Source organism: Eumetopias jubatus, unplaced genomic scaffold (assembly GCF_037043125.1).
Source record: "Eumetopias jubatus isolate StellerSeaLion01/CBP00866 unplaced genomic scaffold, mEumJub1_p1.0 scaffold_9, whole genome shotgun sequence".
NCBI lineage: Eukaryota > Metazoa > Chordata > Mammalia > Carnivora > Otariidae > Eumetopias > Eumetopias jubatus.
The window spans coordinates 60,711,829-60,856,007 of record NW_028274815.1 but is presented as its reverse complement, the minus strand read 5'-3'; the positions used below and the strand labels follow the sequence as shown (position 1 = coordinate 60,856,007).

At 37.1% G+C, this 144,179-nt stretch overlaps 4 protein-coding genes and 1 pseudogene across 6 annotated transcripts in view; 3 read left to right on the top strand and 2 right to left on the bottom strand.

Moving 5' to 3' along the window:
- The window catches only part of LOC148163545 (uncharacterized), a 53,397-nt gene extending 50,223 nt beyond the window's left edge, over positions 1-3,174 (bottom strand). The window contains exon 1 of the transcript XR_015768952.1: positions 3,111-3,174. The gene's annotated coding sequence lies outside the window, so the exon portion shown is untranslated. The remainder of the gene's footprint in view (positions 1-3,110) is intronic.
- A 167-nt stretch (positions 3,175-3,341) lies between these two features.
- On the top strand, positions 3,342-43,085 carry REL (REL proto-oncogene, NF-kB subunit). 3 transcript variants are annotated; one of them, XM_028089702.2, is made up of 10 exons: positions 3,342-3,630; positions 13,386-13,528; positions 14,006-14,154; positions 18,900-18,991; positions 29,811-29,951; positions 31,074-31,178; positions 31,745-31,957; positions 32,709-32,777; positions 32,907-32,975; positions 34,369-43,085. In XM_028089702.2, the coding sequence occupies exons 1-10, from the start codon at positions 3,621-3,623 to the stop codon at positions 35,160-35,162; spliced, it is 1,785 nt and encodes a 594-aa protein (XP_027945503.1). In that variant the 5' UTR covers positions 3,342-3,620; the 3' UTR covers positions 35,163-43,085. The 3 variants fall into 3 exon arrangements, with proteins under 3 accessions (XP_027945503.1, XP_027945502.1, XP_027945504.1); XM_028089701.2 differs by having other exon boundaries at positions 32,904-32,975; XM_028089703.2 differs by lacking the exon at positions 3,342-3,630 and adding an exon at positions 4,261-4,535 and having other exon boundaries at positions 32,904-32,975.
- An 853-nt stretch (positions 43,086-43,938) lies between these two features.
- Positions 43,939-115,346, bottom strand: PUS10 (pseudouridine synthase 10). The gene is made up of 18 exons (XM_028089690.2): positions 115,148-115,346; positions 111,759-111,899; positions 108,595-108,858; positions 107,545-107,631; positions 72,827-72,861; positions 69,349-69,460; positions 67,228-67,289; positions 66,871-66,916; positions 64,842-64,906; positions 63,391-63,476; positions 62,210-62,335; positions 56,975-57,031; positions 56,036-56,112; positions 55,887-55,942; positions 54,724-54,841; positions 50,476-50,618; positions 47,596-47,695; positions 43,939-45,511 (listed from the first exon to the last, which is right to left on the bottom strand). The coding sequence occupies exons 2-18, from the start codon at positions 111,882-111,884 to the stop codon at positions 45,473-45,475; spliced, it is 1,599 nt and encodes a 532-aa protein (XP_027945491.1). The 5' UTR covers positions 111,885-111,899; positions 115,148-115,346; the 3' UTR covers positions 43,939-45,472.
- On the top strand, positions 102,339-103,650 carry LOC114198315 (annexin A2 pseudogene; annotated as a pseudogene).
- A 300-nt stretch (positions 115,347-115,646) lies between the features above and the next one.
- PEX13 (peroxisomal biogenesis factor 13) lies at positions 115,647-141,370 on the top strand. Its single transcript, XM_028089673.2, has 4 exons — positions 115,647-115,777; positions 135,839-136,533; positions 137,069-137,194; positions 139,107-141,370. Exons 1-4 carry the CDS (start codon positions 115,686-115,688, stop codon positions 139,403-139,405), a joined length of 1,212 nt encoding a protein of 403 aa, XP_027945474.1. The 5' UTR covers positions 115,647-115,685; the 3' UTR covers positions 139,406-141,370.
- Positions 141,371-144,179: the final 2,809 nt, after the last annotated feature.

Genomic DNA, 144,179 nt, shown 5'->3' with positions numbered 1-144,179 from the left:
GAGAAAAGATGTTGAGTAGGTTGAGTTTGGGATGTCTATGGGGCTCCCAAGTAAGGAGTACCTGACACAGAGGAGATATTTGTTGAACTGAACATTAACAACAACTGGGGACCCTTGAGGAAAAACATGTGCTATTCTTTTCTATAAGCCCCAACAACTAGCTGCTTATCATCTTTACAGTAATGAATTTTTTCACCAGCGTAAGCCCCCCCAAAATCAAAACCACCACTTACCCTTGTTGTTTTTAGTCCATCCATTACCTTGTCACGTAATCTTTCTTTTTCAAAAAATTACGCATATCCTGTACAACTAAAATATTTTCACTTTTCAGATGTGGAATCTTTCAAGAGGGGGTTCAGCTACTTTAAAAAATAGTGAAAGGTGGGGGGGATGCCCAGGTGGCTCAGTGGGTTAAGCATCTGACTCCTGGTTTTGACTCAGGTCATGATCTCAGGGTGGTGAAATGGAGCCACAAGTCAGGCTCAGTGCTCAGCAGGGGGTCTGCTTCTCTCCTTCTGCCCTGCCCCCAGCTCGTGCTTTCTCTCTTTAAAAATAAATAAATCTTGAAAAAAAAAAATAAAGGGGCACGCCTGAGTGGCTCAGTCAGTTGGGCTTCTGACTCTTGATTTCGGCTGGGGTTGTGATCTCCAGATCGTGGGATCGAGCCCTGTATCAGGCTCCAGACTCAGCACAGAGTCTGCTTGGGGTTCTCTCTCTCTCCTTCTCCCTCTGTGCACCGCGCCCCCCCCCACGCCCCCAGCTCTCATGCATGCAGGAACACTCTCTCTCTCAATAAATAAATAAAATCTTAAAAATAAATTTAAAAAATTAAAAACATAAGAAATAGTGAAAGGATTAAAAAAAAACTTTTAGGGGCGCCTGGGTGGCTCAGTTGGTTAAGCGACTGCCTTCGGCTCAGGTCATGATCCTGGACTCCCAGGATCGAGTCCCGCATCAGGGTCCCTGCTCAGCAGGGAGTCTGCTTCTCCCTCTGACCCTCCCGTCTCATGCTCTATCTCATTCTCTCTCTCAAATAAATAAATAAAATCTTAAAAAAAAAAACTTTTAAAGAGGTGAGATGGGGCACCTGGGTGGCTCAGTCCATTAAGCAGTTAAGTTTAAGTGTCTGCCTTTGTCTCAGATCATGATCCCTGCTCAAAGGGGAGCCTGCTTCTCCCTCTCTGCCGCTCCCCCTGCTTATGCTCTCTCGCTCGCTCTCTCCTTCTCTCTCTCAAATAAATAAATACAATCTTAAAAAAAAATAAAAAGGGGGAGATAATAAAACCCATAATAAAAGGGGAGATAATAAGCTTAGTCATGTGACAAAAAGAGCCCTGGAAGTAAATATAAACATGCTGTCCTATTAGTGAGAGTTAAATTAGTCAGAGTCTTTGAAAAATAAAAGATAAAACTTAGTTCAAAATTCTGTAGTTTTACTAAATCTCTTTAGCTGCAACTTGTGATTTTATAGATTGGAGTGGTTTTAGAACTGGTCTGAAGTCTGCAACTGGGACAGACTGTTGTTTGGTCCAGAACTCTTCAGTAAACAAACATTATTATCCCCTATTAAGTTCAAGAGGTGCCTAAAACCAATCAGTTTCTGGGGGTGAAATATAAATAAATACACGCAAAATATTCTCCATTCCTATTTGTCATTCACCTTCCTAATGGATTCTTAAAAATCTCTCCTCAGTTCTCCCTTACAGCTCTAACATTGGGGGTTGTAAGGGTAAATACAAGTTTAAAAAACTAAATTAAAAAATTTCCCTGGTCCCAAAAAGGACAAGAAACTTCACCTCCTTTCTTTTCATTCAGCAATTCCTTTAAAAAAATCAAAATTGTAAATGATTTATCTCTTTGAGATGTATGTGCACCTTTAAAAAAGCTAAGTAAGCCTCGTGCCAGTTTTGAATCCCCCTAAGGTCCTTCTTGGGGGCCTTGAATTTACCTCTTTGAAATGGAAGTATCAAGGAGGACGGTGCCCCACCTCCACCTCCCTGTCTTTGTGGGAGTTTAAACCTCAGCTTTTGGTTTCCAGCTGTAACTTCGTATTATTTTTTCCTTTGGATAAAGACAGCAGGTCTGTCATGGATTGTATCTGCCTGCTACATAAACAAATGAGATTTTTTTTTGTCTTTATAATCTCTTCAGTGCATCACAGCATGTTTTAATGCTTATTCAATAATAAAGTTGTTTCATTGTTTTCTACTCTTCGTGGAGGGTTTTTATATTAGGAGATTTTATTTTTAATTATTCACCCAACTGGGTCCTCCAGTTTTCGCGCTTATATAGCTGGCTGATAATCCCCATTCCCTCTCCACACTTGTTTTAGGCAGTAAGGTATAGTGGAAAGAGCATGGAGTTAGACAATCCTGGATTAAAACTGTGCTCTTCTTGTTACCAGAACTTAACTTCTCTGAAGTATTACCTTTATTATTTTTTCTCTGAAGTATTACTTAATTCTCAGAACCCCTATTACATCATCTATAAAATTAGAATGTTATAAATGAGGTAAATAAACTGACACACAGGAGATTCTTAGCCCATGAAAGAAGCAAAGTTATACTAGAGTCCCTCAACACACTGAACTTTCTTTCGTTCCACTCCCCCTTTCCTCGTGGGTATCTGTCAAATCCTAAAACAGCGTTTCCTTCACTAATCCTGAGCACACCGCGTCATAAGGCAACGAACTGGAAGGGCGGATCTTAAGAGTTTAAAAAGTTTTCGTAGGTAAACTACGTAAGGTTGACAGAACCTTCGTAGTTCAGACAAAATGGGGGAAAATCAGACTGCGGGGGTCCCCAAATGCAAATCCGTGAATTACAAATGAACACAGGGGCGAGCGGCTTCCTCACTTCCCCTGCGGGGCGCACCGGGACGTCGGAGCTGCGCCGCCGACCGGTGCGGGGGCGAAGATTTGCATGTACGAAATTGGGAAGAGGGGGAACCACCCATCGAAAACCCCGAGCCGCCGTCCGCCGGGGCCCGGGAGAGCCAGCCCCACTTCGCCGCCCGGTCCGCCCCCAAGTGCTCCCAGGCGGCCGGCCCCCTGGACGGCAGCGCACCCTCCCACCCGCTCCTGAACTTTAAACCACGCGCCTAAGAACAACCTGGAGGAGGGGGATTTCTCCGGAGTCGGCGGCTTTCGCACGCTCAGGACAGTCACCGCCCGGCTCCCAGCGTTCCCTGCGCTCCCGAAGATCCCGCCTCCCGCTGCCGCGACCCAGTCTCAAAGCCCAGGGCGGCAGGGGCGGGGCGCGGGGCAAGGACGGGGCGGGGCGCGGGGGGGGGGCCTACGTCAGCCGCGGGAAATCCCCCTCCCGCCAGGCTGCCTACCTCTAGGCCCGGCAGGCGCTCGGGTTTCGCGGCGCTCCGCCCCCTGCCCCTGGCTCCCGCACCTTGGACGGCGAAGCCGGGTGATCCGGAACGCGAGAATTAAGGGGGTGGGAAGGTGTGAGCCGCAGGTCCCGAGGAGGGCGGGAAGGAGGAGGAGGCCCCGGGGGTTGGTCAGGCGGACTGGGGGTCCCGCCGGCAGAGTCCCTCCGCCGCCGGACCGACGCGGGCTGATTGTGGCGGCCTCGGGTCGGACTCTTGAAGAGGGCGGCGCGGTGAGCTCAGCCATGGCCTCGGGTGAGTGTTTCAGGCGCGGGTCCGGGCCGCGGGAAGGAGCTCGTCCGGGGGTCTTGCAGTTCAGGGTGTCGGGGTCTCGGTTTCGGTTGTGTGCGTTCTGTCTTTCAAATTGTCTCACCTGGCAAATTGTTAGCCTTTAAAAAAGTTACCTGGCACGGGCTTTGCGAGCGAAATCAAAGTCACGCTCTGTATTTTGATGCCCTTATAATAGCCGGAACCTTAGAAATTCCCAACGACTTGATTTTTAGGATTACGGAAGTAACACGAATCTAAATGAGGACGGAGAGTTCTCGTACTTAAAAATTGATTTATATTGAAATGGTGGTTTTATGTTTTAGAACAGGAATGAAGAACCTTCAGACCTCAGGAGTACTCTCCTTTTTTAGTTTAATTTCATCAAGTGCCAGGAGGTGATCGCTGGATGTGTTGACAGTTGTACAAAATGTGGTGCGGCTTTAAAAGTCACCAGTGGTATAACGGGTCTTAAGTTGCTTCAACAAAGTGGCTAATTTCTACTATAAAGCGGGTACTTTCTAGTTTACGGAGAAGTCTTTTTTTTTTTTTTCTTTGTTGGAAGAAAGGGGGAAAGGAGTATTAGAATATCCGTGCTTTAAAATAGGAGTAGAAATGAAAACTTTACATCACTAACGTAACAATTTATTTTCAGTTAACCGATGCGTAGATCTCTTGCTTTGGGGCGGAAACGAGTTTACCAAAAAACAGGTTAGAGGGCAGGGGAGGGAGTCTCATATATATAGCCGTGGTTTAGATCTGCCTGTAACCTAAAGGGAAGTAAATCAAGTAGACTGTGTTCGAGTTGGACCTTTACAGGATCCTGGCAAGGTTCACAGGGCCCTTTCTCGGCCGACGAAGCAGCGTGAGCAGAGGCAGGGAGGCCTTGTAGGGTAAGTTAGCGCTATACTAGGAGGCTGAAGGTTTTGGGGGACCTGTTTATGCTTGACCCGCGTCCTCCCAAGACCCTGGTTCAGTGACCCTCAGAGGCTGATATCTAGCTGAGAAGAGGAAGTAGAAAGCATTAAAGGATTTTTTTTTTTAAGGGGTTGAGCAGAACAATGCCATAGCTACTGCTGTAGGCCGAAAAGGAAATTGGGGTGGTTCACATGACATTTGATTTCAGTTTGTCTGTGGTTTTTTATGTGACAATACAAGTGTAGTTTAAAATATTTCAACTTTCTCTTTACCCACTTCAGTGACCCCAAACTTTCAGATAATTTTGTAAATTTATAATTTAAAAGCACGTTTAGATTAAAAGTGCAAAGATCTGAAATATTTGGCTAATTTATTTGATGACAGAAAGATTTTGTATGAAAATAGTAAAGAATGGTAAGGATTATAAGCATTATAAGTAAAAAAAGGTCAGACTGCTGGCAGTTTAACCAAACTTCATTGATATGTGGTATGAGTGTAATACTTCTAATTCTTTTAAAAGAGAGAAAAGAACTATTTACATAGAAGGTAAGATCCACATTATTAAAAAATGATACCATTTAAAATTTGTTTAATGGTACTATATTTTGTACTGTTGTGAGGACTGATTCCCTAAATTGAAGGGGAAAAAATTTAAAGGAATGGAAAGTTGTAGGGTAATTATCTTTTTTTTTTTTTTTTGCCTTTTCTGGAGTTGCATTAAAATGGGACTATTTAAAATATGACAGATTATTTAAATTGTAATTCAGTTGTTTGAAAACTGCCAAGGAAATTTTTAAAAAGGAGTCTGGGAGTATTTTTCTTAATCACTTGTAAAGGCCTTAGAGAGAAAGATTAAGTAAATTATAAATTCTTATCCTGTTTTGAAACAGTAATTGAACTGAAAGAGTAATAGGAAAAAAATTTTGCTTAATTAGTTATCACTGTCTAGTTTAGATTATTTGTAGTAAGGTAGTAGTAAAACCTCAAAAAAGTATTTTTATTGATTACCAGGCACTTAAGACCATTTCTTCTTTTCTCACCGGATGTCATGTAAATAGGTATGTGTAGCTGGATTTGTTATATGTAAAGTAACAAACGTAGAATATAAAAGTAACAGATCATAATCTCATTAGCAAAAATTTAAGTACCATGAGTAATGGGGAATTTAATATATAGATATATAAAAATTATATATATGTATATGATTCTATAGGATTTTAAATTTTGTTCAGGTAAATTAGCAAATTATTTAGGATTTCACAGATCGGGTTCTATTAAGCTGTCTTTATGGCCTTTTTGTTTTAACACCTTGATTTCTGTCTTTTGACACAATTAATTAGAACAGGTACTGTTAAGAAAAATGTTCCCTGTCCTATGTAGGGTGTGCATGAGCAGTCACTACTCTTGTATATTTATGATTCTGTTTTGTTTAAGTAAAATTAGCTATTTTGTCTGGATTTAAAGCTTCTCATTGTTCCTGTAGAAAGTGCAAAATATTCTTATGCACAGATAGCTCTGTTTACTTGTAAGTATGGTAAAATATGTTTTAAAATTTGATAATTGATTTTTCTTCACAGTGTTCTTTAGTATAGATCTGTTGTGTCATAAAATAGGAAGTACATGAAGAAATTGTTTTTATAAACCACACTACTTCCAACTCTGTGGTGTGGATCTCAAGAGAACTATAAGTATTTCTCTTGAGTAAGGGGGGAAAAAAATCAGCGTAATTATGATGCAACTTAATCATTAATGATAGAGCCGGAAGCTGGAATTGACAACTAAAGCAAATGACTTTTTTTAAGTAGAAGACTACACACTATAAACATGAAGGCTGTTTCCAAAATGTGGCACGTGAAAATGTAGAGACAACTACTGTATAAAAGAATTAAGGTGATATATGATAGGGTAAAGGGAATGAGTGAGTGAAATGGCTAAGGAGGAATTGTGATGAAACGATATTGGGAACATCTGGGGTGTGTGTAGTATCTTTCCCAAATACAATATAAGAGGCCTAGGATTTCCTTCTGTTCCATCCTTCTTTCATCTGTGTTCTCTGCATATGATTGGGTTTGTAGGCACATGACCCAAATACTTGCATGGGACATACTTATACTAAAAAAATTTCTTTGTTTAATTCATTTTTTTTTAAAGATTTTTTATTTATTTATTTGAGAGAGAGAATGAGAGATAGAGAGCACGAGAGGGAAGAGGGTCAGAGGGAGAAGCAGATTCCCTGCTGAGCAGGGAGCCCGATGCGGGACTCGATCCCGGGACTCCAGGATCATGACCTGAGCCGAAGGCAGTCGCTTAACCAACTGAGCCACCCAGGCACCCCTGTTTAATTCATTTTTAAGTAGGCATCCTGTAATTTTTATTTTTAAATCTGGCAGTCTTAAGATAGATGAGTTGGTACTGCCATTTATTTTTAATTTGATTAAATACCTGAGTAATCTAGGACAGCTTTTAAATATTTCTCTGCTTTTTCATTCTGGAAGTTAACATTTTTTTCAAGATTCCCTCTCTCCCCACCATAATGGAATCTCTAGCAGTAGAATCTCTGTTGTGAAGCTCTTGCATCTTTTATTTACCTTATGGTGTGTACATCAGCCAAATACTCATCTGAAAATTCCCTTACTTGGATGCTTAAGACTTGAGAATCAGCCTCCGAAATTGGAATAAATCTGGACTTTAGCCCATAATGAACCTGGTTTTATCCCAGTTCTGCCACTCTGTAATATAAAAATGGGAATAACTACTACAACATCTTGTTTTGAGGAACAACAGAGACAATTCATGCCCATAAATGTGTTTTCTTATATAGTGGAGCTGTTTGGAGACTCAGACCCCTAGGAAACAGGAGCTACTAGAGGTAGTTGGCACTCACTATTGAGTATCCTGACATTCTAGAATTCTGTGAAACCTTCAAAACTTGCAATAATAGAACAGATGCTAGATAGAAAATAGTCTTTCAAGACTTTATGAGAATGTGCATTTACTTTTAAATAATTTGGAATGGTTTTCTGTATTTTTAAGCTAGTGAAGAAAAATTTGACAGTGATGTTTGGAGGCAGTGTATCTTTTCTCCTTTGTCCACTTAAATGATAGTAAACATTCTGAAAGAAAGTAAATCAAAAATTTCTTAGATAGACCGTGTGTCCTTTTACTAATTTGATTGATATAACTTATCCTTCATTTGATTTCTTTTGCACCTTTTGTGTTAGTCTTTTTCTATCATGTGGGAATAGGCTTAAGTTTTCATTGCCCCTTTGTTAATTGAATGCCATTCTATCTATGTGAGAAATGGTAACTCTAAATTTTGATCATAATTAGGAAGAAATGGAAAAAGTGTGTCTTAAGGTAAAGAAGCTTATCACCATGATTCAGTTGGGTTCCTAGGTTTGAGGAAGGATAAATAGATCTTATTTTCTTTTTCTCCAAAGTGAGTAAAATTGATACTAAGGAAAGTATATATTGTTAGCTCCATCTGCTCCTTTGGCTCTCAGGCAGTCTGTTATCCCATACTTCTGCGAGGGAGATGCAGTCTGCAGTCAGTCTCAGCTGTGGTGTTGATACATTAGCGTGTGATCACTTGCTTGCCCTATTTTAAGAAATGTTACTGATAATTACAGTATTAATTTTGCAAACAATTTACCTTTTAAATAAATTGGTGTGATTGAAGGCTATCCCTATCATAATGCTTTTTTCCCTTATATTTGGCTAAGCTTTTTAGGGTGGGAGAAAAAAGAGTTAAAGTCGTCAGAATTTAAAAAAAAAAAAGTCAGATTTTTCCTCTGCCTAGTTTGTCACCCAGCCCATACTTGTACATGAATTTTTGGATTGCTTTTCTGGATATGTGTATTGTTTCTGCTTCTTTATGTTTTAGGGCTCTGGTTCCCAATCAGGAGTGTGTTAGAATTGCTTGGAAGGCTTTCCCAGAAATATGTCGGGGCTTTAAAGATTTCTATTTCTATTCAACAGATTATAGGTGGGATCAGGGCATGTATGTTTTTTGAAAAAGCTTCCAAAGTGATTCTAGTATACACCCCCACTATGAACTCTGTTCCAGGAATTTCATTGGATCTAAATATTCACTTGCCTATTCCAAGATGCATTATCTTCTTAAACTAAGTTGTATTTATTTTAGGTTATTTGTTGTAATAAGTTATTGTGACTTTACCTCTAGCTGTTTTTATGCTTTTTTTAAAAATTTGATCAATTGGGATCCCAGCTATCATATTTGCTAATGTCATTCATAATTTCTATTTCTTATGGCTTCATAATTTTGAAATTTATCATCTGTAAAATGGGAGATAATTCCTGTTCTGTTTTTATGAAGATTAAAGTTAAGAGGATCAAATGAGAATATATGTAAAAGTACTTTAAAACAGTATTATAATTACTGTAATTAATTTTTTCCTGAACAATTAATGCTGGTTCCTGGTGTTAGCCATAAAGTTTTACTTAATGTGTTTATTTCTGACAATTGAGACTCCATTTTTAACTTTTATTTCAATGTAATTTTTTAATCTTAAAAGCTCAAAGAGCATTTTTTTTTGCTTAAGTGCAAATAAAAACATAAATCTATCTTGCAAACATTTTGGCTCTATTTGAAATGTTATTCTGGTCTGTATTAGCATTTTACAATATTGTTAAAAATGTAGGGGTCAATCCCAGCTTTGCATAGTATTGGTTAAAAAAAAGTACATTGCTTAACCTTAAGCTCAACTTGCTTAACCACTTTGAAGAAATTTCAGTACTTTTCAAAACTGTAGTGATTTGAGATAATCTTAGTTAAGAGTACTTATTTTCCCTACAATTCTCTGATTTACACTTTACCTTCTTCCGCTCCGTACAAAACTACAGTTCCGCACTCTGTCTTCAGGAAGAATGGCACTTCAAACACAGTACTAAGGGAGGAAGTAACAGGTACATTATACTGATGTATGATGTAAATGATGTAAATGATTTATAGCTGGGAAGTATTTTTAAATCATAAGTACAGATAAATTAGACTACGAATAGGTATGAAGAGTAGAAAAGTATAGCAATTCTAATACCTACAAAGCACTATTTTTTTCCATAATAGTGGAACCTAATAAGGAAAATCTGATTAATCACTAATACGATCCTTCGATATTTGTATAACTTACACAAACAAAAAGATTTTTAGATTTTCAGTTATTCACTCCCCAGATATTTACTGAATATCTGTGTGCACGGCACTAATGAGGAAGTCACAATTCCTGCCTTCAAGTAGCTTGATGAAATAAAACAAGGAGCTTTTTTCAAGAAGAAATAAAACAGTGAGTCTTCCCTAAATTATAGTTATTTGGAATAATTGTCATGAACAAAATACTATGATAATTTAGAGGAGGGGAGATTATTTCCAGCTGGGGGAATATGAAACATTACAATAACATATTACCTGGTTGATAATGAGCGTTTTTACCAGTAAAGAGCTTGTACAATAGGAAGAATAGATTTCAAAGGTTTTTTAAGTACTTGATATTATATGATCACTAATATTTGTCATTTTTATAACTTCACATCTTTAAAAATTCTTTTATCTTTTAACAACTGCTTTTCTGTTCTCTTGCCTATAGACTTTTCTTACAAATACTTTCTAGTTTAAGGAAGTGTTGTGTAACCAATGAAATATTTGAAAAATCCCTATGAGCCTAGCACTTTTATTCACACTCTTCCCTCAAAAGTTAGCCACTTACCATTAATGATGTAATTCTCTATCAACTTCCCAACAAGACACCTTTATTTTTATTTTTTTAAAAGATATTTATTTATTTGAGAGAGAGAGAATGAGAGAGAGAGAGCACATGAGATGGGGGGAGGGTCAGAGGGAGAAGCAGACTCCCTGCCAAGCAGGGACCCTGATGCGGGACTCGATCCAGGGACTCCAGGATCATGACCTGAGCCGAAGGCAGTCGCTTAACCAACTGAGCCACCCAGGCGCCCACCAAGACACCTTTAAATAAGTAGTGGGCAGGGATTTATTTGACCTTTAGTTAAAGCACATAAATTATTTAAGATATCACTTAAAAAATACTGTTGAGTATTTCGAACTATTGAGAGGAAAATGTACTTTCTTTTAAGTACTCCTGCAATGATATATAAGGATGTGAAATATTTGAAGCTGAAATGTGAATTTGAGTTATTCATAATATACAAGGATATATAAGTATGTGACAGTGAAAAATGAAAGGCATCTGCATGCCTTACATTTTTCAGTAAAATTGAAATAAGTATTACGAACGTGATTAGGTTAAAGTCCGGTTTCCCTGGCTCTACGAGTAACTTTCCTCAGTAACCCAAAGTAGAAACTGTGGAGCCTCAGTGATTCTTTACTTGCTCCTAACCCTAATGTTCAGTCAGTCACCAGAAACTGTCAGTTTTGTTGAAATAATCCTTCACTCCTGCTACTACTACTAGATGTCAGACATGCCCTCACTGTTGCCCACAGTACTGTCACAGCCTCGAAACCGATCATCATACTCTTTCTCCTTTCTTTTCAATCTGTCCACTGCCACCACAGTTCTTACTCTAAAATGTCAGTCCAATCATACAGTTCCCCTCCATAAAGCCATTCATTGATTCTTTGTCACTTGTGGAATAAATCCAAATCCTTAATGTCCTTTGTTTTTTTTTGTTTGTTTTTTAAGATTTTATTTATTCATTTGAGACAGAGATAGAGAGAAAGCATGAGCAGGGAGAGAGGCAGAGGGAGGAGAAGCAGGCTCCTCACTGAGCCAGGAGCCTGATGTGGGGCTCGATCCCAGGACCCTGGGATCATGACCTGAGCCAAAGGCAGATGCTTAACGATCTGAGCCACCCAGGCGCCCTCCTAATGTCCTTTGTACTTTGTACAGATTTGTACAGATTACAAATGTACTCTGGCTTTTGGTTCCAACAGTAGAAGTGTACTCCACTTCCACTGTGGCTTCACTGGTCATTTTTAAACTCTTCCTCTTCTGTGCTGCTGCGCCTTTGGACACACTGTTCCCTTTCACTAGAAGGCCTTCCCTTCTACTCTCCTCACCTTTTTGCTTCATTAACTCTTTTTTCTTTGATTTGACACAAGCATCCCTGATTCTTTTGCTTTTACTATCATTTTATGCACAATTTTGTTAGCATAAACAAAATTTTGTTTTGTTGGACTCTTCTGTAGTCTAATAATTTGTGTTGTTTGCCTCACTGTTCTATAAAATTCTTGAAAGTACCAGTTGCTACGCCATCATGGTATCACTATAAATCATTTTCAAGAAAGCATCTGAAACAATAGTAGACAACATTTATTGAGTATTTGTCATAGGTGTGATACTTGATAAGAATTGAACACACACTACCTTGAACCTCACAACATGAGGTAGGTGCTATTATTATTCCCATTTCATAGATTAGGAGACTTAGAAGATACATTTCTAGGGTCCTTGCTATTAAGATATGGCTAAGTAGGACTCAAGGCCTCTTCCTCACACTGTACCAATAAGATCCATTGTGTTACCCTTTCTAAAGATTTGCTTGCATTCTAACAGGGGATAAGTCTTTAGTCAGAGAAATGGATTATCTAATTGTGGGAATTTAGAAATCACTAAACTGATGGAAGGAAAATGGGGTTTTTTTGAATGGAAGACATCTTCATGCCCCTGAAATAAAGACACATTGCCAAGTACCCTACTTGTAAGCACACTTGAGTGTCTTCATTGAACTTTTCATTTCTATAGTATGGATAATAGGGGTAAAGATGCATATGTTTTAGGCAACTTTACTGACATATAATTAATTTATAATGCACATGCTTAAAGTTTGCAATTTGATAGCTTTTGACATATGAATACAACCTTAAAATCATCATGACAATCAAGATAATTAATATATCCATCATCCCCCTGACTTTCCCTATCCATTCCACACCTGTTCTTAGGCAATCAGTGATCTGCTTTTTTTTGATTATAGTTTACATATTCTAGAGTTTTATATAAATGGAATCCTACAGGATGTGCTCTTTTGGTCTGGCTTCTTTCAGTCAGTGTAACTTTTTTTAAATTGGGAGTATAGTTGACACATAATGTTACATTAGTTTCAGGTGTATAACATATACAATTCATCCATGTTGTGTAGATCTTTCTGAAGTTCCGTATTTTGAATTACATCTGTTTTAGAAAGTAAGTAACTTATTTTCCTCTTTTGTGTCTTCAGTAAAGATTTAGATGGAACTGATTGAAAATTCTGTTGAGCTTAAAATGAACACTTCTGGAACTTGTTTTGTTGTTCTATGTATCAGTCCCTTAAGATTCCAATGGGGATATTAAAAAAAATATCCTTCTGCAAGGATTTAAATGCATTTTCATTTTCAATTAGCAGTCTTTTAGTCCACTGTTAAGGGTCTAATATAAAATCAAGCAGCTCGACTCACTTTTGGAGTATGGTGGTGTACTTTTGAAGACTATCTTCTTGACCCTTCTGGGGGAATCTTGAGGGATGTCCTTGTACTTGGTCTTAACGTGAGAAGTGAATATCTCTGAAGTGGGGATCTCGGAACTTCACACTGGCATTAGTTCTTGATATTAAATGATAAAGTGCTAACCAACAAATATGATTTGAGTGACTTGTGTTAACACTGTATAGGAGCTCAGTATGAATGGGAGAAGAGGCACCTTTACCATCCAATCTTGGGTAATTATATTTCAACCTTATTATTTAATATTGAGAGGGAAAATTTTTTAGTCTGCTATTTTGAAAAAAAACCAAAATGGTCAAATCCATTATTACTGCTATCATAATCTCACCCTCCTCCTTTTTTAAATTTTCAGGTGGGTATAACCCATGTATAGAGATCATTGAACAGCCCAGGCAGAGGGGCATGCGTTTTAGATACAAATGTGAAGGGCGATCAGCAGGCAGCATTCCAGGGGAGCACAGCACAGAGAACAACCGAACATACCCATCTATCCAGGTAATAGACCATTCTCCTGTGTGTATCTAACTCTTGATTGCTCCATATTTTATCTATAGCAATTATATTGAAAGGCCCAGTTTATTCACAGTGTGCTCTCATTTCTACTGTGGCTTACATGTATACTTTCAACGGATATTTATGATATAACAGTGAATATAAGAGCATGGCATTCAGTGGCCCAACATCCAAGTATTTTCTCTCGCTCCGTGATAATATTTTGGTATAGCTTGTTTTAAAAAGAAAATAAGCAGAATCAAATGAAAGTAGTGCAGAAAATAATATGCCAAGGAACTGAGAGGTAAATTCTTCCCTTCTAGTATTCCCTGGAAAGTTCCATCCAAACGGTATTTGCCAGTCAGTTGGGCTTTATTTATCTAGTGCTAACTACGTTATATAAATTGAACTCTCATTTAGTAGGTCAGTTCTGAATGAGATCAATTTATGGATCATATATTTAATTTCCTCCTTTTTCAGATTATGAACTATTACGGAAAGGGAAAAGTGAGAATTACATTAGTAACAAAGAATGACCCATATAAACCTCATCCTCATGATTTAGTAGGAAAAGACTGCAGAGATGGCTACTATGAAGCAGAATTTGGACAAGAACGCAGACCCTTGTTGTAAGTATGCAGTCACAGACGTCTTTAGGAATAGGATAAGCAGAGGATGCTTGGTTTCCTGTACATGTACATCTGTTATTTCTTAGCCAAATAAAGTAATTTCTCGTTCTACTTCTGTTTACTGTAGTATACATTTAAATTTTCTTACCACTTGTATTAGAACTATCCTTTTATTCTTTATTAGTAGACACAGCCCATGATGGTAGCAGGAATACTTATTTATTGCTACTAAAGGTAAACATAAACTTATTTTATGCTGTGATTTTCTTTCTTAGTGTGCACAATCTCTGAAAAGTTTTCTTTCATATATTTTTACTTTGTCCTTTCATTAATAGTTAAAAATTACCAGATATGAGAAAACCGACTGGAAACCTGGAATTATTATTTAGAAAAGGGCAGGTTATAAAAGTAACATGATGGTAGTTCTAAGATAAGGAAAAGGATGTAACACTTTGGTGTTGGTGAGGCTGCCAGAAGATGGGTCCATTCATCATGTTAGTGATAGTATAAATTAATAAAATCCTTCTGTTGTAAGCACTTTAACAACTACATAGGAAAAACCTGAAAAATATGAATGTCTCTTAAACCAGCAATTCTACTTCTAGGAATTTATCCTCAGGAAACAATTAAGCATGTTCAGACATTTAGCTATAGTTAATGTTCATTGCAGCTTAGTTTGTAATGGCAAAAAGTTAGAAGCAATCAAAATAATAAACAAGGAGGGATCAGTTAGATAAACTGGTACATCCATGCAGTGTACTCCTATGTAGCCTTAAAAATAACATTGCAAATATCTCTTTGTATAAAAATATATTCACATTATGTTAGATAAATAGGTTTTAAGACAGCATATGTGACTTAAAAAATCTTAAAAAAAACAGATATGTACATGTACTTGGTAGTATATACACTAAGGTATTAATAGTGGTTGTCTCTTGGTGGGTAAGACTGGGGTTTTATGTTTTTCTTTTAACTTATGTTTATTCTGTGATTCATTTTTTATAATGAACATGTATTGCCTTTGGAAAAAACTGAACCTAATTACAACAAGGAAAATGTTAGTAGCCTTCTTATATATTAATAGTAACTATCTAGAAAATATACTTTAAAAATATTCCTCTTACAATTACAAGACAAAACAAAAATATCTAGTAATACACATATGACAAGAAATATTTCCTATTTATATCATTTGACCTCCCAACACCATTTTACACTGTGAACCATTCCTTTCTTGGAACATTCTTATTTCTTGATTTCTGTGAGAACAGAGTCTCCTGTTTTATTTCCTACTTTTCTGGCTGTTCCTTCTCAATCTTAGTTATAGACAGTGAAATTCTTAGTTATGTCCAATAATGCCCTTTATGGTTCTCCTGCTTCTCCTCTCAGTCCAGGATCCTGTTAAGGATCACACATTGTATTTACTTGTCATGTTTATTTAGTTGTCATGGTTAGTAAAGTTCCTTTAATTTACAGTAGTTTCTCAGCCTTTTTTGGTCTTTCATGACATTAACATTTTTGAAGAGTCTAGGCTACTTGTTTTGAAGATTGTTGTTCAATGTGGATTAGTCTAGTTGCTCATTTATATTCATGTTACTATGAATAACATGAATAATATTTTCATGTTAACATGAAACATTTTGGATGAGAAATCTACAGAGGGGGGTGCAATGTTGTTCTCAAAATATCCCTTCAGGAGACATGGGGTATTAGTGTTTTCCATTGGTGATATTAATTGGCATTCTATTGTAAAGAAAAATTTCCCTTTTTCCCCTTCCCCATTAAAAAAAAAAATACCACTGTAGACCCTTGGATTCGTATATTCAGTGTACTGTAGTCCATTACTGGCGTTATTATTTTGATGTTCAGATTGACCCAGATTTGACCAAGGCAAGCCCCTTCCTCCTGCTCCCTGTGTCCTTTTGATATGCTTCTTTCTTAGAGCACTTCTTTACTTTCTGACACAGCAAAGTGTTCAGGACTTACTTGTACTTTTCTCGCCCCAGTCCTGAAATCAGTTTTTTCTAAGGAGCCCTGGTTCCTTTCAGTGAAGAATGGTATTTAGTCTCATTGTCTTTTTGACATATTCTCTTAAATATATGAAAAGCATCTCAAATAGAATATGCCCCAAACTCTGACTTTACCATGATCATACTTCTTTCTTAATGGGTCTTCCAATGTGCTTTATCTCGGTGGTTGCTATAAAAGCCCCCAGACATGGGTATCATCCTTGACACCTCTCACACAGGCACACACATTGAATTCATTAGCAGGTACCTCCTAAATAGTTCTTGAATCTGTGCACTTCTCTCAGTGATCTCTGTCAGCACCACACTACCCGTGGTCAAAATAAATGTAGGCTGCCAGAATAGCCTCTTGACTGGTCTTGCATCAACTCTTTTTGTACCTTTTCCCCTAAGATCTGTCCTCCACTTTAGCCAAGGTGATCTTTTTTAAAAATTAATTTATTCAGAGTGATCTTTTTTTTTTAAAGATTTTATGTATTTATTTGAGAGAGAGAGAATGAGAGACAGAGAGCATGAGAGGGAGGAGGGTCAGAGGGGGAAGCAGACTCCCCGCCAAGCAGGGAGCCCGATGTGGGACTCGATCCCGGGACTCCAGGATCATGACCTGAGCCAAAGGCAGTCGCTTAACCGACTGAGCCACCCAGGCGCCCTGGAGTCATCTTTTCAAATAGAAATCTGATTGTCACATTCCCATTTAAAACATTTTAAGGGCTTTATGTGGCTCTTGGAAAAAGGGCAGTATTCCTTATTGGCCTACAGGGACCACAGGGTCTGCTTGTATGTTTAGCCCTCTGTCCTGTGCTCCCCTTGAACTCTATACTCCAGTCCCAGAGGCCTTCCTTTAGTTTCCTGTGCTCACAAGACTCTTCTGTAGGGGCCTTTGCTTGTTCTGTTCCTTCTTCCTGAAGTCTCTTTCTCTCCTCTTCCCCTCGTTCATTTCTGTTTATGTTAAGTACCACTTTGTACAGTAAGCCTCTCTGTCCTTCCTGAATTTATCAACTCTCCTGTTATAGGCTCCCGTGACACTGTATATCTCCTTTATAAAAGTTGTCATGATTTCAGTTTAGCATTTTTTGCATGTGATTATTTAATATTGATCTAAGTGCTTCCCTAGACTAGAGGTCAGCAAACTTTCTCTGTTAAGAGCCAGATAGTAAATATTTTGGGCTTTGCAGGCTATATGGTCTCTGTTGCATCTGTTCAATTCTGTTATAGCATGAGAGCACACATAGACAATATGTAACCAAATCAGCTTGTCTGTGTTCCAAAAAATCTTTATTTAGAAAAACAGGTGGTAGGCCCGGGTATGGTCCATGGGCCACAGTTTGTAAACCTCTGCACTAGAATAAGCTCCTTGAGGAGAGGGATTGTAATGCCCATTTCTAGAGTGTTTGGTACAGAGTAGGAATTCCAAAATTTTTTGAATGACTGAATCAATGAATGAATGAGTAATTGATTCAAATAATCTTCATGATCCTTGGTTTCCTCATGTCAGAATTTCAAAAATCCCTACCACTTCTAATATTCTGTGAATAGCAGTCAAATACGATTTTTCAGATGAAACAAAATTAAGTAGTGTATAAATACATTAAAATAAATAATTCTTTAAGATCTTTTGTCAAAGAAAAAGTGAGAACCAAGCTATGAATCTCTCAAAGAAATGGGATACTTTTGAAGAAGAGGATTATGGGTTTCAGGATTTTGAGAAAGGATTATGAATTCAAGATTTATTTTTTAATTATTGGAGGTAGAGGAAAGAAGTGCCAAAGATATTTTAGGTGCTAACAAAATGACAAGTACAGTGAAGGTGCAGAACATAAACATAAGGCACCATGAGATGGAGAGGAGCAAACGAGGCAGGCAGCCTCCTGTTGCCCAAGTGCCATGTGAAGTTTGAACAAATAGTAATGTTGTTATAACCAAGTTTTGCTTCCTTATTCACACCCACCCAACTTTAATGATGTCATGGTTTTTCCATGTGGGAACAACTATGACTGGTGGTGGTAGGGGAGTTCCCCCCACCATCATCTGTGCTACAGATATGCAAATTAGTAATATTTGTAGCTATTGAGAAGTTTTCCATAAATGACATTTTGAAACTTGTTAAATATTATTCATATTAAACATCTTTCTAATTTAAAAGAAAACATTTCAGTGCTTTCTTATGAATGATTATTATAATTTCATGTAATATAGCATAAAACATATTCCATTGCTACTAGTAGTGAAGTCAGGGCTCAAAAATCAAACGTCCGTGGAATGGATCAGGTGTTAAGAGGACTAGCAGGCACTGTAGTAAATTGGAGAGCCCTGAATAAATGGGGCTGCAGGTGCTCAGCTCCAACGAGGTGTTCTTGTATTAGGCTACTGTGGCCAGACCTTTAGAATGGTCAAGAGAAGCCAGAAATCCAGATGTTTATATGCAATTACTGGATTGTTAAATGTTAGTAGTGTGTGCGCATTTTTTTTTTTTTAATACAGGTGACACTTTTATGGGCTCAGCAAAACATACCTGTGGGCTCCTTTTACAACTTTTTTGTTTGGGAGGTCAGTTTTAGCTTTTTGATATTACTTCCCTGTTAATCTTCATCTATTTTGGCATATTTGACATAGGCACAGGATGTACCCTTGATTTTTGCAGTATTTTTTGGTAAAACCTCATTTATATGTCCTTGTGTTTAACTATAATACAGTTTGAAAGTTCTGTTTTCCTTCTAGTTTTCAAAATTTGGGCATTCGTTGTGTAAAGAAAAAAGAAGTAAAAGAAGCTATTATTTCAAGAATAAGGGCAGGAATCAATCCTTTCAATGGTAAGTATGTTTGACAGAATTATTCCTGTTATTTGGATATTGACCTATTTGTGCAAGTGAATTCTGTTTGTATCTTGAACCTGTGCTTTAAAAGCTGTCTTAAGTTTTGTGTTCACTTTTCTGCTTGCTGATGGATACCTGTATCCGAGGAAGGAAGAAGATTTAAAACCTTTCATAGTGTTGGGGGGAAAAAATTCTCTGACAAGGCTTTCTGGTATCTGTGGAAAGGGCCATTGTTTTCTATAAGAAAACCTCACAGATGTTCTGATTTCTTTTTGAATGTGGTCTTCCATTTGCCATTCTAGCAGACAGTATACATTACCTTTTCTGAATGTTGAACTGGCACTGTGGTTATTTAAATCAAAGGCATACTCAGCAGCGAAATTTAAATTAATCCCAGGGTGGGAGAAGACGTTTAGAAATAGTAGAAGCTATACAAAATATTTTCATAGTGTGTTTGTGTCTAAGGCTAGGTATTTACTGGTTAGTGGGTTTTGTCAGGGATAGTGTGATCTGGTGTAGCGCCTGGCAACTGTAAGCACTCTGTGTTGTTTGAAGGGATGAATGACTACACCAAGCTAAATGCTGGCATCCCACACTAGAGTAGTCTCCACTGTAAAGTCTTCTGCAGCTACTTCAATAGGCATCTTTCAGGAACTGAACGGCAATAATATTTTCAAAGAATAGATCTCTCCGTCATATTTAAGACATCCTTGTATCGTTGGTTTGTGTTTTTCCTGGATGTATAAAAATAATTTAAGGGTTATGAAGATATTTTAAGGAATATGTTCATAACCAAGTGCTGTATTTTTATGAACCATAAGGTCTGCATCTCTTTTCCCTAGGTCTTTATTTTTCATACTATTTAGTATAATGCTCTAAACAAAAGTCCCCTTCTTCCCCTTCAGTCTTCCTCATCAGAGCAGATGACTGTTAAGTTTGGTGTGTATTTTTTTAGAATTTCCTTTATATATGTATAGCTGTCTCCCTAGTTTAGGAACTTATCATTTCATAGTTTTTACAGTGGAGACTACTGTAGTGTGGGATGCCAGCATTTAGCTTGGTGTAGTCATTCATCTATTCAAACAATACAGAGTGGTTACAGTTGCCATCCCCAGCAAAATCCACTAAAGAGTAAATATCCAACTGTATACCAACTATATGCATGTATTTTTACATAAATAGAACCATGCTACTGCTTTTTTCTTTTCACTTAGCAATAGATCTTAAACATCTTGCCATGTTAGTACTTATAAATCTGTTTTACTTTTTAACAGAGTACGCTATTGTTTGGACAGACCACAATTTATCTAGCCATCTGTTAATGAATGTTTAGGTTATTTTCATTTTATTAAAAAAACTCCATTGAACATATATTATACACGGAGTTTTTGTGTGATTATTTCCTTAGGATAAATTTTTTTTAAGGTTTTTTTTTTTTTTTTTTAATTTAAGTCCTCTCTACACCCAACGTGGGGCTCGAACTCATGACCCTGAGCTCTAGGGTCGCTTGCTCTTCTGACTGAGTCAGCCAGGCACCCCTAGGATAAATTTTCAAAAGTGGAAAATTTCTGGGTCAAGAGTATGCTCATTTTCATTGCTAAAGTAAAAGCCCAAACTTATAGAGTCCATCTATGTCCAGATGCAGTATAAAACAGGGATCGTGTAGTATAGAAGAAGATCATAAATAACAGCTACCATGTATTAAGTATTTTTTGTGTGTCAAGGAGTAAATGTTAAGTACTTTGTGTATGCTATGTATTTAGTCACTACAGCAACACTGCTTTATAGAAGAGAACCCCAAAGCTTTGGTTTTGGTAATTTCCCCAAGTTACATAGCAAGTACAAGTGGCAGAGCTAGAGTTCAAGTCTAGGTCTCCTGACTCCAGTGGAAAAGGCATTAAGAAAGGAAGATGCGGGGAGTAAGAGGCAGATGGGCCTTCCAGAAGTTTTTTAGGTTTTTGGTTTTTTACCAATCCAGAACCAGGCATGATGTTAATAACACTCATATAGCACCTAGAATAGTTCTTAGTACAAAATAAGTGTTTTACATATTTTATTTTATTTAATCTTTAAAAAAAACCTTTTTTTTAAGTTTATTTATTTAAGTAATCTCTACCCTTCAATATGGGGCTCAGACTCACAACCCCAAGATCAAGAGTCACATGCCTTCCGACTGAGCCAGCTAGGTGCTCCTTATTTCATTTAATTCTTACAGCAACGTATGAGGTAGGGACTGTTATCATCTCCATTTTGAAAATAAGGAAATGAAGGCATAGAAAAGTTAAGTAATTTTCTCAAGGTCATGGAACTGGTAAGTGGTGGTGCTGGGATTTGAACACAGGTAGCCTAGCCACCAGGCTCATGATCTTCTCTCTGCTGAGCTGCCTAGGTGGATTTAGATTTGGGGAAGGAAGTAATCCTGCCAGTTGAGCCTTCACAGTGTTTGTGGTTTTGGTTGTTGTTTAGTTTTTTGTAACATCCCTTTCTTCCGAACCATAGCCCTTTTGCTCTCTCTAGGTAAAGGATGTATCGCACAGTTTGAGGTGTGGAATCCACCCCACCCCCACTTACTACTAAGAAGTAATCTTCTTAGAACAGTGCTTTTTATAGCATATTATTCTGATTAAGAAATTGGAATGGCTCTTTTAAAAGTTTAAAAACTAAATGGCCCTAAATTGAAAGTTTTCCACATGTAACTCCAATATATCTTTCCTGCCTTCTCTTCCCCTGGTCCTCTTCATAAACCCCTCACTATTCCAGCAAAACTCTCTTGTTCACCCTACCCTGACCATCTCTCTGGCCATCTTCTTCATTTTCCATAGGGATGGAAGTAAGCTTACACCATTTGTAGCCTGGACTGTTGTTGTTAGCCCCTAACCTTGTGGTCCTGCCTCTGTTCTTTATCATATTCCAAACACTTTATACACTGCATACAAAAATATCCTTCTAAAACCAGTAGGAATCACTTCAGAACTCTGCTTATCATCCTTCAGTGGCTCTGAATAATTTTCACCAGTGGTTCTCGATTTGAATGTGCATTAAGAATCCCTTCTTACTTGCTAAAAAGGTAGATTCCAGGTCACATTCTGATTAATTTGTTAGGTGTGACAAGGGATCTGGGGCTGTGTTGGTTGTTTTTTTGTTTGTTTTTTAAAGATTTATTTATTTGAGGGAGAGAGAGAAAGAGTGCACACACGAGCAGGGGCAGGGGGCAGGAGGAGAGGGAGAAGTAGACTCCCCACTGAGCAGGGAGCCCAGACTCGGGGCTTGATCCCAGCACCCCGGGACCATGACCTGAGTCAAAGGCTGATGCTTAACTGACTGAGTCACCCAGGCACCCTGGGACTGTGTTTCAAGAAGCCTGTAGCTCCATGTGTCTTAACTTATTTGACTGTGACTCACAGAAGAAACAGATCTTATTTCTCCACTCAATACATAATATAGGCATACATACATACATAGATAAAAACACTATTCTTACTACATGCAGTATACTCTTTTATAGCTATGACTTTGCATTCCATTTCTTCCCCCCCTTTTTTAAGAAAATGCTTATCCAACCCACCAAATTAGTTTTATGACTGAGCAGTGGGTCCCAAATTCTTACTACATGGAATATGTTCTCTACGCTATTCCATTCTTCCATTCTTTTCCATTCCATTTCCTTCTCTCTCTTTCTTTTTTTTTTTTTAAGAAAATGCTTATCTACATGCACTTCTATGTTTATAGCAGCATTATTTACAATAGCCAAGATATGGAGGCAGCCTAAGTGTCCGTCAACTGATGAATGGATAAGGATATATGTGTATATATGTATTTACACACACAATGAAATGTTATTCAGCCATAAAAAGAATAAAATCTTGCCATTTGCAACGACATGGATGGAGCTAGAGAGTATTATTAAGTGAAATAAGTCAGTCAGAGAAAGACCAATGCAATATGATTTTACTCACATGTGGAATTTAGGAAACAAAACAAATGAGCAAAGGGAAAAACAGAGACAAACTAAGAAACAGACTCAACTCTAGAGAACAAACGGATGGTTACCAGAGGGGGGGTACTTGGGGGGAGGGTGAAATAAGTGATGGGGATTAAGGAGTGCACTTGTGATGAGCACCAGGTGATGTATGGAATTGTTGAATCACTATATGGTACACTTGAAACTAACATAGTGCACTGTATGTTAACTAACTGGAATTAAAATTAAAGAAAAAAGAAAATGCTTATCCAACCACCAAATTAATTTTATGACCAGTGTGGGTCCCAAACTACAATTTGAAAATCTCTGCCCTAGATGATTCTGATGCAAGTGATCCATGGGCCACACTTTGAGCAACTCTGAACTACTTGCTAGATTCAACTTCTCAATCTTGGCACTCAAAGCCCTTCATAATCCAGTCTTTGCTTTCCATTCCATCTTCACCTCTAGCTTGCATCCTCTGCCTCGACTTCCTGTCCCTCCTTCCCCTAATACTGAGTGCACACATATGTGCTTTGTTTTTGCCATCTGAACCATTTTGCCATGTTAGAAGAGCCACATTTTTTTTTGCTACTCAGCCTTTAAATATATGCAGCTCTCTTACATGGAATATTATGATCTACCTGGTGAATTCTTCCTGCTCAGCCTTCAAGTTTAAGGTCACCTCTTTGAAAAGCTTTCTGTAACCTTTCCAGACAGAGCAAAGTATCCGGTTTTCACAAAATGTTTTACATATTTCTGATATGATATGCTATAATTTTGTTTGCATGTTTCTCCTTCAACTGAGTCCTGAGGCTCTGAAGGACTGTCTTCTATGTATCTCTAACACATAGCCTAGTATCTGGCACATGGTAGAGGCTTGATTAAAATTTGTTGAAAGGGTAAATGAACAAATGAATGAGTGAACATGCCTTGTTTGTATTTGTCTACCAAAAATATTCAAGTTGTTTTCCTTACCTGAAATGCCCTGAAAACCTTTTTAGCTCTCTTGAGCCAAAGGTGATATCCTCCTAATTATACCATTCACTCAGCAATTGGTCATGAAAAGCTTTGTGACATCTGTTGCATCATTTAATGCTTTGGTGGTTGTCTTCTGAGATGAATTTCATGCTCACTGTGGACAGGATCTCTGATGGAACTGGGTTATATTTCACTTTGGTACCTAAACAGTATATTTATATTAAATATCTTCACAACTAAGTGCCTTGAGGTAAAAGTCTCCTACTTCTATGCAGTAGGTTACACATCTTACCTACTTATGTGCATTCATTCCTTCAACAGGTTTTTACCTTATTCATTCTATAGTCTGAGCTTGTTCTAGATGCTTCGGATAAGTTAGTGAATAAAACAGAAATTCCTGCCTTTGAGGAGCTTATATTTCTGTGGAGAAAGATTAACAGTTAACAAATTTGCTAGATAAGTGTATTATATAATTTATTAGACAATGAAAAGTGCTAAGGGGGAATATCAGCAGTATAAGGAGTTGGGAATCCGTAGTTAGGGGGAACAGATTATAAATTATAAATAGATGGTTATAGTAGGCCTCATTTTCTATTCTGATGTAGTTTTCATAATAGAAATAATGATTATATGTTATTTTCCTAGAGTATTGAAATAAAACCTAAAATGTACATTTCTAATACTAAGCAAAACAAAATCTAATCCCTCTAAAAAAACTCAAAACACTAAAAACTAATTTAAATAACCTGAACTCAGAGGTAGAATTATCCTTTCTTTGGTTGTTTATTTTATTTTGGGGATCTGCAAGTTCAAATTCTGCCACTTACATAGAAATTTGTCAGAGCTGAATTGATACTTTTTCATAGCTGCATCACTTCACATAGGAGAATTCTGCTGTACTGAAGAGACCAGCTGACTTTGTTTTTGTGATATATATTTATGATATATAGAAACAAAGGAGTTTCTCAATTCTCCTGGGTTTTAAAAAAAACAAAACAAAACAATGGAATTGGAAATGTTTAGCAGAGTAGGATCTACAAATTCTGATCCATAGACTGATGCTATCTCATTGTGACAGTCTATTTTCTAGAGATCAAATATCATATGAAAATACAAAGACTATTAAAAACGATTCTTTGCATAGAATTAGTTTGTGTACTACATCAGCTAGTATGTTGTAAGGCCATTCCTTATCTTTCTTGCTATTAGTTCTTTAAAACAGGAACTATCTCTTGCAAATAGGGATATATAGCAATCAAGTAGTATTAAACTTGAGGCTTCATGTAAAAATATTGTTCAAATTGTCTAAGATGTGCTAAAATCTAAATTGGGTGAGGAATTTAATGAAGGGCTTCAATATCAAGTTTTAATAGTGTCCACTTAGCTGGAATAAAAGAATAGCGGTTAGACTTCGTAGAGGACTCTTACTACAAAAGCTGAAAAAAATTTCATTTATTTATCGTTTTCTATGTATTTAAGGACATAAAAGGAATTCTAATATTCAGTAATTAAAATCTAGCATTTTGACAATAAAGAATTTGCAATTCAGTTTTATTCAGTATTTTACTATTTTTCCATATACAGAGGACATTGAATTGTTACAAAAACTGTTTTACAGTTGAGTTGGGGGAATTATTTTATATTCGTAGTCTAAAAAAGAACACAGTTTATTAATTTTTTTCTTAAGTTTTCTAAAGATTTTTATTTTTTTTAAAGATTCATTTATTTGAGAGAGAGAATGAGAGAGAGCACGAGAGGGAAGAGGGTCAGAGGGAGAAGCAGACTCCCCGCTGAGCAGGGAGCCCGATGCGGGACTCGATCCCGGGACTCCAGGATCATGACCTGAGCTGAAGGCAGTCGCTTAACCAACTGAGCCACCCAGGCGCCCTCTTAAGTTTTCTAAGAACACAGTTTAAAAAGACAAGTGATCAGAGTGCCTGGGTGGCTCAGTTGGTTAAGCGTCTGCCCTCGGCTCAGGTCATGATCCTAGGGTCCTGGGATCCAGCCCTGTATTGGTCTCCCTGCTCAGCGGGGAGCCTGCTTTTGTCTCTTCCTCTGTCCCTCCCCTTCCCTTTCCTTGTGCTCTCCTTCTCTCTCTCTTGCTCTGTCAAATAAATAAAATCTTTAAAAAAATAAATAAAATCATTAGTCTATATACTGTGTATTTTTATCCTGTTGTTTACTTGTGTTTCAGTAGTATTTAACTGTATTAGAATTTTGGAAATGTCACATCTCTAGACCTAATAGATGTTATAATTGACTTTAAAAAAATTTGAATCTACTTCCAAGATATTACATCATGGTAATATATTTTTTGATAAAAATGAAATTCTTGTACATCCTGCTCTTAGGACTAAGGTGTAATATTTATCTGTAAAGATAGATTAAGAATGATTGTTACCTTGTTTTCTTTTGATCAAATATAAAGGGAAATTTTAAACTAGTTTTAGAGGAATTTAAGAGAATTTGATTATTCTCATACTTCAGATTTTGCATATTTTTAAAAGCTGAGTAGCATTTGTCACATTGCAGAATAAAATACTGCATTTTGTGTTACAGCATATGTATGTATTAAAAAGCCTACAGCAAGCATTATCCTAAATGAAGGAAACATCAGAAGCATTCACTTTGAAATTAGGAATGAGGAAAGGATGTGTACTCTTTCTGTTTCTGTTCAGCGTTGTAGTGGAGACTGTAGCCAGTGCAGTGAGACCTGATTAAAAATGCAGAAATAAAACTGTAATTATTGGAAGCTATTATTTATGGTGAAAACTCAAAAGGACATACAAATAGATTATTAAAATAATAACTTTAAAAGGGTGAGTGGATGTAAAATTAATATGTAAATGTCAGTTGCATTTCTATATATCAGCAGCAAATAATTGAAGAGAATGTTGTCAGAAAAAGTAAAGTACATGTCAGCAAATCTAAGAAATGATCAAGATTTCTTTAGGGAAAATTATAAAATTTCATTATGAGATGATAGAGAACACCTAAACTGAAGGAGATATATGTCATGTTCACTAATATCAATATTATAAAGATGGCATTTTTCCCCAAATTAATATACAGACTCAATGCAAGTCCAAACTCTTGAGATTTTTCATTAAATATGATTAAATTATTCCGAACAGGAGAAGGATACTTTATAGAAGAGAAACAGCAACGAGAAACTGACTTTATCAGATAATAGGGTTTATTATGAAGATGTATTAATTAAGGCAGTGTAGTATTGGGGTAACAATAGACAGATTGGCCAGTGAAGTAGAATTGTGAGCCCAGAAAGACACTTAAGAAAATACAAGACTTAAGTTGGATTTTTCTACCTCTTGTTATATACAGAAATCAGCTGAAAGTGAATTGAAGATTTAAGTGTAAATCAACATTTTTAAAGACTCTTGGTAAAAGATATTGGTAAACAAATTTTAGTCCTTGGCATATAGAAAGGCAAGATACAAAATAAAGTTTTATAGAAACAGTTGATAAATTTGATATTCTTAATTTCAGTTTATTGTATTTTTCAGTTGTAGAATTTGTTTGGTTCCTTTCCTAATAATTTCAAGTTCTCTACTAAACTCCATCTTGTCTTTTAACTCCTTGAATATATATTTTAAATAACCTGTCTGAAGACTTCATTATTTGAATCCTTTGTGCTCTCTCTTTTTTGGGGGGGATGGCAAAAGGAGAGGAAGAGAGAGAATCTTAAGCAGGCTTCAAACCCAGTGCCAGAGCATGACGTGGGGCTCGATCTCACAACCCTGAGATCATGACCTGAGCTGAAATCAAGAGTCAGTTAGTCACTTAACAACTGAGCCACCCAGGCGCCCCTGGTCTATTTCTATAGACTATTGTTTTTCTTTTCTTTAAAAAAAAAAAAACACAAAAACCCCCTCTATTTTGTCTCTTCATTTGCCTGTTATTTAAAATAGAATACCAGTCATTGTATATGAAAAATTATAAAGATTTTAGGCCTAGGATATTGTTATCTGTCTTCAGAAGATTTTCTTTTTTTTTTTCCCCAGAAGATTTTCTTGTGGTAGGCAGCTAGTCGGTAGCAATCTCAGATCGCCTCAGATCAGTGAATGAGTTAGATTATTTGAAGCCGGACTTCCATCTCTGTGAGATCTGGTATCTTTCCAGTTCATTCTTAACTCCTAAGGTATAGCTCCTTCAGGGCCCCAACCGGAGTATAGGGCATTTATCAGATCTTCCATCCTCAGTAGAACCTGAACTTTATTTTTCCTCTATAGGGTATTGAGAGTTGATCTCAACTTCTCATTTTCTTAGCCACCTCTTACAAAATTGGCAGGCTCTATCTGGAAAAAAAGAGGTCTCTTACGCTGAACTTAACTCTGGGTTTTTGTGATACTGTAATTTATAATAAGTATATATTTGCTCTTCACCCCCATTCCTGGCAAAGAGCTCCTAAACCCTGGCTAAGTGATAACAGCAAAAAAATTGAAAGGAGTATCTTTTGTTATTTGTAATAAGCCCCTTTCAACCACACCTATTATGTCATATTATGTTATGATACGAACACCTGCATCACAGGTGTATATTTTGACCTAATAGTTGTACAAATAAGTTCTTGTAGATGCCTTCAAATGCTTTGCTTAAGAATACTAATGGGGATATTTTAAATGTTGTTGATAGCTACTGAGACTGTGAGCATAGTTTAAATAAAAAGAATCAAAATTGTATTGTCATTTTATTATTGCCTGTAAGACTAAAGAATTTGGGTTTTAACTGTTTCTAATTTAGTATTTCAAATTTTAACTTTCTGAAAATTTCACAAATTTTCACATAATTGTGTATTTTGTGCTTTTAAAAAAATGTTATGATTTACTCCTACAGCTTATATTATTTGAAAAATGCAGTTAATATTTTAATTCCAAAACTAAACCTGGATTTCTTTTCAGATGTCAATTTAACAAACTGTCATTACATTATATTCTGTCATAAAGGTTTTTATATTTTTTCAGAACTGCAAATTTTTCCTGCTATAGCATTTTTTTGTCTTTTAAAGCAAACCTCATTTGCAGATAAAACTTTTTATGGAGGGACGCCTGGGTGGCTCAGTTGGTTGGGCGTCTGCCTTCGGCTCAGGTCCCAAGGTGCTGGGATCGGGTCCCGCATTGGGCTCCCTGCTCAGCGGGGAGCCTGCTTCTCCCTCTCCCTCTGCCTGCCACTCTGCCTACTTGTGAACTCTCTGTCAAATAGATAAACAGAATCTTTAAAAAAAAAAAAAAAACTTTTTATGGAAACTAGCTGGCTACCTTATATCATCTATTGTCTTGGTATTTAATTCCTAAGGTATTGTTCTGAATTTTGGTAAATATTTCTATGTATGTCACCTTTATGCAAAACATATGTAAAATTTTCTAATAGAGTTCAGTTTTCAAGAGCATAGGTTCAGGATTCAATGACTTCTTAGTATGAATTCCTTCTCTACCACTTCCTATCTGGAACTTTGGAGAAGTAATTTCATCTCTTTAAAATTCGTTCCTCATCTATAAAATAGGGATGATAGTAATTCTTACACAGATTTATATTCTCCCTCTTCTCTGTTTTGTATAACCTTCAACCATTTTAGTAAAAATTTGGTTGGTTAGTAATATCAGTTTGGAGTTCTGCTCTAAATTTCAGATGATTTAGGGTAGTTACTTCCCAACCATGCATGTAACTTAATGGATACTGTTAGTGACTACATATGATAATGATAAAAGGCATTTTTGAGATTGTATACTATTCTATTTTGTTAGCATAGACTGGATGCTACCTAGGGTTATTGGATATGTTGGGCAGGGAGGAGGACCTAGCAGGATTTTAGTTCTATGTGACTATTTTACATTCTTAAAAAAATGTGCTATTTAGTCCCTGAACAGCAGCTGCTTGATATTGAAGATTGTGACCTCAATGTGGTGAGATTATGTTTTCAAGTTTTCCTCCCTGATGAACATGGTAATTTGACAACGGCTCTACCTCCTGTTGTCTCTAACCCAATTTATGACAACCGTAAGTACTTTATTTTCTTATATTTGTAGCATTAGCTTATGTTTTTTTTAGTTTAATTTTTTAAGGTATTTTGACAGAGAAAGAGTATGTTCATTATAAGAAAAATTCAAGCATTACTGAAATAACAAGAAGAATAGATCTTCTCTGATCTCCTCCAAAGATAATCACTATCCCCAGGTACATATTTCACCAGTTTCTTCATATATGAAAACACATCATCACTATCATTCATATAGTATACTTTTGGCAACTTAAAAAAAAATCATCACAGATCATTAAAAAAAAATTTTTTTTTTCTTAGCAATATATCTTGAGCCTTTTTCCCTTTCAGGTACCTTATTCTCTTCAGTAGCTGCATATTTCCTTATATGGCTCTATCACAATTTTATTAAATCATTACCCTATTACAAGACATTTGGTTTGTTTCCTTCTCGATTTTTTTCTCTAACAAATTGTACTTCAGAAAATATCCTGTACGTGCATATTTTGTGCAAATGTGTTTCTAGCATAATTTTACAGAAGTAGAAATGTTGGCAAATGCTAGATCAAAGGATATGGGTATTTGTAGTTTTAAAAGATTATGAAATTGCCCTCAAAGTTTTTGCATGCACACGTGTATTTGCTCTTATATGTGCATCTATTCATGGTATATTACTGCCTGTTTTACATATAGTAGCATAGTGGGACATAGGCCTATAAAGGTGGATCAGAGTATCCTCGTCATGGAGAACTTTGAATTGCCAGGGAGAGTTCCTAAAATTATATTCCTAATAGGAAGCATGAAATTGCATTGCTATAGGCTTATAGTTATGATTTAAGAGATTAATCTGGTGACAGTGTATGGATGGATTGAAAGAATCAGAATTTAGGAACAGAGAGATTTAACTAGAGGATCAGTTATTGCTGAGAAATGAAGTCACAAGGCTGTAAACCAGGTTGGGCAGTGCAGTTAGAAGGGAGAAGGACAGTTGTGGGTGATTAGTGTACTTAGTGTCCTTAATTTATGTATACACAAAAGCTTTTATCTGTCCTATAAATTGTTTTCCTAGAATTCTCACCATCAAAAAGAAATAAAAAATATTACTAAAGCAGAAACCCATTAAAACAATCCTTTATATTTAGGTGCTCCTAATACTGCAGAATTAAGGATTTGTCGTGTAAACAAGAACTGTGGAAGTGTCAGAGGTGGTGATGAAATATTTCTACTATGTGATAAAGTTCAGAAAGGTATTCATTTATTTGTTTCATTGAATTTAGAATAGACAGATCTTCCTTGGCTTACAGTGGGGTTATACTATGATAAATTCACTGTAAATTGAAAATAATCTTAAATTGAAAATGCAGTTAATACACCTAGCCTACCAAACACCATAGTTTAGCTTAGTGTACCTTAAACATGCCCGAACACTTACATTAGCCTGCAGTTGGGCAGGATGACCTAACACAAAGCCTACTTGTAATAAAGTGTTGAATATCTCATGTGATTTATTGAAAACTGTACTGAAAGTTAAAATCAGAACAGTTGTGATGTATGTTGTTTACCCTCCTGGTCATGTCGCCAACGTGCTTGCTGCCACTGCCCAGCATCTTCAGAGTGTCGTACTGCCTATCACTAGCCTGGGAAAAGATCAAAATCTGAAATACACTTTCTACTGAATGCATATCACTTTCACACCATCATCAAGTCAAAAAATTGTTAAGTTGAACCATCATCAGTTGGGGACCATCTGTATTTTAGATTAATAGATGGATTTTGTTTTCCATTGCTATTCCTTTGCTTTTGTATTCACTAGATGACATAGAAGTTCGGTTTGTGTTGAACGATTGGGAAGCAAAAGGTATCTTTTCACAAGCTGATGTACACCGTCAAGTAGCCATTGTTTTTAAGACTCCACCATATTGCAGAGCGATAACAGAACCAGTGACAGTAAAAATGCAGTTGCGGAGACCTTCTGACCAGGAAGTTAGTGAATCTATGGATTTTAGATATCTGCCAGATGAAAAAGGTATGACTTCTTGGTGGTCATGTTTTATGTATTTCTTAAAGTTAGTTCTCCTAATAACAGTTTATACATTTGGATACAGTCAGGTTTATTCATAATTTACATTTTATTTCCTGGAAGTTTTTGTGTTTTTTTTTAAGATTTTTTTTTTTTTATTTATTAGAGAGAGACACAGCGAGGGAGGGAACACAAGCAGGGGGAGTGGGAGCGGGAGAAGCAGGCTTCCCGCTGAGCAGGGAGCCCGATGTGGGGCTCGATCCCTGGACCCTGGGACCATGACCTGAGCCGAAGGCAGAGGCTTAATGACTGAGCCACCCAGGCGCCCCTATTTCCTGGAAGTTTTCAGTTGATTTTTTTTTTAATCGATTGATCCTTCTGCTCTTTGCCTCTCTTTCTTTGGAAAGGAATCTAGAATAATTTCAGAGTATCCAAACTGTTTATCAAAATTATTGTATATTTGAGATTCTGTTTTTGTACTTATTGTGCCCTTTTTAAGATGGAAAGCTTGCCACTCAGAGTGGTCTCCAATAATGCCTTTATTGCATTAGTTGACATTGTTGACTTGCAGGTGTTATAAGAAAACAAGATGAGTATTATACCCTGTCCTACTGACTTGGGACACATTCTGCAACGTTTACTAAATCCATATTACATACATTTGTTTAAAGCACCTTATGGGAATAAAACACCTATTTAGTTGTTAAAGGAGAAGCAGCATAAACCTGTGATGATTTCCTGGTTTCTTTTTAACCAGATACTTACGGTAATAAAGCAAAGAAACAAAAAACAACTCTACTTTTCCAGAAACTGTGGCAAGACTGCGGTAAGATTATTTTGGATTGATTTGTATTTAAATAGATTTTGGGTTTTTTTGCTTTACTCAGTTTTCTAAATTTTAACTGATGTTCTTTTTTAAATTGCATTTAATAATGGAAAAACTTTATCACAGCAGTTAATTTTCCTGAAAGACCTAGACCTGGTACCCTAGTATCAACTGGAGAAGGAAGATTCATCAAAAAAGGTATTTTATCCTATAGAGTATTCCTTATGGTCAAAAGACCAATGCTTTGCCCAATATATTAGAATTCCATTCTTAGGAATGAAAACTGCTTCTTCACTATTTTCCATTCCCACTTCCAATCCCATTTCATGCTTTGAATATTAAATGAATTGATCTCTGCTTCTTAAGGTCCTGTTGGAAACTATGATTATGTTTTTGGAATTTATTGTTTGAGAAATTACATCTGTTCGTATGGTGGTAATTTTATTTAATTACAGTGTATCATGGAAGAAATGGTTTGGATCTGGCCAGTTGCCTGTCTTTAAAAATAAAGCTTAACTGGAACACAACCATGCTCATTTGATTGGATATTGTCTGTGGCTGCTTTTTTTGCACTATAGTGCAGAATTGTGTAGGTCCAACAGAGGCTGTATGGCCCACAGAGCGTAAAATATTTGGCCCTTTACAGAAAAAAAAAACGTTGTGAACCTCTGGTTTAAATCACTGAACCAGAGTTATGTAACCAGAAGTCTTTTCTTCCCCTTACATTCTTAAATCTGTGCTTTTTCCTGGTTTAGGATGTACAGCAGTCATATACTATATAAATAAATACAGAACCCTTAATTTTTTTCTGACTGGGAATTTTGTAGTACCTTAGAATTATATCTTTTTTTTTAGAGAGATGGGGAGAGAGAGACAGAGAGGGGAGGGGAGAGGGAGAGAGAGAATCTTAAGCAGGCTCCATGCCCAGCCGGGAACCTGACTCAAGGCTCGATTTCACAAGCCCAAGATCAGGACCTGAGCTGAAATTAAGAGTTAAACGCTTAGCCACCTGAGCCACCCAGGTGCCCCTAGAGTTATATCTTAATATATCTTAGCGAGTTACGTGTATTTTTCAATCATCCCTAATGAGCATTTCCTCCATCCCTCTATTTTCTCCTAAAAGTAGTGAATATGAAATAATTTTGGCTATTTAGATTCCCATTAACTGAAATTCTGTTTTTTTTTTTAAATGCTTTGTAAGTAATCTCTACACCCAACTTGGAGCTCAAACTCATGACCCCGAGATCAGGATTTCCAGCTGAGCCAGGCAGGCATCCCTGAAGTTCTGATTTATTTTTCACTTTATAGAGCCTCAGAAGCTAAATTTTCATATTTAACTGGACTGAAGCTATCTATGCCAAAATAACTTACCAAAATTATTTTATAGGTATTTGTAAAACAGTAAGTGTTACAGAATTTAGCTTTTTGGACTCTTACAATAATTTTAGTGCTATTTAATATTTTTCTCTAAAATGTTCCATCAGTTAGTTTGCTTGGAAATTTTATTAGTGTGTTTATGCAAGTTTAATTTAGAGATAATGTTTTTTATACTTTTATTTCAGTTTATAAAAATACATTCTCCTCTCCACAGAATCTGGAAACTTTTCTCATGGTGCAGTTTTGACAGAAATGCCCAGGACTTCAGGTGTTTCAAGTCAAGGAGATTCCTATTATTCCTCACCTGTGTCCATCTCAAATGCACTGTCACATCATACTTCACCCATACCTTCAATGGTGTCTCAGCCTTCTTCCAGCTGGTCGTCAGGGGCCCACCCCACCTCGCGCACAGTCAGTACGAATCCACTGAGTGGTTTTTCAACAGGGACACTTCCCTCTAATCCACAAGGTATCTCGCCATATCTGGAAATGCCACTTGAGCGTGATTTGAATGCCTCTAATGCTTGTATTTATAACAATTCGAATGACATAGGCAGAATGGAAGCACCATCCATGTCACCAGCTGATTTATATGGTATTTCTGATGGCAACATGCTGCCGAATTGCCCTATGAATATGATAACACCTAGTAATGACAGCATGAGGGAGACTGATAATCCGAGACTTGTGAGCATGAATCTTGAAAACCCCTCATGTAATTCGGTGTTAGACCCGAGAGACTTGAGACAGCTCCATCAGATGTCCTCTCCCAGTATGCCAGCAGGCGCTGGCTCCAGTACGGCTGCGTTTGTTCCACAGCCAGAGGCATTTGAGAGATCTGACTTCAACTGCACAGGTAACAGTATGATAAATGAGGCAGGACCATCAAACAGTACTAATCCTAACAGTCATGGTTTTGTTCATAGTCAGTATTCTAGTATTGGCGCTATGCAGAATGAGCAATTAGGTGACTCATTTGCATTTGATTTTTTTCAAGGTAACTTGTAAAACTTAATTGGTTGTTTGGGTATATTGAATTCAAAGCTGGAAAGTATCATATAGGGGAAATCCTGAAATAGAAACTTAAAAACTGTTTCTTCTTTCGGAAACATGTGACCCGATAACTGTGTGCTGTGGAATTTGTCTTTAGAGTCCTTTACCCCATTTTCCTAGTACAGAATGAGGAGAAAATGAGAGCAAGGCTCCAGTTCTTCAAAATACAATTTTTTTATACTTCTTTTATATTGTATTAATGTATTCTTAGTTAAATGAATTAACTGATATTTGCTTTTAAGCAAATTTAAGGTAAAACCTGTAATGACTGTGTCATTAGAAAAATGATTTCCTTATTATTTTTGAGACCCATAGGCCAAGGTGACCCCTAAGGGGTTTTCTGAGGCTTCTTGGAGTTTCTTAGATTTATATGTAAATCAAAAATCTTTAAAATCTTTAAGAATCTAACTTGGCAGGGGGTGCCTGGGTGGCTCAGCCGGTGAAGTGTCTGCCTTCAGCTCAGGTCATGATCCCAGGGACCCTGGGATCTGGTTGCATCAGGCTCCCTGCCCAGCAGGGAGTCTGCCTCGCCCTCTCCCTTCCCCACTTCCGCTCATGTGCACCTGCATGCTCTCTCTCTCAAATAAATAAAGTCTTAAAAAAAAAAATCTAACTTGGACAGAAAGTGAAGTGAGCTTTCAAGGAAGGGGAAGTTCTCTACATTTTGGACCATTTTAAATATCTAAATTGCTTGTGAGTTTAGCTTTACACCCACGTCTTTAAGGTAAAGAAGTTTCCTTAGGCCTGTCTTCTTTCTTGTGTTTCCTCACTCACTGTGATCTCATCCAATTTCGTGCTCTTTGTTCGTAAATTTTATCCCTAGCTTAGACCTGTCCTCTGACCTCCATACTTGGAGCTTACGCATGTATGTAAAACTACTTATTCGACATTTCTACTTAGAAACCTAATTAATGAACAAAAATCCAGCTCAGACTCAACATATCCAAAACTGAGTTCTTGATCTTCCTCCTTGTGCCCCTATAGTCTCTTCTCTCCAAAGTAGCCAGAATGATTATTTTTAAAACAAGTCAAATTGTATCATTCATCTGCTCAAAACCATCCAGTGGCTCCCCATTCCCACTCAGAGTAAAGATCAAAGTCCTTAAAATTGGCAGGCTCATACTTCGTCTCCTATCTCATCTCTTACTGTTTTCTTCCCCTCATTCAGCTCCAGGCACTCTGCCCTCATAGTCTCTCTTCAAAAACACCAAGTATATCCGTGCCTCAGACTCTTTGTACTTGGTGTCCCCTCTGGCTTGACTGTTTTTCTCTCAGATACATGCATAACTCACTTCTTAATGTCCTTCAGATTCACTCACCTGTTACTGATTAAGGCCTTCCTCGAATCTATACGCATCAGCACTCCATGTCCTCTTTCCTTTCTGTTGGTCCATAGCACTTACCAGGATCTGACCTTTACTAAGCATTTATTTTTTACTTTTAGTTTTTCTCCCTATACTGGAATATAAGCTTCACAAAGGTAAAAATTTTTGTGTTTTGTTTGTTGAATCCTCAGTTTGTAGAACAGGGTCTGCCTCATATTAAGCATTCGGTAAATATTTATTGAATGTTCAAAGTACTACTAGTAGAAGTTTGTGTTTTTTTTGAAAGAACAGCTTTAATTAGATATTTATGATTTTTATAATGTGACATTGGGTTTATGTCAGAATCATGCACCTTCAGGTCAAGGATTAATGTAATCCAAACCATCTGAAAGCAAAGTAATCCCAGCGGCAAAATGATGGTAGAATTTAGGCAGTAATCTTAGTTGTGATGGAATTGTCATGATGCTAAGTAACTGACTTATTGAAGACTTACTCTATTTTACAAATAGAACCTGCCATAAATGTTGAGCATGTTCTGAGCTAGAAACAGTGTGTCATTTCATTTACACAGTGTCCAACCAAACCAGTAAGTTTACTGGAACAATCAAAATGGGAAATGTATGAATATCATGTAAATAAAAATTCCGAGTTGAATGATACTGGGAAATGGGAAGGAGAGCAAGATAAGACTTGGGGTTAGGATAGTCTAGGAAGCAGAAGAAGAAAAAGATTAAAGATACCTAGGTACCATTAATATTTCTCAGAAATTATGATTTAAAAATGAAACATTTGTTACATAATTTTAAAAACCATAAGCATAGGGCGCCTGGGTGGCCCAGTCGTTAAGTGTCTGCCTTCGGCTCAGGTCATGATCCCAGGGTCCTGGGATCGAGCTCCACATCGGGCTCCCTGCTTGGCGGGAAGCCTGCTTCTCCCTCTCCCACTCCCCCTGCTTGTGTTCCCTTTCTCGCTGTGTCTCTCTCAATTAAATAAATAAAATCTTAAAAAAAAAAAAACCATAAACATATACTTTAGAAGAACTTACCAGGGAGAATAAAAAACTTGGAAGGCATCATTTCTTTTCTGTTCAAAATATGAATGAACCCAGGATATCTCCAGGTAGTAGTTGATAGGTGGTGAGCTTTTTTTAAAAAAATACAGAATCCTATAATTTTGTATTAATTAGCACTGGCCAGCTTAAACACAGACTGTTAGAATATCTAACTGGATTTTTGTTCATTAAATAAGCAACTGACTTGTCTTGCAGGGTTGTTTTGTCCAGCCCTTCCCCAGGTAAGCTGAATTAGGGTACTGCTATATCTGTGTTGAGTGTTTCCAATGGATTTTTTCATTTTTCAGGTACTGCTTACTGATCATAGAATTTATTTTATAACATAAAAAGAATTTGGCAACGTATTTCTCATCTATCTCTAACTATATTTATTTTTCACATTTAGTTTCCAAGGACAAAGTGCCCCTCTGCCTTTCTACACTCTGCTTGTACCCTGGGCCCTGCTCTCTCTCCCATCTTGTTTCTCTATCCTCACATCACCATTTAGTGGTGGTTTTCTTTGTATAACTGTGATAAACGTCTTCTCTAGCCCTAAAAAAAAAGGAAACAACAATCTTTCCTACTACCTTCATGTTCCTTCCTTCACATCCGGACTCAGGAAATGCTTTCAGCTTCGAGTTCCTCAGTTCCCAGTCATTCTTTGGCTTATTAGTCTTTCACCTCCTACTGTTTTTTTGTTTGTTTGTTTTGTTTTTTGAGAGAGAGGCACAGGGGCGGGAGGTAGGCGTTGTATACTCTCAAGGGTGGGGGGAAGAGCAGAGAGAGAGAGGGGGAGAGAGAATGTTAAGCAGGCTGCATGCCCAGTGCAGAGCCCGACCCAGGGTTCATCTTACGACCCCGAGATCGTGACCTGAGCCAAAATCAATAGTCAGACATTTAACCGACTGAGCCACCCAGGTGCCTCCTCTTACTGTTTTCTTATGATATTCTGGGAAAAGTGACCAGAGACACTTTCCTTGTCAAATCTAGTGTCTTTTTATCAGTCCTTACTCTGCCTGACCTATCCATAACCTTCTTTCCTATTGGCTACTCCCTTCTTGGATACTCCTCCAAGCTTTCTGTGGTAGATAAGATTCCTCTCTCAGGTTGACTTTCTTCCAGAATCTCAACCCCAGCCCTCATTTGGTCCTATTTTTCCCCCCTTGGTGACCTCATCAGTGCCCAGTTTCAGCTTTCTCTCACGCTACCCAAATGCCTTTATAAACTGCCTCCCCCTTTTGCATTCTCTACTTTCATTAATGGCATTACCATTTACCCTGGCACCCAAGATATTAATTGGAACCTTGAATCATGTTTTATTCCTTTTCTCCTTTACTGTCCTACTTAGTTATCAAGTCTTTTAAATTCTGCCTCATAAAAATGTCTTGCATTAGTCCCTCCTTCATTCCTAGTGCTTCCTTAGTATAGGCCTTCATTCCTTTTCCCCCACAAGAATCTTCAGTATGCTCTGGTTAAAAATAATATCATGTTATCCTTAAACCCTATAATAAGCTGGCATTCCTTGAAAACTCTCTTAGGCTGCCAGGCCTCCATGCCTTTACCATGTTATCCACTCTGCCTCTGTTCTTTATGCCCTTGCCAATCTGCTTACTCCTCAGAACCACTATTCTGATTTCTGTCATCAGAACCTGCTATCATAATGGTTTTTTAAACTGGTAACTGGGTTTCTCTAACAGCTGGGTTGTCAGTTTTTAACCTAATGTTTCAGGAAAAAAAAAAAATTGAGACTGTCCATGTTAAGAGAGACTTGGAATTGGTGATCCAGGCTGCCCAGGAGCACCAAATAATTTGTTGTATCATACATTGATATACTAGGGGATTAAAGAAATTGCCATGTGATGTTAAATAGCATGGAGAAATGGAAAGAATAGAGATTTTTTTTTAAAAAGATTTTATTTATTTGGCAGAGAGAGAGCTCAAGCTGGGGGAGCGGCAGGCAGGGAGAGAGAGAAGCAGGCTTCCCACTGAGCAGGGAGCCTGATGCAGGGCTCAATCTCAGAGCCCTGAGATCATGACCTGAGCCAAAGGCAGACGCTTAACCGACTGAGCCACTCAGGCGCCCAAAAATAGGGTTTTTTTTTTGTCAGGACATCTGGGTTGAATCTTCAGCTCTGCCACGTACTCATTATATAATATCTAACAAACCATGCCTTTTGTGGGCCTCTCTTCAGATGTAAAATGCAGATAATACCCTGCTTACCTACCTCACAAGATGTGTTGTATTAAATAAAATGATGCATAAGAAACTGTAAATAGTGTAGTGCTAATCAAATATTAATAAATATGGGTGTAATCCTGTGGCCTTGATTAATCTCTAAGCCCAGAAACTCCTTCTGATACATGGCAGAGTGAGAAAAATCGCTATGGATTAGATTCTTTAGTAAGAACCCTGAGATGGGTTTCTCTTTAGAGTGGCTGTTTGTTTTCCCCAGATCTGGAGGCCCTTCTTTTTGGCCTTACTCTTTTCAGAACCGGTTTCTATTATATAGCAAAGATAAGGTCATTTACTGACTTCAGTTCTGAAGTTCTAGGACCCTTAATTTCTTTGCCAAAGTTGATTATGAATTGGGAGTTACATGACTGTCTTCCTAAAAGGGAACCTCATCATAGCTAATGAAGTTGCCACTGAAGGATTTCTGATCTGTTTAGTTTTCAGGGGTTGAGTATGAAAGGGGCAAAATTAGGATGCTTTTGGTATCACAAAAATAAAAAATATCATGCTATTTTAACATTATAAGCCCAGGAGTGGGCAACTAATCAGAGATAAATGTATGGTTTGTCTATATCCAATTTTATGCCTTTGTCTAAGACTCAGTCAAACTAATAGTTTAACTAATACATCTTAGTAGAGTTTAAAGCACAAACTTAAAATCGGTGAATAAGACTGAATCTCAAAAGTAATTATAACTTTTTTCATTCATACAAAAGTAGAGATCAGAAAGCTCCCATCGTGTCCCCACTGCCATGACTAATAAACAAAACACAGATGAAATGTTTAAACAATTATTTCTTCTAAAGATTTTCTAAATATTTTTCTATTTTAAATGTCTATGGCTTTGGGAAAAAATACCACCTGCTAGTAATGACCTATTTAAAGAGGGTAGAATTTATCATTTGTCACTTACCACTTGTTTCCAAAACTTCAGTTTACTATTGGACTTTTCAAAAATTTAAAGAATTTTAAAATTTTCATTAAACACCTATGTGTGAGTAGTAATACACAATAATTAGTAAATAATGTTGGTGCTTCAGTAAATCGAGTTTTCAGGGCTATCGGCAGAGTAAATAAAATATGTTTTTGATAAAAGTAAACATCTTACCTATTTTTCTTCTTTATTATCTAATCAAAACAGTATGGCTTTGCCTAAAATGTAGTCAGAAATAGGTAAGATGGAGGATTTGGGGATCTGTGTCTAGAAGTCTCTCAGGGCTTCACTGGGGTCATGGTTCAGACCCGACAAACCCTTCAGAGATGACTTCTGTTTTAAAAGAATGTACTGGAAAATACTGTTAACTGATGAATTCAGAACCCTGCAGAATGGCACTATCCTGTTTTTTACTATGCTAAGTATTTTTATATGCTTCTTAGTAACTATAATAAATTTAGAGGTACTGAAAAGTTTTTTTAAAGTTCTCAAATTATTTAATGTTAAATGTGTTAAAAGGATGCAATCATTTGTAAAGTGTGAAAATCCTTTTTGTTGTACAGAATATTTTATTACCTTTGTAATATCTTTGTATACAGTGATTTTTTTGTGGTAATATAATAAATGGAAAAACTCTAAAATTCTTAAAATTTTGTTGTGATTTGACTTTAGAAATATTGGTGAGATTTTGTGATTTATAGCATCCTCCTTGGGAAAGGTAGTTTGGTTGTTTAGAAACATGCATTTTTATGGAAAGCTATAGCTGAATATACCTGAATATGTAACTGTCCTTTGAAATTATAATTTTTGTAGAGTACTAAAGTACATTTTTAAAAGATTTTCATTTTCTGCCTTCCTGATTTATTTCCTGCCTCTCTCCCTTCCTGTATAATTCAGGACAAACATCATTTGCTTATTCTGAGCTTATTCTGAGGTAGGTACTGCCACAGGGGGGCAAAGGTGGGGCCCAGTGTGGGATACAGGGTGAAGCCTGAGGAGAACATTTGAGGGTAGTAGTATGGAGGGGACTCTCAGGGATCTGGAATAAGGACGCAGCAAAAGGTTTTTATTAGAGGGACTGATCTACAAGCAAATATATTAAGGCTAATGGAAGCCAGATTTTGTCAGAGAAAGGTATTACAAATAAAAAAGGGAGAAAACTAGAATAAGGTTGGAATTGGAAGTACTGGTATACAACTCCCAATTTTCAATATATGTAAAGAAACTGTGTGTGTGCGTGTGCGTGTGTGCGTGCGTGCACGTGTGTATGCGTTTGCATTTGTTAGTAACAAATTATAACCTATTGAACAAAATAGGAACCCACAAATCCACAAGAAGGGAAAGTTCTACCTTTCAGTGGAATGCTAACCAACAACTTGTAAAAGGAATGGTGGAATTAGATCAATTTTTGACAAATCTTCAGTAAATGCTAAAACTAGTGGATGAATGTTTGATGGTCTCCTTACAAGATACTTATTAATTAAAGGGAAAAAAGAGTAACTATAAAAGTAGAGGAGCTTGGCAGACACAACCTTCATTAGCTAATTAAAATCTGGTCATCAGTAACTGCACAAATCAAAATTGTATGACACCTGATAAGATGAAAGAAGTTAGTATCTCTTATGTGGTATTCTTGCTAGAAAGGTACAGCCTGAATCTAATAATAAGGAAACACCAGGCAAACCCAAATTGAAGAGCAATCTACAAAATAACTGACCTGAAACCTTCAAAAATGTTAAAATAATGAAAGCCAAGGAAATATGAACTGTTTCAGATTGGGGGAGACTAAAGAGACATAACAGCTATGTGCAAAGGGTGATCCCTTGCCTGTGGAAGTCCCTGTTGGGACAGTTGGTGAGACTTGAGTGGGCTCTGTGGATTACATGGTTGTAATATCCATATTAACTTCCTGAATTGATAGTTCTATTGTGGTGAAGTAGAAGAATGTCCTTGTTTGTAGAAATTATACGCTAAAGTATTCAGGGTGATGGAACATCACCAGCTCAATGGTTTGGAGTGGAGGTCCTTTGTACTTCTTGCAACTTTCCTGTCAGTTTGAAATTATTTCAAGGTGAAAAAAATTAAATGACTATCATAAAAGCAGTATTTATTTTCCATAATAAAAAAAAGTACCATTAAAAAAAAATGGGGCTTGAACTCTACCCTGAGATCAAGACCTGAGCTGAGATCAAAAGTCAGACACTTACCTGACTGAACCACCCAGGCACCAAAAGGGCACCAGTTTTAAAAATCAGAAAACCTTGCATCAAAGTTCATTCTCTTTGTATGGGCTTAAAAATCAAGAATAAAGCTTCAAAAGAAAAGATCAGCCTAAGTAAGATGTTTTTCTCTTTAGAAATGGAAATTTAACTTCTAAGTTTATTTCATATAACTTGTTAATGTAACCGGTTATCTTACTTGCTTACTTGGTAAATTCTTCCCTTCCTTCCTACTTCCTTCCTTCCTCTCCATCCTTTCCTTATTTCTAACTTTTCCAGGTATTCAGAGTTGAGTTGATGTTTTTCCTAAACTAAATCACAGACTCTATTTGGGACAAAGAAATACTAAGAAGTAAAAAAGGGCCCTTTCTCTAAGTGTTATAAAAGATTTAACTAGAATTTAAATAAAATTTTGGGGAAAAAAAGCTATGAATGGGTATTGAGGAGGGCAATTGTTATGATGAGCACTGGGTGTTTTTTGTTAAGTAATGAATCACTACATTCTACTCCTGAAACCAATATTACACTATATGTTACTAGAATTTAAATAAAAATTTGAAAAGAAAAAAAATTAAAAAATAAAGCCATGAGAAGAGATCACAAAGCTAATTTTAAAATAATTTTATATAGGCAAAAGTGAACCTATAGTACTTTCATTAATGTTCCTAGTTCTTGCATAAAACAGACCTACACTGATTTTTAACAACCTGTGTCTCATAATATATGAACATATGGAATAAGTAAAGTATATACAGCTAATGTTTACTTTTTGCTTGAAATTTTGCATAATGTCAGGAATAGAAATTTAAATCAAAATCTATTAAGGAAGTTCTTAATTTTTCCATTTTGCAGATTCCACTAAATTCAAAGTTGAGCTAAAAAGAAACATGCAAAAGACTATCTCCCCAATTATTTAAATCTTTTTTGTAGCAAAACTTCCCCAGAAACGGAGAAACATTCACACAAAAGTTCTTACCTGTTTATCAGAAGTTTATTTCTATTATCCCTTTCTTATTTTCTGGCATGGAAAATAGTGAAACAATTATTTGCTAGTATTCACATATGAAACTTCTTCATGTCAATTAAATAGTTTTCCTGATTTCTAGAATGAATAATACATCTTGGTATCTATGAAGTATGTTTAATGAAGAGATGGGAAACAATCATCCAATACTATCCAAGTCACATGTGTTCTAAAATAAGCTCTCAGATAGTTCAATCAGGGTGAAAGAAATTACTACTTAAATCTGAAATTTTAATGAGACTGCTGAAACGTTTCTCTTAATGACCCATCCATTTTCTTTAGGTTTAGCTTATTTCATTTTTCCTTCTTCATAGTACCAACTGATGATTAATTTATTAACAAATGGTAATCATGTAAGATCATATGAAATATACTTGGTCTATTTTTTGGCAAGCTCCTTGATTTGGTTTCTAAATTCCAAAAGTCATTTCTGATGGTTAGTGCATTTGTTTATTTTAATTATTATTTTTTTGGTTAGTGCATTTAAATGACATTCTCAGGTGCCTCCTTCACACAGTGGGTGCTCAATAACAAGAGTTCTTAAGAAAGGACCCTAGAGACCAGGAAACTTCAGTTTTAGCCCCTGATGTGGAAGTAACAATTTTAGATAAATCATTTAACTTTCATTCTTTGGTTTCATATTTATAAAATGGAAATGATAATATCCTATCCACTTGATGAAGATGTTTGCAATTGGATAATATATTGAAGCACTCTGGTATAATAGCAGATTGTTTAGCAATCTTAATTTTTCAAAATCTTATCCCTGGGTTTGAAGTTACTGAAGGCACTTGTGTCTTCTTATTTAAAAGATTTATGGAAGTCTCTTAACAGGGTATGCCTCAATTCCTAAGGTTTCACCTTCCCTCCCCAGGAAACATATTGATATTTTTAAGTCGTCAAAATAGTAACTTGAAGTCATTAAGATTTGTGACAGATTATACAAAAAGTACTTCTGTTGGTAATAGCTTGCTTAAAGCTTACTGGGAAAAATATTAATGATGTTAGATTTGCATTTGATATCTTAGAATATTATAGGATACTGTACTGTATAAATCTAGATATAACTTACCAAGATCATTTTTAAAATTTAGAACATGATTTTGAAGGTGGTATGTCTTGTGGAGGGAAATTTTGCTGAAAGAAATTATAGCTTCTCAGATTATCAGAGAATGTATCCTGTTTGTGTACTTCTCTAAATGAAAGAATTAAGAGAATGTTTTCATTATTCATAGTCTGGCATGTAGGGGTTGGAGAGGGAACAAGAAAAATCATAAGACATCCTTAGAACATTTAACACAAAATATACACATACATAGATCCTGAGATGTTACAACAAATTTTAAAACACATAGATCAACGTGATCCAAATGGTTTCCAAGACACTGTAATGGTGAGTAAACAGCCATTATACAGTGTATGCTGAATGGAGGTCCACATCATGCCACAAGAACCCTACTCTGTGTGTCCGGTTGAAAGCTAGTCATCCAGAGCAGGGGGCCAGTCAACATCTACAGACTAGAAGGAAGAAAACAAGACATGAAAACATATTACTGTTCTAGTAAGCATTTGCCGGTAATGCTGCATAAACTTAATAGTTTTTAATAAAAGGCAGCAGAAGAAGCTTCACTTGAAGAAAAGTCATTGAATACCATAGTTCAACACTCTAAAATCCATAACTAGGCCTTGAGATTCTTGGACCCAAGGTCTGTTTCTGAATTCACAGAGTATTTGGTTACTCAGCTGGTTAAATTAATTGTACCTTTTGGCCAATAAGAGACTAGAGTACATCTAAATTTTGTAAATGTTATTTATGGGTAAAGAAACAAACTCAGGGAGCAACACCAACTTCCCCTCAGAAGTCTCAGCAACTTTTATTCTTCAGATCATTTTCATTTTCCCATCTTACATTTAACAAGCACTAGTCTATTCACTTACGGTGTTACTTGTAACTTAGCAACCAAATGAGAAATAAATGAGTATGGAAGAACTAGAAAAGGATAAATGATCGTTGTGTATCATTTCAGAATTTTTGTTTCTTTTAAAATCAGTTTATTTCTACTCACTTGGTTTGGCTCTTCTAGAACAAAACCTTGATTTAAGTCATAATGAAATTACAGTAGCAGACTATTTTTTTTTTCTCCACATAAAACAATCATGTCCTAGGCTTTAGAAGTAGTTTAACTACCCTAGAGGGCCTATTTTGAGAAGTTTAAAAAAGTCCACTGTGCCCATGTCTTGTTACCGGTTTTTTTGAGACTTAAATTTTAAAACCCAAAATGCTTTACCACAAGTGATTTTTTAAATTAATCTATGAGTCACTGCCAGAATCAGAAAAATTTTATCAGAAAAGCCCAAATAACTATTGTGTGTGTACATGTGTATCTTTTAGAAATCCCAAGAAGATATTTTGGTTCTATTTCAGAACATGGCCACATACTGAACACCCATATATAACCTAATGGGTTGTTTCTCATGCCTGAAAACTAAACATTGCAGGTCACAAAGTCTTGTATATGTTGAAAGCAGGGGAGGTTTAAAAAGTCCTACAGGTGATTTCCAATGGACAAACAGGGATGAGGAACATTGGCCCGTGACTCTTGATATTCCTAAGTTGTTCTGAGAATTAAGATCAAAGAAGATGAATGCAGGTGAGATTTTCTTTAACAAAAGGTTGTCTTCCTCAAAATAACAGTCCCTCTGAGAAGGCTCCCTGCAACCTTGAAGGTGCTGTCAATGGCTGTATTGCAGGAGCTGTATAAAATCTAGCTGAAATCACTCAAGAGAATTGCTGGTAAGATGATAATGCTCCTGTAATATGTGATTACCATAGCTGTCTGCACACGAGGCAACTGTACCCACTTCTTTTGATAATTGATATTAATCCCAAGTGCAAAACGCTAGTCTCCTAATTTTTTTTTTTGGCTGGTGGGGAGGCACGGGAGAGGGACCCCATTCTTCATCAGGTATTCGTCAAGGAGCACAGTTGTGACTTAGTACCTTTTTGATGCTCAAATGAGAAAATATATTTTTATGGAGAACTGCCGGAAGGACCTATTCAATCCACTCTTCTAAATACTTAAGAATTTAACCTTGTTTCAATTCAGACTCTAAGAGCAGAGAATTTGTACCACATCATAGGGGTCCCTTATACAACTGCTTTTATTAATAACCATTGGCTCATCCCATTTTCTATACCTGTCCTGAATGTATGTTTCTGAGTAGTCTGCCTTAAATTTTTTATAAAACAAAATAGGTATGGGAATGAACTCTGTAGAGTCCAAAGGACATATGAAGGGCTCTTAAGTTTCATTTCCTTGCTCCATTTAAAGGTTTAAGACCTCACACCCCATGTAAATTAGCTATATATTTGCAAGGATCATAAATGAGATCTTGTATTTTTTAAGAAGATAAAAATTCCAAAGACAGTCCCTCCCTGCAATACAATGCTACTGTGAGATTTTGACCATTTTCAAATACCTGTTAAGGTGAGTAGAGATAGATACCTAGTTGGCTTAATGCCCACTCCCCTCCCCCAAAAGCATAACCTTGGCTGAATTCAATGTACAAATTGTGGGTACTTCCACAATAAAATGGTTTACCTCAACATCCAGCTCAAGAATGTCTGCAGTCACATTCATTAGAGAGCCAATGTTCGGCTTGGTTCTCCCAAAGTCTCCATGCACAAACTCTTTAATGTAGCTGGGGTTTGTTTAAGGAAACAATGGAGATAGCTATGCAGCACTAACTGGTGAGATTTGATAGGTGAAAGGGAAATGACAGACAAAAGCAGAAATGTTACAAGGGAGAGGTTATTTCTGAGCTGTGACCCATGATGTGTATCTTAGAAAATAAGCTTTGGCAAACTGGTTCCTACCAGCCTGGCAGCTAACAGCAGGACCTGGCACCTGTGTTTACATCAAACTTCCCAAAAGTCATGACTTTCTTTTTTCTCTGGCTCATCTCCAAGTGCCAAAGTTTGGATATGGATTATTTTTTTAATTTTTTTTCAAGATTTTTAACTAACTAGAATTTAAGTGAAAAATGGAAATAAAAAATACTTTTTTTAAATTTTTAAGTAATCTCTACATTCAACATGGGGCTCAAACCCACAACCCGAGATCAAAAGTCCCATGTTCCACTGCCTGAACCAACCAGGCGTCCCTGGATATGGATTTTTAAAATGAACTGTACTTCAATGCTAACCAAAACAAAAAACAACCTTCACTATTTTTTCTTTGCCACAAATTCCATTTTGTCATCTTTTTGGTCCCATTTTTCAATGATGGCAGCTAACATCTGCCAGATGATAGGTTTCCACAGGGTCACACAATGATGGCTTTCCTGGTAATGTGACTCAGTGACACAGTAGCAGTAGGATGGGAGGGACAATGAAATATTAATTTAGGGGTGCTGGGTGGCTCAGTTGTTAAGCGTCTGCCTTCGGCTCAGGTCATGATTCCAGGGTCCTGGGATCGAGCCCCACATCGGGCTCCCTGCTTGGCGGGGAGTCTCCTCCCTCCCCCACTCCCCCTGCTTGTGTTCCCTCTCTCGCTGCCTCTCTCTCTCTGTCAAATAAAATCTTAAAAAAAAAAAAGAATATTAATTTAGTCGCTGATAAAGGCCCTTCAGAAGGACCCAAGTTTTAGCTGTTTGCAACTTTTACATGGTTAGCAAGAGAAGTCTTTTGAAAGGAGTGATTTCATGTTTCCTTCATAAGGTCTTCAAATTTTGATGTCAATGGCCAATCCTAGAATTACTCATTAAGATTACATTAATGTTCCTTACACAGGACTCTACTACAGCCTTGAAAATAGTTATCTGAGAGAGATAATTTTGCTAGCATTCAGTAAAAACTCATTCAGCATTATGTTGTGTTCTATAAACTGGCACTTAGTATAAAATTTTAATATAATTTGAATAGGAAAAATAAGTTTATTCTCAGATGATAAATAAAAATCTTACACCATGAATATGCTGATATTATGTCCTCCTCACTTTCTGAAAGTGTATTCACTCTACTTTCACCAAATGTTTTGACTCAAGCTTAAGACATGTATCTAGCAACTGCCTTCTTTGCTGAACTCATACTTACTCAACAATTGTCTTTTTCTCTTTCTTTCGAGAATGCTACTTCTGAGTAGCAATGATGAGGGGAGATGACCAAAAAGCCCCAGAACAACCAGTTAAAAGGCCCAGAATTCTTATTCATATCCAGAAGGATGAGGTGTACGTCAAATGAACTAGTTCAGCATACTGACCAATATATGTGAAAAATTCGCATACTTCTCTGTATAACCACATGGTATCTAAAGCTTTAGCAGACTGTTTTTCTTGGCTAAGCCCATAAGTAACATATACATGCCTGGTCCTAAGAATGTTTTAATAAGATTGAAAAGACATTAGTTTCTTCAAAAGACCACTGCATTTCACCTTAGCACTCTAAAATAAAAGCTGGAATTAGGTAAAAAGATTTATTAAAAATCTGTGATTTCTTTGAAATTCCATCCACATTCCGCCTATAGTAGGCACATATATTCCAAACAACAAAGCTATAAAAGTCTGCCCACTGCAGTCTAAACAGATCATCCCTTGATCCAAACTAAAAATGTAAGAGATTTTAAGAGTAAATAACATCTACCTATTTCAGCTTAGCAAATCCTGGTCACTTCTGGGATAGGATGGGGTGGAGTGGCGTGGGGCTGGGGAGGAAGAAGAGAGAGGAGGTTGATGGAAAAAGAGAAACACTACAGCAACATGGTGAGAATGCTACTTGGGGATTAAAATGACATTTTTTGCCTTATACCCATAAATATGTCATTAGTTTTGTATTAGATATCTTACCACTTCATGCTATTGGATCACTAAATAATATAAAACCAAGAAACAAATATTAGGAGCACTTTTAAAAAATAAACTAGAGCTAGGACTCTGGCAACTCCCTGATGTATTTTGACTAACAACTCAGAACGGATACAAAACCACACAAAACAGGGTACCATATGAACAAGTGATCATTTTTGGACTATTCTCTTGTTTTGGGCCAGTGGCCAAATAAAGTTAAGATCAGTATGTAAAGTAGGGCCACTCCCATCTACTATCAGTGTTTAGTGATTTGGGGCAAATGCTCAAAATGCTGAAAGGACCCAAGTGTGGTTATGAAAATGTGACTTGCAGAATGTATAAAGACACAAATCAATAAATGAATCAATCAGAACTGTTTCCTGAGTACTTACTATGCAGTCAGATTTGTGTGACACGCTATTTGAAAGTTCACGCTCTACCGGCTGCCGCCTCGTGGTTTAAAATGTCATTTTGAAAGATACAAATTAGAGGGGAACCCTACCCCCCCCAAAAAAGGACTCTTCCCCAACCTAATCCTTACCCTAATTGTTCCTAGATCAAGTTGCACCTATTTTCTAGGGCAGCGTGAACTCTTCCGACAGGGTTAGAGGATTGCTATGCGGAAGGCGAAAGGATACGTTCCAGCTTGAGTCTTCAGATAGAGGTGAAAATGATGTTCATCCACATAGCATGTCTCCATGGAGTGAATGATGCGAGTTCTCACAGCCAGGGGCCTCCGGTGAAGGACCCGCAGAGGTGTTTTCTGGTCGATCTTTAAGTCCTAGAGGAGGATGCATTACACAACCATGGAGTCAGCTTTGCTGACCCGGGAAGCCTGTCTCAACACCTCCTCTGTCATCCATGCCCCACCACTGATGTTTTCTTTGGAGGACCTCATCTATCACTGTCAGGGTAGATACTAATACTATAATAAATTGTATTCCCTAAGGTTCAGGCTCTGTGGAACTTTTCATAACCTCATCCACAGTTACTTACTGGGCCCCAGTATGCCATTTTTAAAAAAGGCTTTGAAGTAAATGATCCCCAAGGTCTCTTTTGCTCTAATATTTAATCAATTAATTGAATTGAGCAGGACCCTGGAGTTCTAGTCTGTTCTTTACTTTAACAGAGCTCTTCTAGAAGACCTGTTCTTACCCACCCACCCCCACCCCCCAGCAACCCAACAGATGACCTAACCATTTTTGGTTAGGAAATACCATTTATTGACCTAACAGAGCTGAGGTGAGAAATGGCTATTTGTAGAAGGTGAGACCTCAGCATCACTGGTGGGTACGAGCAGTATGCATGTTTTAAGGACAACCATACACCTACGTACAAGGTTATTTTGTTGTTGTTGTATGAGAAGATATATCTGGAAAATTAACAGTTGCATCACTGTTTAGGGTAGTGTTTCAATATAATAATTGCAAAGAAGTGTGTACAATAAACCAGGACCTCTCAGTATTTGTAAGCCCAGTTCAAATTACTTGAGAATAATAATACTGCATGCCTTTTTTACAATTCAGATTTTTTTTAGGGGCACGGGCTTGTTTTTCTTATAATTAGAGATTTCCTTTTGTCACAAGATATAAATCAAGAAAGAGAGATTAATATTGTAGAAGGTCAACTAATTCTAAGTTTTAAAAATAGATATTGGGCATAACGAGAAATGTAGGTTCATAAGAACTTTGAATCTTCTGCCATTTCTTGTTGGAACAACTCCTCTCTAATTTACATGATTTGGGAGTGCCTGAAGCCATGCTAAGAAGAGAAGGATTTCTGTCTGGTCTCCCCTCTATCAAGTTCTCTACCAAGAAAGAAAGAGCAAGTTCTGACAAAGACTATACTGGAAATGGTGTGACTGTTTTGATCATAGCAGTGAGTCAACGGCCCCTCCTAATTCATGGGTTTTATGATTCTCTAATGCTTTGATTTTAGAGGCACTTTGTTCTGCTGAGATAGGCTGTCTCCATAAGGTTTGACATTTCTCTGGCCACAAAGACAAAAAAAGGACAGGGCTGAACTGTTAAGGAATCTGTACAGATATGGCCTCCACTGTAGAATACAGAAATAGCTGGCTTCAAATGAATGACCAAGGAGTGCTCTTCTCCCTGTTTCCTTTCTTGCTACTCACTCCCAGGACTGCAAACCATGAACTCGTCAATGGAAGTACTAACTGAGCTGGTAGACCCACCACTGGACTTCCAACATAACGCTCGATCACCACACACTCCTGTGTGTGTTTTGTGTCTGCTTGCTTTCAGTAGACAAAAGGAAACCATTTACTCTAACAACGCACTCTGCTGGCCGCATTCTGCTGCATTTTCAGAAAAACATATACATATACCCAAAAGATTTTTTTTTCCTTAAAAGTAGGTTGCCCTTAAAAAAGAAGAGACACGTAGTAAATTTGAAGTGACTGTTTCTCAAAATGGGACAGTAACTCAGTTTTTGTATTTTTGATGACAATAGGAATATTTGAAAATAGTCTTAACCCCAACACAAAAAATTATTAGAAGTCAGCTAGTCCCATCAGTCTATTTGGGCTGTGAACCATTAAAAGAGATCCTTTCACTGCTTACTCTGTACCTCCAAAATCACCTTTCAGCATTATTCAGCATTATTTCTGATTTAGCTCTGAATATAGCTACCTCCAGATGATGAATCTATTTTTTTTTAAATAGGCTCCACACCTAATGTGGGGCTTGAACTCATGACTCCAAGATCAAGAGTCACATGCTCTACCAACTGAGCCATCCAGGTACCCCTGAATCTATTTTTAAAATGAGTTAATTTTCCCCCCAGCATTCTGAATGACTTGTACATGTGATGGAAAAGAGGTTTAGAAATTTGTTTTGCAGGGCGCCTGGGTGGCTCAGTCGTTAAGCGTCTGCCTTCTGCTCAGGTCATGATCTCAGGGTCCTGGGATTGAGCCCCGCATCAGGCTCCCTGCTCAGTGGGAAGTCTGCTTCTCCCTCTCCCACTCCCCCTGCTTGTGTTCCCTCTCTCGCTGTGTCTCTCTCTGTCAAATAAATAAAATCTTTAAAAAAAAATTTGTTTTGTAATCTTAAAGATATCTGTCTAGAGTTAAACTATCATCCTAAAGGCCCTAGATAATGGGCCAAAAGCCAATAGCTTCTGATACAAAATCACAGAACCTGAGACCTGGAGGCCCTCTGGGGGTGATCTAGTCCACCCCCAAGGTTAGAGATGAACTTGTCTAAGCGGGTGAATGACTCCTATGCTTTCACCAGACACTTATACTATAAACATGATTCTGCACTTCACTTTCTTTCTCATAATGTCATGGGTATTTCTGTAAGTCATAGCTGTAGACCTACCTCTATCCTTTTTTCCAACAATTTTAGGTATATATACATAAAATAACAAATTAAATGGGATCACATGCTGTTTTAGTTTTTTTTTAAATAGCTTTATAATATGCCAGCTTGTTCTTCCCTTTCCTTTTTGAAGGAAATTCACTTTGTTCCTAGTTGTGCTGTTGATTTTGCCGCTTTGAATCAAGTAAACATCTTTGTGCACATATACTTATGCAATGGAGTTTTATTTCTTCCAGATAGATTGCCAGTAGTAAAAGTGTTGGGTAGAAGACCAGTATATTTTTAATTTTTACAGTCATCATTACGTTGTCTTCCAAAAAGGCTAAATACTTTATATTTCTACTGACAAAGTATGCAACTAGCTTTCTCCTCCATGCCACCCAGTAGGTGTTACTAGTCTCAGAGGACTAAAGTGAGGTCTTATTGTTACTTCAATCCAGAAGTGGAACATCTATTCAGATGATTCTTGGCCGTTTGGAGTTGCTCGTTTTCAGCTGCTTATTCATATCCTTTGTCTATTTTTCATAAGCATAAATCCTATTTATGGTATCTTTTGCCATACAATTTGTTTTCTACATAGTCATATATATGTGTATACACAAACACACACGTGTGTGTGTGTTTAAATCACAATGTATCCACCTCTATATACTCTTTATAGCTTGTTTTCTTCCCCCTTAGCATCTATCAGGAACATTTTCCTTTGTTAATAAATAGTCATCTACCACATAATTTCTAACAACTGGCTAGCAATAGCTCATCATACAGATAAATGGTAAGATTAAGCCATTCTCCTCTTGTAGGTCATCTAAATTATTACAAAATATTGCCCATTTAAACAATGTTGTGATAACTGTAAACATCTCTGTGCCCATTTATGCTCATTCCTTACATTTGAGAGTAAATTATCATTACAGGAAGAGTCAAGGACAGGTGGGAAGAAATATGCAAATGAATAGGCAGACCCTCTACAGTGATATGCTCATGTGAAGGAAAATCCAGCATGTGCCCAAATATTTGTGCTGTACGTATACTATCCTTCTTAAAAATTTATAATATGTTTTATTTATGTACTTAATCTTAGCATCAGTTCTATTAGGTCAATTCTATTTTGTATTTCCTTTCTACAGATGGCCAAATATAATAATAGCATTGCTGAGGTTTTCTATGTGCCAGATACTGTTCTAAGTGCTTGATATGACTAAACTCATTTCATTCTTCTAATTTTATAGATGAAAAAACTGAAGCATAAAGAGGATAAGCAACTTGTTCAAAGTCACACAACTATGAAAGGCAGATCCAGGATTTGCATCCAAGCAATCTGTGCCCAGAGGCAGTCTCTTAATCACTAGCAATGCTGTCTCTCAAACAGGCTTGATGAATTGCCCAGTCATTCAACCAGCAAATGGCAAAGCCAGGATTTGAAAGCAGGTCTCACATTCCCCAAAGCCCATGCTCTATGACTTGCTAGTAATAAACTAAAAGTGAAAGGACTCTTTTATAGGCAATCAAAAAATAAAATAAAGAGTTAGAGCACTTAGCTACCTTTATGCCATTTAGGAATTCAATGTCTTTCTTCTGTATGATTTTATTTGTCCATATTAAGGCACTATAGGACTTGGTCTTTTCTTCTTCACCTTCTTTCATATGTCCTATTGCCTCTCTACACAAAAACAGTAAAAGGAAGTTTATCTAAATACACAGAATACACACAAGCCTTTCCCCAAACTTCCCTTTCTTTAAAAATAGCTTTATTCAGATAAAATTTACATACAATTCCTATTTTAACTGTACGATTCAGTGATTTCTAGCATGTTTACAGAGTTGTGTGGCTATCACCATAATCTAATTTTAGAATACTTCATCACCCCAAAAAAGAAACTCCATACCTATTTGCAGTCACTTCCCATGCCCTGTTTCCCCCAGCCTTTGGCACCACTAATTGACTTTCTATCTCTACAGATTTCCCTACTCTGAATATTTCATATAAAATAGAATCATACAATATGTGGTGTGTGGTCTCTGGCTTCTTTCACTTCATAAAGTTTTCAAGGTTCATCCATGTTGGAGCATATATCAGTCAGTACTTTTTTCCTTTTTTTTTTACTGAATAATATTCCATTGTATGGAGATACCATATATTATCCATGGACATTTGGGTTGTTTCTATTTTTTTGGTATTATGAATAATGCTACTTTGAACATTCATGTAGAAGTCTCTGTGTGGATGTACACTTTCATTTCTCTTGGTATATATCTAGAAGTGGTATTGCTAGGTCATAATGGTAACTCTACATTTAACCTTCTGGGAAACTGCCAAACTGTCTTTCAAAGTGGCCATGCTTACAATCCCACAGCAATATATGAGGGTTCCGATTTCTCCACATCTTTGCCAACATTTGTTTTTCTTCTGTCTTTCTGATTATAGCCATCCTACTGAGGGTACAGTGAGCTATCCTGAGGTTTTGATTTGCCCTTCCCCAATGGCAAATAATACTGAGCATTTTTTTCATGTATTCATTCATTAATTGTATATCCTCTTTGGAGAAATGTCCACTTAATCATCTCCCTCATTTTTAATTGGGTTGTTTTCTTATTATTGAGTTGTAAGAGTTCTTTATATATTCTAGATACAATTTCCTTAACAGATAAATGACCTACAACCAAAACTTCCCTTTTGAGATCAGCTCCAGTGAGTCTACCCTTACCTTGTGACAAGCTGCAAGTCACGAACTTGGATTTTGTTAGACGAATTATTAATTTTCTGTAGTAGCAGAAAAGGAAAAACAATTAGCAATTCTAGTTCAGTTACAGAGTTGCAGAAACATGACAATTTCCATGTCATGAAGTGGTTTACCTGCTGAAGTTCCTTAATTTCTTGTGAAGTGAAATGTACTCTATGAGGATTCACCAGCTCAATTGCAAAGGGCCTTCCTGGCAGCACACACCCGTCATGAAACAGAAACGTGTTGATGGAGTTAACATTTGGGCTAATGCAAGAGGGTTAGGAGGTGTGAAAAAACGAGTTGAGCTCTAGAGGACTGAAAGTTTAGTGACATGACTACATCTGGGAGAGGGAAGGATGTGTGAAAGAATCAAGGGGCTTTTTGGGGGCTGCTAAACCCCACTACAGGCAATATGTGAAAATGACTGTTTTCCCAAAGGTCCATGAACAAGCCTGTGTTAATTACAAAATAAAATTCAAACAACTGCTAATTGACCTGATTACACTAAAGTAATGTTATCACACACAGCAATGCCCAGGTATACCAGGCTGAAATCCATTCTTCTAAGCCAAATCCACTAGTGAAACGGAAAAGCTATGATTCCATAAGGGGAAGGGACTATTAATCTCAAGCTCAGGATTAACTCTCATCATCTTTTTTGTAATGCAACAATGTAAAATGAGAGAAATGGAGGCTAAGAGAGCAGAATCGCTTTTTAAATGAAGATGTGCATTTTGAAAACTATACTGGTACTGCTGAAATGTTATCAAATGGAACAATTAATAAGCAAACTTTTGGAAAAACTCAGGCACCGCCTTGTTAATGCACATAAAGGTCCCTTAGAACCTATAGGTATGCAATAAGGACGGCCTCTTAAGAAATGAATCCTGTTAAGACACAATCATATAATTTATAAAGGTAGCTCCACAATCCACAAAGCTTCCTCACTGCGAGAAGCTCTGGGCTCTGCCCACTTTGGTTTTAACTAAGTGACTACAGTGAACCTGCTGTCTGAGAAGGGTGATAGTCTGAAAGTTAGCTCTAATCAAGTGACGCTATTGCAATCTTACCATTTCCTAATGTTCTCACATCTACATCTTCTCTTCCAGAGGAGGAAAAATTAAAACCTTTGCAAAGCAGATAAAGAAAAATAATCAGTAACATAATAACCCTAAGATTTTCATTCCCACCCTTTGGTAAAAACTTCATTTGTCTTAAACAATCTACAGGAGAATTCCAAGGGATAGTCATCCCACCTCTAATAAAAATAGCAATGATAGTAAGAAATACCATTTATTGAGCACCTGCTATACGCTGGGCATTGAGCTAAAATTCTGCATACATTATTTCCTTTAATCTTTATTATAACCTTATGATGTAGGTATTAAATAAAGGAACACCAAGCTTCTAAAAGGATAACTATTTTTCCCAAGACCACATGATTAAATGGCAGAGCTGTTCCTGATGTCAAAGCTAGACCTTAAGGGGAAAGCCAAAGGGAGAGAGCACTGTTTGGAGGAAGGTTCCACTACAAGCCTGGCCACAAGCTTATGGTGAAAAATCTATCATCTTTCCTTTTTTCCTTAAAACAAAACAAAGCAAAAACATTTATTTGAAAATTAAACTCTATGAAAAGAAGAAGAGGGGGAGAAAAGGGTTTTAAAGCAAATTATTTATGTTAAACAAACCTAAGTTGGGATCACAAAACTAGTGTTCATTCTAAGATAGATGGATCATCCTAGACTAAAAAGCTGCAAATATTAGAATGGAAAATGGTGTAAAAAAGGGGGGGGCAGGGGTTATATGACAACTTCCTTAGATACGAAACTGATGACTTCACCACCATCACCATAGGAAACATTACCACAGGCAGGCATTATTATAAATGTTTCATATATGTTAACACTATGAGGTAGGTACTATCATTATCCTCATTTTACTTACAAGGAAAATGAGACAGACAGGATAGGTAACTTGCCTAAGATCACATCACTGGTAGGTGATAAGGTCAGGATTTGAACCAGACAATCTGACTCCAGAGTCTCTTAACCACCACAAAACAGGCTGAAGAGTCCAGACTCATGCGCACAGGGAAAGCAAGACCAATCATCTCAGAGCAGGGATTAGAAAAGGCTGCTATGTTTGGAGAACTCTGGTCAGTCATTAGAATTTGGCAAAGTGTAAGATCTCTGAACACATATATTGGAGGCTAGAACTCAGACTCACACCCTGACTTATTCATTCAGGAACAAGTATCTACAGTGGGCATGTGCAAGTCACTGTGCTAGATCCTGGGGAGACAAACAAGATGGACACAGGGCTTACTGTTTGTGGAGGGATAAGGACTGTAATATAGTGGGTAGGGCTAGGACAGGAAGCATACAGGAACATTCCTGTACAAAGAACACAGTTACAAGCATGAGCTATGAGGTTTGTATTTATTCCTCAATGGCCCAGCCACTTTGGAGAGCACAAGATGAGGAAGAATGGGATAGCTGGGAAGAACAAATGGGAAAGGTGGAAGGAGGGTGAACACCATTTTGACAGCCACTTTTTTCCAAGAAAAGAGTCTGTATGTAAAGGTCCCATGTAGATTTTAGAAAAAGGAAGGCTAACAGCCTTGAAAAGTCCTATGAAAATGACACTGAAGATTAGCCCTCTTCCCTAGGATGTTTAGCTGTGAAGAAAGTAGGATTTCATTCTTCTTTCACCTCTAAGAAATCCCTTTTGCAAGCCAAGGTCAACACTTTGGGGAAATAGGCTCTGAGCTGTTGTCTGTCATGTACCGCCAGGGTCAAGTAGGCTCCTCTCTGCCCCCAGGGCTCAAAGCTATGGATCTCACCAAAAGTGGCAACGCAGGGCTGGCTAGGTAAGGGCTAGATATCCAATGTAGGCCTAGAATTTAAGCTGTTGCGTTAACACCTGAGACCCGGTCAGGTAAGCAGCTGCGAAAGCTACAGGGTCAGGCTCTTCTTGAGGCAGAGAATCTAAGCCAGGCAAGGAGTAGGATTCTGTGAACCATTAAGTCCCAAAGAACCCTCCCTTCCATGTTTATAGTCCATTTTTAAGCTATTAATAAAAACCAGAGTAACATCAGTAGCTTCTAGGCAGTCAACAGACTCAAGAGTAGCACTAAGTAGGGGTGGATAGCTAAATGGAGAGTCCAGGTGGTATTTGGGAAGCTGAAAGATACTGACTCCCTGGGGCTGTGATCTGTCTTACACCTGCCCACTTCCATCTCCAAACCAGGGCACCAGGGGATCCACAGTGACTGAGCCATAACCTGTGCCTGGTAGGGGTGAAGGGAATGAGCAGGACACAAAGAGATAAGTCTACCAGTGACAGCTAAATCAGACCAGAAATCTCCAGTTCATAAACTAGCCCATAAAACTTCCACAAATTCTAGCCCATTAATAAGAAAGAGTTGCAGAAAGCAAGGCTCTTGAGAAGTCCAGAGAAACATTAAATCTAGACAAAGGAAGAAGGGACATTTATTATATCTTTTAGAAAAGTATTTCAAATTTGGACACTTCATAAAGAATATTTTTGGGGGTAACCTTTAACCCTTTATTCCTGTGCAATTATGGATATTAGCTGACAAAAAAAGGAAAAGGAGTTACCATCTTAAGTATTAGGAAATACATGTTTAAAATTTGGTTGAGTTTTCTTTTTTTTTTTTTAAGGATTTTATTTTTAAGTAATCTCTATACCCAACGTGGGGCTCGAACTCACAACCCTGAGACTAAGAGTCACATACTCCACCGACCGAGCCAGCCAGGTGAGTTTTCTAAATTCACATTATGCCTTGTCTTATCCCCCTAATTCTGCAAGTTCTTTGAGCCTTTTGCTCAAAGGAACAGATATTTCAAAACCAAAACCAACCAAGGGTAAGAATGATCAGCAGTTCAGCAGTTTAGCTAGTCTGCAGTGGTCCATATACCCAGGGCAGACAGATGATGCAACTGACAAATGGGCAGAGGCCAGATAATAAAGGCCTCAGAAGATCAAGTTCAGTAGTTTGGACTTTTATCCTGTATGTAGTCATTGACAAGTTTTCAGCAGGGAAATAACATGACAGATATTTATTCAATAAGTGAAATAATAAATGGGTTAGGGGAAAATTTCTTAGACACATTGACTTTGAGAGTGTGTCAAAGTTTACTACTCATTAACTAGGGGACTAGTGAGGGGATAATATGATGTGCCTGTTTAAAGTAACTGAGCAACAAGTTTGTATCTCCCATTTAGGGAAAGGAATCTTTATTTTTTATTTTTATATATTCATTTATTTAATTTTTTAAAGATTTTATTTATTTATCTGAGAGAGAGTGTAGATGACAGGGAGAGGGAGAGAGAATCTGAAGCAGACTCAGGCACTGAGCACAGAGCACAATGAAACTAAGAGTCAGATGCTCAATCTACTGAGTCACCCAGGTGCCCCATGGGGAAGGAATCTTTATATAAGTAGCTAGATTACTTCATATAATACTGCTTATTTTCAGAGAGTTGTAAACCATAGAGGTACAACAGTCAGAACCATCTTCCCAGGGCTGTCAGACATGAACCACAGAAAGAACAATATATCTGAGATGCACAGGTTTAGCAAATTGATGCTACCAATCAGGCATTTCAAACAACAGGTTTTATCCCCAAGAAGGAGCCATTTAGCACAGAAGCCCAGAGGTCTGCTTTTTCTCAAGCAGCTCTCAATAAATTTCCTCAGGATACAATTACAGACACTAAACACACAGTTTACTTCATTTTCAGTTTGGGTATAATTTCTCCCCCCTCAAATGGAAAATGAAACCAAGCTAACTTCATGAAAGATTGCAAGGGGAAAACATACAGCTGTTTCAGAGCCTCCCAACAGCCCTATTGGTAATGGGAGCTTCCTTAGGACCCAAATAATCAAAACTGAAAGTTTCTTGAATCATCTTATAGAAAGAAAGTAAGGTGGCCCCAAAAAGAGTTTGGAAGAGACTTTTTGTGCTAAAGCTTGATTTTCACTTCTTCATAACTTGGATAATTCTTATGAGGTAACCAGTATGTAAATATTAAGTAGGTAAAAACTCACGCCAATATCCCAGAGTCTTGACTGCTAAGATTTTGGAAAATGTTAGGTTGCTAGATTAATTTCTTCTTTATTCAGTTAACAATTTTTTTTTTAAGGATTTTATTTATTTATTTGACAGAGAGAAAGAAAAAGCACAAGCAGGGGGAGCTACAGGCAGAGGCAGAGGGAGAAGCAGGCTCCCCGCCGAGCAAGGAGCCCGATGAGGGGCTCGATCCCAGGACCCTGGGATCATGACCTGAGCTGAAGGCAGACAGTTAACTGACTGAGCCACCCAGGGGCCCCTCAGTAAACAATTCTTAAAGACCCTTAAAAAGAGGGTTCACCAACCCAATAGGCAACAAATTATAAGAAGGATATAGTTTAAAGTGCTCTTTCCTCTTGACAAGCCAGAGAGCTGGAAGGGACAGCCATATCTCTTCTCATCATCTGCCTGCCTCCCATTCCTAAAGCAGGTCTGTCTTAAGGTTTTTCAGAGAGAAGGTGGATATCTAGTTGGTTCCTCAAAAAAAGTGGTCTAATTATGCTAGGAGACCCACTTCAAAGTAAATCATTATTTACTGCCTACAGTTTTTCCTGATGTACAACATTATTTTCTGCAATTGAAATCTTAGCCCCTTTCCTCTAGTCTAATCCTAGGTGAAATCACAAGGCTCTATGCTGCCCGTGACCTGACAAACCTACTGAGACAAAGAAAACATAAACCTGACAGGATCTGACTCATCCCACAAACCTGGGCTCATTAATACCTGGAAAATGAAAACACAACATACTATCATTAGGTCGTTGTAAAATGGTAGCTGTTGATCTATTTTCTCTAGTCTTGAACTTCATCCCAGGATATTTTAGCAGTTAAGATGGGAGCTAGGCATTTGCCAGTGACTATTCTTGAACAAGCACTGGATGTGGAAGTTGTGTTTTAATTTCCTCATATTCCCCCAAAAGAGGCCAAGTCTGAGGTGTCCCAAGGTCAGAGCTTAAGTACATTCACTTAAAATAGTTTCAGTGGTTTTGCATTTGCCCAATCATCTTGAGAAAGGAAAGAAATACTTTAAAGAAATCCAGCCCAAGTCAGAGGTGCTCAGGACATGGTGACCCCTGTTCATGGGAAGCTGCCAGGCAAGGAGCCCAGATTTAGTGGTGATTTACAAAATTTAGAAATCCTTCTTGCCACCTCCAAGAAACCTATTCATGAATGACAATGTATTTAAAATATAAATATTATAACACTTACTCTCTGCTTTGAATACTGCCAAAAGATGATCTGAAATTAATTCTTCCACTGAAGATTCCAGCTTCCTTTCTCCATCAATTATCCAAGGAGTCTGTGGTAAATTCCTGGAATATTTATTATATCTCCCTGCCAAAGAAACATAAGGTAGCCTGGATGGAATGGTATCATTAACACATTAGGATAAAACAACTATTTATTGAGTGCCAATATCCTAGGCACCATGACATAAAACAATGTCTAGCCTTCAACTAACAATCTAATTTGGGAAGCCAGCACAGATATATAAATAATTAAAAGATTTAAGGTAACAGTAGAAGAGATGGATAAAGACATCATATGAATCATCAAATGAGCTCTAAAGGAATGCTCAGTATATTTATTAATCTGACTGACTGACTGAAGAAGTAATATTAAGGAACACACCAAGGGTCATTAGAAAAAAAAACAAAACAGCAACTACTGCTTTTACTGCGATTACTACAACTACTGAGATTAATAATACTTTTAATGAAATACTCATTGGTGATAATATATTCCAAAGAGTTCAAATACAGGAAATTTTGAAGTTTTTGTAATTTAAAAAAACCCCACAACCCTAACAGAACATGACTCACTGCTTTAAGAATAAAGTTGCACTAATGGCAGGTAGCTTTCATTACCAGGGGGAAGGGTATTATAGTTGAGACTAGAGAGCAATTTCATTTCAGGTATTACTGTGAAATAGATGTAGCTTTCAAAACAAAAACTATCTGCTAGATTACCTCTTGGGAAGGTCAATGCAACAATTTTTTTTCAGAAGCTCAGTCTTCAGTCATTTTGCAGATGATAAAATTATTTTTTCAAGTTCACTTTCATGCTCTCTGTGGCTAAATTTCTCCTGATCGGTTTCAGGTCTCTGCATCTCCCCATATTTCTATGGGTACTGGCCATCTCTGATGGAAACTATTAAAACCTGAGAAGTATCATTCCCTTTGGCATGGCATTTTAAATAACAGAACTAAGTGGACCTTAAAAATGCCTATAGAACCTAAAATAAGCTTGGCTATCAGTCCTAATTCTCAAAAGAGGTAACTAATCAGAACCTAATAATAAAAATAAGAAGGAAACAGAGGAGTCATTTGAGTTTTTCAGAAAGGAGAGTAAGTTGACAGTGTAAGTATATTCTAGACTAAATATTTTACCAGCCACAAAAACAGCACCATGAGCACACTCAATTTCAAGAACAGTGCATACAGCCTTTGGTGAGTTTGGAGGACAAGGAAACTGCCTGCAAAACAAAATAAATTTTACAGCTACTATTTTCCAGACATGATATCGAACCACATAACTAGGATGAATCAGCATTGTCTGAGACACACAGACCCCGAGTCTCATGGACTAAGCCACTCCCTAACTTTAAGTTTCGGAATCATAAGGGTCTTTTAGGCCTCAAGTACATTTTAATACACAAGAGTGGCACTAAGTAAATCAGGGCTCTGCTACTACCTTTCACTTAGGAGGCCTCATGTTCACAGATGATAATTTCTAACAGCCTTGAGATTTGAGAGAAAAACCGTATTTATGAAGTGGAAGCCTCTCCAGGTTCTTTAGCCATTTTGCTATCCATAAACACTTGGTGCCAGCTTACAAAACCCTTAATCATTTGGGTAAAGTTCGTGTGCAGTGACAGACTAGTCATAGGAATAAGTCCCACCTGTGGGGAGAGTCTCTGCCATTTTTCTCCCTTTCTCATTCCAACTATGACCTCAGGGCCAGAAAAAGTGGAATGTGGCAGACTCTGCCCTTTTAGCTAAGAAACTTCAATCTAACTGAAGACAGACAGGAAAGAGCAATATATGGCTCTATTTTCTGTCTACCATCTGGGAACTTCCAAAGCCATGGACTGGAGTCTACCTGTAAATGACTAGATATGGACTTACTCCAAATGCTTGGCTTGAAAATGCCACAGTTTCCCAAGATGTCTTAACAAAAAAATTACTTAGAAACTCAGGAACTATTGCTTGTAGAGAGTAGTTAATTTTACTTTCTAAAATTCAATAGAAATATTTCCATTTTCTGAGGCTTGCTTTTAGTCAGTAAAATAAATAAAACCTTCTTCACAGCTTCATTGTTTGAAATTTATTCAAGGATATTCTGGAAGGATAACTATGATAATATTTTATTAAATAAAATGAACACAATGAGAATTAAAAGCTTTATTGTATTGCAGCATATTTTAACAAGTAAAGAACTCATGAGCCTTTTTCTCCCTCTTCTGGAGATGGATAATACTCGAAATGCAGAATGAGGGATGTAATGGGACCAGCTTTGGGCTGGAGAGTCAGGAACCCTGGCTCTAAGTCCACTCTATTACCCAGTTGAAATCTTAGGCGTCAACTCCCTCAATATGCTCTTCTAAAGATAAAGAAGTTGGATTTGATTCATAAATTCAAATATCAGTTTGACAAACATTTATTGAACACTACTACACGCCAGGTACTATGCCGGGGAGTGGGGATATAACAATGACTAAGACACAATCGTCATCCCTGAAATACATCCAGTTTTGTTTTAGAGATAATCCAGATTATCTCTAACATTCCTTTTATTCGAAAATTCCATGATGCTTCCATGTTTCTATACTTCTACTTACTTGCGGAAATCCTCTTCTTTTATCTTATTCAACGCTTTCATAACTGCCATTCTAGTGAACACTGACTATATAAGGTAAAAATGAAAAGGAAAGACGTTTTATCACCCAGGCAAGAAAACGAGAAAACATCGGAGGTGAAACACAGAACATGGTTGGAGAAATGACATCATTTTAAACCATACTTACAGGACAGAAATACTTAAAAGCTTAAGAAAATAAAACATAAGCATTCATACTGTCAGTTCTCCCCGCAACCCTCCTTGTCAATTCAGTCTATGTCCACAATAACAGGTAGATCTAGCAGAACAATTTAGCAGCAGGTTGCCAGGCTAAGAGGTAAATAGAGCCAACCAGCCTGACCTGGCATCTAGCAACTCAACATCACTCATCAGCCACAGATAAATTAAACAAATTCACCATGCTGAAGAAAAGGGCATCTACAACAAATGTCCCACACTGGGTTTTTTTTAAGACAAGAAAAGCCAAACCACATCGTAGATATACTAGAACAAATTAGTGCATATAAAATGGCTTATTATGATAAATCATAATTGTGTCTTCTGTTTGGAGAAATTACGCTTGACTCTAAAGAGGCACAATGTAGGCATCTCAACGGTTTATCATCAAATCAATAGTTTTCTAAACCATATTTTGGAGAACCCCTAGGTATAGGGTTAAAACTGAAAAATAAGTGCCTAATTGATAAGATCTGAAATCTTAAGCCTGAAAGAACCTCAAAAAGTCATGTAATTTGCTCCCAGCAAAAAGGCAGGAAAGTTACATACACCTATACTACTGGCCAAATGATGTGTTATCAATGATGCTTTGACAAAAATGTCCTTGTTCCATTATTTGGTCCTGGTACTTGTATATTTCCTCAAAGATAACAAAAACTGAAACAAGATCTTCAATGTAAATACGGCTACAGGTTATTTGGACAGAGCTTTCCAACTGGTATGGCAAAGCAATAAGCTATAATTGTACCTAAGATGTTGAGCCCTCTAAGTCACAAGGGCAGAGGGGCAGGACCTGGACAGAGAGAACTCCCCAGCCCATTGCCTCCAACTTAGAGCAAATTCATTTGTTAACCTCAGGGTGTTGAACACATAGGTAATGTTCTAGGTGTACCATGATGTGAGAAAGGTGGGAAGCAGTGCTTTAGGCTTTGCCTGCATTTGTAAATTATTTCTGTACAGGGCATTCCACAAATGTTACAAACTCTCCCTGCACACCCACCCTGCACCCAGTTCCAAAAGGCTCGGCAATTAATCAAAGCCAAGAATAAAGACCAATAGATGTATCTTTGGTAATATGCTTATATTCTTCTTAACAACCATAACAGCAAAACAGATGTAGTAAAACTAAGAATGCCTGAGTCTCTGCATAAAACCAGCTAGGTATCTGTGGCATGAAATCTTGCCAATATCATTACCTTGCCATTCCCTTCTGGCATAGTAGAAACTAAAAATATATGCTAACTAATTTGCTCATTAATATGAAGACCAGCTCACATCAAATAAAGGGAAGTTTGAATAAAATGTCCTTTTGCAAATGTAGCCTGAAACAGGCCATATTAATTCAGATTGTCCTAAGTAAAATAATTTATTTTGGATTATATTTCTTAAATACTAATTCCTAGAAAATGGGTATTAGACAAAAGTTTGGAATGCTAATAATTAACATGGATTTTCCTCAATGAGGTAATTTGGGGATTAAAACCTAAAAGCTGAATTTCCCCCAAATGGGTAACAGTAACATCACTGAAACACTGGTTCTAAATTTAACAACACCAGCGAAACAACCCAGACAGTGACACAAATATGAGAATGTTTGTGTTATGACTTCCTAGCTAGAGGCAAAGGCATTCAGAGTAGAAAAAAATAAAAATAAATGTAGCAAATGGAAATATTGAAAGAATGATTCTTAGTATAATACACTGCCAGTATTTCTAATGCATATCATTTTGCTGTTAATCTGAATATTCAGCTCAGACAAAACTCAATAAAGAATAAAAAGGAGGAATCCTTACCTGTTTGTTTTTGGCTGGCTTGAAGCAATCTGGGCATATTGTACGTCTAAGTAAAATTTAAGTTAATAAAAAAAGTTAATGAGTTTATTTTGGGGTGAATATAATTCAAATATATTTTATATATTTTAATATATATGGCTGCTAAACTCAAGATATCAAGAGCAGACAAAATGAATCCCTATACCAGCTGTACTGGTATGCCTACACCCTTATATTAGATAGCACATTTTAAACCTACTAACAGACATGACAAGTTCTGATATGCTCATTACAAAGAGGGGGAACACTGTTTCATGAAAACCAAAAAAGCATTAACAATGTTACACAACTGACATTGTTGTTTGTGTAGCAACTTACAGGAAGTGGCAATCCTCAACTGTTTCTGGGTGAGCAAACACCACACTCACTTCAAACAAGCTCTAAAAATTATAAAGACAGTTTAAAAATGAGCAAAAGGAAACCAACATCTAACCACTTATGAATGGAAATAGAAATTAATTCTCAAAGATTGGCTCACAAACAGTGACAAGGAAAACTGGAAATACTACTGTTCTCAAATCAGCTTGTGCACGGGGCAGCTGGAAAGGAAATAGTTTTGTTTTTTGTTTTATTTCTAAAGCTCATTCACTAGTTATTCTACCAAAAAAATTTTTTAAACAAATTTTAAAATAAATTTGTATGATTTTTGTTCATGTATATAAATTCAATGTGAAGATGAAAGAGAATTCAGGGAATTGGAAAGAGATAATTGTTCCTATGATTACAATTATTAGCAAGGCAAAAGCATTTTATTCACATGCTTAAAAATCTCTGTGGGAGCCTTTATTTTTTATTATTTATTTTGTGGCACTTTAAGTACTCAAACTTCTTAGCGGATTTGAGTTTTAAAAGAGAAATCTTAATTTTTATTATAAAAATGATACATATAAATTATAAAATAATCAAACACAGAATGGATTTTTAATCCCACACCACTGAGGTAGAACATAGTAATAGGTGTGTTTCCTTCTAGCCATTTTTATGAATATAAACATAAATGTATATACTTCTTAGGATATTAAACATACTTTTGGAAAATTGCTTTATTTAATTAATATTATGTTGTGGACAACTTTTCATCTCTTCAACTCCAGGGACTGTTGGACGTTTAAGTTGTAAACTTTTCCATTATTAAAAAATGCTACAATGAACATCCTTGTATACAAAAAAAGCACAATTTCATACTCTATGTACATTAATCTTCACAGAGAACAAAATTCCACATTGAGAAAAATGATAAATGCCATACCATATAACAATTTTATCTTTTTTATTGAGTATTTCTGTATTTACTGATTGCATTGGATTGTCAACAAGCATATTAGCTTCTCTAGAATCACAACTCTGAATAGCTAAATTTTTTTTGCTCTCTAATTTACACAGTAAAATTAAAATTACAAGACATTGCTTTTACTCAAGAAAACTTCACTCATTCTGAATCTATTAGAACATTGTTGCATCTTTTGTTTTCTATTTTCTGTTCTCACTAATTGAACATGTAAAATTACTTATGCTTCAAAACTGAAGTTTGAGGTAAAAATATTTTGCATCAATGACTTCTCTAATTTCCAAAGTACTTTCATTACCTCATTTCCCCTCCGTATATGTGTGAAGTGGTTTTATTCTCTATTCTGTCAGTATTCAGTTTAAAGGAGAGAGTTTATTCTTACTAACAGAAGGAAACAGAGCTATATAATTCTAAATGGTAAAAAATTTTCTTAACTAATTAGCTTTGAAAGATGGTTTTGTGATTTTACTTGAATAGGGGTGTGTCTGATATTCAGGGAATTTCCTTCAAGCAAAATCATGAAGCAATGAAGTCATACTATAAAAATCTAATTTAAGATGAGCTGGGAATATATCCTGTTGAGCTCTTTCCTAAAATTCAGTCCATTCTGGAGACTGAGGCAAGGTCCATTATGGAACAGGGGAGATGGCTTAAGTGTCCTGGTTTCAAAGGCAGTCTTCACCTAAAATTAGAGGGACTTGAGATACAACAAGGTAGGATAGGCTGAACCCATGCTCACTATAGTTGATTGATTGTATTTGAAAACAAGATTAGCCACAGATAACTGAATTTAAATAGTCTGGAGTTGGCTCTACACTTATTCACAGTTACTTCTGTATTGCTTTATCAGTACATGTGTCTCTCCAATTAAACTATAGACATATTAAAGGCTTAGATTCATTTCTAATCTTTTAAAGTCAATTAGGGTATACTACATTTGTTACATTCATAAATGTCTTAGATCACAAAGAAGTCTTAAAAAATAAAATCTTTCTCAATTTAAGAGTTAGAAATTAATATTTTAAAAGCTTAAAAATTCTCCATTGGGTTAAAGAGAAGATTATTTTGGCTAATCAAAACTCTGCCACATAATGAAGTAAAACTGGTAAAACCAGAGAATGAAATTAACAATGCTGATGATGACCCAATACCTTTCCATCAATGGGAACACCCAGTTCCTCTGAAAACAGGGGGTGAGTTATCCATTTGTAGGCTTCTTTTAGTTGAACTATATCATTTCTTCCCAGCGACAGACTCTGTTTTCTGAATAACATAAAAATTAATTCACTGAAATGGAAAACTTTACTTTTTCTGCTAAAGGAAATAATTTATGCAATTATTTAAAAATATTTATTGAGTGCCTACTATGTCCCAGGCACTTTTTACACATTGGATAGTAAGCAGACAAAAATTCCTCAGCTCATGGACCTTGTAGTCTAGTAGAATCAAAAAACAGCTTTTTAAAATGGTATATAAGACAGTTTTTAAGCTTCAAAGACAAAGGTATACTAATAAGTTTTTCTGAACTACCATTGCCAGATTCTAGGATTATATGTCAGAAGACAGAAAGATGGAATAGAAGGGATTGTTTATTGCTCAGGAACAATAAAACTGTGTATTACAATAATCTCACCCAGACTAAAAATTTTTACATCTACTCTCTTCCTGATAACGGGGCTTACTTTTAGGAAATCAACGTAAAAGCTATACTTCAGTGCTAAAGAAGAAACATTAAGTCCTAAAGTATCAATGTGCTTAAGAAACATTAAGTCCTAAAGTGACAAGAAATGCTTGTCACTTTAATATCAGAAAAATGTCTGAATAAAAATCTGACATTCCCCCCAAATCTACTCATGAGCCAATAAATAGGTTTCGGGAAGTCCCAGTTATGATCTCTAGCTTTTAGTTTGTAACCTAAAATTGTTATAGAAAGGAACTGAAGGGGGTGCCTAGTTGGCTCAGTTGGTAGAACATGCAACTCTTGATCTCAGGGTCATAGTTCAAGCTCCACGATGGGCATGGAGCCTACTAAGAAATTTTTAAAAAAGAAAGGAACAAGTAAAAAGAAAGAAAAACACATATGGTATGATATTATTAAAACTGCTTTGCTATGCTAAGAATACTATGATATCACTAAAGAATTAACAAGTCCACACTATTCAAATCAGTCTTATGAACTACAAATCAGTCTTATGGCTATATACAAGGCTGCTTTTAACAAGAGATGTTAGGACCAACTTGTGAGTCATTTCTTCTATGTCCAATTTTCACTGATAGAAATTACTACTTATATCAAAAATTCATTGTAATTTAATTCTTAAAGACAAAAAGACACTACTAACTGCAGCTAGAAAATAAAAAATAATTTAGCTAATGGCGAAATTTAATTGATCTAAAAAACATATAGGGACGACTTTCCTCTAAGAATACAAATTAAGAAATGGTTGATGTACACATTCTATATCTAGCTGAGGTATAACTGGTTACACAGAATGCTTTCATATGCTTTGGGATTGTGGTTTAACAATGAAAAACTCAGATAAACCCTACATCTGACAAAGAATCAAATTACTCTCTACATTCAAGAACTTATTGAAACACAGTTTGAACTTCTTAAACTGTTCCTAATTCTCTGAATATCAGAAACATTTTAAGTATTTTAAAAGACTATCTTGATATTGTACCAACAGTTTAATGATATTTGCATAAAATAACATCACAGTTGAAAAGTAATTAATGTTTGAGAACTCAAAGGACAAAAAGTTGAAATGGAAAACACAAGAATAGAAAACTATTTAAACATTGTTTAGATTCTAGAGAGTACCAAGAGTTGCAGCAAAAAGCAATCCAAAATATGGGTTAAGACATTACTGGTATTTTAAAACCTTCATAGTCTTTGAAATAGATTTAGACATCTTAGTCCAATTAAAAAAAAAAACCTACAGGAATTTTTTCTTTCCAGATTAAAGAACAGTAGAAAGGGCTTAATAGACATCTTGGAAATCTTAACCTTCTATACAAGGCAAAAATTTATCACTTAAAATGCCAGATTTTTAATCCTGCAAATTCAATGTGCCTTAATAACTTTTCTAATATAATTTAGGGTAAATGTTTTCACAGAGGTTCTTAGCATATGCCTGATGGTCCTTTGGAGGTATTAGTTGTCATTGAGGTAAATTCAGTCCTAACTGAGTACTTAGTAACTGCATTTCCCTTTCTCCTGTGTCAGATAACTACTGATGAGGATGTCAACTGCAATCACTTTTGCTATAGATACAATATGACAACCATTCCAGAGGAAAGATGAGCCAAAATTAATTTTTGGCTCGATTAATTTTTCTAAATTCCTTGAATCAGTTCTTTAATGATTCCTCCACAATATTTTGAATTGAGAATGAACTACGGACACTGACAGAAAAGATTAGTATTCTGTATTTCTTCTGTGCCAATATCTCTATATTGAACAGGATCTTTTGGAAGAGCTAAGCTTAGTTTAAAATTCTTTGATAGAGAATAACAACAGCAACTCACAACCAATGTGGATGGAAACTGGAAACATTTAGAAAATAGCATGCCTTGACTATGCTAAAAAATTTATCAAACATAGGATCAAATTTTATTATGTCAGAGTCACAAGCATTTGAGACTAATTTAACATAACCTAACTAAACCCTAAAACCTTTGCTAGATATACGGCTATTACCCTTTCAGAAAAGCAGATGTGAAAAAAAAAAAAAGGCCAAATCAATTACTTTTTTTAATAAATCACTTAACCAAGTATAAGATTCTAATACAGAAATCTATACTTCTCTTTGTGCTTTTCTATCCAGAGTGCACAGGAAACTTAAGTAGTCATGTGGCCCTTTTTATATTGGTATAGAATTTTTAGTTTCAAAATCCAAAAAGGTCTGGAAAATTAAAGACTTTTTTTTTTCTTAAACCAGTTGGCAAACAAAACAGTTGAATATGTGAGGCTGTTTAGAGACTTTGTGTATCAAACTTAATGTGAATATTTATGTTTCACTGAAGAAACATTAATGTGTTTGATTATAGAGTACCACCTCAGACCATGGAGGGGAGGGGTATGTTATATATGGTATTTATCACCATATTACATTTCTAAAATCTAAAAAAATTCTAAATTCCAAAACACCATTTGGTCCCCAAGGGTTTCAGATAAAGGACCGTGGACCTATGTTTTACATGTTTTACCTATGTATAAACTCACTGTTGTTCTGCTTTTAATAGGATTTTACTTTGTATCTTTTATAGTATAGTTTATAATTTAGTTTCTAAGACTAGTATAAAATTTATTCTTTTATAATAGCTTGCCAAGCTACATTATATAAGTGCCTAATGTAAAAATATAAAATACGTATTTACATTCAGTGTTAAATTTACAAAACAATGAATCCACTTTAATAGACTACTAATAATGTGCCATGCAAATAAACTAATTTAACAAGGTTGACACCTAAATTCATATAATAAAATTTTTTTCTTTCTTTCAATTTCTCTAGGAGCTAGTGAACTCACTCTAAAAAAAGAGATAGTAGTAGTAAAAGTACTTTAAGAATCAGGTAGCTTATATTTAAATGGTAGAAAAAATTCCCTACCTAAATTACTTACCCCATTTCCTGTTTTACCAGCAACCATGCAGCATGCTGTAGGCAATTTAGTCACACCCAGAAGAAGAGAAAAGGGGAAAAATGTTCATTGAAATGAAGTTACAATATCATTACTAAAGTGCTTAATTTGCTAATCAAACTCTCCTTTTTAGGGGAGGAGTTAGTGTTCAGAAATGTGGCAATGACTTCATTCTCATTTAAAATCAGAAATGAGGTAAGATGCCACTTTGCAGTGCTGGGTTGCTTGTGGCCTAGGAACAGATTTCTATCTCATTAATGAGGTATAAGTGTTTAACATGAGTAGCTCACTTTTTTTCTTAAAGTATCTTAGTATTTCACAGAGGAAGGCCAAAAGTGAACGAGGACCTACTATGTCCCCCAAACAGAACTGAAGGCCTCAGTTTTTTTGTTTTCATTTTTTTAATAGGGCTACCACATTTTTAACTCTATCTAATTAATGATGTCCACATGTAAGTGTTTAGAAGTAAAATGTACCAACATCCGTAACTCACTTTGGAATACAACAAAAACTAAGATGAGTGGATGGATAAACTGATGACAAAATATATAACAAAGGAAATACAGAAAAATAGTAACAATTATAGAATCTAGGTGGGTATACGGGTGTTCATTGTACAATTCTCATAATAAAATGTTAGAGAAAATGTTCTGGGAAGAATTAATAAAAAACTTTAAAAGGTTGCTAAAATGGAGATAACATTCACAATTATGGTTGTTATAAGGATTAAATTAAATTCATATAAAATGCTTTACATAGTAAGTGTGACACTAAGATTTCTCAGTTTGCCAGTAGGCTCCCAAAGCTGTCACTTTACAGAAAGCTAATGACATGTCCTATCTCATTATATAGCATTTTGTGAACATGACAGAAGCATACATGTGTAAGTCGATAAAATAACATATGTAGTCTCTGCATCCACCTGCCACAAAAGTAGCCATTCATTATCGCTCACTTCTACCTCAAGACCTGCCCCCCCCACACACACATTACGGTTCATATGTAGAATCCTGTCCTTTTAAACTTCCAATGACCAGTAAGGCACTAAATACCTTTAAAGACTTATTTGGAAATCTTAGGTGTATTACATTGTTCAGACATGAGTCAAGCAGAATAAATTAATTACTGGCCAAGTAAGAATTAGAATTGTTCCCAATGCCTAAACATCTCATCAGTACCTTCTGATTCAGTACTTTGTCTACTTTGCTAGTTCAACCTAATGCCATTGATAGCACGACAAGACCCCATCCTTCTTTCCTCCCATTTACTCAAGCCCTCTTTGAAAAGTACAGGGGCATGGTAAAATACACAAATTACTAGGAGTCAGGAGACCCAGTAAATTTCTAAATTTCTGGCACTCAGTTTCCTAATGGGTAAAATGAAAGAGTTAGACTAAGATGAATGTAACTTAAACCATTCTGGGTGGCTGAAGGTCATCATTAATGGGCATTAGTATACTATTTTGGAATAGAGGCTATTAAGACTTGTAGGACTGGGCGCCTGGGTGGCTCAGTCGGTTAAGCGACTGCCTTCGGCTCAGGTCATGATGCTGGAGTCCCGGGATCGAGTCCCGCATCGGGGGTCCCTGCTCCGCGGGGAGTCTGCCCCTCCCTCTGCCCCTCCCCCTTCTCATGTGCTCTCTCTCTCTCTCTCTCTCATTCTCTCCCAAATAAATAAAATCTTTAAAAAAATAAAAAAATAAAAAGACTTGTAGGACTTTAAGATCATAGAAAAAAGTGAAAAATGATCTCCCAAAGCTGAAACCTTATAGTCCATATTGCCCTACCTTCCTCCAGCCTCCATACTTTAAGAGATCAATAAATACTTGTTTTCTCATCCAAAAAGGGATATTAATACTCCCCTTGAAGGGAGACTGTGAGGATTCAATGAAGTTGTATATGTAAAGAACCAAGTAAGATTCCTGGCATGTACTTAACAAATAGTAACTACTATTGTCATTTTTTAATTAAAACCTTAACTGCAATTCACAAATGATAAAATTATTATCCCTTTTTTTCCTTAAAGATTATTTATTTCTTTGAGAGAGAGCAAAGCGAGCAAGAGAGAACATGAGTTGAGGGGGCAGGGGCAGAGGGAGAGAGAGAAGCCTCCTTGCTGAGCAGGGAGCCCAATGTGGGGCTCAATCCCAGGACCCTGGGATCATGACCTGAGCTGAATGCAGACACTTAACTGACTGAGCCACCCAAGCGCCCCAAATTATTATCCCTTAAAAGATTTACAGGACTTGATTCCCTTCCCTCACTTCCCAAACTGCTCTCCTATAGATAGTCCTGAACTTTTCTCATCAGTGAAATCCTCATGGGTATCTAAGCTATAGAGAATTATCTGTCCTTTCTTTAAGGGGACTCAGGTTCTTCTGTTCTTTTTTAGTGACCTTTTTCTCTCCTCTTTTGAAGCAGATTCTGTTTTCTATAGTCACTTTCAGGTGATGCCATCAAATCTGCAATGTCCTGCCATCCTCTGATTATAAAGTAGGGCAGAACTGGAGGTTGCCAAGGGAAACCAGATTACCATGTGTAACATATAAAATTAAATCAAATGTCTTCAGTACCTGAGATTAGCTAAAGGGTTTTTCCTTCCTAATCCTCTGCAGGCTTCCTGCTCAAGCATGCCAGCAGGTTGGACAGAACTAATCACACAGCAGGGGCTGGAAGGCTGAATCCCAAAGAAGTCAGTGTTGCTCAATTATTCAATTTTTACTACGTGCTAATAATGTCCTGGACCTGCTTCTGCTGAGGAAGAAAAGTACATTTCTCTCTTTCAGGTCACCAAGATAATTTTAATAAATGTTCTACTCCTCAGTGGGAAAAAAAATCATTCTCTAGAGTAAGCAATTTAATTCTTCCTCCCCAACAGAACCAAGTGGCATTAAAGTTATCAAGTTTAATCAAATTTGGCACCAAAGGCAATATGTCATCTCCTGAAAATTCAGGAATCACACAACTTAATCCTGGACTCTGCTTTAACTTTATTGGAGAATTCTAGGCAAGTGCTAAATAGAGCAGTTGAATAACCTGCTTGCTAAAGTGCTTGTGTACTCTGCTAACACACACACACACACACACACACACACACACACACACACACACACACCATGGAAAGTCTATGCCTGGGAATGGCTTTAGAGTTTAGAGTTCTGAGATGGGGGTTCATCTAGCACCAAACAATGAGTGTGTGTAACAGTAGGGCCAGAAAATGAGGCTGACTTAAGCAGAGGTGGCAGGAAGGAAGGATGAGAACAAGAGCCATTAAAAATGGCATGATGAGGGGGGCGCCTGGGTGGCTCAGTCGTTAAGCGTCTGCCTTCGGCTCAGGTCATGATCCCAGGGTCCTGGGATCGAGCCCGCATCGGGCTCCCCGCTCCGCGGGAAGCCTGCTTCTCCCTCTCCCACTCCCCCTGCTTGTGTTCCCTCTCTCGCTGTGTCTCTCACTGTCAGATAAATAAAATCTTAAAAAAAAAAAAATGGCATGCTGGGGGGCACCTGGGTGGCTCAGTCGTTAAGCGTCTGCCTTTGGCTCAGGTCATGATCCCAGAGTCCTGGGATCGAGTCCCACATCAGGCTCCCTGCTCGGCAGGAAGCCTGCTTCTCCCTCTCCCCCTGCTGTGTTCCCTCTCTCGCTGTGTCTCTCTCTGTCAAATAAATAAATAAAATCTTTTTTAAAAAATGGCATGTTGGGGAGCTACAATTTAGTAAAGCTGGTGCTTAGGGTATATATAATGTGTGCATAAATTTGAGTAGGGGTTCAACAACTAGAGATGAAACTGGAAAGGTCAGCAGGTTTTAAGTGCCAAGCTATGGCACGACTCCAAAGAATGAAACTATAACAGAACAAGTGCCACATTTATGTACATGCAAAGTCCCATGGCAGCACAAAGAATGGACACCATTTGATTTTTTGACATTTGCTCTTCTATAATTCATCAAGTCACAATATAACCATCATCTGCACACTATTTTTCTTACATGGTAGCTTAAGAAGAAAATAAAATAGTTCTTATACCAAGTTACTTCATTATCATACATGGGAAAATAGTGTGGGGATGGAGAGGAGTACAGAGCTTTAAGAGATAACAGAGACAGACCACCAGGACTTGGTAACCAGCAGTGATACTATGGTTTCTAAATTACCACTAATGCCCCTTTTTTTTTAAGTTTTTATTTATTTATTTGACAGAGAGAGCACAAGCAGAGGGAGCGGCAGGCAGGGGGAGAAGCAGACCCCCTGCTGAGCAAGGACCCAGGACTCTGGGATCATGACTTGAGCTGAAGGCAGATGCCTAACCAACTGAGCCACCCAGGCATCCCACCACTAATGCCCTTTTTAAAACTCTAAAATCTTTTTAATCCTACACATCTCCTGTACTCATTTATAATAACAAAGATAATACAAATACAGACTTGTACCAACAGGAAAATGACAACATTTGTGTGGGCAGCTAGAGGTACTACCCCTTGCTCTCTCTTCTCCTAACACACACACACACACACACACACACACACACACAATTTATGTCTTCTACTTGCACACAAATAGGCAGCTGAGAAGTAGGCTCAACAATGAGGTAACAACAGTCACTCTTCTTTCCTCTTCCCACCCAGCATGCCAGCCCAACCTTTCCTTCTCCCCCTCCCCAGCCCCCAGCCTGCTACAACCATGAGTCTCTGCCTCACCAGGGCCCGCTCCTCACTTTGTATCAGGTTTGGTGTCAGGCGTGGTGGAAGAAAGACGGAGGTAGGAGAGGCGGGAGGAGAATGCATGCCTATAACCACTGCTGGACTCCACCACGTAGCTGAGGTAAAGGCTCCTCACCCACATCTCCTCAGCTCCACCACCTCCCTGCCTCAATCTCACTCTTCTTTTCCCAAGTCTCTAATGTCACACCCATGATGTAATGACTAACAGACGGAGTCTGGGTATTTCTCTCTCTTTTTTTAAAGATTTTATTTATTTATTCATGAGAGACAGAGAGAGAGAAGCAGAGGGAGAAGCAGGCTCCTCGCTGAGCAGGGAGCCTGACGCGGGACTTGATCCCAAGACCCTGGGATCATGACCTGAGCCAAAGGCAGACGCTTAACCATCTGAGCCACCCAGGCGCCCTGGGTATCTCTTTTGATGAATAAAACATCAACTATGTTTGAAAACCCACCCATATCCTCTACATTATCTTTCCCTACAGGGTTGAGGGGGACATAAACCCTTCTCACTCCAGCTTTTACTACTACTGTTGGCAATACAAACTTTTGGATAGCATTAAAAAGATTGAACTATATTTGACATGGCAAGAGGGGAAAAGCAGGACAAATCAGCACAGACAGAATGAATCTGCGGGCCAAATTAGGTTGTACAGTTCGACTGCCCTAGTTCACAGGGGTATTCTATTTCTGAGTTGTGAATTTGTGAGTTGTGAGTCGTGAATTTTAAGAAGAGAATTTCTATTGTATTTTCTAATATTCTAGGTGCTGATGTTCACCTAGCTCTGAAGGATTTAATTGGAAATAATCACAAGAGGAAATTCTATGGGGATGGGAAGGTGGGGTAGGAATGGAGGTGGGAAGCGAGATCAGAAAAGACAAAACAGCTGCAATGAATGAAAGGCTCTGGGACAGACATGAAGAGAGATATCACTCACGTGTGGAATCTAAAATCTAAAAAAAAAAAACCCAAATGAATAAACAATCAAAAAGCAGAATCAGACCTATAAATACAGAGAACAAACTGATGGTTGCTGGAGGGGAGGCGGGTGAGGGATGGAAAAATAGGGGAAAGGGAGTGGGAGATACAGCCTTCCAGTTGAGGAATGAATAAGTCACAGGAATAAAGAGTACAGCATAAGGAATATAGTTTTATATCACAGTCATATATATCATTATACTGCAAGAGTGATGTATCAGAACAGAAGGTAGCTACACTTGTGATGAACATAGCATCATGTATAAACTCGTCAAATCACTACATTGTACACCTAAAACTAATGTAACATGTGTCAACTATACTCAAATTTAAAAATTGAATAATAATAAAAAAGATATGGTTCAGTCTTGTTCTTTAGTTTCATATGCTAGACAGAGAGGATAACTTGGCAACTGAATTTCAGGTAACTCTGGAGTTAATATCAGTGAAACAAAGATATCTCAACAAATACCTGTTAGCAACGGGGTATGGCGGAGGGGATAAAAATATATTTCCTCCTAGAATTTGGTTTTACAGAACTAGCATCCTCACTGAAATGCCAGTTAATATAAAGTGAACTTGCAGATTCAAGAGATTTCGATGTAGCAAAAGCTCAATTTCAAGTCATAAATACAATTTTACTTCAAAATTACTATCAAGAAAAACAACTTTTAACAGTAAATGTTAAATTTTAGAATACCAAAGAGACAAATTAATTGCTGAGAATCTATTAATTGTTGAAAAAGGTCTCTTCAGTAAGTAAGAATACTATGAAAATAACTATTTAAAAATTATTCCAAGTTATCATAAGAAAATTACAAGACTGAAATCATTCTGTGTGTTGAACTTGATTTGCACTAGATATATTCTTAGGGATAAAGACTGAATTTTATACGAAAAAATTTAGGTATTTTTAAATATGCAAAAGTAATCTGTAATTATAAAATAAAGACTTGTGACTTCAAGGTGGTGGAATGAGGCACTTTCTGTCCGCTTCTCCTTTGGAAAATCATCTCAAAATAAGATGGAGAATGACAAACAGAAAAAGAAACTCCATCTATAATGAAAAACAAAAAAATTACTCATCACCCCAACTCTCCAAACTGAAGACAAAAAGGGAATACAGGAGCGGAAAGTGGCAGAGCCCAGGAAGCTGATTCTTCAGTGTTGGCAGAGGGAAATACTTGCCCCCTGCCAACCCAGCCAAACTGAGGACTGGAGGTGCAAGACAACATGGGGTGAAACAGGCTAACAGAGGGGGAACCGAGAGACCCCAGGTCCTCTCTCTGACACCAAGCAAGAGGCAATTTCGACTCTGGAGACCAAACCAGAGGGATCTACACTCAGAAGCTCCTGGCAAGCCCTGCAGGGGTTCAGTCGGAGTTTACAGTCTGCCCAGAGACCTGCAGCTCCTACCCTGTGCTGGGAATTGAGGCAGCCAAAGTTCGACCTCTGTGGACAGAAGATTCGAGGATTCATCTTTGGATAAACTGGATGGTTTCTGAGAGAAAACTTTCAGAAAATGACATAGGGTCTCTCCATGTAAAAAGGCGGGTTACTACCTATTCTCCTCCAATAAAACCCAGTCAACAAGCACTACTATCCTGATCTATATAGACATAACTTTCAATCACTTTTTAAATGCCCTATGCTTAACAATGAATGGACAAAGAACACTAGTCATTTAGAGAAAATCTTTAAGGTGAAAGGAAGAGAACAAAAAAATAAACACAAAAGTAGAAAAAATAATACATGAATTCCCATGCACCCTTTGAGCAGCTTCAAGTTATCAACATTTTCCCAATCTTGTTTTATTTATCTCTATTATCTTTTTTTTTTTTGTAGAGAGAGATGGTCTCCAGTTTTTTTTTTCGTTTTGTTTTTTAAAGAAAATCCAATCCTGTGAATACCTTCCAATGGAAACATTTTTAAAAGTGATATTTTTTTTCATTTAATAGCACCTTTTATTTCTAAAAATGAAAGGACAGATTTAATACTGTAGTTAAACCATAACTGTAATTTGGAGGACATGTAGCAGTCAGTTTTCCCAGACCAAGTCTTTATTTGACACATACGGATCTAATTGTAAATTTTATTTGTTGATGTTCTTCATTTCTGCCTTTTTAGTGGGTGGCAAGGGACACCCTTGATAAAATTAAGCCTAATACAAGTCTGTCCAAAATGTAGGGAATAACCCTAAATCTTTTCATCATATGCAAGTAAACCAAAATTAAAAATGAGTAAAAATGAATTCAGGGCGCCTGGGTGGCTCAGTCGTTAAGCGTCTGCCTTCGGCTCAGGTCATGATCCCAGGGTCCTGGGATCAAGCCCCGCATCAGGCTCCCTGCTCAGTGGGGAGCCTGCTTCTCCCTCTCCCACTCCCCTGCTTGTGTTCCCTCTCTCGCTGTGTCTCTGCCTGTAAAATAAATAAATAAAATCTTTAAAAAAAATGAATTCAGTTGAACTTAATTTCATAATGTCCTATTACTTCTTTTTTATATATTTATTTTTATTATGTTAATCACCATACATCAGTTTTTGATGTAGTGTTCCATGATTCATTGTTTGCGTGTAACACCCAGTGCTCCATTCAGTACATGCCCTCTTTAAAACCCATCACCAGGCTAACCCATCCCAAAAGTGATATTCTTTATTACCAATTCAACTTAAAATTGAAATGTTTTAGATGTCAACTTAAAAATATGTGAGGGAGTACATAGTTTCCCAAAATTCTTTTAGGGCAGGAGAAGGGTATATAAGCAAAAAAATTTAAAAATCACTTACGGCACCTTAGTATAAGCAAACACCATTAGAAATGAAAAAGGGACTAGAACCACATATTTGGAGAAGGTTTGGGGTTTTCCCCCTCATTTTCTTTTATTCTTTTTAAATAACATGTTAGAAAGTACAAAACATACTGTCATTTATTTTGGAACATAATTTTCTCTGTCTCTTTCTCCACTGTATATTATCTCAACCTCAAAGGTTTTCTGTTTCTTCAGCAAAGAAAAGAAGTGGGAGGGCCCCTGGGGGGTAGAGGAGAAGGTAGGACCTCCTTCCTACTACTCACCATTTCTTCCTTTTACTCTAACCACTGGATAGATATAAAATGTCACTGTCACTGCTGGGGACTTGGGCAAGACACACTGAATATGGTTCTGAGTGACGACAGCCAATGACAAGCAATTGTGCACGCCCATGTGTGTTAGGAATATATAAGTAAACAAAACAGACATAAGTCCTTGCCCTTGTAAAACTTATAGCCAAGAATCAGAGAACAAGCAAAACAAATAAATAAGTCACATAACTATTTTAAGAAACAAATGCAACATGAAGTGATAAATGCAGTGGAGAAAAGTAAAAGAGGAATGGGGAATGGAAGAAGTGATTTGCAGTTTCAAATAGGGTAGTTGGGGAAAGCCTCACTGAGAAGGCAACGTTTGAAAAAAGATATGAAGACGATGAGGGAATAAGCCATAACTATATCTGAGGAAGAAACATTTTAGGCAGAAGGAACAGCAAGCAAAGGCCCTGAGGCAGATGTTTGCCTGGTGTGTTCGATGATTAAACAGCAAGGAGGCCAATGTGGCTGAACCTTGGAAGAAGAGAGAAACAAGGGATGAGTCAAAGAACTGAGGTGCGGCGCTAGGATAGGACCAGTATGAGCTCTTGGAGGCAATTAAAGGACTTTGATTTTACTCCAAGGGAGATGGGGAGCATAGGAGGGTAAGCAAAGGAAGGCCTTGAACTGACTTACTTTTCAAAGTACTAGGGGACAAGCATGGAAACAGAGACAGCTGTTATGAGACTATTGTAAAAATCCAGGTATTTGCTCAACCTGTCTATGCACCCTCCACTTCAGGATAAAGGAAATGATTTTGAAAGGTACAGCAAGGAGGATTGGGGTCTTTTCTAGTCTAGGATCTCACTGCCTTCAAACTAACTTTTGTACAACAGTCCTTGGTCCATTTCCTGAAAGAATAACCAGAGGCTTTACCAGGCTGTAACTCTGTTCTTGGTCCTGGTCTTGGCCAGTAACTCTATGCCTCACACTGTGCTGGATACCCTTCCAAGAAGGAGCTTCTGGTGCACAGGTGGCAGGAAGGAGGTACTAGGCCTGGGGAATTGGGCCCTGCAGCAGTCTCCATGGGTACGGGCCTTTAGGGCCCAGAGGCTTTTGAACAGTCACTATAGACAAGAAGATCAAATAGTCTAGCTCAGTGGAATTGGAGAAGGGAGTGCATTGAAGACAGATGTCTTATGTATAGACTGCAGGCCCCCAAAACATACTGGGCATGGGAGGTATAGTGGCCAAAACTCTGTACCATCAAGCTTCAATCTAGGGGCACTTCTGAATTCTTATTTTGGGCACAATATGGGTTTCAAGAAATCCAGCATAACCATCAGAGGATGAGACTGGTCTATGAGAGAAGCTTCTCTGGGGTAGCCTCCCACCCTTCCTGCTGGGGCTAGGAAACTCTATGCCTTTCATCCAGGCCTCCTATCTGAAGTCTGCCAGCTCACAAGTCTAAATCACTTCTGTAAACTTGGCCTGTGGACAAAATCACCATAAAGAAGACCCAAAACACCAACAAGGCCAGTTCTTTCATCTAAGTTGGGGCTCTGCTCATTAGCACACAAGGAGACACAACAAATATGTAAAAACAAAAATGGATGCACATATGTATGTGTACATACAGATGCACATATATATGCCTGTACAGTAGAATATTCTTTTCAAAGATTTCAAGAATTATAGAAGAGCACATGCATCTTCAAAAAAATTAAATTGTTAAATCTAGATCAGTGGTTCTCAAACAATTTAGTTTCAGGACTCTTTACCTTCTTAAAATTTTTTGAGTACCAAACTAGCTTTGTTTATGCTGGTTATATCTATAATAATTATAATATTAGCAATTAAAACAATGAGCTTAAAAATATTTATTAATTCATTTAAAATTAATAATAAAAGTAATAAATCCATAACCTGTTAACATAAACATTAAAAACTACTATATTGGGGCACCTGGGTGGCTCAGATGGCCGATCGTCTGCCTTTGGCTCAGGTCGTGATCCTGGGGTCCTGGAATCAAGTCCCGCATCGGACTTCTGGCTCGGTGGGGAGCCTGCTTCTCCCTCTCCCTCTGCCTCTCCCCCTGCTCATGCTCCCTCTCTCTCTGTATCTCTGTGTCTCAGGTGAATAAATAAAAATCTTTAAAAAAAAAAACTACTATATTTTTCAGACAAAACAATTTAGTGAGAATAGCTGCATTATGGTACATTTTTGCAATTCTCTTTAGTATATGTCTTAATAAAAGATAGTTGTATTTTCCTATCTGCTTCTATATTCAATTTGCTGCAACAGTACATAGCATATAGCCTCTGGAAAACTCTACTGCATACTACTGAGAGAATGAGAATGAAAAGGTAAGTATATATTATTATGAAAATACCTTTGACCTCATGGATCCCTTGCAAGGACCCCTCAGGGTCCCTGGACCACACTTGGAGAACTACTTATTTGAACGTAATGGACAATTAAGGGAAATACAAATAATTAAAATTTGACTCAAGAAGGAGGAATAAAACCAAATCACTTTCAATAGAAGAAACTGAAAAAGTAATAAAGATCTACCCTTAGTACCCTCTCAAATGGTTTTAAAAGTGAAGTCTACCAAAACAAAAACAGATTATTCCTCTGTTATTAAAATTTTCCAAACACAAAAGATAGACTGACAATTTGGGGCACCTGGGTGCCTCAGTCAGTTGGGCGGCAACTCTTGCTTTCGGCTCAGGTCACCATCTCAGGGTCGTGAGATCGAGCCCCATGTCAGGCTCTGCAGTCACCAAGAAGTCTCCTTGAAAATTCTTTCCTTCTCCCCTGACCTCCCATTCCTGCCCTCTCTCTCTCTCAAATAAATAAATCTTAAAAGAAAAAAGACTGACAATTCCACAATGCTTACATAACCTAATACACAAACCATAATCTAATATATAATCTAATTGCATAATTAATATCCAAACCAAAGATAGCATAAAAATAGCCAATAATATTCAAACAATGAATGACACTGTACTTCACATGTAAAAGTTCCATTTTTAGAAACATTTAATGTATGTATCTGTACAAAGTGAAATAATATATAGTGTGATGAACACAACCTCCACTGAAATGATATTAAAAAGATGCAGGGCGCCTGGGTGGCCCAGTCAGTTAAGCATCTGCCTTCAGTCAAGGTCTTGATCTCAGGATCCTGGGATCAACCCCACATCAGGCTCCTTGTTCAGCAGGGAGTTTGTTTGTCCCTCTCCCTCTGCCCCTCCCCCCTGCTTGTGCGCTCTCTCTCTCTCTCTCTCTCTCTCTCTCAAATAAATAAATAAATCTTTTTTAAAAGATGCAACAAATTTTTATTTAAAAAGTAGACAACAGACTAGTTTTACTTATATATACACATATGTATGTATATATGTAAAATCTTAATGAGTTAAATTTTTATTAAAATAAAACTAAAAAATGTTTATTTCAGGAATACAAAATCTCAATACAAGAGAATATATTCAATTACTTGACTACAATAACAGGTAAAAAGGGAAAAATATAATGATCACAAATATCCACTTCTGATGAAAAAAACTTACCAAAGTTGAAATAGAAGCAAATTTCCTTAAATAAAGAGTATCTATCAGGAAAGAGTTAATAATATACTTAATATTAAAATTCTAGAAACATGGGCACCTGGGTGGCTCAGTTGGTTAAGCATCTGCCTTTGGCTCAGGTCATGATTCCAGGGTCCTGGGATCGAGAACCACATCGGGCTCCCTGCTCCATGGGGAGCCTGCTTCTCCCTCTGCCTCTGCCCATCTCCTCCCCACCCCCCGTCTCTCATGAAAAAATAAAATCTTTAAAAGAAAATTCTAGAAACATTCCTGTTATTGAGGGTCAAGGCAATATATAATTTTCAAAAAAAATTACTAGACATGCAAAAAAACAAGAAAGGGATTCATTTTTAAGAAAATAGCAGTCAGAAGAAAGTGACTCTGAGAAATTTAACAGAAAGATCTTGCAGAACAACTATAAAGAAAACAGTAATGAAACTAGAGAAAACGACATGTTGCATAAAGAGGAACGACAGTACAATTAATGACAGGCTTCTCATCATAAAAAATAAAGAACAAAAGATATTGGAACAACATATTTGAAGTGCTGATAGGAAAAAAAATTGTCAACCAAATATTCTATATCCAGTAAAACTAATAAAATTAAAGAAGAAAAAAAGACATTTCAGATAAGCAAAAATTGAGAGAATTCAACACCAGTAGATCTATATTAAAAACAAAAACCAAAACCTTAAGCCCTTCAGGCTGAAGGGAAATGACACCAGACTAGTCTATTGTCTACTTTTTTAATAAAAATTATTGCATCTTTTTTAAGTAACAAAGAGTACTAGGAATGTTAAATTTGTGGGTAAACATAATAGATATGAATATTGTTTTCTTTCCTTTATTAAAAGATATATGACTGTTTAAGACAAATGTTAACACTGCATTGCTGGGTTAAAACGAGTATAGATGTAACAGATATACAACAACTGCACTAAGGATGGTAAACAGAAATATAGTGTTGTAACGTTACTATATTTTACCTGATCGAAATAAGATAAAGATGCTTATTGTAGCCCCTGGAGCAGGGGTTGGCCAAATTTTTCTGTAAAGGTCCAGACATTACATATCTTAGGCTTTGCTGGCCATAATGTCCTAGCATACCTACTCAACTCTGCTCTTGCAGTACAAAAGAAGAAAAGCCTAAAATAAACTATGCTCCCACTTTAGGAAGATAGAAAAAGAAGAGCAAATTAAAGCCAAAATAAGTAGAAGGAAGGAAATAATAAAGAGCAGAAGTCAATGAAATACAAGATAAATATATATAGAAAGTAAATCAATGAAACCAAATGCTAGGTCTCTGAAAAGGTCAATAATACTGGTAAATCTCTAGCAGGACTGATCACAGGGAAAAAAAAGACACAAATTACCATTGTCAGGGAATAAGATATTAATCCATAATAAAGGAATGTTATGAAAAACTTTGTCAATAAGTCCGACAACTTAGATGAAACAATTTCCTTAAAAGATATGAATTACCAAAAATGACACAAGAAACAATAGGAAACCTGAATAGAGCAGTATCAACTGAAGAAACTGAGCTTGTAATTTAAAAAAAACATGTTCATGTTGTAAAATATCCTAAGAAATCTACACTAAAACTATCACAACTATTTAAAAAAAACGTTAGGCAAAATTGCAGGTCACAAGGTTATAAAAACCAACTGTAGGGGCACCTGGGTGGCTCAGTCAGTTAAGCGTCTGCCTTTGGCTCTGGTCATGATCCCAGGGGCCTGGGATCAAGCCCTGCATTGGGCTCCCTGCTCAGCAAGGAGCCCACTGCTCCCTCTCACCCTCTGCCATTTACCCCACTTGTGCTCTCTGGCTCTTTCTGTCTCTCTGTCAAATAAATAAATAAAATCTTTTAAAAAATGTATTTTTATAGACCAGCAATGAAAAATTGAAAGATGCAATAAAAATGCAATTCTACTTGTAATAGTACCCAAAACAATGAAATTCTTAGGGATAAATTTTCAAAACGTGTGAAGTCTGTACACCGAAAACTATAAACCATTGCTAAAAGAAATTAAAGATCAAAATAAATGAAGAAATATACCACATTCACGCATTAGAAAGATGTCAAGATGTCAATTCTTACCAAGTTTATCTATAAATTCAATGCAATCCCAGTCAAAATTTAAGCAAATTAAAAAAAAGAAATTGACAAGCAGATTCTAAAATCTGTATGGAAAGGCAAAGGACCTAGAATCACCAAAGCAAATTTTGAAGAGAATATAGTTCAAAGATTTATGCTATTTTCATAAAGACATACTATAATGCTGTAGTAATCAAGACAGTACAGTATTGATATATGGATGCACCAAAATATCATTGGAATTGAACAGGGAGTAGAGAAATACATATATAAAGATATACATACGGTCAGTTTATTTTCTACAAAGGTAGCAAAGAAATCATGGGGAAAAAAAGGTTTTTTTCATCAGATGGTACAGAAAAGAAAAGAAAAACAAACATCAACTTTTACCTTACAGTATATAAAAAAAGTTAACTCAGGGGGTGACTGAGTGGCTTAGTTGCTTGGGTGTCTGCCTTTGGCTCAGGTCATGATTCCAGGGTCCTAGCATCAAGCCCCCGCATCATTGGGCTCCCTGCACAGTGGGGAATCTGCTTCTCCCTCTTCCTCTGCCTTCCCACCGCACCCCCCACCACTCATGTTCTCTCTCTCTTTCTCAAATAAATAAATATTTTTTAAAAATTAACTCAGAATGGGTGATAGATATAAACATAAAAGCTATAAGGAAGAAAACTTTTAGAATAAAACATTGGAGAAAATCTTTGCAAACCGGCAGCACACAAAGATCTGTTAGCTAGGACACAAGTAACATGAACCATAAGAATAAAAAGCTGGTGAACTGGACTTTATCGAAAGTATAAACTTCTCCTCTTTGACAGATATCATTAAGAAAATTCAGGAACAAGCCACAACATGGGAGATAATATTTGCAAAACATATATACATATTAAGGATTTGGATCTAGAATATATTAAGAACTGTTACAACTCAATGAAAAGACAACCCAATTTCTTTAAATGGGCAAAAGATTTGACAAAGTCAAATGTGAAGAGACTTCACAAAGAGATATGAATGGCAATTAACCACATGAAAAGACGCTCAACATTATTAGTCATTAGGAAAATAAATACACAATCTCTACACACCTGCTAGAATGGCTCAAATGTAAGAAAGTTGGAATACTAAGGGTTGCCAAGGATGTGAAGCAACTACAATGCTGACATACCTACTGGTGGAATATAAACTGGTAAATCCACTTAGGAAAACTGTATGGCAGTTTCTCATCAGATTAAACATATACCTACCGTATGACTTAGATATTACACTCTAAGGTATCTATCCAAGAAAAATGAAAACATATATCCACACAAAGAATTATACATAAAAGTTTGCACAGACCAGCTTTATTCATAATAGCCAAACACTGTAATGCATGAATGTGTAGGAATGCTAGATATGGTTGATTAATGCTGTTAATATAGTTAATATCATTATGTCTAATTGGTTTGAGGTGGAAAAGCAACAATCTTTTTAATATCATTTTGAGTTAGAGCACAGATTGCTATAAATAATGTGATGATAGCTCCTAGGCAGAGTGTTAATGTTGGAATGGCTTTGTTGTTTTTCTATTAATGGGTGGAAACAGATCAGTTTCCACCTGCTGCAAATATTGTACTTGAATAAAGTAGGGCTGACATGGGTGTAGGGCCCTCAATGGCTGAGGGAAGTCATGGGTGAAGGCCAATTTGGGCAAATTTGCCAGTTGTAGCTAAAAAAAAAAAAGTCCAATTGTGATTAACCATGTGATTAACATGGTTAAAGTTGAGTTTAAAAATTTGTTGAAAATCTCATGACTTTAGGTTGAATCATGCTATTGATATAATGAACCCAACATCTCTGATGCAGTTATATAGAATAGTTTGGAGGATGGCAGTGTTTTAATCTGTTCAGCCGTGTTATTATCTGATTAGTAGAAATGACATAATTCCTACTCCTCATCTGATGAAATGTTGGAAGAGGTTGTTGGCAGTGACTAAGATCAGAATAGTAATAAGGAATATAAGTATTTGAAAAATTGGTTAATATTGGGATCTGAATGTATACATCATATAGAGAATTCTATAATTGACTATGTAACAAAATGTGCTACTAGTAGAAATATCATTGAGAAATAATCTAGTTTATTATTTTTTTAAGATTTTATTTATTTGAGAGAGAGAGAGAGAGAGAGAGAGAGAGCACATGCAAGAGTTCACAAGGGCAGGGGTGGGGGAGGGAGAAGGAAAAGCAGACTCCCCGCTGAGCTGGGAGCCCAATGTGGGGCTCAATGTGGGGCTCAATGTGGGGCTTGAGGTGAGGCTCCATCCCAGGACCCTGGGACCTTGGGACCCCAACCCCAGCTGAAGGCAGACACTTAACCGACTGAGCCACCAAGGCACCCCGAGAAATAACCTAGTTTAAAGCTAAGCAATCAATAGTTTTAGGGTTTGAATGTTTATTCAGTGTCAGTTTGAAGTAATTTTTTCTTGGCCTGAGTAAATGAATATTGTGGGATAAAAGCATAGGAGATGAGGTTTTTACACAGTATGGATTTGGATTGCTTTTGTAGATCTTTGAAGTGATATTTATGATTGGTAAAGTTAATATAAATAGTGAAATTAATACAAGAGGTGAACAGATTTATTACCTTTATTTGGAACTGCACCAATTTTTTGGTTCCTGAGACCAATGGATTATTACTTTTAACCATTAAAAGTTTGAAAACAGGGTGCCTGGGTGGTTCAGTCGGCTAAGTATCTGACTTCAGCTCAGGTCATGATCTCAGTGACCTGGGATGGAGTCTTCTGTGGGGCTCCCTGCTCAGCAGGGAGTCTGCTTCTCCCTTTCCCTCTGCCCCCCCCCACTTGTGCACTCTCTCACAAATAAGTAAATCTTTTAAGAAATAAATCAGAGGCATGAATTAATTTTTGTATACTTTCTCAGTAAATAGGTTTTGAGTTTCTATTACTAGATTCACAATCCAATGTTTTTATTAAACTATATTTACAATAGAAGGATGTCAAAATAATTTGTGGGTTAAGTGATAAAAGTAGGAAGGGTAGTAAATGTAGGGCTATGAGACCATTTTCTCATACGAATGGTTAGAATTTTTGATGTGGTACATATATTTGCCTCATTGTGTTACAGTTAATATAGGCTAGTAATAACTATGTTAATTCCTTAGGATAATGGTAATGTTGGATCATGAAAATGATGATGTAACTACAAATAGTTCTTCAATTAGGCTAATTGTTGGGGGGTAAGGCCAAATTGGTAAGGCTCACTAGAAATCATCATGCTGCTATTAGTAGAAGGAGAGTCTGTAATCCCTGAGCTAGAATTATAGTTCAGCTGGGAATTTGTTCATAGTCTGAATTTGCTAGGCAAAACAGTGTTGATGATGTAAGGCTGTGGGCAATTATTAGAGCTATGGCTCCTATGTAACTTCATGGTGTTTCGATAAGAATGGCTACAATTACTAATGCTATGTGGCTGACAGAGGAATATGCAATAAGTGATTTTAATTCTGTTTTCCATAGACAGATGGAGCTGGCTATAATTATTCCTCATAAGGATAATGTAAGAAAAGGATATGCATGTAATTTGTTAGGGGGTTTAGTACTGTAACTCAGAATATTCCATTAGCTGCTTAGTTTGAGTAGTATGGCTACAAGCACTTTGGACCCAGCAGTAGGGGGTTTCAAACATGCTCTTGGTAGGCCATAGAGAAGTATTTCTACTACAAATGCTATTATGTATACTAGTCATAAGAAAATATTACATCAAGAACTAGATACTGTTTCAGTTCAGTATTGAATTATTAGAAAGTTCAATGAACCTTAAGATTTTGGATAAAGATTAGGACAATGTGAAATGGGAGTGATCCTACTAGCATATAAAATAAAGTCCTGCATTTAATCGTTCTGTTTGGTTTCCTCAGCAGGTGATGATGATTATTAGGGTTGGAACTAATGTTGCTGCAAATAAAATATAAAATAAAAGATTAATTCTGTAGCAGTAAAAGTTGTAATTAAGAAATTTGTAGAATAACTAGTATTGTAATATATAGTTTTTAAGGAAGGTTAGTGATTCTTTCATCTAGTATTAGATGAAACTGACTGGTTATGGGTATTAGTGGAAGAAGTCATATCTTTAATGTTAATAAGGGCACTGACAGAGAGAAAGTATGAGTGAAAAGTTAAGACTGTTGTCATTAAGTTGGTTTAGGAGGAATGAGCTAATAAGCTGATTAATAGGCTATAAATTAGAGTGTTAATTCAGATTATATTTAAATGTATTCCTTATGACTCAGCAATTCTACTCACAGGCATATACCCTAGATAAACGCCTGCACATGTAGAATACAGCTACAAAAATGCTTATGGTTTTACTGTTGGAAGTAGCCAAAAACTAGAAATGAACTTAATATATATTTATAACAGTACGAATAAACTACAGTATATTCATGCAACTGAATACTGTATAGCAATGAAAATGAACAAATTATAGCTCCACATAGCAATACAAATGAATCTCTCAAAAATAACATCAAATAAAAGAAGCCAGACACAAAAGATTTATCATGTTATGATTCCATTTTATATAAAGTTCAAAATCAGGCCCATTTAAACTCTAGTTTTAGGGGCAGAGACAATAGTTACCTGTGAGGAGAAGATTGGAGTTAACCACTGATGAATATAAAAACAAAAATGTAATAAAAAGAAAATGAAAATATTTCTATTCTGGGATAGATTTCAATCTCAAGGACTCATCATGTAATCCATGTTTTCTATAAGGCCATTACTTAAACTATGAGAAATGAAAGATAAACAAACTGGAATAAGACTTTCCCTAAGATATCCAACACGTTAACCAATAGACATACTATACCACAAGCTCAGGACAAAAAAAAGTCTATGTTGTTTATCCGAACAAACACACACTCTGATTCATTACACTATACCTGTAGTGAGTGTGATTAAAAGCTCTTCAGAAGACATATGTGGTACATCTCAATCTTATTTGCAAAATAACTCAGGTTAGGTACATCATTAAAAATGCTATCCAACAGAAGTGTTCTGAATACATGTCTGCATTTAAAAATCTTTTGGAATACCAATTTAGCATTCATGCCTAGTTACTGATTTACTTAATAAGGCTTGAGTCCACATGCCCACTTCCTTGATAGGGTGAGGATTTCTGGGATGCTTTCAGAAATATGATCCAAGTCTCATTAAAATCACTATCTCATGGTTTCTAACATGAATTTACAGTGATAATACCAAATGAATATCATATAATCATTACACATCATAACATCCTAGTTTCAGAGAAAACTTAAATCCTAGATGTGAACTGAATTCTGAAAAGAAACCACATTATGATTCTTAATAGAAGCATAAAAGGGCTACCTGTGTTGACACCTTTGCATCTCTTTCATTATTTCCTTTTGCATGCTTCATGACTACATTTAAATAAAATCCATTTCATTTTTTCCCCACCCAAGTTAGTTCCCCTTACATTATCTCTGCCCAGATACTCACAGTAATATGTTAGCAATCACTTCAGAGACAGACAGATCCCATCAGAAAAAAACATCAAGAGTTTCAATCATAGCAATACTTGAACAGCCACTTACATGGATAGCTTTTAAATTACGATATAATGAAAACAATATACGACTCTTTAATGTGGCATATATTTGTTATGCATTTTTAAATAAGAAACTTGACCTCTTCCTTCTGCTAGTGCATGCTCTGAGCACTCTTGCCATGATTGTAGAGACTACCATACATCCAGCTGATCTCTGACCCACCAAACAATATAAGCAGTAAAAAGGAAGTACCACTGAGAAATGACAGCCCAATGTTCAACTAAAGTCTTTTACATGAGAGTTTTATAAATGATTAGAGTATCCAAATTGGTTGAAAATTATTTATAGCATTAACAAAATTGGATAACTAAGCATAGTAAACATAATGACAAAGATTTCATTCATATGTGAAATTTAAGAAACAAAACAAAAAAGCAAAGGAAAAAAAGAGAGACAAACCAAGAAACAGACTCTTAACTTTAGAGAACAAACTGATGGTTACCAGAGGGGAGGTGGGTAGAGGGATGGATGAAATAGGGGATGGGGATTAAGGAGGGACTCGTCGCGATGAGCACTGGGTGATGTACGGAATTGTTGAATCACTATATTGTACACCTGAAACTAATATAACACTGTATGTTAACCATATTGGAATTAAAAAAAATTTAGATTTTATTTATTTGAGAGACAGCACGAGCTGGGTGGAGGGGGGCAGAGGGAGAAGCCAACTCCCCACTGAGCAGGGAACCTGACCACTCGGGGCTCGATCCCAGGACCCTGGCATCATGACCTGAGCTGAAGGCAGATGCTTAACCAACTGAGGCACCCAGGTGCCCCCTGGAATTAAAATAAAAAAAAAAATAATGGCAAGGAGAAAGACAGTTTTTCTCAGATAAATATTTCCACGTGGGCCTTGAATGGTATCTACTCTAGAAAATGGATTCCACTAGTATTGATCCTGTATTAATATCAGTGAAGAAAAACAGACCAGGTTTTATTTAAAAGGGAAGATTTGTGACGATAACTTCCAATATTTTAAGCAGTACAGCCTATTTTTTAAAAAAGAAGCAGGAACAGCTGCAGCACTACCATTAATCAACACCTTTTAACTGACCTAGTCTAAAACTATTTCGTTGATCTTTCCTTTTCCTTTTCTTTTTTTTCTTAGAGAGAGAGAGCACAAGCAGGAGCAGAGGGAGAAGGAGAAGCAGGTTCCTGGCTGAGCAGGGAGCCCGATGCGGGACGCGACCCCAGGACTCTGGGACCATGACCCGAGCCGAAGGCAGATGCCCTACTGACTGAGCCACCCAGGTGCTCCGATCTTTCCTTTTTCTAAAAGGGAAGAAAGTACTGGTACTATTTTTTTACGAAAGAGGTTTCAGACAAGTCAATAATGAAGTTGGATGAGTCCGACTTCAGAGTGGCACCTGCCACTAGTCCCTCTTCTTGGACATTTGAACACATCTGTGACTTGGCTGAAAACATCACTGTTACTCCCACCTCCAATTATTAAGGGACTATAACATCATAATTCATGTTCACTCACACACATATGTATCTATCTTCCCAAGATCAAAGGAAAATCCTCACAAAAATGACTGGAAATTCCTCTATTTTAAGATATCTGGTATAATAAAATATTTGATGCAAAACCTCTTCTGCACCTACTCTAGTCATCTGATAACAAAATTAGAACACAAGCATGGGGGCGGCGCCTGGGTGGCTCAGTTGTTGGGCATCTGCCTCTGGCTGAGGTCATGATCCCAAGTCCTGGGATCGAGCCCCACATCGGGCTCCCTGCTCGGCAGGAAGCCTGCTTTTCCCTCCCCCACTCCCCCTGCTTGTGTTCCCTCTCTCGCTGTATCTCTGTCAAATAAATAAATAAATAATCTTAAAAAAAAAAAAAGAAGACAAGTGTGGTGGGAAAGTCTTTAAAAATGTGATTTTTATTTTATTTTTTTTAAAGATTTATTTATTTATTTATTTGAGAGAGAGAGAGAGAGAATGAGAGATAGCATGAGAGGGAAAGAGGGTCAGAGGGAGAAGCAGGCTTCCTGCCGAGCAAGAAGCCGGATGCGGGGCTCGATCCCAGGACCCTGGGATCATGACCCGAGCCGAAGGCAGTCGCTTAACCAACTGAGCCACCCAGGCGCCCTGTGATTTTTATTTTAAAGATTTTATTTATTTGAGAGAGAGAGAGAGCATGAGCAGGGGGAGGGCAGAGGGAGAGGGAGAAGCAGACTCCCTGTTGAACAGGGGGGCGGGGGGGGGGCTTGATCCCAGGACCCTGAGATCATGAGCTGAGCTGAAGGCAGATGCTTAACTGACTGAGCCATGCAGGCACCCCTGTAATTTTACTTTTAAAGCCATATTTTTAGAGAATCACCAAATCAACTAGTGATTTATCCTCACTCTTGTTAAAATATGTTAAGTTCTGGTTCCATATTTTTTTCCCAAGGATCCTTTCTCTAAATTTGAAGATACTGCACACTCTGAAGAAACAAAATACCAGTGAAGGTCAAAATCTAGGCTAAGTCTCTCCTATAAACACAGCAACCCACTTTTAAAATCTTATCAATTCACAATGTAGGCAGTAGGGTATAGTAATAATCAATAGCATAAACCTTCGAGTTGGGCAGATGAGTGTTCAAATCCTAGGTCTGTTATTAGCAATGTGATCTTGAGTTGCAATTTCATCATCTATATAATAGGATAATAATACCACCTACTTTAAGGGATTATGATGATTAAATTATATATTACATATATCAAAAATATATATCAAATTATATAAAAAATAATCATAACTTAGTAGGTTAGAATTACTAAATCTAAAACATGGTGGTGATATCAGAAAAAAAGAACAGTTGACATGACTTCTCTATGTAACAAGAGAAACCCAAATTTGAAATAGGCAGAGCCTAAATTAGAAGTTCCCTTTTTCTGAAACTTAGTTTACTAGGCCACAAAGTCCTAAAATTAATGAGAAAAAAGTTTGATAAGGAACTTAATAGTTGGTAAGTAGCAATGGGATAATATATTACATCTGATGGGGAAACTGAGTTTTAAAGAAAAATGAATTGCTTTGTCTTCTATTCCTTATTATATTTCTTATTACTTGTATTCTTATTGTAAATTTTAAAGATGCAAAAGTGTGACAATTCACAAGAATGAGACCATACAAATTAAAACAATAAACTTAAAATTTTAAGGCTGCCTCATGTTCTTACTGTACCTTACTACCTCTCAACTACCCACATGGGTTGATCAGCCCCAGCAACCTCTTCTTTCTTGCTACCTCCTCCACGTATACTTAGCTAGTTCAGGCCAAGAAAAAAACAAAAGTAGGAAGTAAACATATGCATATTCAAGTATTTAAACATATGTCCGAATACCTGCCAACTGTGTTCCTGAATTCAATCCTACATTATATTTCTTGGTGGGCTTTATAATTAGCCTTGTTTGTAGTCCTGCTTCACCATGGCACCTCATTCCCAGGAACAGGATTCACTCCTCTTTGCTGCATGCTGCAATGACCCAGGATTAGGTTTCTGTTTTTTATGTTGGGCTCTCCTGTGCCTGCACCCCTAATAATGGGTTATTAGGCCTCTTCAATACCTGCTGTGACTCCTTGACAGCTGGACATCTGATTCATCCATTCTAATCGGGACTGGGGTTCTGTATAGACTTTGACTATGTCACTTTTCCTTTGTCACTCTTCCTTTCTCCCTTGAACACATGTCCCAGCTATATATTGAGTAACAGAATCCAGAACCTACTACAACGTCTAGTCCCATGTTTCTCCTGATGCAGCATCTTGAGTATACAAGATGAAAAGGTGGTATGGTCTAGGGACACCTGGGTGGCTCAGTCAGGTAAGTTTCTGCCTTCGACTTGGGTTATGATCCTGGGGTCCTGGGATTGAGTACCGAGTCAGGCTTCCTGTTCAGTGGGGAGTCTGCTTCTCCCTCGCCTTCTGCCCCTCCTTCCTCCTTTTTTCTTTCTTTCCCTCTCAAATAAATAAATAAAATCTTAAAAAAAAGAAAGAAAGAAAAGAAAGATGGTATGGTCTAAAAACAAAAAAAGAGCACAAATCAGGGAGGCACACCCAAATTCCGACATGCCACATTATACAAGCTTGGTTTTCTCCTCTTCAAATGAGGATGAGTGAGATGATTAGTGAAGTAGTTCCAATCTGAGGCTGAAAAGAATCATCCAAGCATATCTTCTTTCTAAATCACAGATATAAGGGATTCATTGAACTGTCAGAGATTAAAAGGGGATCACCTTATACACAAAGTGGAGAACTCCTGGATTCTCCATCAGAGATTGTGAATGGATTTACACTGAGGGTGGGTCATACTCAGAGCTCTGACAAATCACAGCCATATACATTATCATCATTCTTCAGTGAGTACCATAAAAAGCTGGGGGCCTGTTCTAGATCACCAAGGGCTCCTACAGAATCTAGGATTCTCTTACAGATCTAATGATGCAGACCTTTATACACTGGTGGTGTGCTCACAGGGACATGCTTTGGGAGTTACTTTTTATAAGGAAAATAGGTTTAAGTTGCTTCATGTCCTATGAAGGGTTTTTAAAGTTGTAGCCTGTATATCCAAAACATAGCAAGGTTACTATCCCCCCAACCCATCCATGAAGAGTCCATTGAAAGATACGGAGCAGAGACAGCGATCTCTATAATTTTGCATGTTTTTCAGTGCCTCATTCAGCAACCTTATGAAAACATGTTCTGAATGATTTAGTGGACCACACAGAGATTGAAGCAAGGTCTAACCAACTAACCTAATGAAAAACAGGACTACAAATTCCGAAAACTCCTTAGTGAGCTTAGAAAAAGTTTGTTGGTCAAAGTGAACCTTGAGTTGCTTTGAGAGAGAACAAAAAGTGATTTAGGCAAGGTGCTTGTCATACAAAATAAGAATTTGAAAAGTCACAGAAAATGAACAAAAAGCTAAAAATACACATGCTAAATCAGAGTCGGGTTAATGAATGAGCCTGCACATATAATACGAACTTAAAAGTGTGGTCTCTATACTTGAAGTCAAAGTGATTTCAGCAAATTCTGTTCTATGACTTCCACATAATTAGAAAAAACATTGCCCTTTAGAAAAGTGCATCAATCAATTATGGGTGAGGGATTATAGAAGGGGGTGGTGTTCATAATCCAGTTAAGAAAGATCTTAGATTAATGGCTGGGAGTTTAGGAGGCTCTTTAAGTACAAGCAAAATTTTGAACATAATGCATTTTTAGAAAAGGGATTCAGTTGCTTTCTTTAGATTCTTAACTAGATGATGATCCCAAATTGGTTAAGAACCCACAGATTTAAGGAAAAATCCAGTCTTCTGAATACCCATTTGTTAGAATTTAAGAAAAAAAATTTGTAAATATAAACTGGTACCACAAAAATGGTACTGCTTTTATTTTTGGTTAGATTTCTAGGGCTGTGTATAATTTATAGTACTTAGGGTAAAGCATGGAGATGCTACAAGTATAAAAATGAAAGGGAAAAGTTCTGATTTGACAAACAAAACTCCAACTGAATCAAGTTGCATATTAAGAAGTAGGTGTTTCAGGGTGCCTGGGTGGCTCAGTTGGTTAAGCGACTGCCTTCGGCTCAGGTCATGATCCTGGAGTCCTGGGATCGAGTCCCACATCGGGCTCCTTGCTCAGCAGGGAGTCTGCTTCTTCTCCCTCTGACCCTCTTCCCTCTCGTGCTCTCTATCTCTCATTCTCTCTCTCTCAAATAAATAAATAAAATCTTAAAAAAAAAATTAAGAAGGTGTTTCACACAACCAAAGTAACATTTAAGAGACACTATATCCATTTAAAGTCAATAAAGTGAGCAAACTGTTTCCATACACTACCGAAAAGTGAAACTGATAGTGCAATATTGCCCTCTACTGGACCATACTAGTAAAGATAAACCTAAAAAAAACCAAGTGTCTGCCTTCGGCTCGGGTCATGATCCCAGGGTCCTGGGATTGAGTTCCGCATCGGGCTCCCTGCTCCGAGGGAAGCCTGCTTCTCCCTCTCCTACTCCCCCTGCTTGTGTTCCCTCTCTGGCTGTGTCTCTCTCTGTCAAATAAATAAATAAATTCTTTAAAAAAAAAAAAAACCTCAGGACTTTAAAGGGTTTACTTTTAATAGAACTTAACAATGCTTTTTTCCTATAAATGTAAGTTTAGCCTAATATAAGCATAAGTCTGGGTCATTCGTTCTATAATAATTTTAGTGTGGCACTAATTTAACATGGTATAGAAGGTTAGAAGACTCAATTACGAATATAAGGTAACAAAAAATAACAAATGTAATAAATATTTTTCTTAAAACTATATCGGATCTTAGAGTTGAAAAGGCTGAACAAAGTCTAGTCTAACCAACTATATGGTGCACACCTTCCTTCTATATATCTCTGTCAGGTAGTTACCCAGCTTTGGCTTAAATATTCTGGTGATAGAAAACACCATCCTTGAAAACAGTCTATTCTGTTCTGCATAATTCCTTATAGCTGGAAATTATTTCCCTCCTGATTCCATCTCTGCAGCAGAAAAACCCTCAAATATTTAGGAAGAGCAAATTCATGGGGCGCCTGGGTGGACCATTTGGTTAAGCGTCTGCCTTCGGCTCAGATCATGATCCTAGGGTCCTGGGATCTAGCGCTGCATCTGGCTCCCTGATCAAGAGGGAGTCTGCTTCTCCCTCTGCCCCCAACCCACTCATTCTCTCTCAGATAAATAAATAAAACTAAAACACACACACAAAATTTATTGTCTTATAGTACTTTGAAGTCCAACATGGGTCTCATTGGGCTAATATCAAGGTGTCAACAGGGGTGCATTCCTTTCTTATCCAGGCTAGGAGACTCCATTTCCTTGCCTTTTCTAGCTTCTAGAGGCCACCCATATTCCTAGTTCCCTTCCACTGTCTTCAAAGTGAGCAACATTGCATCTGACCATTCTTTCACAGTCACATCTTCCTCTGACCTTGACCTCTGAAGAAAGATGCTTTTAAGGACTCATATAATTGGACTGAGCTGACTCAAATAATTCAGGATACTTTCTCCATCTCAGGATCCTTAATCTTTTTTTTTTTTTTTTTTTAAGATTTTAGTTATTTATTCATGAGAGACAGAGGAGCAGAGAGAGAGAGAAGCAGAGGGAGAAGCAGGCTCCCAAGGAGCAGGGAGCCCGATGCGGGACTCGATCCCAGGACCCTGGGATCATGACCTGAGCCGAAGGCAGACGCTTAACCATCTGAGCCACCCAGGCGCCCCTTAATCTTTTTTTTTTTAAGATTTTATTTATTTATTTGACAGAGAGAGAGCACAGGTAGGCAGAGTGGCAGGCAGAGAGAGAGGGAGAAGCAGGCTCTCCGCTGAGCAGGGAGCTGGACATGGGGCTTGATCCCAGGACCCCAGGATCATGACCTGAGCCGAAGGCAGCCGCTTAACTGACTGAGCCACCCAGGCGCCCCAGGATCCTTAATCTTAATTACATCCACAAAATCCCTTTTTTTCACGTAAGGCACATATTCCCAGGTTTCAAGGATTAGGATGTGGACTACCACAAAACACCTTTCCATTTGTCCTTGTTCCTCCTAAAGAAGTATGCTCCAGCTGAATATGGCACTCCATGAATAGCCAACACTGGGCAAAAGAGGATGACCATCACCTTCATCTTTCCAGATACTGTACTTCTCCTACCTGGACTAAAGTCCAAAGCGGTTATCCACATCACTCCCCTAATTCTTACTGGGCTATTAACTAAAACACCCAAACCTTGTCTATAAACACAGCTTTTAAGCCATTCTTCCTTCATCCTTTACTTGGCAGTTGTTTTTCTAAACCTAGGTATAAGAACTTATGTTTACTCCTGTTAAATTTCATCTTGTTAGATTTTCCTTATTCCTGAGATCTTTTGGATCTCAATTCTAATAATCTATCTGCTATATTCTCAACTCTGTGTCATGACACCTGTTGTGAGTGTTCCCATTATATCATCACTGATAGAAATCACGAACAAGACAAGGTATGAAGGGTCTTGCAGGACATCAGAAATCTCTGTGAAGTTCCATCATTCTTGAATTTCAATGTATACTTTAACTCTGTGCCCCATATCTAGAGATTCTGATTTAGGAGGTTTAAGACAAGGCTCAGCAATCTGCTTTCAACACTTTTCTCCAAGTGAGTTTCAGATCTGCAGAGTACACTTGGAGAAACACTGTCCAGTTTGAAATCAGTTATTAACCAGTTCTGTTTGGGTATGGCCAGCCAGGTACAACCCACACAATTGTCTTCACATTCTGCTCATGTTTCCTGCCACTTTCAGGAAGTTATCATAAGAAAGAAACCTGCTCAAATGACTAGCTGAATTCCAGTCACACTGGTGCTTTACCCTACTACCCAGCTCTACCAGTCCTGCTAGCCTATAAAAGGAAAAAATGATGCAGACATAATTTGTTCTTAATCAATCTGTTCAGTGTGTTGACCAAGTGTTCCTTATCCTCAGTGCCTACAATGTACTCTTTAGCTCCTGATCTAGAACCTTGCCAGGGTTTTAGGGTCAAGCTCACCAGTTGGTAGTTAACAAAACCACCTTTAGAAAACTGAAACTGCCTTCTCTGTCTCCAGTCATTTGGAAAATCTGCTATCCTTTAAAAGCTCTCAAAGATCATCAACAACTGCAAGTTCTTTCTGAATCCATCCTGGAATGTCATTCATTCAGTCCCGAATACCTGAACCCATTTAGAGAAGCTTCACCATGCGGAGCTTTCACTCTCCCTCACCAATCAATGATCAGTCTACCCATTTAGGTTGAGGATCATTTTCCTTGACAGAAAGGACAGAAGCAAAATAAGATTTTCATAAGTTCCACTCTCTCTGTATCATCCATCAACAATCAGTTCCAAATACATCCCCTTTTTCATCTCTTGCTATAATCATAACTTGAAGTATGCCCAAGTCTTCCTTAACAATTCTTACAAGCCTCTACTCATTTGAGATTTTATTTTCCAGTTGCTACTACAGAGCTAAGCCTCCTTCTTACATTTGCATTACTCTGACTTTTGTGTATTTTTGGAAACTGATTTCAGTTTGGCAAAAAAATTACAATTAGAGCTGGATGATACATACACAGGGGCTCATTCAGCTAGTCTTATTACTTTTTAAAATTTTTCAAAATAAAAAGTCAAATAAATACATATAAATATATAAATACAAATGTTTATGCAAACACAGAGAGAAAGAGATGCCCAGATTTCTTCTTCATTGGGATGTATTTTGATCCTTAAACTTTCTTTTATCAGTTGGGGTAATTTGGTTTTAAATAAAGTCTGAATTGCACTTTCTCTGAACCTCCCAACCCTTTTAATTTATCTTCCAGCCTAGATTCCTCTGTCATTTTTCTCTGACTGCTTTTTCTTTGTACTGTTTGACATCAACCTATCAAAAATGAAGGATAAAGACTGCACAACTGGGGTGCTTGCAGCTCTTGGTGCCTGGCCCAGCTTCAAATTGTTTACTGTTACGAAATTCTCTGCAAGCTCACCTTTGGAGGGTGATCACTCCACGCCCCCAAGTGCATACAGTTTGGTCAAAGCGTACACGAATTTTGATGTTGAGTATGATGCTCTGAACATTGAAATGGCCATCACTGAAATGACCAGAGGTGTGGATGAGGTCACCATTGTCAACATTTTGACCAACCACAGCAATGAACAGAGACAGGATATTGCCTTCACCTACCAAAGAAGGATTCAAAAAGAACTTGTATCAGCACTGAAGTCAGCCTTGTCCAGCCACCTAAAAACTGTGATTTGGGGCCTAATCACAGGCGACCTGCTCTGTATGATGCTTCTGAGCTGAAAGCCTCCGTGAAGGGGCTGAGGACTGATGAAGACTCCCTCACTGAGATCATCTGCTCAAGGAGCAACCAAGAGCATCAGGAAATTAACAGAGTCTACAAGGAAATGTACAAGATTGATCTGGAGAAGGACATCATTTCTGACACATCTGGTGACTTCCGCAAGCTGATGGTTGCCCTTGCAAATGGTAGAAGAGCAGAGGATGGCTCTGTCATTGATTATGAACTGATTGACTAAGATGCCTGCGATGTCTATGATGCTGGAGTGAAGAGGAAAGGAACTGATGTGCCCAAGTGGATCAGCATCATGACCAAGCAGAGTGTGTGTCACCTCCAGAAAGTATTTGAAAGGTACAAGAGCTATAGCCCTTATGACATACTGGAGAGCATCAAGAAGGAGGTCAAAGGAGACCTAGAAAATGCTTTCCTGAACTGGGTCCAGAGCAGTCAGAACAAGCCCCTGTATTTTGCTGACCAACTGTATGACTCCATGAAAGGCAAGGGGAATTGCAATAAAGTTCTGATTAGAATCATGATCTATCAGGGCACCTGGGTGGCTCAGTTGTTAAGCATCTGCCTTCGGCTCAGGTCATGATCCCAGGGTCCTGGGATTGAGCCCCACGTCAGGCTCCCTGCTCAGCAGGAAGCCTGCTTCTCCCTCTCCCACTGCCCCCTGCTTATGCTCCCTCTCTCACTGTGTCTCTGTCAAATAAATAAATAAAATCTTAAAAAAAAAAAAGGATCATGATCTATCATGATCTCTTGCAGTGAAGAGGACATGTTGAAAATTAGGTCTGAATTCAAGAGAAAGTACAGCAAGTCCCTGTACTACTGCATCCAGCAAGACATGAGGGTGACTTCCAGAAAGCACTGCTGTACCTGTGTGGTGGGGATGACTGAGGCCCACGACAGCATGAGCATCCAGGAGTGGTGCTCCTTTGTTTCCAGCCAACAGTTCTAGAAAACAGCCCTGCAAGGATGAGATTGGCATCGCCCCTCCCCATCCTTATTTCAGTTGCCTAAGCATTGCCTGCCTCTCATGTCTAATCTCCTTTTAGCCAAAGAAACATACCAAAGAGTTGGAAGTGAAATCTATGATATGAAACACTTCGCCTCTTGTGTACTGTGTCATAAACAGATGAATAAACTGAATTTTTATTCTAAAAAAAAAAAGTATAGGATACATTCAATTATGCCTGTTTCTCTCTTCCTATCAGGAATATAAATTTTTAAAAAGTTATCAGTTTATTATCAGACTAGATTATTTCTGCCATTATCCTTTAGGACAGCGGTTCTCAAAGTGTGCTCCTTTGTAGCAGTACCAACCTCACCCATGAGCTTGTTAGAAACACAAATTCATGGGTCCCACTAACCTACTATATCAGAATCTCCTAAGGAAGGGGCCTGGGAAACTCCCCAAATGAGTCCTATGCATATTAGAGTTTGAGAACCACTATTTTATTCAAGAGCTGTCAATGTACTTTTAACCAAAGGTGATTTCCATCAAGTACCCAAACAATGAGAGTCCCTCATACTACTGTAAACACTAACCTTTATGACTATCTTATATCTGTAATTCATCACCTTCTTCCCTTGGCCAAAGGTCATTCAACACACTTCCATTCTTGTATCTATCCTATTTCCCTCTTCTTTATTCTCCTCTGGATGGTGTGCAGCATCCCTCCACTTACAGTCTCAGATCTCAACGTAAGTGTATAATTTCTTGCCATATCACACTATTGTATCTCTCCTTTTAACAAATCCGACTCTCATAAAAAAGACATCCTTCCATTGTTACATTCAAGTGGTGAGCCCAAATCCAGAAAGTCATCATGACAGTCGTGATATACTTATTACTAACCCTTAAAATCTCAACTTTATCATTCAAATTTTGTATACTGTTATAAAGACTTTGGAGGCTCTGAGTATTACACCTAGCTAGATTCCATATTGTGGTCTTTTGAGAGTCTCTGGATACTGCTCCCATTTATTCTGCTTACCATGTCTTACTTGATGTCTAACGGTTTTATCAGATAATCTGCTTCTTTTCCTCCTCTCTAGTAGTATTCAATCTAAAACTGCCCTAAGCAGATCAGACAGTTCCTAGGAAAACACACACAGACGTATTCCACCTCTCCCTCCATATTCTCCCAAACTCAGTGGAAGATGTTGATTATATAATCTGCAAGCTTTTCTTCCTAAGCTTTTAAATTAGTGCTTTTATAATGATGATAAATAAAAACTATAGCTTAGCCAGAAAGGAATTGACAGGGCTGAATATGAAGGAGTTAATATAAATTTAATAGTTTGATTTAAAAAAAAAAAAACCTTTACCTGAGGTCATCCTTTTCCTTGGTTCTTCTGTAAGCAGATACATAATACCACCATACTGATAAAAAATTATTTGCTTTTAAATCAATACACCTGTGATCATAATTTTCTAGAAATAGAAAACACTGAATCATTCAAATTCACTCAACTGTATATTCCACTCTGAGTTATGAGATAACTAGCATGAATCAACTCCAATGTATTAATTTATTCTACACACAAGTTCTAAGTTTTATAAGATGTAAGTTGAAAAACTACAATGTAAAAGAAACATGTCACTAGAGAAATCACAGAATTTTATTCAAAATGCAAGAGTACTCTGAAAATGTGTAATTTGTTTAAATTGGGATATGTAACAAATAAGTTAACTAGTTTGAAAAGCAATTCATATCCACTCTGGTCTACATAACATATCTCAACTCCAAGGAAAGACAGCAACAAACAAAGTAACAAAACAGGGGCGCCTGGGTGGCTCAGACGGTTAAGCATCTGCCTTCAGCTCAGGTCATAGACCCGGGGTCCTGGGATCAAGCCCCACACTCAGCAGGGAACCTGCTTCTCCCTCTGCCTCTGCCTGCTGCTCTCCCTGCTTGTACTCTTTCTCTCTCTCTCTCCGTCAAATAAAAAATAAAAAATCTTAAAAAAAAGTAATAAAACATAATAATGGAAAAAAATTGCAAAGTGAACCATAAACACAATTTGCTAAAGAAATCTGGGTTCTGAAAATTGTATACGGTGTGTAACACTGTGTACTTTTTGAATAATTATTATTCTTAAGAAATGAATGAGTAAAAATATATTACTCAATACAAAGGAAAACAATGAGTCACTTAACACACTATACTGTGGAAATGTATTAATTCCCCAATAACTGGAATAGTCACATATTTCTGTAAAATAGTTTAGGGGTTAAAATCAGTTACAAGAAGTAGAATTTATAATTCTATTTTTTTTAAATAGCATTTTCTATTTCTAATATGGAATATAAACACTTCATAACTATTCAATAAACATTAAATGGATATGTTAAAATCATCACTTAAGTGATAAAAATGGAAAATAAAAATTTTAATGTCAAAATATAAACTCTGAGAGGAAGAGTTTGGTGGTAAGATATACAACCACACTTAGAAAATATGCTTCTTATTTCTTCTAAACACTGCAACTTTTTGATCCACTTAGCTTTCAGAAGTCTGGTTTTTGCTACCAAAGTCGGATCCTGAAAATGACCTATCAATGAGAAATGCTTTGATGATTGACTAGAAAATGACTTTATGTGTTTATAAACCTCCATACATCATCATCCCCTTTCTTCTACCTGTTCTATCATCTTACCATTGACAGAGATATTAAAACTATTCTACTCTTTTTCACTTCCCAGCTCTTTTCTATCATTCATCCAGCTTCAAAAGGTCTTTAAATCAATCTTCAGCATTTTGGGGGCTAATAAACACATTATTTGCTCCAACATATTTTGCTCACCCAAAGGAGGTGATGGTATGAGATATAATGTTCTAGTGATGCTTTCAGATTCTTAGGAAAAAGACACCTTACACACATAAATGGATATGTTTAGAACTCATTGTTGTAATTTGAAATTACAAAGGTCATTTTCCCTATAGGATAGTTTTATGTATTCATGCCCGTTTTGACACACAAGAATGTTACAGTAATGACTACTATTATTTTTTTCACTTAACAAAGGAATAAAGTTAAAATAAACATGAGGTTATTTATTTCCCTTTTCCTGTTGACTAAAAGGGGTGCCATCTTTTTGTATTTTACTCCAGAAAATAAGAAGGTTCATCATAACTGAAATGACCCTATACCCGGACCATTATAACATGCATACATCCACCCCAAAACATCTCTAAAGTTCTGGTCAAATCTCCTTCTCTGACCAACATGCCTCATACAGATCTAAAGCTTAATGAATATATGCTATAGAATGAGGACCTTAAAAAAAAAAGACAGTCTTTTCAATGGCATAAAGAGCACTATTTTCTTCACTAAGTCTTCAAAAAGTGACTTAAACTAGTCATTTTACATGTTGAAAATAAGAGAAATTCTCTGAAATCTCTACCTTTCAATTCCTTTAGAGGACTCCTGACCTTTGGGATTTTCATGCTCAAAGGCACTATGCTTTTATTACATAACTTCCCACAGAAGAATGAACCATGTGATATTCTCAATCCTGCTGACACAGTATTAAAAACTAAAACAAACAAACAACAAACAAAACCCAGTCCTATGATAAACTAACTTAATAATTCCTTTTCTCACCCATTCATTCAACATTATTAAGCAGCTATAATAGTGCCATGCTTTCAGTCATCTATCATTCAATAAGTACACAAAAAAATGGAAAATACAATATGGTAAGGAATATTTTTACGTCTCCATTTTTTGAGATATTTCTAGCATGCATTTCACATATAGTTTTATGCATTTAAATGACCTTACCTCTCTTACAGATAGCTGTGGTGGAAAGGAGACTGAAAATACCAAGTTGGTAAATTCAAACCCAGAGGCCTCAACTTTTTGGCACACCTAAAAAAGTATTACATAAAAGCATTTTTTAACATAAAACAGCATTTATATATATAAATTCTCAGGAATTGCTGAAAATTTTATTTATTTATTTTTAATTTATTTATTTAATTTATTTATTTGACAGAGAGAGACACAGCAAGAAACGGAAAATAAGCAGGGGGAGTCAGAGAGGGAGAAGCAGGCTTCCCGCTGAGCAGGGAGCCCGATGCGGGCTCAATCCCAGGACCCTGGGATCATGACCTGAGCTGAAGGCAGACACTTAATCAACTGAGCCACCCAAGCACCCCTGAAAATTTTACACTAATCTTCATAACATGGGTTTTGGTCCAGGAGATGGCACTACACTTCTAAACTTTCACCTCTGGGATTTCTCATAAGCATCCCCAAAGCAAGTATTTGCTAACTATGACCCTGAAGACTGATATCACGAGATGCCAACACAGCGAGGACTCACTTGCAGAACAATCTGTTGAATGTCAAAATAATTTTCTCTTAGATCACCTCATAACTTAAGATTTTTAAACAAAATAAAGCCAAATTTGGCACTCTTGACAGCTGGAAACAAAAGGCAACCCCACATTCAATCATGTATCTTCCATAAAACTGTAACACTTGTCTTTTCAAGACACTAAAAGGTATGACTAAGAGCTTTACTCTAACTCCTTAGTTAGCTATGTTAAACAGCAGAGGGAAAAACCACTATATCTTTCTTCATTTGAGTAGTATTCATGACTGAAATACATGGACACCTACTTCATTAATTTTCAGTTATCTTGTTAATAAAAAAGTAATTTGAGAATAGTAGGCTTGTTTATTTTTTAATTAAGAAATGTTTTAATGATCCATTGATGTAATACAGGTTGAAATGAATGGTATTGTTACTTTAGATACAAGAATTCTAGGCTTTAAGACCAAAAATTTCTACATAATTGCACATATAATAAAAAACAGATTATTTACCTTTTTAATGAACTCTTTTTCACAGAATTCTTGAAGAATTCCTAGACATACATTGCACACATTTAAATTTGAGTTCTTGGAAGCAATGCTACCATCTTCAATAACGGAGACCCTTCCCTCTCCATTTTGACTCAGATTATCAATCCCATCAATCCCATCTTCTAGTTCTTGTAGTCGAATTTTCTTAGGAGGTGGGTTTGGAACTTCCAAAATTAATTCATCTTTTTCAGTTTCCAGAAATTTCTGTAGTTCATTGAGCAACTCCTGGAAAGTTAATTTGAAAAAAGTAATAACCCTTTTACAATGCCCTTAAGGTTAAGATGAAAACAGGAGTGAAATTATGATATATTGCAGACTTATACAATGTTGATTTATATCAATTTTGGAGCAATCGATTAATTTTATTAGCCAGCATTGGCTTTCTGGGGAATTTAAAAGAGAATTACCTAACTCCCACGATATATATGTGAATATTTTTCTAAAAGAGTTTCATATATTACTGAAGCTAAAGTCCTAAATCTGAGGCAGAAGATTCCATTAACAAATTTATTACAGGCATAAGTCATTTTACTGTGCTTCAGTTTATTGTGCTTTGCAGATACTGCATCTTTATAAATTGAAGGTTTACGGCAACCTTATATCAAGCAAGTCTATCAGCACCATTTTCCAACAGCATTTGTTCACTTTGTGTGTGTGTGTCACATTTTAGTAATTCTCACAATATTTGAAACTTTTTCATTATTATACTTGTGATAGTGATCTGTGATTAGGGATCACGACTCACTGAAAGCTCAGATGATGGTTAGCACTTTTTAGCAATAAATTATTTTTTAATTAAGTATGTACATTTTTTAGACACAATGCTATTATACTATAGACTACAGCATATAAGTTTCATCTGCACTGGGAAACCAAAAAATTACTTTGACTCACTTCATCATGATATTCACTTTATTATGGTGGTCTGGAACCAAACCCACAATATCTATGAGGTATGCCTGTAATTTGGTTTGTAGTTACGTTGTGAGGGTCATTCACTTGTTAATTTTAGTAAAAATAAACTTCAATTCTAATCATCAATAAAGAGAAATACAAACTGAATTTCCATCCTCCTTGCTAGGTTATTTAATAATCTCACAATCAAAAACATCTGTATAATATTAATATGAAATCTGAAAAATTAGAGATTATACATCTATTAAGTAAAAATAATTTCAAGACAAGTTACTAAACAAAGGTAAACAGTTCCTGGCAATCCTGAAAATTGGCACAGTAATTACAAAAACCATTTATATGCATTAATTAAAAAGAAGCCCTCTATTACATTCTGGTTTGCCTCATTTCTGTCACCCTTTGTACTAAAATGTTAAAAGTTGCATTCTTTTGAAACCATTCTCATATTTCAGACATTCCACCCATCTAAATACTCAGAGGACTTTTTCTGTTTTGTCTAAATTAGATAGATTTTATTATTCAGTTGTTGAATAGATACCCTTTTAAAAAATTTACTCAGATTACAATTTACTGACTCTAAAGAAAAAAATCTTTCACTCGAACAAATTTAATTCATTTTATTAGGACAGCAGCTCTATTTCATCTTTAACAGAAATACTAATACACACATACACATATAGGTATGTCATGACCCACACAAATATGTTTATTACCTAAGTTCTATAATCTCAGTCTAACATAGTACATGTATATGTATGTGTACATACATAGTTAGACGACTACAAAGATCAAAATTTAGGTACATTTACAAAAAAACTTGTCTTCAAATATTTTCATATGTTTTTACATAAAATGATACAAATAAAACTTGGCAACACTAAGTCTCTTTATATAATATATATTTTAAATCTTAAAACATATTTTAAATATGAAAACAAATGCACAGAATGATAGAATCATATAATGTGTCTGAAAAATGTGTAAGGAGAATTACACAAAACCAGTATGATTACTTCATAGTCATAGTGTGTATAAATGAATTTACACACATATATATTAATCATCATAGCATATGTACCATTTTCAAAGTGTTTTCACATACTTTATTAGAAATTGTCCCTTAAAATCCTGTGAGGTAGATGTTATCATCATTCCCATTTAGAGAGGAGAAAACTGAAGCTGGAACTGGGATTCAAATCCATGTCTTCTAGCTCCAAATTCTAGGCTTTGGATTCAGACAGACAGTTCATATCCTAGCTTGCTCACTTAATAGCTGTGTAACTTTGGGCAGGTTGTTTAACCTCTCTGTGCCTCAGTTTCTTCATCTGAAAATAGAGACAATCATAGTATGTACTTACCTAATAGGTTATTATTAGGATTAGATGAGAGCTTGACATATAAAAATGTTATATGACTATTAGATATAATTATTTCCAAAATAATAGAAACAAATAATACACAGGAAAAATTATTGATACTAACTCCCGAGCAATTTTTAAAAATTGTAAGAAACTGAGTGTGCATGTGTGTATACATAGTGTTTATATAGGTATATATTTACATATATATAATTACTATCTGTCTCTAAAAAGAATGTCACTATTGGAATCAAGTATACCTCACAAAATATGTTACATATTTTTTGTAAAAGTATTCTGTTAGTCAAAGCTCTCTGTATATTACCATAAATGTCAAAGATCCCTGTATATTATTTTTGCTATTATTAACAGCGGTAAGTAATGATGATGATAAGCATTTACTTCTGGAGGGTTGCAAATACCTATTTGTAAGTACAAATGGTAATACAGAAAACAGAAAAAGAAAAAAGGCAGCCAAATCCCCAATGCTTCCACTTAACAGAAGATCTCAGGACTGTCATCCTCCCCTGTCACATCTTACTATACTATCTGGTTAGAAGTACTATTTGTGGTACCTGTGTTCTCTTCAGGAGAGGTATATACAAACATTAAATACACCAGGGATGTGCTCCACAAAGATCCCACTACATTAAATGCTAGATGTAATCACTTAAGAAGGAACTTACAGTTTAATGGTACTAAAAGGAAATTCCAAATTTACCATTATCAGTAATTATTTTATTATAGTTTTTTTTTAATTTAATGAAGAGTTATGGACAGATACTTGCCCTCAAATGTACAGGTATTCATTTTAGAATAGAGAAACTTTCTCTGGAAACAAAATGAAAGTACCTTGTAGGGAAGTTTGTAAGGTGCATGAAAATCCACACCACAGAATCTGTAAACACATCTTGGACAGGTACCAGTACTGAGCAACAACTGGGCCACATGCTTGTTTTCCTCAGTCAATGGAAACATATTGAATAATTATAACTAGAAAGAAAGAAAAAGTAAAAGTAATGAACATCTTTTGTGTTTTACTTTCACAGAGAAATATGTCATCACCTTTAGGGATAAAAACGAACTTTTATTTAAAAACATTATTTTGTACTCTCCAATAATATCCTTTTCATTATATGCATATTGAAACATAAACTTGAAGGACATTTATTAGATGGGCCAGGTAAAAGCTTCTAATTATCAAGGAATTTAGTGTAGCATTCTGGATTATAATAAAATATATCAATAAAAATAAATAAAAATAAAAATAATCAAGAATGGTTGTCTCTGAGGAGGGTAATAAAAACAAATAATACAGAGTGATGTTTTGTTATTTTGTACCATTCAGTGTTGTTTGAGAACACAAGTAGTCAATTCAATAAACTTTTCCTATTAGAAATTAAAAATGAGTTTGCCAGGAAAAAATAATCAGATCAGTCTATATATTTTACTCGCCTCAATGATAGTTAAGCAGTCAAGTATTTAAAATAAATTGATCAGATCTAAAAACATCGATTATACTTTGACAAAATAACTAAATGACAACTATTAGCAAAATGAGAAGAATCTGCTCCTTTCATGCACAAAACCTCCCCCCACCAAAAAACCCCCACAAATTAAATGCAAAATAATTTAAGAGTAATTATCATCTAAAACAAGTTGTTACTTTTCACAATTTGAATAAACGCCCTTAAAAACAAATTAGAGAATGGAGTAAAATCTGATATAAGTCTCTTGTTGCCAGGAAGGAGGTGTATGAAAATTAAATTACCTAATTATTGTTTTGCAAAAACAGATCTTCTGATTAATATATCAGCTCACATTACTTTAAAATGAGGAACTAGCAATATTTTATAAAATAATGATTGCATGGCAATGTTGTGGTATGGTGGTCATACAGATAAAAAACAGTGGTGTTTTTTAATTCATGCAGTTTCATAATTCAAATGAACTTGCTTAAAATTTGTGGGAGGGTGGAGCTCTTACCAGCTCCTTACTGTGAAGATGTGATTCTTAGAATTAGTTTGTGCTTTCCAACCCTTTAAAACCCAGTCCTTACTTGCAAATTACTAAATGTTTGTGGCCACTTACTGAGAGTATATCCTTGACACAAAATAATGAGGAAGTCAAATATATACTTCCACAAAACCCTTCACCATAGAAATCAGTTTAGCAGCTAGGACTACAAAAGGCAGATTGCCTCCTGCTGAGTTTCAATTCAAGTAAATACAGTATGGGAGCTGGCAGACTGGAAGGGAAAGAAGAAAATAAGACTTCACCTGGATACACCAGTGAAAACTTTGAGACACAGGATTAAAGCTCTGATTTAGGGTAGCCTAAGTAAATTTGGGCTCAAGGGCATTTTCACGAAAAGACACAGAATTATGTGGAGAACACCTTGTATATAGAGAAGCTCTGTGTGGTCATCATTATACACAGATGATCTGAATTCCTTCTGCCAGGCCATTTAATCTGCTAGTTTGATTCTGAGAAAGGGTTGGGATTCATTGAGGGACTGATTCTCAACACTTAAGGTATATCCCTGACTGCAATCCCCTCCCAGAGAAAGTATTTCTGTCTCACTCTTTATCTTTTCTCCACCTTTCATTACTTAAGACCAAAGATTTCATTTAATTCAGAATTAACCTTTAACTCAGAAAGAGAAATAAACCCTCTGGGTAAATAAGTGCATGAGTAAGTTCTTGAAAGAACACTTTGTATCAAAGCTTTCCCTGGGGATGAAGTTAAATACTATTATTAACATATCCTTTCTAAGGATAAGATCCCTCCATTTGCGACAACATGGATGGACTGAACAGGTTATTATTCTAAATGAAGTAAGTCAGACTGAGAAAGACGAATACCATATGATTTCACCCATAAGTGGAATTTAAAAAAACGAAGAAACTGATGGTTGCCAGAGGGAAGAGGAGTGAGAAATACAGTTCCAATTATGGAATAAGTCACCAGAATAAAAGGCAATGATTCGTAATAGGTTATAGGGTGGTAACAGATGGTAGCTATATTTGTGGTGAGCACAGAATATCATATACAGAAGTTGAATCACCATGTTTTACACATGAAACTAATGTAACATTGTGTGTCAAGTACACTTAAATTTAAAAAAATCTTTTTCATTGAAGAAAATGGATGCTTTCTTTCCTTTGGTTCAAAGACTGAATGTTTCACGCAAAGTCAATAAATGACACACTACAATCTCTTGGCTCTGAGCAGTTCCCAAACCTGTTGAGAATTAGGAAACCTCCTGTCCTGAGTAATTTGAAGAGGTCTTAAAACAAAAAACCCTCTTCAGTGTGTATGTGTCAGTAACGGAATGGTCTTCCAAACCCTCAAGATCATTTTCATTTAGCAACAATCAAGCGACTTCTCAAACAAGTTAACATATTTAAAGGAGGAAATGCGTTCTGTCTCAAATTTGGTTGTTTCATCGACGTACAGCACTGAAAAGATCTCAGAAGTTATCAGAAATCAGTTGTTCCATATGAGGTTTATTATCCTTGAAAGCTAAACCCTGAGAAATGCATCCCATACTGTAAGGTTTTCATTGTCGGTTGCCTTCGTTAAGATTTTCGTTTAAGTGCTTCTTTTACATAAAGAATTAGAACTAGTCATTGCAACAGAATCTCTTCCCACGTGTCAGGATCTTTACGGGGTTTGAGTCCCTTCTCCACGAACCAATGATAACTGGAGGAGACGATGGACTTTCTTTTCACCTCTTGGACTTACAGAAACCATTCGTTGCAAATAGAGAAGTAGCGGGGCATGTGAAAAACACCAAAATGGCCAGACTAAGTCTCACATCCCGTGATCTTTCAACACTCATTTCTATACAGCCGTGTGTCATTGTCTCACGGGGGTGGGAAAGTGTGCGGATTTTTCAAAGGCGACCCTCACAACTTTATTGTGCTACCGTTATACTCAATTGTAGAATCTACTGTAGACTCTTGGAAATTCATCCAAGGCCTAACCTCCAGTCTTTGGCCAAGAAAGCCCTTCCCCTCCTTCAGTCAGGTCCAAGAAACTTCCCGCTCACCCCTCCTTGCTAACAAGGCCGCTCCGGCAGGAAGGAAACTATCCCCTCCATCCACACCTCTCTTGCGCCCAAGTCGTACCCCCACCCCTTAGACCTTCCTGCCTCACCTTCCACCGCGACGCCGGAGCCTGAGGTTTAACCCCTTCTAGCCCCGCAGAGGGAACAGGGAAGACTAAAGACAACGCACCTACTGCGTGTAGCAATTCTGTTCCCCGAGGAAACGAAAGCTTTAGAACGAAAGTACCAGGCCCTCTCGCAAGGGCTGAGTGAACGCTCTCCTCTTCTTGTTTGTGGAGAAACCAGAAAAACTGCCTGTCGCACCGCCACAAGCCCTCATCCCACCGCCACCCACGCTGGGGTAGGAGTGCGTGGGACTGAACTCCCGGCCAGAGCCAGACTAGTCCCAGAGAGGCCTCCGTGGGACTCCGACGTCTAGGGCGTCGTAGCCGCTGCCAGAAATATCGATGAGCCCTTAACCTCAGGTTTAGAATGGAAATTCTTGCTAAGGCAAATAAAAAGAGAGTATTCCCCACCCGGGTGGATTAGCGTCATCCTCCTTTCCTCAGGTCCCAGCTGGCAAAGTACCACAACCGACAGCCTAACTGCAGGGGTAGGCGGGGTGGAGGACTCGGTGTTCTGCCCATTCTGCCTGGCGCGTGAGGCGCTAGTGTACCCGGGCCTGGGGAGTCCCAGCGCGGACCAAGAGCCGAGCGGAGGCGGAGGAGATGGCTTCCCAGCCGCCCCCTCCCCCGAAACCCTGGGAGACCCGCCGAATTCCTGGGGCCGGGCCAGGACCAGGACCTGGCCCCACTTTCCAGTGAGTGTGGGATTCTTCTGGCCGCGGGTTTGGTGGGCCGGAGTGGGGACTTGGCGGGAGACGGTTGAGGCCGTCGTTGCGCTGAGGTGTCCCCTCCCCCTCTCAACCAGCCCTCAACGTTGAGGGGTTCAAGGTAGGGAAAGGACGCCAGTGTGGGGAATTTCTATGTCAGACAGCTGTTTCTGACTCGACGGCTCTCGGTACGGATACTCTCCAGGGAGCCCCTGGGCGCCTCACTGGGTCCCGGTGCTTGGAAGAAAGGGGGCGGCTTCCTGCTCCTTTCTGTTAGCGGAACACCGTGACAGAACTGCTTGACCCTCTTAAAAGCGTTAGACTTTCGGTCTTTCGCAGATGAGAGTAGCTGGCATTTGCCCAGCCCCGGCTGGACAGGGAGCAAAGTCTCCCCAAAGCTTTTAACAACCTCTCGAGAAATTGGTGAAAGCACAAAAGGTCGCTTTTACACAACTGGAACCCAAGCCTATACGCTTTGCGTTGTTTTTCAGCATATCTCAGCAATGTTGTGGATAAGGATTTGGAGAAGCAACTTTCAAGCGGGAGTTCTAAATCCAAGGCCACTGGATGGCCTTTGTGTGCAAAATAGCGTGTCACTTTTCTAAGGCCTGTGTGTTTTTTTATTTGTTTTTAATGAGTGTTTAATGGGAAAAAAGGCTAAAATACAATGAAAGAAGAGTTTCACAGCCTTGTGTGTTTCATGTTGGGTGGATCTGGACATGTAAATTTAGATGATGAGATTCGAATGGCAGATCACCTACCATAGTAGGTTTACCTAACATATAAAAGTCCCCAATATACTGGAATGTATTTCTGCTATGTTCTTAAAATCTTGTAATCCTTATTTATAAATGTCAAGATGCTTGAACACATTAGCAACTTAATTTAATAATGATAGATACATAACAAGTAATAAGCTTTAATTATACTATTAAGCTGGGGGGCACTTCCTGCTACCTTTTTTACGAGTGATCTGACTTTCTAAAAAATTTTTTGACAGCTATTTGGAAGACAGGTTTTATACTCTGGCATCTTTTTAAAGTTCTGTTTATGTAAAAGTAACCATTTTCCCACTTTTCTTCATTGTGAATTTTAAACACGTAGAGACTGGTTGAGTGTAAGACAATGAATATTTGTGTATTCACACTTAACTTTAAGAAAATTTTTCCAGGGGCCCCTGAGTGGCTCAGTCAGTTAAGCGTCTGCCTTGGGCTCGAGTCATGATCCCAGAGTTCAGGGATCCAGTCGCATTGGGCTCCCTGCTCAGCGGGGAGTCTGCTTCTCCCTCTGCCCTTCACCCCACTGGTGCGCTCTCTCCCTCTACTCTCTCTCAGAGAGAGAGAAACAAAATCTTAAAAAAAAAAAGAAAGAAAAGAAAAATTTTCCAAATTTGCCTGTTTTTTTTTCAGATTTTTTTAAAAATAAAAATTACAGGGGCGCCTGGGTGGTTCAGTTGGTTGAGCGACTGCCTTCGGCTCAGGTCATGATCCTGGAGTCCCGGGATCGAGTCCCGCATCGGGCTCCCTGCTCAGCGGGGAGTCTGCTTCTCCCTCTGACCCTCTTCCCTCTCATGCTCTCTATCTCTCATTCTCTCTCAAATAAATAAATAAATCTTTAAAAAAAATAAAAAAAAATAAAAATTACAGAAACAGTTAAGCTTCCCATTCTTTCCTGCTATAACTACTGTCCCTATTTGGTGTTTAGTGTACCCAATTATGTTTTTATACTTTATTTTATATCTTAGTACTTAGGTTTGTGTGTTATATATATGTCTGTATATATAGTGTTTAGTGTGTTTTTAGATTTTATATAAATATGTTCAAACTATGTATCATTTTGCAAAATGTTTTTCCATTACATATTATTGATTTTGAGGTTTATCTTGTTCATACATATAGCTGTAGTTCATTTTATTTGCTGTAGGATATTCTATTGCATAAAAAACTATTCTTTTGGGGCGCCTGGGTGGCTCAGATGGTTAAGCGTCTGCCTTTCGGCTCAGGTCATGATCCCAGGGTCCTGGGATAGAGCCCTGCACCGCATCGCACTCCCTGCTCAGCAGGGAGTCTTCTCCCACTCCCTCTGCTTCTCCTGCTCATGCTCTCTCTCTCTCTCTCTCTGTATCTCTGTGTCTCGAATGAATAAAAAAAAACTTTTTTTTAAACTTTTCTGTTGTAGGTATTAAAGTATTAATTATGAATTAAAAACTGCTGCAGTGACCATTCTCTTTTTTTTTTTTTTTTAAGATTATTTATTTGAGAGAGAGACAGAGACCGAACAGCGGCAGCAGGGGAGAGGAAGGTAGGAGAGGGAGAAGCAGACTCCCGGCAGAGCAGGGAGCCCAATTCTGGGCCTGATCCCAGGACCTCAGGATCATGACCTGAGCCACCCAGGCACCCCTGCAGTGACTGTTCTCGTGCCTTTCTCCTTATCCACATTTCCAGGGGGTTTTCTTTTCTTTCTTTTTTTAAGATTTTATTTATTTATTTGACAGAGAGAGACCCAGTGAGAGAGGGAACACAAGCAGGGGGAGTGGGAGAGGGAGAAGCAGGCTCTCCGCTGAGCGGGGAGCCCAACGTGGTGCTCTATCCCAGGACCCTGGGACCATGACCTGAGCCCAAGGCAGACGCTTAATGACTGAGCCACCTAGGCGCCCCTCCAGGGGATTTTCTAACAATGTGTTGTTGGAAGTGGAATTGCTTGGTGGTGGGTATGCTTAGCTTCAAGTACTATTACCAAGTTGCTCCCCAAAGTGGTTTTATACCAGTTTTTTACATTTTCACTGGCAAGGTGTTCTGTTTCTCTACATTCTTTCTAACACTTGATGATGTTATTTTTTAGTTCTGAATTTGCCAATCTGATGGATGTGAAATGATATTTAATTTAAATTTGCACTTCTCTGGTTAGTAATAAAATGGAGCATCTTTTTGAATGTTAAATTAGCCATTTGAGTGTTTTCTGTTGATATCTTTTGCTCACTTTTTTATTGGCTTTAGGTTTGCTTATTAACTTGTTAAAAGAGTCCTTTATTCATACTAATTCTATTTTTGTTTGTATGTTTTCAATTTCTTTCAGTCTGTGGCTTGTCTTCTTTATTTATATTCATGTTCATTTTTGTTGTACAGATACTTTTCATTTAAATATAGCCAAAATTTTCATATTTTATTGTTTTTTTTATGTCTTGGTTAAGAAACCCTTTCTGCCTCAGATCAAAAAATTTTTTCTCTCATTTTTTTAAATGTTCTGCATTTCACATTCATACATGTAATCCACCTGGAACTGACTCTCTTGGACAAAAGCAATGCAAAATAGAGAATATATATTTTCCCCCCATGGGAATAAGTATCCCAGTACCGTTAATTTATCTATTCTGTACTAGTTTATAATGCTATCTACATCCTGTTACGTTTTCCTAAATGTGTGGTTCTGTTTGGAGGACTTTCCCATATGTTCTGTTGGTCTTTCTATTCTTATGCTAGCACCACTCTTGTCTTTTTTTTTTTTAAGATTTTATTTATTCATGAGAGGCAGAGAGAGAGAAAGGCGGAGGGAGAAGCAGGCTCCCAAGGAGCAGGGAGCCCGATGCGGGACTCGATCCCAGGACTCCAGGATCATGACCTGAGCCAAAGGCAGACGCTTAACCATCTGAGCCACCGAGGCGCCTTCTTGTCTTTTTTTTTTTTTTTAAGATTGTATTTATTTATTTTAAAGAAAACAAGTAGGAAGAGGGGCAGAAGGGGAAGGAGAAAATCTCAAGCAGAATCCCTGCTGAGGGACCCCTGCTTACAACCCTGAGATCATGACCTGAGCTGAAATCAAGAGTTGGACTTGACCGACTGAGCCACCTAGGCACCCCCACACTGTCTTTTTTTTTTTTTTTTTAAGATTTTATTTATTCATTTGACAGAGACACAGCAAAATAGGGAACACAAGCAGGGGGAGTGGGAGAGGGAGAAGCAGGCCTCCCGCCAAGCAGGGAGCCAGACGCGGGGCTCCATTCCGGGACCGAGATCATGACCTGAGCCGAAGGCAGACGCCCAACGACTGAGCCACCCAGGCACCCCCCCCCCACACTGTCTTTTTAATAAGTTTTGGTACCTGGTATGTCAACAGCCTCCACACATTGCTGTTCTTCAAAATTGCCTTTGTTATATTTACCCTTTATAAAAAAGACTGGGATTTTTATTGGAACTTTATGAGAATTTGGACCTTTTTTTGCCTTAAATAATGTTTTATAACTATCTCCATGAGGTACTTTTCCATCTTTTATATCTAGCCTAAGTTAGACTTAATTTGTTCTGGTGGTTTAGTTGAAATTTCTTTTGTGTTCCATGCTGACAGTCCTATCATTTACAAATAAGCCAGCATAGATAACCAACATCCTTGTATTGCTCCTGACTTTCATCGGAATGCTTCCCAAATCTCACTATGAAGTATGATGTTTGCTTTTCTGTTTTTAATAGCTTTCCTTTTGAACTTCTATCTCCTTACCTTGCTCAGATTTTTATTATGGAGTATAAATTTTATGAATGACTTTTATGCATTTATTGAGATAATTAATTTGAAAATGTGGTTTATTTCATCAGTTAACTTTCTCATGTTGAATCATGAGTAAATTTACGGGTGAACTGCTTAATTGTGATTATTTTGTAAAATATGTTGAATTCTGTTCTAATATTTTAAGACCTTTGCATATATATTTTAGGTGAAATTAGCCTGTAATTTTCTTTCTTTTACTATACTTTTTTGGCTTTATATCCAGGTTGTATAACTACAGAAATTTTTCTGTTGAGTCTGATTTTCATTCCTCTATAGGTAGAGTATTTTTTTCTTAGTAGCCTTTAAGATTTTACCTGATACCTTGGTCCCCTGCAACTTTATTATGCTCTATTCAGGTATGAATATACAGACACGTATATTTTTTCCTCCTGCTCAGTAGCTACAGTGTTCATGCTCAGTACCTATAATGTTCACTCTAAGGATTCAATCTTTCTTTAATTCAGGAAAATTTTCACTAATTATATCTCTTTTGTTTAAACACGATTCTTTCCCATCTCTTCTTCCGGGAGTCCTATTAAACATTGTATCAGGAATAGTTTCTGCTACAAGTAACAATGTATGACTTACTCCACCTTGGACTATAAAGACATTCCTTGTTAACAGGAAGTCTAGAGAGCCTAAGGATCTGCTAACTCAACATTGTCTTTAAGGGACCGACATTTTTCCTGGCTTCCTTTTTTTTCCCCCCCCCGGCTTTTTATTTTCTGTAAGCTTTCCAAGAGTTTGGGCCATTTCTGTTGTATTCTTGCTTCTTTGAAAGAAATCTCTTTTTTCCTCTGGTGGCTTTAAAGATTTTTCTCTTTGTTTTTGGTTTTCAGTGATTATACTTTGTTGGGCCTCAGTGCGAATGGCTTTGTGTTATTTGGGGTGGTATTCATAGAGATACTTGCATCTGACTTAATGTCATTCATTAATTAACACACACTACATCAGAAAAGTCTCAGCCATTATCTCTTCAAATACTGCTTATGCCCATCATCTTTTCAGCCCTTTGACTCCAACTGCATATATGCTGTTTATTTCACTGTACAGCCCATACCCTAAACTCCTTTCTGCATGTATTCTTTTGTTATTCATGTTTCATCCTGGGTATTTTCTTCTGAATTCTCTTCTGGTTCACTGATGTTTTTCTTTCAGAGTGTCTAATCTGGTATTGAACCAGTCATTAAATTCATAGTTTTGATAATTTTAATTTTTTAGTTTTAGAATATCCATTTGGTCCTGCTTTATAGTTTCTATTCTCTGCTGAAAAATCTCAGTCTTGTCTTTTTTCATTGAATATTTTAGTCATAGTTGTTTAAAGTCTCTTCCTAATAACTCCATTATCTGGACCCCTATGGATCTCTTTGTATTATCTGATGTTGTTCTATTTTTTTTTTGACATAATAGTTTAGTGTTCATATAGGACAAATTATTTTTTAATGAGAGCTGGACATTGTATATAGATAATTTAAGGCAATTTGAGGCCAAGGATGCTATCTTTCTCTTGAGAGTTTTACGTTTGACAGGCACCTTATGCCACTAGCAGTGTAGGATCATTTTAATCCAGTCAAGAATTGAGCCAGTTTGAAGCTGTGGTTTTAGTTCCTGCCAGGGCTAGCCTATTTCTTGTATACCATTTCACCCTTATTCCTAGTATATGGCCCTTTAAGGTCCCAGTCTGAAGTGTGGGGTTTTACGTTGGCCCTCCTCTTTAGGGGTTCTGAACTCTAGTTTTTGTCTCCTTAGTACAGTGAGTCTATTGAAAGCTCTGCACAGCTTCATGTCCTTCAGCCATCTCTTCCAGATTGACCCTTGTCCCTTGAGAAACTTCTCAAAATGGACTCTGAGTTTTTTCTTTCTCCTGGATATTAACTTCTTAATTCCTCAATGCCTTGTTCTCTCATGTTTTAAACAGGTAATGTTATATTTTTTTAGCCTTCCTAGTTTTTGTTTTTTTTTTAAGATTTTGTTTATTTACTTAGAGACAGAGAGCATGAGCAGTGGGTAGGCGCAGAGGGAGAGGGAGAAGCAGACTCCTCGCCGAGCGGGGAGCCTGATGTGGGACTCAATCCCAGGACCCTGGGGTCATGACCTGAGCCTAAGGCAGACGCTTAACGACTGAGACACCCAGGCACCCTAGGTTTTTTTTTTTTTAGTGGGAGGATTAGTCTGATTACCTAGAATGCCATTATTTGAAGTGGAATTCCCCAACTTCTGTGTTTTCCACTGTGTTCCTTAGTGTACAACAACTAATTTTCTTCTTCCCTGATAGTTGCAAGACAATCCCCGTGGCTGGGAGAATCATGTCTAAGATTTGTAATGGATTTTTTTATTTACATGTTTTTATTTCATTTCAGTTTTTATTTCATAGATGATATTGCTTCATTGAGCTCTTCAACTATTTTAATGTTTAGCTGTTATATAAAATTTGTTTTTCCTTGAATGAATTTTCATTATTTTTTTAAATTGATACTCATTTAATTAACATATAGTTAATATGGGTAGGCTTCAGTGATTCATCAGTCTTATATAACACCCAGTGCCAATTACATCCCATGCCCTCCTTAATGCCCATCACCCAGTTACCCCATCCCCTCCCCTCCAGCAATCCTTAGTTTATTTCCTGTGGTTAAGAGTCTCTTAGGGTTTGTCTCCCTCTCTGATTTCGTCTTATTTTTCCCTCCCTTCCTCTATGCTCCTCTGCTTCATTTCTTAAATTCCACATATGAGTGAAATCATATGATAATTGGCTTTCTCTGATTGACTTATTTCACTTAGAATAATATCCTCTAGTCCCATCCGTGTCATCGCAAATGGCAAGATTTCATTTTTTGATGGCTGCGTAATATTCCATTGTGTGTGTATGTGGCACACACACACACTACATCTTCGTTATCCATTCATCTGTTGATGGACATCTAGGATCTTTCCATAGTTCGGCTATTGTGGATATTGCTACTATTAATATTGGGGTGCAGGTGCCCCTTTGGATTACTACATTTGTATCTTTGGGGTGAATACCCAGTAGTGCAATTGCTGGGTCATAGGGTATCTCTATTTTCAACTTTTTTTTTCTTTTTTTTTTTTTATGTTAGTCACCATACATTACATCTTTAGTTTTTGATGTAGTGTTCCATGATTCATTGTTTGCGTATAACGCCCAGTGCTCCATGCAATATGTGCCCTCCTTAATACCCATCACTGGGCTAACGCATCCCCCCATGCCCCGCCGAAAACCCTCAGTTTGTTTCTCAGAGTCCATAGTCTCTCATAGTTCGTCTCCCCCTCCGATTTCTCCCCCTTCATTTTTGCCTTCCTACTATCTTTTTTTTTTTTAAACATATGATGTATTACTTGTTTCAGAGGTACAGGTCTGGGATTCATCAGTCTTACACAATTCACAGCGCTCACCGTAGTATTTTCAACTTTTTGAGGAACCTCCGTACTGTTTCCCAGAGTGGCCGTACCAGCTTGCATTCCCACCAACACTGAGAGCGTTCTCTTTTCTCCGCATCCTCACCAACATCTGTTGTTTCCTGACTTGTTTTAATTTTAGCCATTCTGACTGGTGTGGGATGGTATCTCATTGTGGTTTTGATTTGTATTTCCTTGATGCTGAGAGATGTTGAGCATTTTTTTCATGTGTCTGTTAGCCATTTGTATGACTTCTTTGGAGAAATATCTGTTCATGTCTAATGCCCATTTCTTGACTGGATTATTTGTTCTTTGGGTGTTGAGTTTGATAAGTTCTTTATACATTTTGGATACTAATCCTTTATCTGACAAAACATTTGCAAATATCTTCCCCCATTCTGTAGGATGTCTTTGGTTTTGTCAACAGTTTCCTTTGCTGTGCAAAAGCTTTTTATCTTGATGAAGTCCCAATAGTTCATTTTTGCCTTTGTTTCCCTTGCCTTTGGAGACGTGTCTAGCGAGAAGTTGCTGTGACCAAGGTCACAGAGCTTTCTGCCTGTGTTCTCTAGTATTTTGATGGATTCCTATCTCACATTTAGGTCTTTCATCTATTTTGAATTTATTTTTGTGTGTGGTGTAAGAAAATGGTCCAGTTTCATTCTTCTGCATGTGGCCATCCCAATTTTCCCAGCACCATTTGTGGAAGACTGTCTTTTTTTCATTGGATAGTCTTTCCTGCTTTGTTGAAGATTAGTTGACCCCACAGTTTAGAGTCCATATCTGGGTTCTCTATTCTATTCCATTGACCTATGTGTCTGTTTTTGTGCCAGTACCATACTGTCCTGATGATTACAGCTTTGTAATAGAGTTTGAAGTCTGAAATCTTGATGACTCCGGCTTTGGTTTTCTTTTACAACATTCCTTTGGTTATTCGGGGTCTTTTCTGATTTTATACAAATTTTAGGATTATTCCAGCTCTATGAAAAAAGTTGATGGTATTTTGATGGGGATTGCATTGAATATGTAGATTGCTTTGGGAAGCATAGACATTTTCACAATATTTGTTCTTCCAGTCCATGAGCATGGAATGTTTTTCCATTTTTTGTGTCTTCCTCAATTCCTTTTGTGAGTATTCTATAGTTTTCAGAGTACAGATCCTTTACCTCTTTGGTTAAGTTTATTCTTCTGTATCTTCTGGGTTTTGGTGCAGTTACAAATGGGATCAATTCCTTAATTTCTTTCTTCTCTCTCATTGTTAGTGTATAGAAATGCAACTGATTTCTGTGCATTGATTTATATCCTGCCACTTTGCTGAATTCCTGTATGAATTCTAGCAATTTTGGGGTGGAGTCTTTTGGGTTCTCCACATAGAGTATCATGTCATCTGCTAAGAGTGAGAGTTTGACTTCTTTGCTTATTTGGACAACTTTTATTTCTTTTTGTTGTCTGATTGCTGAGGCTAGGACTTCTAGTACTATGTTGAACAACAGTGGCTAGAGTGGACCTCCCTGTCATGTTCCTGACCTTAGGGACAAAGCTCTCAGTTTTTCCTCATTGAAAACGATATTTGCTGTGGGCTTTTCATATATGGCTTTTATGATATTGGGGTATGTTCCCTCTATCCCTACACTGTGGAGAGTTTTAATCAAGAAACGATGCTGTACTTTGTCAAATGCTTTTTCTACATCTATTGAGAGGATTATATAGTTCTTGTCCTTTCTTTTATTAACGTAGTGTATCACCTTGATTGATTTGCAGATGTTGAACCACCCCTGCACCCAGGAATAAATCCCACTTGGTGGTGGTGAATAATCCTCTTAATGTACTGTTGGAGCCTATTGGCTAGTATCTTGTTGAGAATTTTTGCATCCATGTTCATCAGGGATATTCGTCTGTAATTCTCCTTTTTGGTGGGATCTTTGTCAGGTTTTGGGATCAAGGTAATGCTGGCCTCACAGAACCAGTTTGGAAGTTTTCCTTCCATTTCTATTTTTTGAAACAGCTTCAGAAATATAGGTATTAATTCTTCTTTAAAAGTTTGGTAGAAATCCCCTGGGAAGTCATCTAGCCCTGGATTCTTGTTTGTGGGAGATTTTTGATTACTGCTTCAGTTTCCTTGCTGGATATGGGTCTGTTCAGGTTTTCTATTTCTTCCTGTTTCAGTTTTGATAGTTTATATGTTTTTAGGAATGCATCAATTTCTTCCAGATTGCCTTATTTGTTGGCATATAGTTGCTTATAATATGTTCTTATAATTGTATTTCTTTGATGTTGGTTTTGATCTCTCCTCTTTCATTCATGATTTTATTTATTTGGGTCCTTTTTCTTTTCTTTTTGATAAGTTTGGCCAGGATTTATCAATCTTATTAATTCAAAGAACTGGTTCCTAGTTTCCTTGATCTGTTCCCCTGTTTTTTTTTTTTAATCTCTATATCATTGATTTCTGCTCTGATCTTTATTATTTTTCATCTCCTGTTGGATTTAGGCTTTATTTGCTGTTCTTCTCTAGCTCCTTTAGGTATAAGATTAGGTTATGTATTTGAGACTTTTCTTATTTCTTTTTTTTAAAGACTTTATTTATTTATTTGACAGAGAGAGACACAGCAAGAGAGGGAACACAAGCAGAGGGAGTGGGGGAGGGAGAAGCAGGCTTCCCGCCTAGCAGGGATCCCGATGCGGGTCTCAGTCCCAGGACCCTGGGATCATGACCTGAGCCAAAGGCAGACACTTAACGGCTGAGCCACCCAGGTGCCCTGAGAATTTTCTTGTTTCTTAAGAAAGGCTTGTATTGCTATATACTTCCCTCTTAGGACTGCCTTTGCTGCATCCCAAAGGTTTTGAACAGTTGTGTTTTCATTTGCATTTGTTTCCATGAATTTTTTAAATTCTTTAATTTCCTGGTTGACCAATCCAGTCTTTAGTAGGATGCTCTTTAACCTCCATGCATTTGTTTTCCTTCCAATTTTTCTCTTGTGACTCAGTTCAAGTTTTAAAGCATTGTGGCTTGAAAACATGCAGGGAATAATTCTAGTCTTTTGGTACCAGTTGAGACCTGATTTGTGACCTAGTATGTGATCTGTTCTGGAAAATGTTCCGTATGCACTTGAGAAGAATGTGTATTCTGTTGCTTTAGGATGGAATGCTCTGACTATATCTGTGAAGTCCATCTGGTCCAGTGTGTCATTCAAAGCCCTTGTTTCCTTGTTGATCTTCTGCTTAGATGGATCTGTCCATTGCAGTGAGTGGGGTGTTAAAGCCCCCTACTATTAGTGTATTATTATCAATGTGTTTCTTTAATTTTGTTATTAATTGGTTTATATAATAGGCTGCTCCTGTGTTAGGGGCATAAATATTTATAATTTTTAGATCTTCTTGTTGGATAGACCCTTTAATTATGATATAGTGTCCCTCTTCATCTCTTATTACAGTCTTTGGTTTAAAATCTATTTTGTCTGATATAAGGATGGCTACCCCAGCTTCCTTTTGGTGTCCATTGGCATGATAAATGGTTCTCCACCATTTTTTTTTAAGATTTTATTTATTTGAGAGAGTATGTGAGCAAGAGAGCACCAGTGGGGAAGCAGCAGAGGGAGAGTGACCAGCAGACTCCCCATTGAGCAGGGAGCCTGACGTGGGGCTTGATCCCAGAACCCTGAGATCATGAACTGAGCCAAAGGCAACGACTTAACCAACTGAGCTACCCAGGCACCCCCCCCCCTCCACTTTCATTCTAAAGGTGTCTTTGGGTCTAAATTGAGTCTCTTGTAGAAAGCCATATCAAGGGTTCTTGCTTTTTTGTCCATTCTGATACCCTGCGTCTTTTGATTGGGGCATTTAGCCTATTTACATTCAGAGTAACTATTGTAAGATATGAACTTAGTGCCATTGTATTACCTGTAAAGTCACTGTTTCTGTATATTGTCTCTGTTCCTTTCTGGTCTGTGTTGCTTTGGGGCTCTCTCTTCACTTAAAGGATCCCCTTTAATAATTTTTGCAGGCTGGTTTAGTGATCACAAATTCTTTTAGTTTCTGTTTGTCCTGTAAGCTCTTTATCTCTCCTATTCTGAATGACAACTTTGCTGGTTAAAGTATTCTTGGCTGCATCTTTTTCTCATTTAGCACCCTGAATATATCATGCCAGTCCTTTCTGGTCTGCCAGGTCTCTGTGGATAGGTCTGCTGCCAGCCTTATGTTTCTACCTCTGTAGGTTGAGGACCTCTTGTCCCAATCTGCTTTCAGGATTTTCTCTTTGTCTCTGAAATTTGCAAGCTTCCCTGTTATATGTCAAGGTGTTGACCTATTTTTTATTTTGAGTGGGGTTCTCTGTGCCTCCTGGACTCAAATACCTATTTCCTTCCCCAGATTGGGGAAATTTTCAGCTATAATCTGCTCAAATATACCTTCTGCCTCTCTCTCTCTCTCTCTCTCTGTCTTTCTCTCCCTCTCTCTCCCTCTCTCTCCCTCTCTCTCCCTCTCTCTCCCTCTCTCTCCCTCTCCCTCTCTCTCCTCTTCCTCTGGAACCCCAATTATTCTAATATTCTATATTAGAATAGACCTATACTATGTATATAGCATATATAACATATATAGTAAATGTAAAAATGAAAATTAAAAAAGACTTAAAAAAAGAGTTGATAAAATAAGAAACTAGTTGAAAAGGGAAGAAAGAAAAAAGAAAAAAATTTAAACTGCCAGACTAAAGAATCATGAGAAAAAAAGTCCTCAATTCTATATGCTATTTTCCCCTAGCACTGGAGTTTTGCAGTTCCGTGTGATCAGTAGACTTGGTATTACTGAATGTTCCTGCTGGTCTTCTGGGGGAGGAGCCTGTTGCACTGATTCTCAGGTGTCTTTGCCCCAGCGGAATCACACACCCCCTTGCCAGGGGGCCAGGGCTCAGTGTAAGCAGCTTTGGATTGTTCTATGTGGCTTTTTTCCCCTGAAGTCTTTCCGTACCACTTTAGGGGATGAAAATGGCTGCACCCAGATCTCCAGCCCCGGATGCGAAAATTCATGCCCCCCATTCTTTAGTGATTCCTCACAGAAAAGCAGTCAGTCACTCTTGTCTCCCTGGCTTCTTTCTGCCCCATGTTCACCCAGCCTGTGACCGAGTGTTTTTATCTCAGGCATGCGACCCTGTTTGGAGTCTCTAAACTTTACAGACTCCTGTGGTGAGCACCCACACCTATCCTCCCAGGACATGGAGGGGGGGTCACGCTGGGGTTCTGCCTTTTTCTGGGCCCCTGCTTGGAGAGCCGTTGCCCGACAGTGCCATGGTTCAAAGTTTATGGCAACACCAAGCTGAAAGCCCTGTCCTGGGCTCGCTGTTTGCAGCTGGCTTCCCTGCTCTGACGCTTGGGAACTCTGCTGCACCCAGGCACCCCTGTTCTTTCTGTGACCCCGGGAATCCTGAGACCACACTGTCCCATCTAGGATTCCACCCACCTTAGCCACCTGAGCACCTTTTAAGGCAGGGACATCCCCCACCAGAGGAGATTTCTAAAAGTTCCAATTTTATGTTTTGCTGCTATATCACTTTCCCTTAGCTGGCTTATGGAGGCTCCCTTCCCCTGCAGTTTATCTTCTAATATATCACCTCAAATTCACTTCTCTGCATCTCCTACCTTGCAAAAAGTGTCACTTTTCTATTTGTAGAATTACAGCAATTCTTTTTTTTTTTTAAGATTTTATTTATTTATTTGAGAGAGAGAATGAGATAGCATGAGAGGGGGGAGGGTCAGAGGGAGAAGCAGACTCCCTGCTGAGTGGAGAGCCCGGTGTGGGACTCGATCCCGGGACTCCAGGATCATGACCTGAGCCAAAGGCAGTCGCTTAACCACCTGAGCCACCCAGGTGCCCCAGAATTACAGCAATTCTTTTCATAGATCTCTGGTTGAGTTTGCAGGTATTCAGAATGATTTGATAGCTATCTAGTTGAATTCCATGGACCAGATGAAACTAGGACCCTCTGTTCCTCCACCATCTTCCCAAGAAGCTGAATTTTCATTCTAATTGTTGATTTTTGTTAGTTGGGTTTCTTAGTGTTTTTATTTCTTCTTGTGTGTCTTCTTGATATGTTTGTTTTGAATAGGTTCTGTTTCCTTTTTGAGTTTTTGAGTTGTTTCCTTTCCCTTCTACATTTACTTCTGTCTAGTAGGTTTCTGTTGCCTCTCCCTGCTCCTTCAGCATCCACCCTACCATATAAGAACCTGTATAAAAATGGTGGCTTAGATTAAGGATATCAAAGATTAAGTCACCAAGTCAGTGAGTCAGTTGTTAACTTGTTTCATTTCCTGCACTTGAGATGTTAATCAGTGTCCTACTCTTCTTAGTTCTGTAACTTTCTAAAAATCTTAAACTATTGTCAGTAAATTTTATAATCTGTTTTTAGAAGTCAGTGTATTGCATTCCAACCCACAGCTTCAACAATGAACTAGTTCCATTTGTTCGTTTTGTTTGTTTTAAGAGAACCAGTGAGTTGTTGTTCTTGTTGTTGTTTTAAGATTTTTATTTACTTATTTGAGAGAGAGAGAGCACAAGCAGGGGGAGCAGCAGGCAGAGGGAGAGGAGAAGCAGGCTCCCTGCTGAGCAAGGAGCCAGATATGGACTCGATCCCAGGACCCTGGGATCATGACCTGAGCCGAAGGCACACTTAACCAACTGAGCCACCCAGGCACCCAAAACTAGTTCTTTGAATGGAGCACTATTAGTTCTTATTATTTCCTAGAAATATAAATCCTGACTGTCACAGCCTGATTTCAGACCCAGAATTGAGTAGGCCCATAGCTTCACCCTTATAATAATTTTTTTCTTTCTGTTTAGTTTCTATTCCATAAGTCTAGATATGCCTGTTTGTTCTCTTTGTTTTATCTATTATTGCTCCTACTTTAGAGCAGAGCTACTTCATGAAAACCAGAAAATGCTACACTATTTGTTAGTCAGCTGACCCTTTTTAAAGTTTGGTTCCACTTTTTGTGATGTGATACAACATAAAGTAAACATAAGCCATGAATTGTTCTTCCCAAAAATGTTAACCTGATTCTAATTAAACCTTTAAATGCAATGCTTAATTTAACTGGAAATATAGAGGATAAAGATACATTTAAATAACATTTTGGGGTCTCCTGGGTGGCTCAGTTAGGCATCCAACTTTTTTTTTTTTTAAGATTTTATTTATTTATTTGACAGAGACAGCAAGAGCGGGAATACAAGCAGGGGGAGTAGGAGAGGGAGAAGCAGACTTCCCGCGGAGCAGGGAGCCCAGTGGTGGGGCTCGATTCCAGGACCCTGGGATCATGACGTGAGCCGAAGGCAGACGCTTAACGACTGAGCCACCCAGGTGCCCTGGCATCCAACTCTTGATTTCGGCTCAGGTCATAACCTCAGGGTTGTGAGATTGAGCTCCATGTTGGGCTCCGTGCTCAGCCAGGAGTCCGCTTGAGATTCTTTACCTCTTTCTCTCTCCACACCATGTGCTTTCTCTCTAAAAAAACCAAACAACATTTTGGGGAAACACTGATCCAGAATGTAAGACATTGTAAAACAAAACTGGCTCAGGCGCCTGGGTGGCTCAGTCGGTGAAGCATCTGCTCTCGGCTCAGGTCATGATCCCAGGGTCCTGGGATTGAGCCCTGCATTGGACTCCCTGCTCAGAGGGAAGCCTGCTTCTCCCTCTCCCTCTGCCTGCCGCTCCCCCTGCTTGTGCGTTCTCTCTCTCCCTGTCAAATAAATAAATAAATAATCTTTAAAAATAAATGAGTAAATAAGCAAATAAAACAAAACTGGCTTTACTCTTCGAAAAGTCAAGGACATTTAAAAGAAACAGATAATTCTAATTTAGAAGAGATGAGGAAACAACCAAATGCAATGTGTGAACCTTAACTGAATTTTTGTTCAATAAAACCACAACAGCCTAAAAGACATTTTTGAAAAAGATTTTATTTATTTATTTGATAGAGAATGGGAGAGAGAGTGAGAGAAAGCACAAGCGGGGGAGCAGCAGAGGGAGAGGGAGAAATGGGCACCCCACCAAGCAGGGAGCCCGATGTGGGACTCGATCCCAGGATCCCAGGATCATGACCCAAGCCGAAGGCAGACGCTTAACGACTGAGCCACCCCAGCATTCCAACACTCTGGCTTTTTGTTTCAGCTTCATGTTATAAACAGGTGTCCTTTTCACAGTTTAATGGATTTTCATTTTTCATATTTTTCTTGGTGATTTTGCTATTTTAAAATGGCCCCTACGCATTGTGCTGAAGTGCCTTGTTCCCTCAGGAGCAGTGATTCCATATTTGCTAATTCAATGTTCACAGCAACTTTATAGGATGACTATTGAAAATAACAAGAGTTGAGTATACATGAGGTATCCAGAATAGACAAACCCATAGAGATAGAAATTAGATTAGTTGTTGCCTAGGATTGGGAATAGAGCAGGAAATAGGTAGTGATTGCTAATGAATATGTGATTTCTTTCTGGGATGATGAAAATGTTCTGGAATTTACATAGGTTGATAGTTGTACACCTATGTGAATATACAAAAAAATCCATTGACTTTTATACTTAAAATAGCTCTTTATTCTTTAAATAGCTGAGTTCATGGTATATGAATTTTATCTTATTAAAGCTGTTTAAAGACATTTGATGGTAATTGTTATCTGTTGAATATCAATTGGATAATGATGGAATTGTTAATTTTTAGAGATGGGAAAATGATATGGTTTTGTATGAAATATTTTTGCTCTTAGGATACTGAGGTATTTAGTAGTAATTTATCAAGTCTAGGGATGCCTGGGTGGCATAGTCGGTTAAACATCTGCCTTCAGCTCAAGGTCCTGGGATCAAGTCCCATGTGGGCCTCCCTGCTCAGCGGGGAGCCTGCTGCTCCCTCTGCCTGCTCCTCCCCGTGCTTATGCTCTCTCTCTTTCTCTGACAAATAAATAAATAAAATCTTTTAAAAAAATGTATCAAGTCTACAGGTTACTTTCAATGGTTCAAGAATTTTTTTTTTAAGATTTTATTTGAGAGAGAGAGACAGCATATGTGTGTGTAAGCATGATTGTGGGGAGGGGGAGAGGGAGAAGCATGCTCCCCACTGAGCAGGGAGCCCTACGATATGGGGTCTTATCCCAGGACCCTGGGTTCATGACCTAAGCTGAAGGCAGACACTTAAACGATTAAGCCACCCAGGAGCCCCGGTTCAAGAATTTTTAAAAGACTAGAGAGTGAGAGAAAGAAAGCAAATACAAACAGATAAGAAGGTAAAGATTTATGGAGCCCAGATCTAGAGAAAGATGGAAATCCACAAAAGTGAGAGTGGATTCCCACAGAAGCTGCTGCTGATTCTAAAAGAAGCAGTTTGCATGATGAGAAGCCAGTTGAAGAGCACTTTTGACAGACTCTTGGAGGATGGTTAGAGTCTAGTCTGGAGGTGCTGATAAATTACCTACAACTTGTGTTATGACCCTGAAAAGATACACCTAGATATGAGGGTATAAAAGAAGCAAACAGGCCCTTAACAGGAATATAAGCCCAGCTTCAAATCATCTCAGTTCCTGAAATTAGATTAAGGATATCATGGATTGATAATAGCCTTAGCAGCCTGCCTGAAGTAAACTAGAGGATAGTTAAGAAACCAGTATCCAGAATGAAATACATCTGGAGGAAGAGAGCATCATCCAGGGTCTCAGATTATTGCTACAGTTCTTCATGTATGTCTGATGCATAAGCAAAACCAAATAGCAGGACCCAGAAAGACATTAGAAAACATAAATGGAAACTAAAACAACAGATGAGAAAACAGATTCATAGGGACTCCAGAAAATGGGGTTACCAAAGAGACTTTACGTTAGTATTGTTTAATACATTGAAGGCAATGGAAGAAAACAAAGGAATTTTGGCAGATATTTGGAAAGTATTAAAAGGAAAAGGAATATCTAGAACAAAAACTACAATAACCAAAATTAAGAACTCATTGGGTTTAACCACAGATTAGACATTGCTACAGAGAGAACTAGTGATTTAGGGCAGTGTTCTAAGTGTGTCCTGTAACTACCGAGAGTACAGACTGGCTGTGTTTCAAACTGTGTAATAACAGTCTACAAGATAAGGAAACTTCATCCGGGATGTAAAGCAATGTTGACACTGAGCACACTATTTAGTTTAATTAGCATTAAGAATTCATTGATTTACATTATGGCACAAGATACTTCTTTTGTGATGGATTGGCCCTTGAATAGCAGTGACTTGAAGGATAGGAAGAAAATATCCAACATATTTTTGCACAAAGAGACAAAAGTACAGAAAATACAGAAAGGAATGGAAGAAATTTAGGTGATGAAGCAAGGTGTAATTTAAAAATAGAGAAGATGGGGCGCCTAGGTGGCTGAGTCGGTTAAGCATCTGCCTTCAGCTCAGGTCATGATCCTGGAGTCCCTGGATCAAGTCCCGTATCAGGCTCCCTAGTTAGCAGGGAGGCTGTTTCTCCCTCAGTTCCTCACCCCCCTCTCGTGATCGCTCTCACACTCTCTCTGAAATAAATAAAATCTTAAAAAAAAAAAAGAAATAGTCCTATAGTAGTCCTTCTCAAAATATTTGTGCTGATAGCCAATACTTTTATAAAATACAGTAAAAATATGGCAATGTCATGTTACTTAAACAGTCTCATTTGTTGTACTTTAGATCAGTACATATGACTCATAATTAGCACTGGTCCACAGACCTTATTTTAAGTGGCATGATACTAAAGAAATTGAATTCATAATTAAAATCTTAATCTTGATGCTGAGAATAAAATTCAGTGTTCATTCATGCTAAAAACTCTTAGTAAATAGAAATGGAAAAGGAACTACTAAATTTACAGCAGCCCTGCAGCAAACGTAATAATCAATGGTGACTTGTTGAGAACTTTCCCTTTGAGTTCAGGAATGAGACAAGGATGCCTGTTATCACTTCTATTCAAGATTCTACAGCATATCTGAGGTATAATAGCTTAATAATCAGAGCTGTAAGGATTGAAAAAAGAAATAAACCTACGATTATTCACATACAATATGACTGCAAATCCTTAAGATTTTTGAAAATCCAATAGAATCAAAAACAAGATTGCTGGATACAAGGACTATATTTTTTTAAAGATCTATCATTTCTAGGGGCGCCTGGGTGGCTCAGTCGTTAAGCGTCTGCCTTCGGCTCAGGCCATGATCCCGGGGTCCTAGGATCGAGCCCCGCATCGGGCTCCCTGCTCAGCGGGAAGCCTGCTTCTCCCTCTCCCACTCCCCCTGCTTGTGTTCCCTCTCTCGCTGTCTCTCTCTCTCTCTCTCTGTCAAATAAATAAATAAAATCTTAAAAAAAAAGGAAAGATCTATCATTTCTATGTAACAGTATCAAACTGAAATTCTAGAAGACACCATTTACAATAGCATCAAAAAATATCAAGTATATATGAATAAACTTAGAGAAAACCTGCCACATGGAAACTATAAAACATTATAGAGACTCAATAAAGTTATTTTTAAAAACCATTATTGAGAAAAATCTTTAAGAGACCTAATAAATGTGAGTTGAAACTCTATGATAAAGATGTGGTTTATCTCAACCTACAGATTCAGTGTAATCCCAAACAATCTCAATAGGATTTTTTGGGGAAGAGGGTGTGGAACTTCAAGCTCTGATACTAAAATGTATGTGGAAATTCAAAGTGTCAAATAGTCAAAACACTCCTGAAGTTGAACATTGTAGGAGGACTTGTTTTATTGGATACTAAGACCTATTATAAAACTATAGTGATTAAGATAGTGCCATTTAGGTGCAAGGATAGACAGATACATCGTTGTACCTATGAGAAAATAGATTGAAGATACTTCTAATAATGCCAGCATAAGTAAACAAGAAAATAGCAGAGTTTAGTCAGCTATTTTACTTGTTCATTTTAAGACTGAGATTCTAAGCATGTGGATATTAGAGACTATTCCTTATTCTTACCACATCGTCAATAGATCTGTTGTTAACACTAGATATGTAAGAGGTGTTTAATAGTTACTTTGAATTGAATTTATGTGCTTAAGTTACTTTTTTGAATCTTTATTTGGTTTTAGATCTGCTGATTTGGGTCCTACTTTATTGACAAGACCTGGACAACCAACACTTACCAGAGTGCCCCCACCTATTCTTCCAAGGCCATCACAGCAGACAGGAAGCAGCAGTGTGAATACTTTCAGACCTGCTTACAGTTCATTTTCTTCAGGATATGGTGCCTATGGAAATTCGTTTTATGGAAGCTATAGCCCTTATAGTTATGGATATAATGGGTTGGGCTATAACCGCCTCCGTGTAGATGATCTGCCACCTAGTAGATTTGTTCAGCAAGCTGAAGAAAGCAGCAGAGGTGCATTTCAGTCCATTGAAAGTATTGTGCATGCATTTGCCTCCGTCAGTATGATGATGGATGCTACCTTTTCAGCTGTCTATAACAGTTTCAGGGCTGTATTGGATGTAGCAAATCACTTTTCCCGGTTAAAAATACATTTCACAAAGGTTTTTTCAGCTTTTGCATTAGTTAGGACTATAAGGTATCTTTACAGACGATTGCAGTGGATGATAGGTTTAAGAAGAGGCTCTGAGAATGAGGACCTATGGGCAGAAAGTGAAGGAACTGTTTCTTGCCTTGGTGCTGAGGACAGAGCAGCTAACTCAGCAAAATCTTGGCCAATATTCTTGTTCTTTGCTGTTATCCTTGGTGGTCCTTACCTCATCTGGAAACTGCTGTCTACCCATAATGATGAAGTAACAGGTAAGAGTAAGAGAATGGGTTAAAAAACCATATAACAATCTCAAATTTCAAGAATAGATTTGTTAAATTAGCATTGTTCATATTCATTTGTATTTAATATTTTGATCCAGTTATATTTTCAGCTAAGAACTTAAAAACTGGAAAATGAATATGTAGCAAAATAGGCTTATTGATTTATTTATTCTTTGTTTAATATAACAGTACACACTGCCAGACTACTGTTTACAAGGTACTAAACTTGATGCTGTAGAGGATACAGAGATACATAGGACATAATTCCCTTATTTTTCTAAAACTTGCAGGGAAGTGGGTAAGACAATACACGGGTAATTGTAATTTTGAGCTTGAAGAAAAAGAGAAAGTTCATAGTAGATATCCTAGTGAACATATTGTTAGATTTTATATTGTGTTAATTACAGAATTTAACTTTGGGGGGGTACTTTTCTCTTGGCTAATAAACTTATGTAGTTTATAAACCATAGCCAGTGAACTGTAAACCCTAACCCTTAATCTTAATTCTTAATTTGGTTTATAGACAATACAAACTGGGCAAGTGGTGACGATGACCATGTAGTTGCTAGAGCAGAATATGATTTTGCTGCTGTATCTGAAGAAGAAATTTCTTTCCGTGCTGGTGATATGCTAAACTTAGCTCTCAAAGGTAATAAAACATGAATAAATTGGAATTTTCTGTGAATTTTTTGAATTTGTAAATGGAATATTAAAAACTGCAACAAAGGATCTCGGGTCATTATTAGTTAACTCAGAAGTAGTTGCTAGGATTTCTCTTTCGTGTCAGTTTAGAACTTCCAAATCTGGGCCTGTGGGAGAGAAATGCCCAACAGGGTTGTTCTAATAATATTTCACTGAGATGAGGAAAGATTTTGTTTATATCTCTTCTAAACTCAAAGCTTGAATTCCAAACTCTGTTAATCCCCACATAAAAACATGAAGTAAGCACTATATGTAATAAATCTGACAATCCAAAGAAATTATCCAGTGTCATGTAAGTATCTCTCTTAGTCTTTGATTGCTCAGACTGGTATTGCTTTCTTTTTTATTTGAATAGTGTTTACTTCAGAAACTCCAACCTGACTATTTGAGGAATTACTGTCATGAGAACCTCATCAAAAAAATTTATACACATCTCAGGTTTATTTTTGGACCAAGTCACTAATAGTTTTTAATGGCCCCAGGCAAAATGGCCTTTTCCCTTTAGCTTTCCCCAGTAATGATCAGAATTTTTAATGGATTTGGGGGGGGAAAAGATTTTTGTGTGTTTGTGGGGATTCAGGTTTGCTAGGAAAAGTAACATTTCGTTGGTAAAGATACTAGTGACAATAACAGCTGTCCTTTATAGTACAAGGCACTATAGTTTGCATCTTGCATTTTAACCCTTATAATGTATGATGTGGGTACTTTTATTATACTGTCCCTATTTTACTTATGAGAAAACTAAGACTCAGAATGACTACATTGTCCAAGATCACAAAGCTAAGATATGATGGAGCTAGACTATAAACCTAGGTTTGTCCCACTTTAGAACCTATACTCGTAACCACTTTGGCTGTTTTCCATGTGATCTATTGATGGAAACGTGCTTTAGTTTTAGTCATTCTTTATATAGGGAAAAAATACCTCCAATGTTCACATTATTTGTTTATTGTATAAGTAACTGAAAAATTTGGATCAAATTTGCTATATCTCTGCCTCATCCCTCATACACAAAATCTAGGCTTCTAAGTATTATATTCATATTTTTCTTCTAGTGAAAATAGCACTTTCAGATAATTAGTTTTAATTTATCTAAATAAAGTATAAAAAAGATCAAGTGTGATTTCTTTCAATTACATTGTAATATTTCAGGAAAATTTTGTATCTCAAATTATTCTTCCACTATTGATGCCTCTTAACACTTTAGCTTTGCTTGTTTGCTTTTCTCCATTGCTCACATAAAGTATGTTTGAGCATTTAGAACAAAAATCAGTCACAGACATAGTTGATTTTAAGTGTTTTATTTTTTTTCTCTATTGTTCTCAGAGTTCAAGCCCCACATTGGGCTCCATGCCAACATGGAGCCTACTTAAAAAAAAAAAAACAAAAAAAAAAGGATTGTTCGTCACAATCACATAGAATGAATTTTATATTTTGGCCAAAAGTATATAAAGAAATTTGGCTTGTATAAAGGTATATATTTTCTATGCTTGCGCCTAACTTCTATTGAGAATGAGAAATTCATTTAACTTTCGATTTAAAATATGAAAAACACTGATGTTAGTTTAGCTTTTGGGAGAACCGACTCTCCTTACTCTATAAATAGAGCAACTGATATAAACTTCATGTTCTTCAAGGTTGAAAATATATTTAGTAAGTATAAAATAAAAAGTATAAATTATAAGAAAGGACCCTAAAACTGTTAAGCCTACTCATCATTTGATTTTGAATATATATACTATTTGTTTATGAATTTTATTATGTAAGTATAACACAGATTTTACTTAATATTTTATTATCAATATTTTGTTGGACTCCAAAGTGTGTTATATTTACAAGGCTGTCTTTTCTTCCATCAGAACAGCAACCCAAAGTGCGTGGTTGGCTTCTGGCTAGTCTTGATGGTCAAACAACAGGACTTATACCTGCTAATTATGTCAAAATTCTTGGTAAAAGAAGAGGTAGAAAAGCAGTGGAATCCAGCAAAATTTCCAAGCAGCAACAATCTTTTACCAACACAACACTAACTAAAGGAGCCACGGCTGCTGATTCTTTGGATGAACAGGAAGCTGCCTTTGAATCTGTTTTTGTTGAAACTAATAAGGTTCCAGTTGCACCTGATTCCACTGGGAAAGGTGGAGATAAACAAGATCTTTGATATCTTTTATGTTTGCCTGCAATTGAACTATACTTTTTAAAAATTACTTCTTACAAAGAAATTAATCTACAATCCAATGAACACATTTGTTAATGGCTATTCCAGGTGTTTTGCTGCTAGAAATTATTAAAGTTGTACACTAGTGTGTTGGTCTAGTGACCTGGTTACGTTTTACAAGTTATTGGACCATGAGGATGTTTGTTTCACCTAGATTTTAAGATTATGGAGACTGCTATCATTTTCATCTTATTTAAAATCCTATGTTTTATTGAAAGTAAGATTGATGAACTATAGAATACACTGTTTGCTACAGTAAGGGTCTTTAATGCTTTTTAAAGTTAGAGCTTAATTGATTTGGAATCCTCCCAGAAATTGAGTGATAACATATAAATATGAGAACAGGCAAAAGGCTACTTTTTTTTTTTTACAACTTTAAACAATAATAAAAATTTTCTGATCTGTGTTATATCCAGTCTTGGGTTTGCTTTAGACAGTAATATGTTTTTAACCTACCAACAACTGATACTGTTACCTTTTATTGTATTTTTAAAAATTTATCTTGGAAGGGTCACTAGAAGTATTCTGAAGGACATTATTCTAGAGTGATATTTAGCCCTTATAGTTTTTCCTGCTAGTAAAAAGGCTGAAATTTATCTTTCTTACAGATTATTTCCATTTCTTCTGAGGATCATAGAACTTTTTATCCCTTTACAATATAACTAGTTTTCAATCTGGATAAATCCGAATATATGAAAGATTTACATTTTTTTTCTCCAGCCAAGACTCAAATCCTTTGAGTTTGCACATAACAATATAATCAATTCTAGCAGTAATGATTTAAATCTTTTCATGGATTCTCTGCTTTTCCCTAGTATAATTACTTTTTAAATTCCATATTCAGGCTGTTCTTTAAACATTGAAAATGTGTCACGTTGGATACACATTTCTTTTAGGTTTAGTTTTTACTACTGAGACTATAAATAAAATGCTGAATTGCCATTTAGGATATGATAACATTGTATGATTTGTTTTGTGTTTAATAATGACTTTAAATGCAGTTAAATTTTAGTACACTGAATATTTCCCCACAGAATTGGAAAATCCATCTACTTGCTGTGATCATACTACAGAATAATATTAGGAATACAGGTATACAAGAATACATTTACAGATATTGTTCAAAACCTGGAATTATTTGATAAAAGATTTTTATTATTTTCTTCTTATAGACTTTATGTTCATCAAATAAGTAATTCTAGAACAGTTCACACAAAAACATGTAAGAACCAAATATATACTCAGCATAGAATTTTACTAAAGGCTTTTTGGGAACCTCTCTTTTGAAATGACAGCATAAGTAACATATAATTTAAATACAAATATTGACCCTGTACAGAAAAAAAAATTATATGAGAGTAAAATTTATTTATCTTAGTCCTATTTTTTTAACACCCAGATATTATTTAGTGTTCAAGTTGAGATAAAGTTTCTTGTATTTTACATTTGTGTTCTACAATTAGAAGTTCTGCTTTTTTGTGTGTTAGAGCAATTTATGGAAATTTTGTCCTTGAAACAATTCTCGATAAACAGATTATTAAACTTGATGTTGAGACATCCAAATTGATTGATAGAAGTGAAGTGGGGGTGAAATGTTGAGTCAGCACTATTTGGTTAGAAAAGGTGAGTCTCCAGGATAGAATTTGTGACTACTATTAAAGGTGCATAAGGAGAAGAGTATAGCACAGGATGAATGACAAAAACAATTTAACTTTTCTTAGGATGTTTGTTTTTCGGCTAAGTATACTAAATTGCAATATACGTTATCTGACTAGTAACTATTTGTGTCTGAAAATTCCTTTTCTATTAGAATTCTGGAAAAGGAATTTAGAATAAGAAATTTTGTAGCCTTTTTTATCATGACAGTTTTAGTATAATTTTTTAGATGAGATTAAATATAATGTTCACAGCTCTAATATTGTTATTTTTAGGAACTCATTTAAGTACTACTTTACAGAAATTACTAACTGAAACCAAAACATTTTCAGTTAAATAGAACAATAAATCACAAGTTACAATAAGAAAACAGGTTTTATGTAAGTTTTTTTTCTGATTGTATTTTACCAGTTTAGAAAGGAAAAGGTAAGAGGACTATAAATTTTCGTGTTTTAACATTTATTTGGGTACTTGATTTAGTCTGTCATGTCATAACTACACATTTACTTGTTACAGCTGTCCTTTATCTTATGCTTTAATGGAAAAAAGAACAAATTATTCTTCAGTTAAAATTTCATTTTTAGTAGGTTGTGAAGTTACTTTTACTGGACAAATAAAAATATATTAAACTTGGTTGACATTTTTTTGAAGATAAACTGTTAACTCTTTTTGCAGGATTGGAATTAATATAAAAAGTGTCTTTCTCATTGCGTATATTAACTACTGCAAACCAATTTGTTCCATTTCCTTGTGATTTAAAGAAAAATATCAGATTTACATTTACATAAAAATTACCTAGAGGGTTATAAATAACAAGACCACAAATCTAGGTTTTGGGAAAACTAGATATTAGTCTGAATACCACTATGAACTTACTATAAGATTTAACTCACATTATTTTTTAGTTTCCTCATTGACAACATTGGGGATAGCTGCTACATCTGCCTCATGAGAGAGTGCTCTTAAAAAATGTAAAGCAAAATCAGAGGGGTGCCTGGGTGGCTCAGTCAGTTAAGCGTCTGCCTTTGGCTCAGGTCATGATCCCAGGGTCCTGGGATCGAGCCCCTTATCAGGCTCCTTGCTCGGCGGGGAGCCTGCTTCTCCCTCTCCCTCTGCCTGCCACTCCACCTGCTTGTGCTCTCCCTCTCTCTATCTCTGTCAAATAGATAAAATCTTTATTAAAAAAAATGTAAAGCAAAATCAAAAGTATGATGTTACAGCAGATATATATGTTTTGTAAATTTTTCTGTGTATATTGAAACTCCTTACATCCTGTAGAAATGTCACAAAGGATTTATATCCATCTAGAATTTCAGAATTACATATACTTAATTAAAAATCAAAATTCGCTTGTACTTATAACTTTGCCCAAAATGTAATTTAAAATTACTTTGCTGAATATGAGAGAATGGCCTAACTTAGAAAAACACATTGGACTATTTATTCAACACAAGAAATTTTGTTTTTTCAGCATTACCTTGAAATGTTCTTTCATATCAGTTTTTTATTTAGCTTATCTTATTTGGGAGAATGAACTGTTTCTTTTAAACTCAGCAAATGCATAAATTCTGTGGAATACTTACCGTATGCCCCATGAATAGTTTTTCACATTTAAAGAAATAATGTTTAAACATTATTAACAGTGTTTCTGCTCATGTAAGATAAGTGTTTTGGTTTGTAAGGATCTCAGGTGTTCAGATTTGAGTTAGTCATTGGTCATACTCTTTACTTATGACACCCATATCATTGGTCTAGAAAGGCTACACTTTTGTTCCGTTTTATTTCACATTACTAGTTTTTATTCCTCTCCTGCCTGCAAATCCATACTCCTTATTCCCTACTGTATCTAATGTTTATCCTTCCAAGCCATTTTCCAAATTTTGGATATATTTCCTTGAAAAACTATATATTTTACATGTTTTCTATATAAATGATACTGTGGTATAAATATTATTTTGCTTCTAACTTTCATAAAATATTAAGTTTTAAGACCTATGCATGTTACCTTATATCACATGCTCCTGACTGGTACATACTATTCTATTCCATTCACATACCATAGCTGATCTTTTCCTGTAGTCATAGATACTTAAGTTGTTCCCAGCTGTTCCACCTTTTACAAACTTGTACGTGTCTTCCTATGAACCTGCCCTGTAGTTTCTATGGGATATATGTCCTGGAGTAGAATGGCTTGGGTTTGGGGTATATGCATATTTAATTTCAGGTAAGTAATGCTGAATTTTTCTCAGGAATGTTTGTACCACTTTACATTTGGACCAGCAAGACATGAAGGTTTCATTTTACCTACATCTTCAGCAGCACTTACATTTTCTGATTTTTGTTAATCTGATATGGGTGAAACTTTTGTCTTAATCTGCATTGTCTGATTACTAATGAGGCTAGGCATATGCTTTTAGTCATTCTGGTTTTCCATTCTGTGAAAAATACTTAATATTTGCCCTTTTTTTCTATTAGGTTTTTATCTTTCCTGCTGATTATGTAGTAAAAAAATTTTTTATACATTTTAGACATAATACTCTTGTCAGGTTCAGATGTTGTAAATAATTTAGTCTTGTCATTTGTTAATTCTTGTCTTTGGTGTCCTTCATGGAATAGAAATCTTTGATTTTCCCAGTTGTGCTTTTTAGGTCTTTTATCAGTTTTATAGTTTCACCATTTACACTTAGGTCTTTAATTGGGATTTATTTTTGGATACAGTATGTGGTATGGATCCAACTATTTCCAGCTAGTCATTAAAGGAAAAGGTTTAACAAAACCCCTTCTCTCTATGTATGGGAAAATGATCTTGGTTTTACCTTCTCCTTAGCATAATTTCCTTGGAAGTCTATTGAGTTAGTAAATATGAAATGTCCCCTGCTTACTCAGCAACATTTTTGTATTGTACAAAGAAAAAGTATAGATTCTAAGACTTCACTGAGTAAGGTAGTACTGGTACTGAGCTTGTTCCTCATTGCAGAGACCTGGAACATACTGTCAGGGATTTTTACAAAATAGTGGTTCCTGTGGCACATGAGGCTTACCTAAGGAGAATGCCTTCCTC

Excerpts from the sequence above, each read along its gene's own strand:
- PUS10 (XM_028089690.2), bottom strand. The coding sequence starts at position 111,884 with ATGTTTCCATTGACTGAGGAAAACAAGCATGTGGCCCAGTTGTTGCTC. Across the intron at positions 55,943-56,035 it reads AAATTAAGGAACTTCAGCAG|AAAATTAATAATTCGTCTAA; the intron begins GTAAACCACTTC and ends CTGCTACTACAG. Across the intron at positions 54,842-55,886 it reads GACTTGCAGCTTGTCACAAG|AGAGGCAATAGGACATATGA; the intron begins GTAAGGGTAGAC and ends GTTTTTGTGTAG.
- PEX13 (XM_028089673.2), top strand. The coding sequence starts at position 115,686 with ATGGCTTCCCAGCCGCCCCCTCCCCCGAAACCCTGGGAGACCCGCCGA. Across the intron at positions 115,778-135,838 it reads GGACCTGGCCCCACTTTCCA|ATCTGCTGATTTGGGTCCTA; the intron begins GTGAGTGTGGGA and ends ATTTGGTTTTAG. Across the intron at positions 137,195-139,106 it reads GCTAAACTTAGCTCTCAAAG|AACAGCAACCCAAAGTGCGT; the intron begins GTAATAAAACAT and ends TTCTTCCATCAG.
- REL (XM_028089701.2), top strand. Across the intron at positions 18,992-29,810 it reads AGGAATCAATCCTTTCAATG|TCCCTGAACAGCAGCTGCTT; the intron begins GTAAGTATGTTT and ends TGTGCTATTTAG. Across the intron at positions 31,958-32,708 it reads ATATCTGCCAGATGAAAAAG|ATACTTACGGTAATAAAGCA; the intron begins GTATGACTTCTT and ends CTTTTTAACCAG.